General features: G+C 60.1%; 1 protein-coding gene across 1 annotated transcript; it reads left to right on the top strand.

The window, feature by feature from the left end:
* Positions 1-67,382: 67,382 nt before the first annotated feature.
* On the top strand, positions 67,383-133,441 carry CDH22 (cadherin 22). Its single transcript, XM_062202385.1, has 11 exons — positions 67,383-67,640; positions 76,966-77,260; positions 89,697-89,816; positions 97,307-97,474; positions 100,717-100,910; positions 103,319-103,572; positions 110,735-110,871; positions 122,784-122,905; positions 122,994-123,111; positions 129,041-129,292; positions 132,891-133,441. Exons 1-11 carry the CDS (start codon positions 67,383-67,385, stop codon positions 133,439-133,441), a joined length of 2,469 nt encoding a protein of 822 aa, XP_062058369.1.
* Positions 133,442-139,803: the final 6,362 nt, after the last annotated feature.

Genomic DNA, 139,803 nt, shown 5'->3' with positions numbered 1-139,803 from the left:
GCAGGGCTGGGAGGAGACTTGGCAACCTGCCGTCTCCCCTCCTCCCAGTGAAGGGTGGCGCTGACCTCACCAACAGAACCCAAAGACAGAATTTTAAGGAACCCAGGGCAATAATCGCACTTTACAGGTGGAAAAGTCGCAAGCCCAGAGCCCAGCACTCAGCGTCTTCTCTGCCTATCAGAGGCCAGAGCACAACCCAGAGCCCACATTGTATTCCTGCGCCTGGAAGCTCTCTCGGTCCTCTCTCTGGGCATCCGTCTCCCTCCGCCCATATTCCAAGGAGACGCCTCTGCTGCGGCCAGAGTGGCGGGCAGCGGCCGAAGCATCTTGTCCCCCAGCAAGGTCCTTGGTCAGCCTGAGCCTCGGAGAGCACCGGTGGCTGCGTAGCGCCCAACACTCGCCATGCCTGACACCTCAGCTGACGTCTGGCCCTCCGCACGAGCCCCTAGGAGGGACCCCATAGCCCATCGCGCCGGCCGCCTGGGCCCTCAGCTCATGCCTCCGGGCCTTGATCTTTCCTTTGCTTGGCCATCACTCCTGGCAGGGCACAGTCTGCGTCCAAGGCGGGGTCGGGAGCCAATGCTGTGAACTCCTGGGTGACTCCGGGCTGGCCAGGTGCCTCTCTGTCTCTTAGTAGCCGGGCTGTTGGGAGCGAACAATTGGACCATAAATGAAAGGTCTGAGTACAGGGTCTGGAACCTCGGAAGCAGTCAATAAAGAGTAGCTCCTGTTGTGATCTGAAAAATGGGATTAATAACGTCTACCTCGGGCTCCTTGGAAGAGATCACAGCTTACAGGCAAACGGCGGGGCCCAGAGCCACCGCCCTGGGTGAGGCCAGCAACAGCAGTGGTGACTCCAGGGCAGGGGCCTCGTGCTCAATCGTGGGTCAGGAGCCCATCCTGAGACTCCAGAGGCCCACCAGGGTCATGGCCCCGCCCCGCGTCAGCTCTCACCCGGGGCCGATCCCAGCCCGCACCAGCCTTGGGGACGCCCACCAGGAAGGCGCACGTGATCAATACTAAGCCAGTCCCCTACAAGATTGCCCCAGCTCTGCTATCCAGTTGTAAGGAAAATCACTCAGCACGCTGGGGAGATGTGGAAAATGCCACAGAGTACAGCTTGGGACGCTCCGTGTGAGAGGGAGTGAGTCCCGGACTGCTTGGTGCAGTAAATAATTCATCAACTCCCTCCCTCCCTCCCTCTCTCCCTCCCTCCCTCCCTCCCTCCCTCCCCTAGAGCTCGCTGCCTCTCCCAACAGCTTTCTCTCAACTGCTCTCCCCAGGACACCCACCCCCCTCACCTCTGTCCAAGGCACCCCCAAAGACAGCAGAGTTCATCACACACATGTTTTGAGCCTGCTAATGACACTAATTGTCTTTCACTGTTAATTAGCAAAACTGCCAAGGCAAACTTCTTTGTCAATGAAGCCAAGGACCACCCAGGCTGCAGAGGCAAGTTGGGGCAGCAACGGGAAAGGCTGTGGCGATGCCAGGAGCCAGGTGGGCCCACCTGCTGGAAGACTCTGTCCTCTGCCCTGACATTCAAGAGACAGGGGCTTGAGTGAGCGCTGGGCCCCGGCCAGGGGCTGGTGAGCAGAGGCCAGGGACAGAGATCTGGCCACAGCCACTTCCAGGCCTCTGGCCAAAGGCCTGGATCTGACCCAAGGCTCAGGTCTGAGACCCAGGCTCACAAATGGATGATGATGGGTGCCTCTGTGGCAACTCAGGGCACCAACATCTGGATGTCAGACAGGTGACCAGACAGGTGACCATGTGCCATCACCTGGGGAGGTGCTGGACACCCAAAGGTAGACCAGACTCTTCCCTGATGTCCAGGAATTCCCAGGAGAGAGAGGAGTAAGAGGAGCCAACACTCTCTACGCACTCCCCTGGTGTCAGGCCCTTAAGCACTGATTCTTCCCACAATCCCCTGGGGCACCTTCCTGGTTTGGGTTACTTTTGTTACTTTTTTGATTGTTTTAAACTTTTTTGGTAGGTATTCTTTTTATTCCCCTTTTATGGATGAGTGTCTCGCGGCATGGAGAGATCAACGAACGAGCTCGTCTGTGATCACAGAAAGGCGGAACCAGGACGTGACCTTGAGTAGCCTGAACGTAAAGTCCACCTGTTCTAAGCGCAGTCCCCCGGCAGAGAAGTAAAGAGACGGCTTCCACTCAGCACGAGCTGTGCCAGAGGAGGGGACGACTGGGGGCTCTGGGAGCCCCGGGGAAGCACACCGTGCAGCCCTGGGGGACCAGGAGGCTTCCAGCAGGAGGCGAGGGCTGCGAGAGCCTTGAGGGCCTCATGGGAGTTAACTAGGGAAGTGTAGGGAGGGGGCATGGTGGCAAACAAGGCACAGAGGTGAGACGGGCAGAGCTTTTGAAATGTGGCAATGCTTGGGGGTGCGCACCGTGATGGACGCAGCTGGGGAGCCCAAGCAGGAGTGGATGGGACACAAAGGCCAAGAGGAACAGTGTAAGGAGAGGAGTGGAGAAGGGGCTGGCGCTGTGGCACAGTGGACTAAGCCTCTGCCTGGGGCACCAGCATCCCATATGGGCGCCAGTTGGAGTCCCAGCTGCTCCTCTTCCGATGCAGCTCTCCACTATGGACTGGGAAAGTAGTGGAAGGTGGACTAAGTGCTTGGGCCTCTGCATCCATGTGGGAGACCCAGAAGAAGTCCCTGGCTCCTGACTTTGAATTGGCGCAGCTCCAGCCATTGCAGCCATTTGGGGGAGTGAACCAGCAGATGGAAGACTCTCTCTCTCTCTCTCTCTCTCTCTCTCTCTCTCTCTCTTTCTCTCTGCCTTTGCCTTCTGTAACTCTTTCAAACAAATAAATAAAAAAATAAAAAGAAGAGTGGGGGGAGCTGACTTGGGGACGCCCTCTGGCTACGGGTGATGGCGGGCGGGGCTCTGACTGGCCTGGGGCTGTCCTGCTGGGCTAGGGCAGGAGCAAGCAGCCCCGTGAAGGACCCTGGAGGTAAAGTAGACAGGACAGGTGACCGGGCGGGAGTGGAGGTGCAGGAGGGAAGGGGAGGAGCCCCAGCAGGCTCCCAGACAGACAGAGTAGGCTGCCTTTCTCCTCCTGACTGGGGAGAGTCAGGACCCAGCCTGCCCATTCAATCCGGGCTCGGGCTGCAGGGGGCCCAGCTGCCAGCTGCTGATAAGGGGAGAAGTGCCCCAGTCCACAAGGGCCGGCCAGCTCCTCCCCCGCACCCCAGCCTCCATCCCAGCTTCGTTTCTGCTCCTGCTGTGAAGACGGAGCCGTGAACTCTTTGTAAGCAGCCTTGATTCAAATTACACAGCATCTTTGTTCAGGGGCGTGTTCCGGGGTTCCCCTGGGTTCCCCCAGGCACATGAACTGCTTTCTCCCCTGTGGCCCAGAGCGCCCGCATGAGCGTGTGGCCGTGGTGAAGATGAAGAGAGGTTTTCTTCATTCTCTCTCCTGCACGAGCCTAGGAGCTCTCAGAGGGCCAAGGTCACGAGGGACCTTTGGGTTTGACGATGATTTGTGGGGATGCGCATTTGTGTGTGTGTGTGTTTAAAGATTTATTTATGTATTTGAAAGTCAGAGTTACACAGAGAGAAGGAGAGGCAGAGAGAGAGAGAGAGAGAGAGTCTTCCATCCGCTGGTTCACTCCCTAATTGGCCACAATGGCTGGAGCTGGGCTGATCTGAAGGCAGGAGCCAGGAGCTTCTTCTGTTGGGAGCCAGGGCCCAAGGACTTGGGCCATCTTCCACTGCTTTCCCAGGCCATAGCAGAGAGCTGGATTGGAAGTGGCGCAGCCGGGACTTGAACTGGAGCCCATATGGGATGCCAGCACCACAGGCAGCTGCATGACCCGTTACACTGCAGCGCCGGCCCTCTGGTCTTCTTTCTTTCAAGTTATCAGAGAGCAACACTGATCCTTTGTTTGGTGTCCGGCTCTGTGCACTCCCACACACGCAGAGGTTCATGTGCCCGGCACCTGCGTGCACTTTGTTCACATCAATGCTCTTACACTGTAGGTCCGCACAGGCTTCCGGCTCCTCCCTCTGCACCTGTCTGCGGCTCTAACAGCTGCCAGGACAGTGCGCGTCCCCAGCCTCGTCCATGGCCACCCTCCCAGGGGGGTCACCTCCAACCGCGACATTGGGATGAGCATCCGTGAGCAGACTGAGAACTTCACTGAGGTTTATACCCAGCGGAGAATCTCTGGGCCCCAGGGTCAGTGTATACATCACAGGCTCTAGATCCCGTGTCACTGACAAGGCGTCCCAACACCAGGGGAGATGACCCACGGCGGACTAGAGAGCCAGCGCGCCGGCAGGGCTGTGCCAGGCATTCCCACGTGGACACTGTTCCATCCGGGTGGAGGAGGAGTGATTTCTCATTGTCTGAGTCTCCTGCGGGCTCAGCCCAGCTCCCCGACACCCAGCTCCGCCCCCTCAAATCCCTGGGCCTTGCAGGAACCAGCAACTAAAGAGTTACACATGGCCCAGCGGGGCCTCCAGGGTCCTGCTCCAGCTTCTTCTCCCATACTCTGTGGGTCATCCTCTTGCACAACCCTGTGCGAGGGCAGGAGCCAGAGAGCCACTCAGCCACTGGCAAGGTGGCGCTCCTCCTCCCCTCTGCCAGGCGGGGCTCCCCACCCCTTCCTGCCACAGAGGGAGAAACAGGGAGGATAGAAAGTGGGAGGGACTTGCCCTAGGTCATGCTGTGAGTGACAGGCAGAGCAGGACCACGCATTGCACCCTTGCTGCAAGGGTCTCCACTCCACCCCGCCCCATCCTGCGGGAAGCTAAATGCACCGGCCCCACCTCTGGCATCTTTTATGCATGCGTTTGGAAGTGAGCTGAGTGGTTGACTAGTTGGCACAATGCTAGGTTTTGTAGACACTTAATTAAACACTCATTAATTTCGATTTTGCAGTTTTCATTTTGTATTTTGGAGCTATCTCTTTTTTTTTTTTTCCCCTCCTTTTCACATCTTGGATTTTTCTGTAGGTCCTTGACAACTGTCTACACAACACGTGTGGTTCTGGGCCCTGCCGGGGAGGCCTGGGCCCCAGCCTCTCAGATGGGCTCTGTGGCGACTTCCAGGCCGTGGTGTCTGGGGAGAGGTGGGGCGGAGTCAGTGGGTTGAGGTCCTGCTCCCAAGGGTTCCAGGGCTGCCTCCTAGACATCGAACGTCTCAAAGGCAAAGGCTTTCTCCAGCAGGCCACAGGGCCTTAGCACAGACAGCACTGGGACCGACAGTTGGGGTAGGGCGGGGCTTTCTGGGGGAGGCTGGTAGTTACTGGGAATTTTCAATAAAAGTTTATTTTTTTTATTTGGGGGGGGATTACTAGTTTACTCCCCAAACGCCCACAACAGCCAAGGCTGGGCCAGGCTGATGCGTCCAGGACCTTCTGCATGGGCGGCAGGGACCCAAGTCCTTGAGCCATCGCCTGCTGCCTCCCAGGGTGCGCACTAGGAGGAAGCTGGGGTCAGAAGCAGAGCCGGGACTGGAATCCAGGCACCCCAGTACGGATGCAGCACCAAATGCCTGCCCCGGGGGGCTTTGTTTCGGGGTGTGGAACGCCAGGCTTGGAGCTCTGGTCCGTATTAATAACAGCATGGGCTGGCAGCTTCCTCCCGGGCCCTGCTGGGTACAGGCACCTACTGCTCTCAGCCTCCACTCTCCTGTAGCATCGAAGCTTTCCGGAATATTTAACACTCAGGCCGGCATGCGCGGATCAATCAGAACGTCCGCTGTGGACGCGAGAGCGGGCCCCCCAGGCCCCCCTTGGCAGTGACCTTTAGTTTTTGGATCATGGGGAGGGGAGGAGCCCCTGGACGGGCAGAGCGCTGGCTCCTCGCTGACCAGGGTGGGACTATTGCACTATTCAGACAAACCCAGCCTCAGGCCAGTCCATCTTTGGGGCACTGTTACTGTCACAGAGGTGCCCCCTCCCACCGGGAGGTGCTGCCCGAATTCGGACGCGGCAGGGGTCACTCCAGGCCCTAACCTGTGTCTTCTGGCTCTGAGGGTTTGGGTCCCTTGTGCCCCGCCCCAGGGACGCCCATTCTGGCTGCGTTGTCTTCCCGGGCTGCAGTTTCTAGAGCTGGTGGCAGCTCAGGCAAGGGGGAAGGGAGGGGTTAGCTGGGCCCCAGCCCAGGGCGGGCTCGGCACCAGTCTCAGGACTGGCAGCAGCTGGCACCTGCCCTCGCCTTTGATCTCCACAGGCAGCAGGGGAGAGGAGCCAGAGCCAGGCCCGCCAGGGACCCAGCCGCGTGGCTTCCCTTTGATTCCCGTGGAGGCTGCCTGCTCTGAGCCCAGAATCAAAAGCAGACAGCCGCGGCCGGTGCCCCGGGGCCCCCCAAGATGGCAGCCTCGTGCTGTACCTCTGCACCTGCCAGGCCTAAGCCTCTGCCGGGGGCCCTTCTCCTGCCAGCTTGGTAGGGACAGGCCAGAGCCAGGGAGGGGCTGAGGGAGGTCCTCGGCCTTAGGAGGCGAAGGGACAGCAATGGAAGGCAGTGGCTGGGAGCCAGGACAAGGCAGCCATTGGAGCTCTGGGAGGTGGGGTCCTGGGACAGCACAGAGCTTGAATGTGGCGTTTCCCCCAGGCCTGGCAACCCTGTGGGGCCTCAAGGTGAGAGCCACAAGGGACCGGTGAGGAGAAAGCACCGAATTTCAAAGGAATTAGTCGCAAGGAGGTGACAGGCCCGTTCTGAAGCAAGATGAATGGGCTTCGGTTGGCGAAAATGATTCTAATTTATAATCTGCTTCTTGCTGCCGCTCGCCAATTAATTCTCTATAGATACATAAATAGGCCGCGTGTTTGCTTTGCTTCAAACGTAATAAACATTACACTCTGTCCCCTTCTTTTGTGCCGGTTCCTGTCACGGCAGTAGTCCCCCGCAGCTAATCCCTCACACCTGTCTTCGCCGCTCAGGGGAGCGGGGCTGAGTGGGGAGGAAGTGCCCAGCTCCAGGAAACCCGTGGCACCGGGAGATAAATTACCGATCCAAAAGCCGCCGGTGCCTGCAGCGAGAGGCCAGGCAGGGAGGAAGGGAGGCAGGCACAGGGGAGTCCCCCCACCCTCCTTCTGAGCCTCCAATGTCAGCTGCTTGGGGACCAGCTTCCTAACGAGGGAGGGGAGGAGGCAGGAAATCCGTCATGGTTCCTCGAGGATCCTTCCACCCTCATCTGTCCCCAGCTCACTGGGCTCCAGACACCCTGGCGCACCCCTGCTTCTGGTTTTTGCACCTGCTGCTCCCTGTGCCTGAAGGCTCTTTTCCTGGAGAGCCAGGTCCACTGTGGGTCCTTTGTGTCTTTCCTCCCACATCACCTGCGCTGTGAGATTTTTGTTCCTGACCTCTCTTCCTAAAACCGACACCCCCTCTTCAACTCTCCCCATGACTTTTCGTGCTTCAAATGTCTCCTCCACTCACACACCCCCGGACAGGCAGGTACTTGGCTAACGGTCGTGTTCGCTGTCTTCCCAGCTGGAGTGCGGGCCCGCGAGGGCAGCTCCCTGTCTGTGGCCTGGCACACAGACGCTCAGTAAACATTTGCTGGAGGAATGCGTGAGGCGGGGGCGGACTGGGAGGGAGCACAGGAGGGGGCCCAAAGATTGAAATGACCTCGCGCTCCAGCCCATCACCCGACCTGAGTCCCGAGAGGGAGGCAGAACGGAGCGCGAGGCGAGGTGACACGCGAGTGAGCGGCAGGGCTGAGACCAGTCCTGGCTCTTCTCCCAGGCAGCTACAGCTGACAGTACGCTCACCCTGATCCTTCCAGGTGGGGTGTTCAGGAAACGGAAGCTCGGGGAGGCGCCATGGCTTGCTCGCTTACCCCATGGGAGGCCTGAGGCCCTTCTACATGCCATGCGGTGTCCCAGAAGCAAAGCAGGCCGAAAGATCCCTGCCCCTGGGCATCGGACAAATGAACAGAAGCCCGCATCAGGAGGTGATACGCGCTTGCAGGTGGGTGAGCAGACAGTGAGGAGGGCGGCCAGCGGGAAGGGGTGGGGGTGGTTTTCCTGGGGGTGGTCAGCCACGTCCTTCTGTAAGGAGGTGGCAGCTCAGTGACCTTCCAGATGCGGACAGACTCTGTGAGCACAGAGCCATGGCTCTCCCTGCAGGTGGACCCACTCGAAAGCCTGGATTCTGTCCCAGTTCAACTGTGCTGCGCTACAGGGACACTCGGGACAGGCAGGACCACCATGTGGTGAAGCATCTGAGCGGGTGGCGTTGTGGCTGAGGCCCGAACCCTGGCTGAGCAGCCCAAGGAGCAGAGACCGCACAGGAAGGTAAGGGAGGCGGGAGTGGAATATTCCAGCAGAGGGAAGCTGGCTCTGGGGGAAGATGGGGGTGAGCCAGGATTCCTATTGTGTGTCAATTTCCATGGTGCAAATACGCCCAAGGTGGTCAATTTCAAGGGCTTGCAAAACTGACTGCAAAATTCCTGAGAAAATCTAACAATTGACTGTGATAAGCCAGTACAAACCAGCTCCCGTCCAGGTATCAATAACGTATCAATAAGCGAAGCAGCATTCGTTTCCGGAAAGTGCAAGAACAGCTTAACAAGGTGTGAGCGGGGCAGGGGGGTGACAGCAAAGGCCCTTGGTCCCCCTGGCCTCACCTCGCTGTTTCACACAATAGAAAGCCAGGATCGTGACAGAGACAAACCTGTCCCCAGAGACACAGAGGGAATTGGGGCCACGGCCAAGGCTGGGAGAACTCGGACTTCTTGGGCTAACCTGGGCTCTGCTGCTTGCCACTGCCTACTAGAAGGGGTCAAGCTCTGTGATAGCCCCCTCAGGCCTGCCCATCAGGGACCTCACTACACAGGAAGAGGGAAGCACCCAGCGCCACGTGCTCCAGGTCCAGCGGCAAGCCGAGGCGGCAGAGCTCCGTGCTTGGCTGGAGTGACACTCGTGACACTCGGCACTGGCTTTTTGGAAGACAAACAGGAATTTGCAGCAAGACAAAGGAAGAAAGGGAACTCAAGCGGCAAGATCAACATTGCAGAAGCTCAGGACGTGCTTTTTAAAAAGCCGCACGGAAAGTTTGGCATTGGCAGGGCACAAGGTGCGAGGAGGAAGCCGCGAGAGACGGAGCCAGAAGGCGGTGCCCTCTGCCTCACGCCGAAGCCATAATGGTGGGCTTTCAGGTTGCTGTAGAAAAGCTATTTTTAGATGGGTCCTCCCGTCTTTCCGGAACCAGGTGAAGGAGGCGGTGCCATGAAGTCTGCTTTCTCCTGCTCGAGGCCCACAGGTGAGGGAAGCCCGGGTTCTCAGCTCCTGGTTGGCAGGCCCCACGCCCCGTGGTGGGTCTCTCCCCCACCTCTCACCGGCTCCCTTTCCCCTCCTGCTGGCTGCTCCTCTCCAGGCCAGGAATAGAACCTCACATCTGACAACCCTCAGCGGTGTTTAAATTTAATGGGCCTGCCTGCTTTTTCCTCCTCAGCACCTGGGCTGGGCGCACAGAAGCAGCCCTGGGGAGAGGCAGGTGAATAATTCAGGGTGAGCCTGGCGTTTGAAGTGTGCGCCGTGGGGGGTGGCGGGGCCGGCTGCCCCTGCCACCTCAGGGAAGGGGGTTCCGGGAGGGTGGGCCAGGTGCTCCGGCCCTGTTCTACTCTGCTGTGCCTTGAGGAATGGACGTTTCCATCTCCACGGAGCCACCTGCAGTGTCAGGCCTCAGGGCTGCGGAAGCTGTTGGGGCTGAAGGGAACGGAGAGTCAAAGCCCAGAGCCTGCCTTCCCGGGGTGCTGCCCGGGCTTTGGAGATGGGGCCAGTGAGAGAGGAGGGGCAGCGGGTGTGGTGAGAGAGCTTAGGAGCGGGATGAAGGAGCTGGAATGCCGAACAGTGGAGGGGCTGGGCAGGACCCGGAGGCCCTAGGCTCCGGTCTGCTGTCCATGGTGCTGCCGCCACGTACGTCCTCCACGGGAGTCCTGGGTTTGGACAAAGTTCTCTCAGCACGAACTTCCTTAGGGGCTGGACTCTCCCTTTTCCCACCTCATCAGACCTCACCCCGCAAACAGAGTGGACTCTACTCTCCTACCTTGCCGGCACTTTCACTGATTCAGTCAACAAATAGGTACTGAGTATCTACCACCATTCCCTGCCCACACAGACTGCAGCCATGCTGCGGGAGCTGCGGCCCTCCCTGGGTCCAAGCCGCAGGACTAAGGGGGTCGGGGAGGGGGAGAACAGGGCCTTCACCCCCCCCATCTTCCCTGGACTCATCACTGCCCCCTCCCCGGCCCCCGCGAACCTCGGTTTCCTGGCCTGCGTGGCGCTGGTCCTTGCACCCGGCCGCCCGCCGTTGCTATTATTAGAGACGGCACGCGCTCAGAGGGTCTTGGCGCGGACTCACTCTTTGACGTAGGCACCCGCACTCATCCCTGAGAGTAGAGGGGATGGGGTTGGAACCCAGACAGGCTGGTTCCCCGGGTCGGTGAGGATGAACGTGGTGCTGTGTGTAAGCGCGCAGCGGGCGCTCCGCAGGCGCGGCTCCTGCAGACTCCGCCTCGCCCGCCTCGGCCCCCCGCGCCCAGGCCCGCAGGTGCCCGGCTCCCGCGGCCGCCGATCGCTCCGCGGGGAGTCGCCGCCCGCGCTGCTGGCGGGCCTCACTCCGATCCGCAGAGGCGCAGAGCGCGCGGCGCCCCTCCCGGAGGCCTGGATCTCGACCGGACGCCGGCCCCCTCCTGGGAGGGGCCGGGGTGCGCCCCGACTGCCCCTCATCGCCCCCCGGCGGGCTGGCGGCCCAGTCCCCGCGCTGACATTTCTTTGGTTGTTCATGTCACGGCCCTTCAGCCTGCGCAGTTTTACAAATGTGCTGGCGAGATGAAAGGCACCGAGAACAGCGACTGGAGAGCAAGTTCGGAAAAGCTTTTAACTTCCAGCTCCGACAGACAAAGCCAGAGGAGGGGGAGGCAGGCGGGAGGAGGAGGAGAGGGGAGGAGGAGGGGGAGATGGGAGGGGGAGGAAAGGGAGGGGAGGGGGAAAGAGAGAGAGAGAAGTAGGGAAGGAAGAGGGGATGGAGGAGGGAGAGAGGTAGGGCAGGAAAGAGGGAGGGGAGGGAGGAGGAAGAGAAGGAGGGGCAAGGGGTAGGAGATGGGGGGAAATGAAGGTGAAAAGGGAGGGGAGAGACAAGGAGGGGGGTGGGCAGAGAAACAGAGACCGGAAGGGACAGAGAGCCACAGCCAGGGAGCTAGGCAGAGACCGAGGAAGGGAGAAAGAGAGAATACAGACATAGGCAGGAAGAGACAATCAGCGAGACGGGGACCAGCGACAGCTGGGCCGCGTGTGAGGCAGCCAGGAGACAGGGAGACAGTGCTGGGGCTACAGGAAGGGAGGAGACCTGTGGGGCCCTGCTGAGTGGGGAAGAGGAGTGGGGGAGAGTCCCAGAGGCTAAGGCCCCCTCCCATAAACCAACGCACGCCTCACTGACACCTGTTCAGACTCAGGCACCGGGGGAGGCCCTGCTGTGCAGACACCCGGACCAGAGCAGTGGCTCTCAAGCGGGGCTGATTTTGCCCCGCAGGGGACATCTGGCAATGTCGGATGCATTCTCAGCTGTCACAAGTGGTGGGGACCGGGGTGCTCCTGGCGTCCAGTGGGGAGAGGCTAAGGATGCTGAATGCCCTGCATCGCACAGGACAGAGTGTTCTGCTCCAAAGGTCAGCCAGGCTGAGGTGGGATCGCCCTGGGCTGGCGGGAGAGAAGCCCCACCGCCCTGATGAGTGTGTAAGGGGAGGACGCATGCAGGGGTCCTGACACGGTTGAAGCCTCTGCCCCCTGCCTCACTGGCTCCTCTTCCAGACCCCTCCCGGCCCATGTCCCTCTCTGCTCCTCCCTCAACGCATCAGATATAGGGGCATTCCACTACAGAATCAGCCCACACAGGGGCTGGCGCTGGGGCACAGCAGGTTAAAGCCCTGGCCTGCAGTGTGGACATCCCATATGGGTGCTGGTTCAAGTCTTGACTGCTCCACTTCTCCTTCTTCTTCTTCTTTTTTTTTTTTTTTAAGATTTATTTATTTACTTGAAAGTCAGAGTTACACACAGAGAGAAGGAGAGGCAGAGAGAGAGAGAGAGAGAGAGAGAGAGAGAGAGAGAGATAGTGAGAGAGATAGCAAGAGAGAGAGAGAAGTCTTCCATCCACTGGTTCACTCCCCAGATGGTCGCAATGGCCAGAGCTGCGCCGATCTGAAGCCAGGAGCCAGGAGCCTCTTCTGCACCTGGGAAAGCAGTAGAAGATGGCCCAAGCGCTTGAGCCCTTGCATCCACGTGGGAGACCTGGAAGAAGCTCCTGGCTCCTGGCTTCAGATCAACTCGGCTCCAGCCATTGTGGCCATTTGGGGAGTGAACCAGCAGATGGAAGACCTCCCCCCCCCCAACCTCTATCTGTAACTCTTTCAAAATAAACAAAAATACATCCTTTAAAAAAAAGCTAACTGCTAGGCCGGCTCTGCAGTCCACCTCCACTGCACGCTATTCAGAATTCGCTCACTGCCCGGTTTCCCCATCCCTACCATGAGAATCAATTAAAATGTACTTAAAACGTGGAGCACAGGGCTTGACACACAGCACAGGCTCACTAAAGGCTAACCGCTGGCATCGTCATCCCATTTGACCTGTGCATCAACACTGGGATGAGTGCTTTGGCCCACACAGCTGCTCTCAGAGCCCAGGTCTACCCAGGTCTTCCTCTTAGCACACTTTAGTACCTCCCGCTGCACCTGCCACACCGTGGCATCCGTCCTAGCTCCCCTTCTCTTGCCCAGAGTGCAAGGTCAGAGCCAGGTCTGACGGACAACCTGGGCCTCCACCTGCCACCTGTGTGATGCTCACCTGTGGGTTCTCGGGGCCCAGCAGAGCCTGACGGAGTGGCCCTTCAGGGGTTTGTTGTGGGTAATGGTGCAAGGGAGCCTGGAAAGAGGAGATGTTGGGAGAGGAAAACTAGGAGTTCTAATAAGGAGTCCTGGGCAGAAGGGAGAGGGGGCAGACCAAGTGGGGACCATACATTCACCAGCATTTATCCAGTACCAACTGTATGCTTGCTACGCATGATGAGGTGGAAGCAACAGAGGCCCCGGCCCAGATGACCAAGGAGGCTGGGTCCTGAGATGAACAGCACACCCCAGGCCTGGGGGGAGGGGGAAGAGGGGAGGGGAGCTGGGGACAGGTGAGTGGCAGGAGAGGGAGAGAACAGAGCCCCAGCTGGAAAGAGAAGCTGAGACCGGAGAGGAAAGGGGTGGATAGGCCTGGGGAGATGAGGCAGGGAGGGGTCAGCGAGGGGAGTGAGCCAAGAGAAGGACTTGGAGGAGGGAACAGGCTGTCGATGGAGAAGGTAACTCTCAAAGTAAATACAGGAGCGCCGGAGTAGAGCGGGAGGGGCTGAAGAGGTGATGCCATCTCCAGGGAGACAGAGGAGGACCAGGCCCTGGGGTGGACAGGGACGTTAGGGAAGGAGGTGCAGCGAGGAGCAGGGTGACAGCCAGGCAGTCTGGGTCCCTGGGGACACACAGGAGCGCACAGGTCCTGCAGGTGCAGGTCCCCTGTTTGCCATGGACATGGTGACCTTCAGCAGCTTTGCAGATAAGGATACACTGGCAGCGACAGGGACGGAGCTGTGCTCTCCTCTCTTGGCCTTCACCTACCCACGTGGCAGCCACTGGGGCAGTCCTAACGGGACCCTCACCCAACACAAACGGGGTGGGAGTCTTGGTGCTAGTCCACCGGCAGCAGCCTCATGTGAGATCCAGGAGGCTTGGGGGGAATTTCGTGGTTGGGCAGGGAGCGGGGACTGTAGGGAGAGCCAAGCCAGCAGGGAAGAAATTGGGCCGGGCAGAAAAGCCATGAGAGAACCAAGAGGGCCAAGCGTGGCCTGCACGGTTCTCCCGGGCGCTGGGAGGACATCACCGGGCTTCACGGCCAGGCAGCAGCCCTAAGTTCCCGCAGGGCCACCTGACCCTGCAAAGGAGGAAAAGTACACGTGGTTCTCTCCCCGGAAACCGAACCTCCACCTGCCTGGGGACTCACGGCCTTGGCCCTGGGTTCTGTCCGACTCCCTGAGCAGCCGCAAAGGGGCCTTGCTGGGCCGTCAGCCAGAGCGGCCGCGGAAGGCGCCTGCCCCGCGCTCCTGTGCGCCCCTTCGCTCCGAAGCCGGGCTACCATAGCAGTGGGGGCACGTGGGAGACCTCAGACGCAGCCATCAGGTGGGGGAATACGGTTGGGTCTCCAGCCCGGGCCTCCCAGGGAGCTGCTGGCCGGGAGGGACGCTGTCCCCCTGCTGGGGGCGCTCCCTCCGCGCGGATCTGGGGCTGGAAGGGGGAGGGGCACTGCCCCCCGCCCCGAGGGGGGGCTTCCTGGGACCCGGCCGCCCGCGCGATGCAGAGGCCGGCCTCCCCCGGCGGCGAGGGAGGGGCGCGGTCCGGGTGTGGGGGCCCGGGCTCCCCGGCTGCGGGGTCCGGCCCCGCGGCCGCCGGCGGCTCGGCGCTGCATTCTCCGAGTCTCCACCAGAGGCTGCGGGAGGAAGGAAGGAATCCGTCCCTTGCACACTTCCCCCCTAGTCAGACACGCACACTCCCTCGCTCCCTCGCTCTCTCGCCCATACACACACGCGCGCACACGCCGCCGCGGCTCCCCCTCTCGCTCTCGCTCCCCCTCAGGCTCCTCCGGGCGGCCGCCGGGCTCCGGACTCGCGCGCCCGCGCCGGGGCTCCCGCCCCACGCAGCGTCCCGAGGCGGCAAGACTGGGGGGAGCCCCGGGCCGCTCCCCGAGGTAAGAGCGCGGGGTGCCGCGGGAGGGGCGGCCGGATCGCCGCCCAGGGGAGGCTGCCCGGCCGGGAGGGCGCCCCTTGGCCGGCGGGAGCGAGCCTCCCGCCGCAGGGGGAGCCCAGATGCCCGCGCCGGCCCCTGCGCGCCCCCTCCTCTCGGCGGGTTGGGCGGGAGGGAGTTTCCCACGTCCAAACTTTCCCCGCACGGAGCGGAGCCGGCTGTCGGCCCGCAGCCCCCCACCCCCTCCCCACCCCGTCCGCCGCCCGCCCCGCAGCCTCCGGGACCCCCGCGGGCCAGGGGTGGCGGCGCCAGAGGCCGAGACCGCGCGCCAACTGGGGCTGGGGAGGTGGCGCGCAGCCCGAACGCGGAGGCTGGGACCCAAGCGTTCGGACCCCCCCACCCCGCACCCCCCGGCGCCCGGGGCTCGGCTCCCGGGCCCCTCCCAGAGGCGGGGTCCAGGGCCGGGAAGTACCGCACGGCGGAGCGTGTGCGCGCGGGTGTGTGTGTGCGCGAGGTCCTGCGGCGTCCGGGGGCACCCAGAGGCAGACTTCAGCCGCGGCGACACGCACGGCTGCGGCCACCTCGCGGGAGGGGAGCCAGCCCACAGGGACCCTACCCGCGCGACCCCGCAGCCCTCCAGCCGTCGGACGGGCCAGAGGCAAGCGAGGGGCAGCGCTGCCCTCTTCCGTAGGACCCGACTTCGGGGACATTGGCCCCGCCACGCGAGAAGGACGGGGCCCCGACAGCCTCACGTCGAGAGGGAGCGCGACTTGGGCCTGATCCCCGGGGGAGGCGCGGGCTGGGTGGGCGTGCGGGGCGCCGTCTCGCCGGCCTCGAGACCTGAGCGCCCGCTCCGACGTCCCGGGCACTGCCTACCCACTGCCCCGCCAGGCGGGGATGCCGCGCGAGGAGCTCACCCGGAGTCCCTCGGGGTCTCCCCGAGCTGCAGGGGCACCCCCTGGTGGCGGGCAGAGGAGCCGCCGCCGAAGCCGGCCGAGGGCTTCCAGCGCTTAGGCTTGGGGAACCCTCTCGCGGCGGCGTCAGGGGCTGCCCCCGGCTCTGTTTCCTCGTGGGTCTGATCGGAGTCGCTGGGCTTGGCCGAGGCGCTCCCAGCAGGGGCAGCAGCTCCTCTGCGGACGTTGGCTGCGGCCAGCCCCCTGTGCGTCCCTCCAGCCCCTGGGGGTTCTAGATTCCAACCTTTTTTCCACTGCCTCTATCAGCATCCCGAGGCCGGTGCGCCGAAGGCTCCTTCCTCACCCTCGTGCTGTGTCCCTCATTTGTGCCCCCATGCCTGTCCACCGGCGCCCACACTGGCCCCGCAGTTCCCCTGTTCTGCAGTCCTCTTTAGAGTTTGGCCTCTATGCTGTAATGACATCCTTGGGCCTTCGCCATGGCCGTGTGCTCCCCTCCCGTCTTCCGACTGCTTGCCTCAGTTTCTCTTGGCCATGGACACTTGTCCCCTCTCCCCCCAGCCCACCTCCTTCTCCATCCCTAGTCCTCTCCTTTCCCCGTGGTCTGGAATGTTCCTCTCCCACTCTTAGAAGGGAAGACCTCTGTTGACATTTCAACACTGCTTCCTGGGGTGCAGGCCCCTGGGGACCCCGGCTGTGGGTGCCTCCGGAGCAGGTGCACTGAAAAGCCAGCGAGGTCCCTCTTGGCCAAGGAGCACCTGCCCTCCCCGAGTGGCCATCACTGGCTCCTGGAGACAAGGACCCCTCCCCTGTTCCTGGCCGTGAGCACCTTGGAGACCAGCTGGGCTATCCTTCCCGGGTTCAAGTGTGGCACTCAGAGGTCCGGTGGCAAATGCTGTCTGGGCCAGGCTGGGACCCCAGCTGTGCGGACTTCCAGGCCTCAGCAACTCCTCTTAGGCGCTGTGCACTTCTTAGGAGAATGTAGACCCTCCCTGTCTTCACACTGCGGGCAGAGGGAGGGAGATGTTAGACCCCCAGTGCCCCCAGGCCAGTTCCACCAGGGGTCTTTGGAAGAAGCCGTGACAGCCACCAAAGCTCAGTGGAAGCTAAAGATGAGCTGTGTCCTGGACAAGTCACAGGCGCTCTGTGAAGTGTGTGCACCAGGCTGGCCGTGGGGTCAGGGTGTCGCTGCTGGTGTTTGGCATCGCTGTGCCTGGAGGCTGGACTTCCACTCCCCGGGCACTGTGCTGGGTTCTGGTTTCGGCCAAGGCTTTTTCGGGATCAGAGCCTTTGGTGCCAGAGTGGGCTGGGCCGAAGCCAGGGGCAGGACCACGGGAGGGCCTGTCTGTTCCCCAGTTAGCAAAGTTTGGAGTGGCCAGGTTTATTTACCACATGGGTGATAAGAGAGAGCCAATTCAATGTCTTCTCTTTCTCTCTCTGCTCCCCCCGCTCCCCATCAGGGAGCTCCATTCGGAAATGCAGCCTCAGGTATTCTGAGGGAGAGAGAGAGAGAGACAGATTCCTGTTTATATAACTCGGCAGCCGCTGTGTGGCCTGTTGCAGGGGGGGAGGGGAGCCAAGGATGGAGTCAGGTGCTTCTGGGTGGTGGGGGAGACCCTAAGGGCTGAGGCTTCAGAGCCCAGCTGGGGGATGGGGACACGTGTGGAACCCCCACCCCAGGCCTCAGGCTAGGCTCAGGGAGAGGAAGCCACGAGGCCTACAGGGCTGGGCACACCCCCGTCCCCCAGGCTCCTCTGGGCACCTTGGGAAGAGCTCTGGACTGCAGGGCCTCTGCTCCCGGAACCTTGTTCTGAGTCTCGATTCTGACCTCTGGAGAGCCTGTATTTTTTTTTTTTTTTTTGCTTGTTTTTTTGACATCAGGACAGGTTCTGACCTCAACTTTTCCATCAGGGCAATGGGCAGAATCAGACTTTGTCTTTTCTCTCCCGTAGGAGGCAAGGACTTACCAAGCAAGTTAAGGCTGCGGGATGTTTTGTTCCTAGCAGGGTGGGGGGCGTTCCTCCCTTTGGAGATGATGCTGTGGCTGCCGAGAAACAGGAATGCAGGAAGAGAGGCTGAAGGCACGGCTGTCACGTACAGTTGGGTAGATTGTTGACTGTTCAAGAACACTCGATGCTTGAGGGAAGTAAGGGCTGAAATCCGTTTTAAGCGTCACTCAAAGCATCTGTCCCTGGACGGGGCACCTTCTTCAGTTTGCACAAAGCCTTCGTACGTGGACCCACGGTGGGGTTGCTTGTTCCCAGGGGAGGACGATTTCTTTAATCGCCACTAGGGTGGCCCAGCCCCTGGGCCCGGTTCTCTAAGGGAGGACGTACCTTTCCGGATATGTGGATCTGCGTTGGAACACATGGGGCTCCTGCACCCCCTGGATTACCCTCGGGCCCATCAGCGGGGTCTTCCTGCTGTCGTGTTGGGATCGGGCTGGGGACCCGTGAGCTCCAGCCGTGCACCTGCTCCCAGCTCCTCCCTCTGCGCTGAGAGCCATTGTAGTGGGGCCTGCCTGGGCCTGGCCTGGGCCTTGCCTGCTGTGTGACTTGGGGAAAGTTTTTGCACCCCTCTGAGCCTCAGTTTACGCATCTCTGAAATGGAGAAGAAGGTCGTGACTACCAGATCCAATTTTGGACATGAAATTCACACGCGTGTGCGTGGTGCTTCGTGCAGCACCTGGCACACGCTCTACAAAGGAAGCAGCGTCCGTGTGGTCAGTCCCCCTGATTCCATTCCTTGCTTCCCACAAGCCAGCAGCCTCTCCCTCCCTCTCTCTCTCTCTTTCTCTTTAGTTTTGCACTTGACCTTGGCTGCCTGGGGAACTGAGCCAGGACCACCAGGATCTGTCTCTGGCCTCGGTTCGCCTTATGGGATTGCCTTTGCCTTGAAAGATGTAGAACGTCCCAGCCCCTGCACGCAGCGGGGGCCTAGGTCCATTTCCTCCTGGTCCCTTGCTTTTGTCCCCTCACACCTATCCCGGGATCCCGACTTTGGCTCAGCCCTAGCTGGCTGTGCCTGAGCTGTTAGGACAGACTCCTCCCCGACCTCCCAGCCTGTGACCCCGCCCTCCGCACTTCCTGCTGCAGCTGGAGTGATCTTCCTATAACGCAGGTGGGATCATGTCACTTGCTTGATTAAAACCCTTCCAAGGCTCCCCATCGCCCACTGAATTAAGTCCAGACTCCGTACCATGACATTCAAGGTCCTTGTAATCCGTCTGCATCGTGTATCTCCCGCTGTGTCTCCGGTCCGAACCTCAGGCATGCAGCCGCACCTGCCCTTCCACCCGAATGTCCTTCCCCAAAGACCTCCAAAGTATTCAAGAGTCAGCCCAAACAGTGCCTGTTCCTGGCACCCACCCGCCTGCCTCCCTGTGTGTCTGGGGCTGGCCTTTCGTTGTGCAACGGCAAACGTATTTACATATATATATATAGCATCCACAGTGTACTGAGCCTTGCGCTACGTGATGGACATGCAACAGGGAGCAAGCGGACCAAAGCCCAGCCAACAGGAGCCTGGCAGTCCGGGGAAAGAGACAGACAGAGCAATTCTTGGGGCCATGAGCAGAGCCAGCGGGAGGGTGCGGCAGAGGCGTGCAGGTGCAGGTGTAAGTGCCGTTGAAGCCGAGATCTGTGAGTTGAGTAGCAGTGTTTGAGGGCTGAAGCGGGAGGGGGCAGTGGGAGCCGGCTGCAGGCCCCGGGGAGGCGAGGAATGCCAAGTTCAGCTGGCTGGAGTGCCGAGTGTGCAGGTGGGGTTCCGGAGTGGGAATCACGGGCATCCAGGCCTGCAGAATGTAGTCCGGTGGGTCTTGAGAGCCACAGGAATGAACTTGGACTTCATCCTCAGAGCAGTGGGAAGCCGCTGAAGGCCTTTCACTGGAATGGAGTGCGAGGGAAGACCAGGCCAAAGCAGAAATGGCGGCCGGGCCTGGCCAGTGTGGGAGGATGTGTGGGGCTGTAGGAGTGCAGCACACAGGGCTGGGTAACTGTGTGCATGTCGGGGACGGAAGGAGTCCCCATTTCTACCTCAGGAGGTTGGGTGGGCTCAGGTCGCTGGGACGAGGTGAAGGGCAATAGCGCCGTGTTGGTTGTGTCCTGCTGCTCGGCTTCCGATCTGGCTCCCTGCTGATGCGCCTGCGAGAGAGCGGGTGGTGGCTCAGCGCTTGAGTCTTTCATCCATGTGGGAGACCTGGGTGAAGTTCCTGGTGCCTGGCTCAGCCCCGGCTCTTGTAGCCATTGAGGGAGTGAACCAGCGAATGGAAGACCTCTCCTCTCTGTCTCTGTCTGTCTCTCCCTCTCTCCCTCTCTCTCCCTCTCTCTCTCTCTCTGTGTGTGTGTGTGTGTGACACTGTTTTTCAAATTTCAGATAAGCAAAAATAAACTTTTAAAAAGAGGAGTGCAAGGGGGCCTGCACATGGAGATTCCTGATGGTCATTTGTGCAGAAGTCTGGGCCCACCCTGAGAGGTAGGGGTGAGGCATCAGGCGGAGGCCATCCAGGACAAGACGGGAGAATGAGCACTTTGAGAGGCCCTCAAGTCCAGGGACAGGTGCATCCTGGGAAGCTTCCTCTGGCCCACCCAGGCACCTGTGACCCCATCCGAGTTGAACCTCATGGCCATTCCTGCCTCGTGTCAGCCACAGCACGTTAGCTCAGCGTTGTCCCAGGGGACATCTGGCAGTGTCTAGAGACACTTGTGACTATCACAGCTGGGGAGGTGACAGAGGCCAGGGATGCCACTAAACACCGTACAGTGCACAGGACGCCCCGCCCCCAGCAAGCCCCACCTTCCAGCAGGTTGAGAGCAGGTGGGTAGAGAAACCCCACCTGGCACAAGAAAGCCTTGAAAGCAGGCAAAGGCCCAGCCCCAGGCAGCCTAACACCTGGGTGCTCGTGGAGGAAGGCAGGACAGGGGCCCAGAGGCAGCGGGCTCGAAGCTCTTTGTGGTTCGGGAGCCCCATGGTTTGCTGTGTGGTTACCGCGCATCGTTCCTGATCACCCACGTAAATATGTGGCATGTTTTTAAATAGGCGAGTTACAGATAAATAAGGAACATGACAAGCTACCAAATGAGCTGGTTCTGCCACTTACAAGCTGAGCGAGCCTCTGTCTGCTCATCTACAAAGTGGGTCTCAGAGAGCCTCCCTCGTAGAGCTGGAGACGGGGAAGCGAGGTAGAGCCCAGCACCCCGCTCGTGGGAGGCACCCGTGCAGTGTCTGTGTGTAAACCTCAATATGCGTGTATATATATATTGGTATGCATATCTTTTTATATACCAAAGTCTTTTTAATTAGCCATAATCCCTCCACCACGTGGCTACCATTTCAGTGCATATCCTTCTTGACATATATAGATTTTTAAGAAATAAAAATGGCATCTTGCTTTAAACGTATGCCTCTGTAACCTGCTTTTTTTTTACTCTATAATATATTGTGAATGTCTTGCCATTTCGATAAATATACATCCACATCATCATTTTTTAAGAGCTGCATGATCCTCCATTGTGTGGCTGGTCTATAATTCACTTAGGCTGCCCCCACGGTAGGACATTTGGGCCGCTTCCAATCCTTTGCTACTACAAACAATTCCGCGATGGACATCCTTGTACGCACGTCGCCACGCACTTGTCCACTGATTTCCTCGGGGACCACTTGGACGCTTTTGGCAGAGGCCCGGGGACCTGAGCAGATTGCTCAAGTAGGAGCCCTTGGGTCTGGTGAGGAGGGGGCTGGGGGTCTCTGAGGAAGGCGGAGGCAGTGGATGGCAGGGAACGGCGAAGACAGAGGCCGACTCATCTTCTTTGTTGTCACCGTGGCGCTTGTGGAGTAGGGGCCCAGGGGCAGGGAGGTGGACTCTGCGTGTGCCTGATGGACAGAGTGACAGACAGCAGGCAGACGGGGACATGAGGTGGAGGGGCCCAGGCAGGCTGACGGACGGGTGGCAGAAGCAGGTGGATCCAGGTCAGTGGGCAGACAGGATGATAGGCGGGTGACAAGCTGGACAGATTCAGGCGACCACACATAGGACTGTGGCTTCACCATGGGGCCCACAGGGAGCAGGTGCTGGAATTGTATATTCAGGGACAGTGCGGAGTTCCTGAGAGGGGCAGCCAGGCCCCAGGGGAGGCCCCAAAGCTCGGCTCCCCCACAAGGGCCTACAGGTGCAGAGAAGTTCTGGTGGTCGCTGCCACCCCACCCCCACCCCCACCCCGCCACCATTGAGTCTGTTTTCATTTCCATTTATTCAAATGAGCCTCTGCCTTGGGCTTGAAGGGAAGGGAACAGGTGGCCCCAGAGGGAGACCCCAGTGCAGCAGAGGAGGGGGCTTCCCCTCTGCACGCCCCGCCCGTGGCGCCGTTCCTGCCGCACCACTGGGTGCTGTTGAGAGCACAGGCCTGGCAGCGGCACCGCTGGGGTCCTCATCCCAGCCCCACCACTCAGGAGCTGGGTGACCTTGGCTCAGTCACCCAACCTCCTGCCTCAGCTCCCTGGACCTGCCTCACAGGACTGGGGGGGAGTTGAATGAGCCGGTAGCGGGAAGCGCTCGAGACAGTGCGAGGCCCTTAGCAGGTGCTCTGGAGGTGGGACCTGCTAACGCTGCTAACACTGCACTTCCTGCCCTGCTCGTCTCCCTCAGTTCTGCACAAGCAGCTACATCCCCGCGAACCTTGCAGACTGTGTCTCTCATCTACTCCTCCCACCTGCTGGGCCCTATTGGACCGGAGGGCACATAGTAGGTGCTTGCTGAGGCGACCCATTCCTCTGTATCTAGTTGGGATGATGGGGAAGGCTTCAGGGGTGCAGCTGCGTGTTTTTGCTGCGAGCCGAAGCTGGGGAGATCCAGGGGGCTCTCTGGTTGTGAAGAGCATGAGCAAAGGGGAGGGGCTTGGTGAATGGGGACCAGAGCACGGAGGGCTTGCAGGGTTGGCCGGGGCACGGGAGAGGAGCAGAAAAGGAGGGCCCAGCCAGACTGAGAGGCTGGAACTCCAGGCTGAGGCGTGCAGGCCACCGGGAGCTCTCGAAGGCCGTGGCTGTGACGGGACCGTGCGTGGGCCGTGCTTTGGGATGGAAGGCAGGAGGGGATGGGGCCGCGGAGATCTTCCAAGTCCCTGGTGGCGTGGGGGACATTGAAAGAGGGAAAAGGCGCCAAGAAGATAGCACCAGCAGGGCTTGGAGCTGCTTGGGTGTGGGAGATCTGAGAACAGAGAAACAATTGAGCGTCACAAGGTCTCAGGCCTGGTTGTCTGGGAGAATGGGGACCCATTAACCAAATTGGGGGACACCATGCCTGGGAGATGGGGGGTGTATTTGAGATTTTGGCTGGAATGATTCATCCCATGCACCACTCCATCTAAGCCACCCATCCGTCCGTCCATCTGTCCGTCCGTCTGTCTACCCATCCACCCATCCACCCACCCATCCGTCCGTCCGTCTACCCATCCACCCACCCATCCGTCTGTCTGTCTGTCCATCCACCCACCCACCCATCCATTCATTCATCTGAATATTCATTCATTCAACCGTCCAGTCACCTCCAAGTTTAACCCATCATTTTCCTGCCACACAAGCCCGCCTCCACTTGCCAGAGTCCATCTCTCCACCGTCTCCCTCCTCCACCCACACACCCACCCCGGCACCACCACCCTTCTCTTCATCCTCCTGCTACCCATCTGCCCACTGTCATTCATCCACAAATCCCCCAACTTGTCCATCCACCCCGGCGACGTTTCTCGGGGGCCCTTATGTGCGAGCTCTGGCAAAGTCTCGGCACAGCATTTGGAGCTGGCTGGTAAAGAGCGATGAGAAGGGCAGCGGGAGAGGCTTCCGAGGCCACCGTGTGTCTCCAGAGCTATGAGCAGGTGCCAGTGGGCAGGCGGCACTGTCGGGTATGATGTTCTCGGACCAGCACAGAGGAAATGGGCTGTGCCCGCCGCCGTGTGGATTGCGGTCAGCTCCGCTGGAGGATGGCGTTCCTGGCCGGCACAGCGGTCTCAAGTGTCCACCTGAGGATGTGGCTGGGCCGCAGTGGGTACCAAACCTTAGGGGCGCCTTAGAGGAAGCGGATGCAGCCTGGGATGCTCATGGAGGGGTTGCTGGAGGACTCAGGGCCCGCCTTGAAGAAAGGCACGGAGAAGGGAGAAACAGGAGACCAGGGTGAGGGGGAGCCTTCAGGTGAAGGGCCTGGGAGGGTCAAGAGACAAGCCCCGGGCAGTGGGCGCAGGGCCGGGGTGGCAGCTGCGTTGGGGCCTCAGAACAATCTTTGGAGAAAGGGCTCCTCCATGCTCCTCGCTTGGCCCCATCCCTTCACCACTGCCTCCACCAGAGCCCCCTCCCCAGGGCCTCATCCCCTTGTGCAGCTGGAATCCTCTTGGGTGCACCCCTTCTGAGCCCCTGGCCGCCCCGCCTTGCTCCCGGCTGTTGTCTGGAACGCTGGTCCCTGCCTGAGACCCTGTCTCTTGCAGTGTCTCTGTCCCCCACTGACCCCGAATGCCCCCTCTGCGCCCTGTTGTTCCCTCCCGGAGTCCTCCCCACCCCCCGTCACGGGCCTTAGGCCTCCTCATTCCCCTAACTCCTGGAGCCCTGGTGCCACCTCCGTTGCGGGGCACCAGCAGCCAGCAGGGTCACGTGTCCGCTCTGAAGCCACTCCTGGGTCTCTGCATGAGCTCAGCCAGGTCAGGTTGCAAAAGAAGCCCTTGGATTTGGAGCCATAAGGTTCCCATAGAGGGCTCTAGGGACAGAGGGACCTGCGCATCCCCCAGGTTGGTCGGCCTGGAGCTGGAAACTGGTGGCTCTGGCAGAGCAGCTCGGTTCGGCTCGTGAGCTGGGGGAAGCTGGAGATTCTTGCTGCTTCTGGGTTAGAAAAACAATCACAAATTAGAGAAAATGCTTCGGGAAATTGCTCTGCTGCGCGAGAGGAAAGCTGCCTCGGGGGAGGGAGAGAGGCTCCTATGCCAGCGATGGCTCCCCGCGGCCTCACCCATCAGCTCCAAACCACCTGCTTGGCGTTCGAGGCCCCATCTCATCCTCTGACACGGTCACCTGCTGGGCCCTGACAGGCACCTGCTCCGGCTAAGCTGCTGCTCCAAGGTCCGCCCCACCCCCCCCACCCCCCCCCCCCGCAGACCTCTGCAGCCACTCCAGCCGGGCGCCCCTCAGCCCTCCGTGAGCTGCTGCTGTCTGTCTGCCTCTTCCCTTGAGGACAGGAACCATGGCCCGGGATAAGGGTGGTCAGAGGCGGGCGCACCTGCGTACCAGTTCTCATCTGATACATGTTGGCTGGGGGGCCTTGGGCGAGTCTCTTCAGCGTCCAAAGCCTCATTCCCTCATCTGTAAAAGGGGAGAGGAAGACCTCCCCTGCTGGTTGTTATTGGGTTGAATGAGGCAGTGGGCACCCAGCACCTGCTCATGAAGACCCACCCACCCCGCCTTCCGGCTGGGTCAGAGCTTGGGCTGTGGGGCCAGCATCTGTCCATGACTGTGGCACCAAGCCTGCTGCCTGCTGAATATTTCCTGTAAGGAAAAGGGGTGCAGAACAGAGGGGAGCAGAGTACGAACTCACAGCCAGACCGAATTTATTCAGAGAAAATAAATCCACAGAGGGGTGACCAATGCCCGCACACATAGATGGTGCAGACCCCCGGAGGCTGGGCCTTTGCATATCTTAGGTGGGCTGGGGTGGGGGGCAGTAGGCAGAGCTGAGCTTCCCCATGCAGGTTCCCCAAGTTTGGCCCGTGGCTTCCAAGCCTGGGGGAGAATGCAGGGGGTGGATGAGTTGGAGACTAGGGGTGAGGCTGGGCTGGGGCAGAGTGCGGGGGCGGGGTGGAGAGTAGAGGTGAGGCTGGGCTGGGGGAGAGTGCGGGGGCGGGGTGGAGAGTAGAGGTGAGGCCTGGCTGGGGGAGAGTGCGGGGGCAGGGTGGAGACTAGGGGTGAGGCTGGGCTGGGGGAGAGTGCGGGGGCGGGGTGGAGAGTAGAGGTGAGGCTGGGCTGGGGGAGAGTACAGGGGCAGGGTGGAGACTAGGGGTGAGGCTGGGCTGGGGGAGAGTGTGGGGGTGGGGTGGAGAGTAGAGGTGAGGCTGGGCTGGGGGAGAGTACAGGGGCAGGGTGGAGACTGGGGTGAGGCTGGGCTGGGGGAGAGTGTGGGGGTGGGGTGAAGAGTAGAGGTGAGGCTGGACTGGGGGAGAGTACAGAGGCAGGGTGGAGACTAGGGGTGAGGCTGGGCTGGTCTCCTGTAGAAATGCAGGGGTGCAAGGACCTAAAGTGGCTGAGGCCTCTGCCCTCGCTCCAGCCCTCCCCCTGCTGAGAGATTACAGAGAGAGGACGCATGAGCTTCTGGGCCAGCTCTTGAGGGGCTCTTGATAGAGGAAGATGAGACAATAAACATTGAATTTTATGAGTCATTTGGCCATCAGGCAAGGCTCAAGCCAGGCCATCTTCTGCCTAGAGGAATTGGGAGAGCAGCTGAGCATTTGAATTTTGGTGCCACCGGCCTGGGTTGGCGTCCCTTTGCTGCCCCTCCCTAGCTGCCTGACCTTGCGTTACTTAACAGCCTCAGTTCTCCCATCTGTAAAATGGGGGTGGGTCATCACAGTAGCTGCCTCCCAGGGTGGTGGAACGAGCTAATATTTGTCAAGTGCTTAGAGCAGTGCCTGGCACCCATGTCTGAGTTTGTTAAATAAAATTGATGAGCGATTCAGAAACAGAGCTGTGGCCAGCGGGGGAACTCAAGCCGGAAAGGAAACGGGCGCTCAGGACTGGGTTTGAGCAGAGTCCAGCCAGCCTCTCACACGGGCCTCTTTCTGAATGAGAGGAGCTCAGCGTATCCTGGAAGGAAACGTTCCCTGGAGAACGCGGGGATGCCTGAGTTGGGGACGCTGGTGCCCAGGGAGCTGCGCACAGAGGCCGCCTCTGCAAAGCGCAGTGGACGAGACCCAGAGCCATCGCAGGTCCCACATGCTCCCTCTGGGCCCTGGGGAGCCTCCCGGTAGTGAAAGATGAGGTCCGGGCTGTGCATCCTCGGTGGGGAGGGGTCCCCAGAGAATTCCCTCCCAGCGGCTAGCGAGCCAGCACGGAGGGCGTGTCCCAGGGGCGCCTCCTCATCCACAGCCTGCCCTGGAATTGGGCCCCACCTGCTGCTGTGGGCCAGGCTTGTGCTGGGCACCAGGAGGGGACAGTGAGCCAGACGCGTCCTTGCTCTTTTGTTTTTTATTTTCAAAGATTTCTTTATTTGTTTGAAAATCAGAGTTACAGAGAGAGCGCGCGGGAGAGCGGGAGAAACACACACACACACACACATCTTCCATCTGTTGGCCACAACAGCCAGGGCTGGGCCAGGCTGAAGCTAGGAGCCCCAGGAGCTTCGTTCAGGTCTCCGACATGGGTAGCAGGGGCCCAAGCACTTGAGTCATCTTCCACTGTGTCACAGGCCATCAGCAGGGAGCTGGATTGGAAGTGGAGCAGCCAGGACTTGAACCAGAGCCCACATGGGGGGCCGGCATGGCAGGCTACAGCTTCACCCGCTACAGCACAGTGCAGGCCCCATGTGTGTCCTTACTCTTGAGTAAATGGGGATGAGCACTGGGTTCCAGGCTGGAGCTCTGATCCCCTCTTCTCTCTGAGTCTCGGTTCCCTCCTTTTGCTCTCTTCCTGTAGACAGAGTGGTCACTCGCTTATGCCGGTCTTTCCCTCTTCCTGCCAAGCCCCGCCCCCAGCAGAGGACAGGCGGTCCTCCTGGAGGAGAGAGTTTGCACAAACTGGGCCTGTGGTTGGAACTTGTGATTGGCTGATCAAGGCCGTTCTGTTCCCTGGTTGCCATAGCAGCCGTTTCCTGGGGTTGTCAGTGATGAAACTCAGAACATTGTTTTCAAATAATCCGTGTAATTGAAATAACAATTGAGCTGTTAACTCGTCTCTCACACCCTGGCTAGGGCAGATCCTCTTCCCTTCACACCCTCTACCCACCCGAGAAGCTCTGGTCCCTCCCGGTGTCTTCTCTGAGGCTCCAGCACCTTCCTTGGGGTTGGAGGAAGAAAGACGGGGGAGCCTGACCTCCCAGCATCATCGGAGAGTCTCAGAAATCCAGAAGCTCAGAGCTGAGCCAGAGCGTAGAGACCAGAATCCCCTTCTTTGGCAAGCGGAGAGCCAGGGCAGGTCAGTCACACTGGCAGGTGCAGGTGAGCTAGGACTGCTAGTCCTATTTTCTGGAGGAGTTGGAGGTGAGGTGGTGCACTGAGGGTCTACATAAAACCAGGGCCTGGCCCCTCCCGAGGACCTGGTCTGGTATGCGTCTGTACGCCCACTGTACAGGGGCATAGACTGAGGCCCAGAGGAGTTGAGCACAGTGCAAATGTTTTGATAACTTCTCAGAAAATACCTGTTGAATGGATGCATCTCCAAAAGCACAGGCTGTCTCTCCCCAGATCAGGAACTGAGCCAGAGGACTTCCCGGAAGAGGGGCTGCAGGTGATCTGGGGACATGTGGCTCAGAGGAAGAGAAGGAGGGATTCCTCCAGAGGTGTGAGAATCCCAAAGTACCCCCCCGCCTGGCCCCCAGCCCCCATGCCCGAGCTCCGATTGGAGGCTGTGTATTCATAAGGGAAACGTGACGGCCCTGAGATGGGTGCAAGTGCGGCTCAGGCATGGGAGAAGCGAGGCGTCTGCTCCAAGCCCAGGTCTCCACGCACACGCAGACACTGAGCCGCGCATACACAGCTCCCTGTAGTGGCAGCTTCACGGAGAAAAGCGTTTCTCTCAAAAAAGTGTCTGGTTGCTGTCCAAGGTACTCACCCAGGCCGCAGGCTGTGTGGGCGGCTGGGGCGGCAGACACCTGCTGGCACTGGGGGCGGGACCAGTCCTCCAAACGGAACTGGACTGACAGCAAGAGGTGGGGCCTCCTTGCCTGGATTCTAGAGGCTGTAGCCACCGAGGGCCTCAGCAGTCTTCTACTTCCCTGTTCATTTGTTTGTACTCAGCACTTATTGAGCACCCACTGTGTGCCAGCTATGTGTGGGTCATGAGGCTGTTAGGGCTGGGGAGACCTGGCTTCCGTCTCCAGAGTCTCTTTGAGTCTGTGGGGATGATACACACATAGGAACACTCACGCATGCGTGGACACACAGATACGCCTGCACGCTGACACATGCAGGCACAGGCACATACATGCACACACATGTGCGCACACGACACCCTCATACATGCATGCACACACAGGCACACACACCCCAGCAGTCAGTGCCATTCTAGCAGCTGCTGGCCACCAGGGGAGCCCAGCAGAGGAGGAAGCACTAACCCCGCCTGCAGGAATAAGGAAGACCCCACCTTGGAGCAAACGCCTTGGGCTCAGTCTTGAAGGATGAATAGGAATTCCCCAGGAGGATGCTGGGAGAAGCACATTTCACAGGGACGACACGGAGCAGGGACAGGAAGTACTGGGGTTTAGAGAACAGTGAGAAGTTCAAGCGACTGGAGGGCTGGCCGCCTGGCCGCGAATGGTACAGGTGAGCCGTAGACAAGTGGAGGAGACCGGGCTTGGGGCAGGATGCTGTCTTGAGTTGGGGGCACAGCCCCGACTGAAACACCCAATCCCTTTTTGTCAGAAAAGCCGAGCATCGGGCGTGGCTGGGTCTTTGAGGCGCTCTTGTCCACCTTGCCCATGTCTCAGATGGGGAAGCCAAGGGGAGGGTTCCTCATCGCTGTGTCTGGGGTCCCACGGTAAGGACGGGGCAGCCTGGGCTGTGGCATCTGCTCTGCCTGAATTATTTGCATGGCAGCAGGCAAATCCCAGCTCAGCTCAGCCAAAGGACGGAGAGGGCCTGGGCGAGGGCAGGCTGCCCAGTGGGACCTGTGTCTGTGCCGGGCTGGGGGGCTGGGGCCAGCTCCTGTCACATTGCTGGCACTCGGCTGTTGCCCTGGAGACCGTGGCTCCAGCAGGAAAACCTAGCTTTCCTCTTGGCTGGAGTGGACCTCAGTGCCGCCCTTGACTCTGAGTGACCTTGGGGGGGGGGTCGCCGCCCCCTTTGCGCCTTAGTTCCGAGGTCATCCACATCAGAGGAGGCCCCTCCTTGCTTACACTTGGGGGTGCTGGTGGCCCCTGGGGGACGGATGGCAAGGTCTAGACATGATTCTGGTCATCGCCTCTGGCGGTGGGGAGTGCTCCTGGGAGGAGCGGGCAGAGACCGAGAGGCCGTTCCATGTCCATGGTGCACCGGGCCGCCCCCAGCGAGGACTGAGCCAGCCTCGGGTGCCAAGGTGGAGAAACTCTCAATTCTGAGGCTGTGTGTGAGTGGGCGCCGGGTCTGTGCAGAGACGCGCCCTGAGCTGCAGGCAGAAGCACGAGTGTCCTTGATGCTGGGCAGCCCTGGCCGAGGCGAGAGGCACTTAACCCCTCTGAGCCTTCGTCAGGGGACAGTAATCGCCGCCTCTGTCTCAGGGCCTGTGGCAGGGGTGATGAGGCCGTGTATGCAGGTGGCGGAGGAAGATACACAGCACAGGAGGTCTGGAGACCCCCACGGCGAGCCCCTCTCCCTCAGTCGGAAACCTGAGTGCAGGTTCCAGGGCCGGCTCTGACACTCAGAGCTGCGGGGTCCGAGGCAACGTTCCTAACCCCTCTGCACCTCAGTTACTCATCCGTAAAATGGGCTTCACAACAGTACCCACACATGGGCTTGATCGGAAGATTCAAAAGGAGTTAACAATTCTTTTTTTTAAAGATTTATTTTATTTTACTTGAAAGTCAGAGTTACACAGAGAGAGGAGAGGCAGAGAGAGAGAGAGAGAGAGAGAGAGAGAGAGAGAGAGGTCTTCCATCCGATGGTTCACTCTGCAATTGGCCGCAACGGCCGGAGCTGCGCCGATCCGAAAACAGGAGCTTCCTCCAGGTCTCCCACATGGGTGCAGGGGCCCACGCACTTGGGCCATCCTCTACTGCTTTCCCAGGCCACAGCAGAGAGCTGGATCAGAAGTGGAGCAGCCAGGACTAGAACTGGTGCCCATATGGGATGCCGGCACTTCAAGCCAGGGTGTTAACCCACTGTGCCACAGCGCCAGCCCCTGGTTCAGCAATTCTGCAGCCCATATCAAGTGCCTGGGTCTAGGTGCTGGCCCTGCTCTCCATTTCTGCTTCCTGCTAACGCACATCCTGGGGGGCAGTAGGCGACAGGTCCCTGCCGTTCATGCGGGAGACCCGGATTGGGTTCCTGACTCTTGGCTTCCACCTGGCCCGGTGTCAGCTGTTGTGAGTATTTGGGGAGTGAACTAGCAGATGGGAGATATTTGTCTGTCTTCTCCGTCTGCCTTTCAAGTAAATAAAATAAGCCAGATTTGAAGCATGTATTTTAAGTGAGTCACCAGACGGAAGGCACTTCGAGTGGCAGAGTCAGTGCCACCTAAGTGGTCGCCACTATTGCAGCTCCGTCCTGGACAAGGGGCTCCCGCAGGTGCTCGCTCGCTCGCTCTCTCTCTCTCACTTCCTGAATCCTTGGGCACATCAGGCTGGCCCCCTGCTTCCTCCCCAGCTCCCTCTTCACCTTCACCTTCCTCTTCTCCCCTTGGGTCCACCAGAGCCCGAGACGTGAACCACACGTGAGGAGGGGGCCGTGCGGGTACCTGCCACTCTCTCTGTAACGCAGGCCCCCAGCACACCAGGCAGATCTCACATCCTGACCCCAGGCCCACTTAGATGAAGCCCTTATCTGACCTTGCAAAGAGCAGAAAAATTCTGCAGCACAAGGTTTCTCAGCCTCAACACTACTGACAGTTGGGGCCGCGTAATCCTCTGCCGTGGGGTGGTTGTGTGCGTGGCAGGCTGGACACGCAGCCGCAGCCCTGGCCTCCAAGCGCGGCTGCCAGGAGCTCCGGGCCCCGGCTTGCAGGGAGCAGAAATGCTTCCAGACGCTGCCAAGTGTCCTGGGTGGCAAAGTCACCACCACCACCACCACCACCACCCCCCCCCCCCGTTGTTCTAAAACTCTGCCCTAGAATGTATCTACCTTACAGTGTCCTGGCAGAGAAACTGCTTTTCCCTTGAGAGAGAGGGAGAGAGAGAAAAAGAGAACAAGCGAGCGCTCCCATCCGCTGGTTCACTCCCCAAACTCCATCCGGGTCTCCCACATGGGTGGCAGGGACTCAAGTAGTTAAGCTGTCACTGCCGCCTCCCAGGGTGACGCCAGCAGGAAGCCGCAGTCAGCACAGAGCCGGGGCTGGAAGCAGGCACTAGGACAGGGGATGCAGGTGTCCCGTGGGGCATCTTTAAAAAAAAAAGATTTATTTATTTATTTGAAAGGCAGAGTTACAGAGAGGCAGAGGCAGAGAGAGATAGATCTTCCACCCACTGGTTCACTCCCCAAATGGCTGTAATGACCGGAGCTGGGCCAATCCGATGCCAGGAGCCAGGAGCTTCCTCCAGGTCCCAACGTGGGTACAGGGGCCTTCAACAGAAAGGGTACAGGGGTACTTGGGACATCTACTGCTGTCCCAGGCCATAGCAGAGAGCTGGATCTGAAGTGGAGCAGCCGGGACTTGAACCAGTCCCTATATGGGATGCCGGCATGGCAGGCAGCGGCTTTACCCACTATGCCACAGTGCTGGCCCCCGTGAGGATCCTAATTGCTGAGCCAAACACCAAAGAAGCTTCTAAACCTAATGAACGTCCTCAATTGGAGTCCCTGGTGCCCCCCTCAGCTTTATTCCATTCTTTCTCATCAAAGCTGCAATCCCTTGACCCATTCTCAAAACCAGTTAACCAACTCCCAAATTCTCAACCACAACCAGAAACTCTGCATCTTAACTTTAAGCCCAGAACTTTCCCCTGAACCCTAAACCCCAAGCCTTCATTCAAATCCTAACCCTAAACCCATGACTCTCTGCTAAACTCCAAGTCCTTAGCCTCCAATGGAATTCTAACTCCAAAGGGCAACCTCACACATGGGGCCAATAAGAATTCTGCCCTTCTGGAACCTTCCAGCACCTGCTCCTAAGTGCTTTCTGATCGCCTTCCAAATAAGTAAAAATAAATCTTAAACAAGAAGAAGAAGAGCCGGGAGAGGGAGGTGGTAGACGGCCAGAGACAGGAGCAAGACGCCCGATCACGTTGCGTCTTTGGGGCCGTTTATTCCTGAGTAGGAGTAGAAGCCAAAGGACTTCCGAGGGCAGTGTTCCGGCCTGATTGACGGTCTCGCGCCGTAACCGGGAGCAGCCTGTGAGGGCAAGGGCGGAGCAGGGGGGCAGTCGGGCGGCTCTCGCAGTGTCGAGGTGAGAGAGGTGGTGGCTTGTGCCAGGCGGTTAACCGCGAGGGTGGTCGAGTGGCCGGTGCTGGTGTGGGTAAGGCAGAGCTGGCAGGATCTGAGCTGGACATGGTTTAGGGCGTGCGGTACAGCGTGAAGTCAAGAATGACCTCAGGGCTTCTGGCAGAAGCAGCAGGAATATAACGGAGCTGCCAGCTCCGAGCTGGGGAGAGCAGGAGGAGGAGCAGTTTTCAAATTTGTTCTATGTCCTCATCATCTGTGCGGGCTGTGCGGTGGGCTCAGGAGTTTGGTTTTGCACACGGCAAGTTCAGGGTGTATTTCAGGCGTCGGTGTGGACCAGGCACGTGGCTCCACGGGTTGCAAGAGATCCGAGGTGGACACGTACTTTTGGGTGTCAGCAGATCCACGGGGTCACAAGAGTCGGGGCTGCCTGTGTGCAGGCAGAAGGGAGAGCAGCCCAGGCACAAGCTCGGGGCTCCTCCGCCACTCAGAAGGCGATGCGGTGGGCGCTGGGAAGGGGGGCTCTCAGGGGCCGAGAGGCCTCTGGGGTATGAGGTGCTGGGGTGGGGGCTGTGTACAGAGAAGGGAGACACCAAATCTGGGGGAGCCGGGGGGGCGGTTCTTATATTGCAGGAGACACTGGAGCTGGCTTTGAGTGATTCATTAAAAATCTTCCGTCAGACAAAATTGGTGAAGGGCATTCTAGGAGAAGCGATAGTGGCTGCACTATGATGTGGCTATACCCATCAGGACGCGGCACGCTGAGCCCTCAATCCCTGACCCTCCTCACTTGCACTTCCTGTTCTGTTCTCCAAACTGGTGCAAGGGGCCATCTCAGAGCCCTCCCCAGCCCGGCCCCTCCCATAGCAACCCTACAGTGTCCCGAGGATTCTGCCTTCTGTGTATCTCTTGAAACAGCCCATTGGTCTCCACCACCAGTGCCTCCCCCAGCCCACGCCCCAGAATCACCCACCTGGACAGCGGCCTCCTCTCCCGTCTCCCTGTGCCCTTCTCAGCCACCCCATGGGAACCCCAGCACGTGAGGCGAGGGGTGGGAGCCCCGCCTGCTCCACTCCCAGAGGCCTGGATTAGTTTCAAAACACAGCAAGGCTCATGCCAGGCCTCCGCTCGCACAGCTCCCAGCAACTTCCTGCTGCTCCGAGGGTGGGATTTATAATTGAACAAGGCTGGCGAGACCCTGCGTGGTGCGGCCCCTGCCTGCCGCTCCTGTCTCATCTCAGCCGTCCTTCCCGAGTGGCAGCCCCGGGGGGTCTCAGCTTGACAAAACCCGGCCAGCTGCCGGGCCTTTGCCCATGCCGCTCCGCCACGTGAGGGCTCTCTCCCTCCCCAGCCCGCTCTGCAGTCTGGGGACCAGCACTTTGTCAGGGAGCCCTTGCCAGACCCGAGCTGGCCCCGTCCTGCTCTGATGCCTTCTCACGGCTGCCCTTTTTCTTTGTGGTCATGAAGCCGCGAGTTCATCGCGACAGCACTAGTCAACCGCTGTTGAGGACTTCATGCTCACTAGCAAACGATGGTACGGACAGGAGGTCTCTTACATGCACGTTCAGCCATTCAGCTCCCGACACAACCCTGGGAGCTTGCTATGGGTAGTATCCCCATTCAACAGAAAGAACACTGAGGCCGCCCAGAGGTTATCTGCAAAGTCGCACGGAGAGCACAGAGCTAAAGGGAGACACAGAGTCAGGCAGCCCAGCTCCAGAGCCAGCACACACCCCTCGTCTTTTTCTGCCTGGCATTAAACTCCAGGAGACAGGGGGCCACGTCTTGTTCATAGCCTCGTCCCCTGTATCCCTCGGCGGGCTTCGTAAATGTTTGTTGAATGAATGAATGATTGATCAAAGGATGAATAAGTGAGCAGCAGTTTGAGCCATAGAGGGCTCGTGATGTGGGAAGGCAACCTAGGAGGCTGCAGTGAGACAGGAGGCGGCTCGGAGGGCCCTGAGTGGCAGACGGATGAGTCCAGACTTGGCTCTGGGCCACAGGAGCCACTGGGCTTTCTTGAGCGGTTAAGGACTTGAGAAGGACCCCGCTGCTGGCCACTGTGCGGGAGGGACCGGAGGTGGGGTCCTCCCCTGTCCCGCCACCAGGCACGCCTGGCACCCGCCCCTCCCACTCGGCCCCATTAGCATGCTGCGTGTGGCTCGGGCTCCACAATTAACACAAAGGTACAGTCATTCATCGTGACTGGCGGGCTCGGGGGACCCGCCGATCGGGGGCTGGCTGCGCGGGGCTTCTGCTGGGAAGGCATGTCACAGCACAGCGGCTACCGAAATGAAAAGCTATTAATAATGATCCTGGAACTTCACTCCCATCAGCTGTTTGTTTAAAGGTGTTCCGTACTCGGAGCTGCCTGATTTATGTGGGCAATAACGCGCCCCGGTCGGCCCGCACTTTTTAAAGCAGCGCTAATGGGGTGAGACCGAGACCCCAGGGGATGCTGGGGAATGAGGCTTGAGGGCCAGGCCGGGTCAGGCTCAGCCTGCACCTCTGTGCCGGCGTCGTCTGAAAAGGCCCTGGATGTAGCCTCAGCCGAGAAACCGAAGGATCCAGGGGAGCTGGGTTCAAGTCCAGCCTGAACATGTGTCTTGCTGTTTTTTTCATCCGCACGCCGAGTAAGACAGCAGGGTTGACAGGAGGATCCCGCGAGAAGCCCACAGTGAGCGCTCAATAGCATCTTAGTGCCCCCCTCCCCACTTCTCTGCTCTGTCCTGGGAAAGCAGTGGAGGATGGCCCAAGTCCTTGGGCCCCCATGTGGGAGACCCGGAAGAAGCTCCTGGCTCCTGGCTTCAGATTGGGTTGTAGCCATCTGGGGAGTGAACCAGCGGATGGAAGACCTCTCTGTCTCTCTCTCTCTCTCTCTCTCTCCACCTCCCTCTGTAATTCTGTCTTTCAAATAAATAAAATAAATCTTTTTTTTTTTGACAGGCAAAGTTAGACAGTGAGAGAGAAAGAGAGAGAGACAGACAGAGAGAAAAGTCTTCCTTCTGTTGGTTCACCCCCCAAATGGCCGCCATGGACAGCACTGTGCCAATCCGAAGCCAGGAGTCAGGTGTTTCCCCCTGGTATCCCATGCGGGTGCAGGGCCCAAGCACTTGGGCCATTCTCCACTGCCCTCCCAGGCCACAGCAGAGAGCTGGACTGGAAGAGGAGCAACCGGGACAGAATCCGGCGCCCCGACCGGGACTAGAACCCGGGGTGCTGGCACCACAGGCGGAGGATTAGCCTAGTGAGCTGCGGTGCCGGCCCAATAAAATAAATCTTAAAAATAAATAAATAAATAAATAAAAAGAACCTGTCCCCACCACCTGCCCAGCCTTCACCAGGAAGGAGAAGCGTCCAACCCACCTGAGCCACTTTATCAGCATCTCCCGTTGTCTCTGCCGTCTGCATTACAAGCCTCGCACCAAGGCTGGGAGAGAGACGCTGTGGAGCCCGAGTTAGAGATGTGGGCGCTGAGGCTCGGAGGAGGAAGCAACATGCCCAGGGTCCCGCAGCTCAATGCTCTCAGCGCTGTGAGTCCCGTGGGGGCAGAGACTGCGCGTTCTGTGCCCACCTTTGAGTTTCCAGCACCCTGTAGGGAGCCTGGCACGGCAGGAGCACCATATGTGTTTGTTGAATTACAAACCAGAGGGTCAGAACCCTGAAGCCTTGGCTCAGAGGCCCAGTGCCCGTCCCATCATTTCACCCCAGTAGCAGACTCAGCCAGGAGACCTGGGCCTGTCCCCAGAGCCAGGGTCACTTACTTGGAGGGGACATTGGATCAGAGGACTCCAGGATGGGGCTTCTCAACCTTGGCCGTACGGCCATGTTTTGGGGGGGGGAATTCTTGGCAGGGACTGGGGGTGCTGTCCTGTGCACCTTGCGCCCACGAGATGCTGCCGGGAGCCACCAGTGGTGACGAGCGGAGATGAATCCAGATGTTGCAGCCCTGGCTGAGGACCAGTGCTCCAAGAGGCGCCTCTCACACACACAGCAGAGATTTCCATGCGCTCTGGGGATGCGCAGACGAGACCTGAATGGCAACCTGGCCGGCGACCAGAGGAGAAATGTCACAGTGACATCGCCACCAAAGCCTGCGAGCCCCCGCCTTGTGTCAGAGAACAGTCTCCTTGGCCAGGGCTGTTCCACTGATGACGCTGGCCTGGCCCGCAGAGGGACAGTGACGGCCATGGGACACGCTCTGCAACTGAGAATGGGGATGACTGGGTCCCTGCTGGGCTCAAGGTGATGGAGATGCAGGCCGGGAATGATCAGGGCTGGGGCACCGGTGGCCAGGTGGGGGTCCAGCCCAGCGAGGATGGAGAGCAGAGCCAGCAGCGGTGGCAAGGAGAGAGGGGAAAAGGCCCGTGCCCAGCCAGAAGAAGAGGCCCCGCCCCACCTGGCCCCCCCGCCCACTTTGCCATGGGAGGAAGCCACCCTGTCGCTGTGGGGGGACACACGGCTCCTTCTGGCCCCAAGTCATTCCCCCCAGGCCTCTTTCCCGCTGGGGCTCATTTTGCAGAGGTGGCCTGGAGGGGCAGGAGTGGGCTAAGCTTTGCTACCGGACACCAGGAGTTCCAATTCCAGACTGCAACCCACAGGCCTTGGCCTTGGCTAAGCCCCAGGACTGCATCCACACAAGCACTGATCGGTGGGAATAGATGCCGCGTTAAGACAGTGGATGGGGAGGGCTGGGCACCGGCTCCGCCTCTGACTCCTCCCTCCACCTGCTGTGCCGTGGGGGTCCGTCCGTCCACTCCACCCAGCACCTTGCACGCAGCAGGTCTCAGGGACAGTGCCGTGACCTCCCCAGAGGACCTAGAAGTGCTGAGGTCTCGCTTCCCTGCCGTGCACCCCAATCCGGCAGAGGCGTTGCTTCTGGCCGGGCTCAGGCGCAGGCAGGCGGAGAGACGGTCCGGATGCGAATTGTGTCACCTGTGGCCATTGTTCAGTGACCACAGCTGCTGCAGGGGGCCCAGCTGAGGCCGTGGGTCCTGGGCCCCTGCTTGCTGGGATCTTTGTCCTGCCCTGGGGCCCTGGAACACCCGACTGTCACCCACCCCAGGGGGACCCGGATCTGTCACTCCACGCTGGGCCAGCCACCCCCTCTCGGTGTGTTTAGGCAGCTTGTCATTACAAAATCCATTTTCTTATCTCTCCTACCATATCTATTTTTCTAATTCTTACTTAACGAGCTCCCCTGAAAATAAGAAAATCATTGGAACAATTTCCTTAAGTGTGAAAGATTAGTCTGAAATCGGCATTAAGGGGACTAATTGCCTTCATTCTCCCACCTTTCCGACAGCCGTTTGTTAGCGCCAAGGACTCGTTCATCTGCTCTCGGGGAGACAGCGCCTGACTGCGGCGGGATCTTCTGCTCCTGCCTGCGCCCCGGGGGCACGTGTGTGCGCGCGTGTGTGTGCACGTGCGCGTGTGTGTAAGAGACACACAGAGGAACTGAGAGTAGGGGCGGGGGGGGGGGGGGAGGACAGAAACAGCCCAGGGCCACAACCCGGTGTGCAGCTGCTCCCTGGCACTGCTCAGAATCAGGGCTCGAGTGAGGGTGCCCCGGGGAGCTGAGGACAGGAGCCGGCAACATGTCCTCTGACCCAGCTCTTGGTGGCCTGGATGGCCTGCTGCCGACTCCCCGCCGGACCGTGGGGAGGCACCCTGGCCCCTCTGGGCCTCAGTTTCCTTGACTGTAAAGCGAGTACATTTCTTGTTGCTACAATAACAGCAATCTCTGGAGCCCAGTGAGGGCCGGCGCCGCCCAGGGGGCTCCACCTCTTGGTCCTCACAAGAGCCCCCTGGGGCAGCTACTGTCCAGGAGCAGGGAGGTTGGGTACCAAGCCCCAGGTCGCAGCCATGGCGAGCTCAGAGCTGCAAGGAGACCCCCAGTCGGCTGATACTGGAGCTCATGCCCACCTGCCCCTGCTCCCAGAATTGCACTTCTGGTGCACTTGGCATCTAAAGACCTAGATTCCAACCGCAACTGGAGCTCTTGGCAGTGGCAGGGGCAGAGGGCCAGCCAGGCATCTCTGTGGGCCTCAGTTTGCCTCTCTGTAGAATGGAGACAGTTATGTTTCCGGCCACGGCCGGATGTGGTGAGGACCGCATGGCAGATGGTGCTCTGAGGACAGAAACGTGACTTGGGAGAATAAAAGGTGGCGTGCAGACGCTCGCTTGAGGGAGGAGGGCCGAGCAAGGGACAAACACTTGCAGACGGTCTATGCAGAGAGACCGTGGGAGCCCAGACACGAGAGCCCAGGCCTGGGGACTCCCAGCTCGGCTCCACCTGCCCACTGCCCCGGCTTCCGTCCCCAGCACTGAGGGGACCTCCTTCCTGAACAAGGCTCTGAGCCGAAGGCTTGTGAGGAGGGAACAAGCTGACAAATGGTGACACCCAGGAGTAGGCGGGGACTACGGGCTGCAGCGTCCAGCCCTGCACCTGAGGTGGAGGAGGGGCGATCACCCACTACCCCCCCCCAACCCAGAGAACTCACTGGGGAAGGCGGATAAGCTCTGAGAAGATGACGGGAACATCTTCCATTTTCCATTTAACCACCCGATATTGAATTATAAATAATTCATACACCTGCCAAACATTTGATTAAAAGAACCCGATTCGCACTGCATTTGTCAAGGGGTAAGAATTGCATTTGGTGTTTTTATTTTAATCTGTCCTTTAACTCTTTTGCGAATATTTATTTATACGTGGCTGTCAGGTTTTATTCTATTTGCCCTGATTTTATTCTGGCTGTAGCCGGCATTTTTTCCTTCCCTTTTTTATTTTGTCACATCTGCCTGGTCGTCCTGTGTTGCAGAGCCCAGAGGTAATAAACGAGGAAGCTCTTGAGGCGCTCCTGCCCCACCCCCATCTCTGCCCACTGTTTAGAGACCCCCTCTGTTCCCCTCCCACCCCCGCATGGTTCCCCAGGCACCCAGGCTCATCTACACCAGAATCCAACCTGCCCAGCCCACGTGTGATGGCCACGTCCTACCCACTTCTCGCTCCTGACCTTTGCCCGTCCCCTCTCCTCGCTGCTGGAGTAGACACCCAGCAGTTCTTTTCTGAACGAGTCAATGAAACAGCTGCATCACCACACTAGCATCCGTGTGCAAAGTATTGGTATTCATGGAGTCTCATGGGAGGAGGGCGCCGTCTCAGCGAGCCTGGGAGCCGCACAAGGTCTCAGCTCGGGGGGCCGGCGGCTTGCCAGCTGCGTGAATTTCGGGGGAGACACTTCCGCTCTTGGGCCCGCATTCCCTCATCTGTAAAAGGCACGTGCAAACAACAGCACCCTCGCCAGGGCCTGGCGCAAGAAGCCCTGGGTGCGCCCAGCACCCAAGAAGCTTTCAACAAATGGAAGTTGCTGTCTTCATAGTGAGCAGTGTCTCCCTCTCCACCCCCTCCCCCGCCAGCCCCCGCCAGCTTCTCCCTTCCGCCTGAGGTCCTGCACCTGTGACGTCCTGAGCGCCAGGTGGAGGTCCACCGATGCCTGCGACAAACAAGGCACCAGACACTGCCCGTGTCGCTTTGTTGGCGCCCCGCCTCGGCCCCAGCACGCGCTGTGTTTGTCGGAGGGCTTACACGGGGCGGTTTGCGAGTTGACATAAAAACTTGTTCTGCCAAGCGATTCCGGTGAGCTGGGAATTTGCTCGGGAGCTGCGTCAATGCTGCTTGAATACAAAGGTGGTGCAGGGATGTTGTAGGTCCGGGAAGGGCTGCGACAGTGACGAGCGTGCGCCAGGCTACGGGGACGGGATATTTTTAGTTTACAAACCACATTTTCCTACACCGCACGTGTTTTGCTGCCTCAATCAGCTGGTTTTCGAGACCCAGTCCCTCGACTTTTCCCCTGGCCTCCTCTGGTGCCCGTGGTCCCTGTCCGGGCCCCAAGTGTCGCCTGCACTGTGGGTCACAGCCTCCTGGCAGGTGCCCCTGGCCCTGGGCGTGGTCCTTCCCAAGCCACATCACTGCCCTCAGGTGGGGCTCAAGGGGGCCCCTGTGTATCTGACCCCAGCTGTCAGCAGAGTGAGCTGGATTGCGGCACAAGTCCCGGCTCCACTGGGTAGCCGAGTCACAATCTGTCCTGAGCACCGGCTTTATGTTGGTCGCTGTGGCTGGCACAGGATTCAGGAGTGAATCAGAGCCGGCCACCCAGAGCTGGCCAGGCCCTGCTTAGACTCAGGCAAGCTGTTGGAAGCAGGAAAGGGAGCAAGACCCAGGGCTCACGGGGCCACGCCACGTCCACGTCGCCCACAGGCCCCTGCACTCGCAGCTCGCTCAAGGTCATCTGCCATGGGTGACACAGCTAGAATCCAAATCCTGGTCTCTCGCAGGTGTGACCTTAGCACCACATGAACTACCAGGGAGTAGCCGGTGAGGGTCTCCAGGGAGGGCAGCTCCCCAACTCCACGGCGGAGGTCTTCGGGACAGCCCAGGTGGGGCCATGGACTTCAGCCTGGAGAGTGCAGGTCCCCCAGAGAAGGCTCTCGGAGGCCAGGGCCCCGACTGCCATTGTGCTAATGACGAGTGGCCCCCGGACACCTGCACAGGCACAGTAGAAGGGCTCACAGATGGCAGAAGCAGACATCGGCCGCGTGAACCCCCGATTCCCCTGCGTGCGACCTGGGACAAATCACATCCCTGCTCTACTCCCCGGTTTCCTCCTCCGTGGGACAGAAAGCGCCCTCTTTGTCTCATGGTCACGCTGAGTAAGGGCGCGTGGACCAAAGCTCCGTGTCGGTGAGGGGACGGCTCGCACAGCCTTCACATGCATGTCCCCTGCTCCTCCACGCCACTTCCTGCCATGAGCTGCGCAGGGACTCCTTTTAAGTTGCTCCTCTCTTGGACAAATTAATTTTAAGTTGATAAGAAAGCCATGTATCTGTTCTCTTAGACATCGGGCCTGTCCACTCCCCCCTCCCCCAGCTGGCTCCTGGGCCACCTGTGGTGTGTCTTTGTGGCACGCGGTTTGCTTATTTCAGCACACGTTACACACACCCACAGCAAATAAGGAGCATTGTTTTGGATTTTTTAATGTAAATGGATTCATACTGGGTGTATCACTCTGCAATTTGCTTTTTTCTCTCTCACAATGTTTTTGAATGCTATTGATGCTGATATATATAGCTTTGGTTCTTTCCAGCTAAATGGCTGTGGGAATATTCTCATTTTATGTGTCCACTCTCTTGCAATACACTGATAGGATGTTCCCCCTCTCCCTGACTCTCAACAACACCGTGGTTATCACTCCATCTGAGGCTCCCGTGTGGGCGCAGGAGCCCAAGCACTTGGACACCCTCCTCTGCTTTCCCAGGCGCACTAGCAGGGAGCTGGATGGGAAGCAGAGCGCTAGGACTTGAGCAGGTGCCCACAGGGGATGCTGGCATTGCAGGTGGCAGCTTCACCCACTGTGCCTCGACTGTGGACCCTACGTTTGCAGTTTTCACCGCCAGGGCAGGGCTCATTGCTGATGAGAGCAGCTATCATGCAAATCAAGCTTTCACTGTGTTCTAGTGAATGATCTTGTTTAACCCCCACATGTAAACAGGGCGGGGCGGGGCGGGATGGGGGGGCAGTGGTTTTCTCCAGGGTTCAGAGGACAACATGGAGGCCCAGAAAGACACAGGATTCATCCAAAGCTGCCCGGTCAGGACCAGGGCTTGGATTTCCTGAGCTCAGCCCATCCCCTAGCCCAGCGTGGCCTCTCGCTCCACGCTATCCTGGCCCCAGGGCCCAGAATCTCCACGCTCCCGAGTGGCAGTCCCCTCTGGCTTGCTGAAGGTGTGTGTCCAGGTCACCTCTGGGCTGGGACATTCATCCAGGCAGCTGGGGGGACTGCCTGGCCTCCCGTGAATTTTCCATAATCCAGACCCTGGGGGCCGTGGCCGCAGACGAGGGATCGCAGGGGCACCAAACCCAGCAAAGCCCCTCGTCTTCTGGAGCTGGCTGGGATTCGAGGAGAGAACTGAGCCACGGGCAGGGGTGGCAGGGGCTCGCCCAGGGCCTCTCCAGAGGATGACCAGGGCCGGAAGGTGACCCGTGTCCCCGACGTGGGTGAAGGGCTGGGAAGCCTGGGCTGGGGGCAGTGTCAGAGCTCAAGAATCAAAGCCAGGAGGCCGGCGCCATGGCTCACGAGGCTAATGCTCTGCCTGCGATGCCAGTACTCGGGTTCCAGTCCCGGTCGGGGCGCCCGTTCTGTCCCGGTTGTTCCTCTTCTAGTCCAGCTCTCTGCTGTGGCCCGGGAGGGCAGTGGAGGATGGCCCAAGTGTTTGGGCCCCTGTATCCGCATAGGAGACCAGGAGGAAGCACCTGGCTCCTGGCTTCAGATCGGCATAGGCGCCGGTCGTAGAGATCATTTGGGGGGTGAACCAACGGAAGGAAGACCTTTCTCTCTGTCTCTCTCTCTCACTGTCTAACTCTGGCTGTCAAATAAATAAATCATAATAAAAGAATCAAAGCCAGGCACTGTCCCCCCGCAGGCTGTGACCAAAGGGAAGTGTTGGAGGAGGGGCTCTGCAAGGCGCCCCCAGGAGCACGAGGAGGGAGGCCCGGCTTCCGCTCCCAGCTTGCAGACCCCCAGCCTCTGAGGTCCTGCTGGTCCCCTGCAGCCACCGAGGAGGGGGCCATGGCCTCTCAGTGCCTGACTTCCCCTCATCTTCTGCACTGGCAGCGCTGAGCACACGCGCTCGGCTCCCTCCTTCCCAGCTGCCCCTGCCCTGGAAGCCCAGCTGGCCTGGGTTTGTCTCAGCCCCGCCTGTTGGCCATCCCTGCCCTGCCTGTGACCATGGTTAACAAGGTGCCCAGGGCCTTCTGGCACTCTCCTGCGGTCGCCTCTGAACTCACCTTGGATGACTTCACCTGAGCACCCCTGGCCTTCTCCCAACACTGCCCAAGGGACCACACCCTCCTCCTCACTCCCCGCCCCACATCTGCCACCCCCTTCCCCTCTGCACCTGCTCAGCTGTCCTGGCCTTCTCCTCCTCTCCCTGCCCCTTATTACTAGTTAAGAAACTCACCAGTCAGGAGTTTCTTCTGCGTGCAGGGGCCCAAGCACTTGGGCCGTCCTCTGCTGCTTTCCCAGGCCATTAGCAGGGAACTGGATCAGAAGTGGAGCAGCTGGGACTTGAACCAACACTGGGACGCCTGTTGCAGGCAGCAGCTTTACCCCCTATGCCACAACACTGGCCCCTGGGCCTTTTCTCATTCACTGTCTTGAGTTATCTCAGCCATCGCTGGGGGTGTCTGGGGAGGGGAAGGGAGTATGGGGGGCGGGGGCTGATCCCCAGTCACTTATTGCCAGCTTTTACATCATCTCTTCCTGCCCCACTGGGTAGGAACCTGGCACTTTCTGTGGATCTCCCATCTTCCCCACAACACCAAACTCCAGCTCCCCCTCTCGCTTAGCTTCCCACTGGGTTCCCCCCAGAGCTGTACCTCTCAGCCAGGCCGGCTTCCTGAGGGTCACCCTGGAAGGCCACCGTGGCCGTCCGATGGTCTGAATCCTGGCCGCCCTAGGGTGTGGAGCCGCCCGCGTGGGCACTGCCTCGTCCGCAAGGCGAGAATGACCCCGGCTCCTCTTCCTCCTCCTCGGGCTGTTGTTGACGTGAGGAGCTCTGGGAGCCTCCCTCCCTGGCACGCGGGATCTGCTCCCTGCATCACCGCCGCCTGTGGCTGCTATTAATATCCACAGTCCCTGCCTTTCTGACCACCTACATCCAATCCATCACCCACGACTGCCAGTTCTCCCACCCTCACTGGCTTAACAGCCTCCTCCCGCTTCCCAGCTCAACGCAGGCCCCTCCCAGCTGTTCTGCTCTTGACAGCTGAGGTGAGCCCTTAAAAGGTAAATCGAATCACTTCATTCCCCCGTGTAACCCTGCAGGGGTCACTACCATGGCCAAGGTCAGGTCTCTTCTGAGCCTAGGGCACGGCGGGGGTGCAAAGGCGTGACCCAGCTGTGTGCAGCCAGGGCTTTTCCGATGGGCTGCTGCCTGCTGAGCTGACTGCTAGTCGCCCAGGGTCTTGTGCAGCCTGGCGCCAGCCACTTCTCCCACTCTCTCCCCACCCTGGTCCCCAAACATTCTCTCTCAAATCGCTGGGCCTTTGCACAGGCTGGTCCCTGGGCCTGAACCACTCTCCCCCTGCCCGCACGCTGGCCCATTCCTGCTTCTCTAGCAGGCCACTCTCCAAGGAGACCCTCCCTCATCCTGCTCTCAGAGCAGCCTGTGTAAAGATGAACCTGCTTGTGATTTCTCGGGGATGGGCCTGGGGTCTTCCCTCCATCACCAGCTTAGCATGTTTTCCTGCCCGCAGGCCACCCAGGGCTGAGAGCCTCAGCACCCAACTCCTGGCACGCGGCAGCATTCACACCACGTTTGTCGAGTCACCCACTCAGCAAACATTTGCCGCACATGTTTCGGTGCCGGTGCTGTTCTGTGCCCTAAGCGTGCATCAGTGAATCGAACCCATAGGATTTCTTGTCACCAGGGAAGCTCGCATGCTGGGGAGGAGGGAGCGAGACAGATCCTAAGCAGAGAGAGCTAGTCAAGGGCTTGGGAAGACAGAGGTGGGGAAGGGGCGTGGCCCAGCAGGGGAGGGGGCGTGGCCGGGCCTTGGAGAGGGGCTGCAATGGTAGGTGGAGTGGATGAGCTGCTTGCCACCAAAAAGACCATCTTTGGACCAAGCTATTCAAATGGTCCGGCAAGGGGGCCTGGGAAGAGCATTGAGGCAGAGGGAACAGCCAATGCAATGAGGGACAGCTGGGAGACTGGTGCGCGCGTCCCAGGAAACCCAGAAGGCTGGCGGGGCTGGGGCCGAATGAGGAAGGGGAGAGGACAAGGGGCTGGCCGGGGAGGTGGGGGGCCATCACGTGGAGCCTCAGGGAGCCTCCAGCTTTTACTCTGTGCAAAAGAGGGCAGAGAGCTGCACTGAGGTCTCGTTCCCGTGCCCGCCAACCACTGTGAGTAAAGCTCAGTTGTGCAACCCCCACACCATCTGGCTTTATTTGTGTTTAACACATTTTTATTTCTCCATTTTCATATTTTTATTTTCTTTGAAAGGCAGAGAGGCTTCGAGAGGCAGAGGGAGAGATCTTCCATCCGCTGGTTCACTTTCCAAATGCCCACGATGACGAGGGCTGGGCCAGGCTGAAGTCGGGAGCCAGGAGCTCCCTCTAGACTTGAGCCATCACCTGCTGCCTCTCAGGGGACACGTTAGGAGGAAGCTGGGCTGGGGACACGTTAGGAGGAAGCTGGACTGGGTGGGAGGAGTTGGAACCCAACTCCAGCGCCCCAACGTAGGGTGCAGGCATCCTAAGCAGTGACTTGACTATGGCACCAGACGTCCACCCCCACTGTCCACTTTTAAATGTGCCTTGGATCACAACAGGTCCTTTGTGCCCATCTGTCATCAAGGCCACTCCCATAGCCAGCCCCGGGAAGCTGCTACTCGTTTTCTGTCTTTGCAGATTGGCCTTTTCCGGACATTTCGTGCAAACACAGTTACGCCATCGGTGGGGTTTGGTCTTGTGTTGGCTCCTGGCCTCTCACACAGCCTGCTGTTTCGGAGGTACACGGATCAGCTCCTGGCTCCTTTTCCTGGCCCAGTAGTACTCCTTTGTGTGGCTGGACCACTCTGGTTTATCCAGTCACCGGCGGAGCGGTAGTTGGAAGGCTTGCGCTTCGGGGCTTTTTCGCACGATGCTGCCATGAACATTTGCCTGCACGTCTGTGTGAGGACACATGCTTTCATTTCTCTCGGGCTGTGGAGTGGTGCATTGTGTGGGAAATTTATGTTGATCTTTTTAAGAATCCACCCAACTGTTTTCCAAATGGGCTGCCGTGTGGAGCGCCGTGTGGCGGGGAGCAAGGACGGTAGCTGGGAGTCTGGTCATTTCATTAGCAGAGGTGATTAAATAAACCCACTGAGCTCAAGGAGAAAGGAGTCAGCTCCACCACTGGTCACCTGGGCATCTCGGGTTGGCACCAGAGACCAAGACCTGGCCTGTGGGATCCGCGGCTGCAGACCCAGGCTTGCCAGCCCCAGAGAGCAGCGGCGGGGAGGGGGGGTCCACCTCACCCTGCCCCTCCTTCCACGCCACCCAATCCCCAGACGGTCTCCACGCAGCCAAAGCGTGACAAGCCCCAGTCTGCAGAAGAATCAGCACCAGGCATGAGCGTTGGAAGCCGTGGAGCCCTCTCCCCCCAGGGAGAGGACAACATTTTCTTTGCAATTAAAATTCCTTTGAAACTGGGACCAAGGAAAATGCAGAGGAGAAAGCTTTTCACACGAAGGCAAATGCTCTTCTGTAGCAATTACCGTGCGTGCGTTTCAACAAAAGCTGTTTCCTCCTCCCTCGTCCCGTGGCTGCAGGGAGCTGGCCCTGCCTGGCCCCTGTGTCTGTCCTCACGCTGGGACCTGGGGCCTCCCATGGCCACTTGCGCTGGCTCTTCCCCGCGTCTCTGCCCACTCTCAGCCCTTGGATTCCTCATCCGTTCCGGCCTTCGGTGCAGATCTTTACTTACACTTTGTGTGGGTCCTGCTTTGGCAACCCAGTGCTCGGCCGCTGAGATGCAGTCCTGCCTTGGTGCTCATCCTGGTTGTGCCCCCTTCTCCCGGCCCGTGTCCCTCCCCAGCCCCCAGGGGTCTTTTCCTCCTCCTCCTCCTTGCACAGCCCACGGCAGGCTGTCAGCATCATGGCCTGTGATTGTGGTATGCAGTGCTTCAGAAAGGGCAGGGGTAGTGGAGACCTGATTTCCCTTCATCCATTCAATCAACAAATATTTATGGAGCCATTATGCTGTGCCATGCGCTGCCTGAAGTGCGAGGAATTAGCCCTTTCTGTGTTTAGGAAGAGGAGCCTAGGTCTTTCTGACCAAGCCCTTCAGCTAAAAAGAGCTAAGAATGCTAGGTAAAGTATAAAAAGCGTCTTATTAAAGCATCAAAGGACTGACAAGTAAGCTCTTTGTAAGGAATTACCAGGAATTACTGGGTCAAAACTCAAGGGAAGCAGAAACCCAGACGAGTTGGAGAGCATAGACTTTTGCTCTGAGGGCATTTGCTGACACTAGAAAATGTGAATTTGGGGTTTTTTTTTGTTTGTTTTTAATGATCTCACAGAATAGGGGGAATTGGAATCAAGGCTCATGGCCTGATTAAGGTGGGAAATCAAGTTGAAGACCTTAGCATGATCAAACGGGACTCCAGTGAGCTTTGTTCTTGGGGTAAAGATGGACCAGATGTCACCCAGCCTGGACGCACAGATGGGAAGCTGCATCCACACAACTCGGATACACTAGGGAATCTCAAGCCTTGAATTTGTTTAAAATAATCCAAGAATGGTAGCTTGCACAGCCAAATGCAAAGGCTTTTTAGAAAAGAAACTTCACTGGAGGCTTCAAATTCTTCTATAAAAAATCCGAGTACGATGGCCAACATGCAATCAAAGATAACCAGACACCGCAGAAAACAATGCATGGTGAGCCAGGTGCCAGCAGGACAGTGTGAGCAGACATGTGGAATCCCTCGCCCCAAGGGGCTGCCATCCAGCAGAGAAGACAGATGCCAGCCACTAATGCTTCGCCCAGTGGAGTGGCTTCAGGCTGTCCGTTTACTCAGTCTCTCAGCTGCTTTCCACACGCTGTCCTCCAGCTCTGCTCCTGGTCCCCGTGGTGCCACAGTCTCCTGGTATCCATGGTGCTATGGTCTCTTGGGCTCAGTGGTACCAGTCTCCTGGTTGGCCTCCGGTCTCACTGGCAGTTTCTTACAGGGCTCGCTTCTGGGCTGGCTCTGCGTCTCTTCTTAGGTGGTCTCAGCCATTTCCTCAGCATTAAGTGTCACCTGCCTGCCGATGAGTGTCTGATTTATATCCCCAGCCTGGAGCTCCAGACTGGTCCATCCAACTGCCTACTGCACATCTCAGGAACGCCTCAAACACAACATACCCCAAAGAGAACTCTTGCTTCCTCCCCAGTCTGCTCTGTCATGGTGTCCCCACTGTCCCGTGTTCAGCAGAATCCTCGAGGCCTCCTGAGTCCCTGGTCTGAGTTAGGGTGCAGTTGGAGGTGATGCAACGTGGCCAGTTTAGGGAGTTCTTTAGGAGGTAAAGCGGACCAGACGTAACAGCTTGCTCATGGAGGGTTCAGGAATGAGAACTCTCAAGCATGACTTCCGGTTTGGACCACGTGACAGGTTTGGGTACCATTCAATGAGCTGAGAAACCCTGGGCAAGAGTTAGTGTTAAGGAAGAAGAAAATATATTTGATTTTGGACACGTTGAGTCTGAGGTTTCTTAGAGCTATCTAGGTGGAGATGTTGAGAGGATAGGTTATCTATCTATCTATCTATCTATCTCTGTCTATCATCTATCTCTTCAGACTCCAGAGAACAGGTTAGGATGAGGGATACCAAGTCTGGGAGTTCCTGTAGTATTGCTGGTCACTGAAACCATTGGCATGGATGAGACTGACTTGGAAAGAGTGTGGACTTTCAAGGGGGACTGGAGGAAGAGGCGCCTGGGGAGGAGACACAGAAGGTGTCACTGGAGAGGGAGGAAGGAGCCCAGTTGTTCGGTTTTCTGTTCCAAAGGCTGCTGAGAGTCTCGCCCAATGAAGACAGGAGGCCACCTGTCGGATGTGGCAATATGGCATCATTGGTGGCTGCTGTGCGCCATCTTGGTGGGTGCTGGGGTGCAAGCCATGGCAGTGGGTTGAGTGGTATGGGAGGAGGTAAGTAGAATATGACTGACTTCCTCAGAGGTTTTGCTCCTCAGGGGAGGGGTTGGGAGGTGTGTGTGTTTGGTTTGCAAACATAGAATCCACGGCAGCATGTTTAAATGCTGATGTCCGGGTGCTTGTTGGAGACAACAAAGCAGGCGCCCGAGTCTGTTTTCTGTTGCTAGTACTAAAATGCCACAGGCTGGGTGAAGTAGAAGAAAAGAGGCTTAGCTTGGCTCACAGTTCCGGCCCAAGGTCAAGGGACCACAGCTGGGAATGGCCTTCTGGCCACCCGAGACCCAAGGCGGCACAGGGCACCACACGGTGAGAGCTGGGAAGCACACGAGAGACCCGGCCAAACTGGCTTTTATAGCAGACCCACTCTGGAGATAACCCATTAATCCATTAATCTATTAGTCGCATGAATGGATTAATCCATTCACCAGGGCAGAACCATAATCACTTCTAAAGGTCCCACCTGATCCCACCTCTTAATGTCTCATAATGGGGATTAAATTTTCGTGCAAGTTTCAGAGGGGGTGGAACCTACTCCAGCCACGACTGCCAGAGAAGGGCGAATCCATGGTGTGAGGTTTGTCGGATGCCAGAACCCAGGGTGGGGGCTGTTCTCGCACAAAGGGGGCGTGCTCCCTCTGTGATGGAGGGGAGCCGGGGCGGGCGGAGATGTGTTTCCTCCTCTGTGGAATGCAATGGGGATAATGATGGGCAGGCTGCCCGAAGGCTGCGGTGGGGTCAGGGAGTGAATGTTTCCAAGGGGCTCAGCCCAGCAGGGTGCAGAGGGCGACCGCAGCGCCACACGTGGCCGCTGCTGTCTCACGCTTGCTCTCACCACTGAGTCGCTCTAGCTTGTGGATGGCAGTGACCCAGCCTTGATGCTTAGAGCATTGCTTTCAGTCATCAACTGCGTGCGTTGCATGGCCAACCTGGGAAGACTTTCCCCATTTTACACAGAGGAGAACACGGTGGGTCAGAGAGGTTTAGTGACTTGCCCAAGGTCACACAGCCAGCGGCAGCAAAGCTGGGAGTCCAGCCCAGGTCTGACTCCCAGGCCAACTCCCCGCACCCCAGCCTCTGCCTTCTCCATAAAGAAGAACACAGATTTAGGAACTCGCCACCAACCCGCCTTTGCAGTCTCTACAGCACAGCCCTGCGCGTAAGCTGTGTGTCCCCCGGAGGAGGGGATGGAGAAATTCATGACTCGAATCGGAGCTTTAAACTCAGGAAGGAGGGGATTAAGGTTTGAACAAGGTGCCAGGCTTGGCTTGCTCTCCTGTTCCAGCCCGAGTCTGGAGATTAGGGAAGAAGACGTCTTATCTGCCAGCTCCATCGCCAGTCAGGAGAGGGCCTAAAGTACCCACCACCGCCATCCCTGGCACCGGTGCTGCCTCTGTGCCACCCCGGGCGGGGCCCTGTGCACACTGTGCAGCGAGTTGGCCCAACTGGATTGCAACCCGCAACTGCAACAGCCCGGCTTGGACATGTGGGACCCACGAGAGCCGTCCTCTCCCCGGGGTCACCCTCCAGCTGTTCTGCACAGGACCAGGTTGGAATGCCCGTGCCTCCCTCCAAGCCAGCCTTAGCCATGTGTGCCTCCCGGGTGCACCTGCCTCTCTGCCCGTGCCCCCAGCACCTCGTTGAAGACTGTGCCCCAGCTCTCCGCTCTGCCCAGAATCCTCCTCCCCTGGCCCTGTGCTGTGAGCCTGCTCTGATCCTTCAGGGTCAGGTCCAATGGCACCTGCTGCAGGAAGCCCGCTTGAGTCCCTGAGATAAAGGCCAAGCTTTGTTGAGCACCTACTATGTGCGGGTGCCTGTGTTAGGGGCTAGACCCCACCAGCCCTTGCCTCCAGAGGCCCAGCAGGAGGGAGTCTCGTGACTGGAAGACCTTGAGGTTGGGGCGGGGAGCTAGAAGTGACCATCACCGGGCAGGCTCAGGGCAGACCCAGGAGTGAACAGCTCCCCTTGGTGTGCAGAGAGACAGCCTGGGGCAGGGAGCCCCCCGACAGGTCCTGGCTCTGGTGTCAGACTGCCTGTGTGACCCTAGGCAGGTCACCCAACCTCTCTGTGCTCCGCATACATAGCAAAATGGCCGTACAAATGGGACGACCTCCCAGACTTGCGTGACAGTGACGCTGCTCCCAGGGGAGCTGCCTCGGAGGGTGGTGCCTGGCACTCAGGGGGCAGCAGTTGCCCTTATTACTACCGATTATTTTTCTGGCAGATTTGGGACCCGTTACCAACTCCTCCTGTGCACTTGGGAAATTTGTCTCCTCCGTGAGCCTGTCTCCATCAGGAAACTATCCCAGGGAAGCGACAAGGGGCAGCGTGGTCATGGGAAAGCGGTGGGGACTGGCCCGGGCCAGAGCCGGGTGCCGAGCCGGTGGCGACCCCCAGCCCACGGCAGCTGGGAGCCGTGGAGAATGAAGCTTGCAGGAGGCGGTTAGCAGCCAGATCCCCAAGGGCCTTAAACGCCAAAACAATGCTTCTTAGGGGCACCAGGGCTTCAGCAATTATTTGGCGACTGTGTCTGATCATTAGGGCAGATGGGCCCCTGGGGAGGCAGTGAGCTGCCCATCACGGGCAGGCGCTGGAATCCAAAGAGAATCCAGACATCAGAGGAGTGGGCCAAGGACTCAGACCCTCCCGAAAGCAGCACCAGGGAAGAACGCGGGGCGCCAGGGGCACAGGGCCCCCAGCCCCAGGGCCAGTGGCTTCCTTGGCCTGTGCTCCTTGGCCCCATTGTGCCTATCTGTGCAATGGGGACAGGAGATTGCCTGCGCCATGGTTATCGGCGTGATGGCATCAAGCACTTGCTGTGGCCGAGCCTACGATCGCCAGTCTGCCTTGGCCTCCGGCTGCCCGCTCGGCCGCCCCCGGCCTCTCTGCTTCCCCTTCCGGGGAGGAAGCGGCCGCGTCGGGGCTCCCTAAGGAGCTTGCCATGGTTACCAGCTGCCGGCGAGCAGAGGCCATAAATTGCAAGCCCGGGGCGGGCGGGGTGGGGGGGTGGGAGGGAGGGAACCTGTGCAGGGGTGGGCGGGGGGGCAGCTAAGTGGAATTGAATCTTGTTTAAGGAGGAGGCCCACGCCTCCCCGGGCCTGTAATTTACTGCAAGGTTGACAAGATGAAAGCGGAATTTTCAGCGGCATAATTGCTGGGACCTCAGGGAGCTGCGGGAGATGAGCCGTGAGCGGGCGGTGGCGGCCCCGGGCTCTCGGCGAGATCTGGGGCACTGATGCTGTGGCGGTCACAGCAGGAGGTGGACCCCGTGGCTCGGAGCCCTGCAGGCTGGGGCCAGGCTGGCCAAGCCTGGGCTCGGGCCCGCGTCGTGCTGCTGTCGCCTCCTGCGCCGAGGTCAGGCCCCAAGCATTGGGCAGATTTCATGTAGCGGAGCGCGCTGCCCGGGACGCTGCGGCCCCATGGCTGCCGGCAGTGGCCCCCTTTAGGATCCTCTCTACAGCCAGAGGGAGGTGTCCGTCCCAGGTCACGCCTCTGGCCTGCTGGGCAGCCTGCTTCTGACAGAAGTCTGGTAGTGGGCTAAAACCTCCACCTGCAGTGCCGGCATCCCACGTGGGTGCCGGTTCAAGTCCCAGCTGCTCCACTTCGGGTCCAGCTCTCTGCTGTGGCCTGGGAAGGCAGTGGAGGATGGCCCAAGTGCTTGGGCCCCTGCACCCAAGTGGTAGACTCGGAGGAAGCTCCTGGCTCCTGGCTTCCAATCAGCTCAGCCATGGCCGGTGTGGCCATTTGCGAAGTGAACCAGCGGATGGAAGACCTCTCTCTCTGTCTCTCCCTCTCACTGTCTGTAACTCTACCTCTCAAATAAATAAACAGATATATTTTAAAAAGAAGTCTGGTGGATGCGTGAGTGCCAACGCGTGGCCTCTGCCTGCACCCCGCCCCAGACTGCCTGATGGGACCCGCGAGGCCTCTGCTGACACAGCGGCATGGCCAGGTTCTCCCGAGCCCCACCACAGTGTTCCCCAGAGCAGTCGGCCGCAAACCTCCCGCAGGCAAAGACCCTCCTCGGAGCTGTCCGTTGCCAGGAGGCTTGTGTCAAAATGCATTGCTGGTGTGCGAGACTGGAGGGGGAGACTGAGGCCCAGACAGGGTAGATTCACCCAGGACCTCAGGAGATCAGAGGCAGAGGCTGGGATTCCAGGGCCCAACCCGCTAGCCCAATGCCCCCATTGCTCAGATGGGAAGACTGAAGTCCAGAGAGTTTGGGGATGCCACCCAGGGGCAGGGCCAGGGCAGGGAGTGGAGACCATGTGCAGGTGTGAGAGTTCGCTGCATTGAGCTGGGCTTCAGCCGCGGGGCATTGAGCGAGCTGCTGCTCTTCTTGGGGCCTCCCTGGTTCATCGGGAACCAGAGAGACCAAAGCCCATAGAACTGCCCAGCACAGCAGCGGGGGGCGGGGCTGGCACTGGCTGTGTGTGGGGTGAGCCCCTCCTTCCACACATCTTGCTCACGGTTCAGGCTCAGGCACACAGCAGGTGCACAATTTTCAACTTCAGGTGCACGGGCTTCTCCAGGGGCTCTCAGAATCTGCCAGGGAGCTCTCCCAGGACAGGCCCGGGAGCCAGACTTTGCTCGCTCCAGTCCTGGCTTCCCTACTTCCGGGTTGTCACCTTGGACAAGTGGATTCACCCCACCCCACCCCTGCCACCATGCCCCAGTTTCTTCATCCGTAACATGACAATAGTACAATAGATCGCAGCACAGACTCAACACGGTATCCCAGGCAGAGTCCTTGAAGCACCCTGGGGACCCTTTGTTACTGAATCAATACTCCAGGGCCTAGAAGTAGGCATTGTGAGCAAGACCCCGACCCCTGACCCCTGACCCCATTATGCTGCCAGCATGATCCTGGTCCCCTGCTGAGCCCTGGGCACCACCATCTGGTCCGGGAGCCTGGACGGGACAGGGACTCGCACGATGGCATCAAAGCTGAGTTCCAGCCCAGCCCACTGGCTGTCCAGCCTGGAGAGCTTTCTCCTGTGGCCAAGGGGCCACCGTCACCTGCTCGGGGCTGCAGTGAAAATGAGCTACCCCGAATCCTGCATGACCAGTACAGCTGCAAGGCAGACAGGGAACCAAGGAGACTGGAGGGCAATGCGTCACACATGCTGCCGGGCCCCAGGTGGGTTCATCGGTGGCTCCTGGGAGGGCCCCACCAAGCGGCACGTGCCCTCTGCCTTGGCAATGCACAGGATGAGGGCTCCGGGAGGCCTCGCGGGAGCAGAGCTGAGGTGGGCTGGGCCCCTGTCTGCGCCGTGTTCCGGTCCCTTCTCTGCACTCAGCAGTTTCTGACTGCCTCCCACGGTCAGCTGCAGGCCTTGGGCCGCCTCCGTTCTCACAGCAGCCCCGAGGCGGGTGCTTGGCCTCCGGCAGGAGGCGAGACCCTCCCCCGACAGACCCTACTGTGCCACACCCCAGGCTCTGCCCTGGAGCCTCAGCAACAGACGGAAGGTAATGGGCTCAGTCCGTGACTGAAGCCGTGCAGTTCAAGAGCTGGATAGGAGAGCCAGAAAGCCAGAGCGGGGGCGCCCGGGACAGAGGAGCCGGGAGCGAGTGTGTGTGGAGTTACAACTCAGCAGGTGGAACAATGGCGGACAGGCAGCCAAGGGGGTGGGGGTGGGGAGAAGGAGGAGTCAGAGGGGGAGAAGGCGAAAGAGAAAAAAGAGAGCAGGGAGAAGGAAGAGCAGGAGACCCGGGGCAGGTGGAGGCGAAAGGAACATGGCAGAGTTCTAGACTGTGCGGCATTCTGGCCCTGGAGTACTATGCTACCGGGAAAAGGAGCAGCCAAACCTCACACGCACAGCTTGGAGGAGACGAAGCAAGACGCCAAAAAGAGTGCGCCGCGTGGTTCCATTTCTGTGACGCTCAAAACCAAGCAGAACCTGGTGAAGATGTTCAGGAACGCACGGTTCGGTGCACAGAGCACAGGGACAAGTTGTCACAGCGTTGTCACAGAAGCCGGGACACTGGGAGCGGAGATCAGGGAGGAGCCACGATGGGGCTTTGGAGGAAGTGCGATTCTCAGTGTTTTGATCCCAGCGTGCATCCGTGGGTTCGTTTTATACTTATTAACCTGAGCATTTATGATTTGCAATTTCCAGCATCGGGGCTGCATTTCACAACCTTAACTGATTACGGAAAGTTGGCGGGGGTGGGGGATGGGGGATGGGGGGTGGGATGTGGACGAGGAGTTCCGGCGGCAGGAGAGGCCTGGGGCCTCCGGGGGCTCCGCTTGGCCGGCACCACACGGGGCCCTGCCCCCACCGGGCCGCGTTTGTAAAATGGAATAAATATTGACACGGCCAGGATGGTGTTCAATTTGTCCTGATCACTGGGCTGCGGTGAGTTCTGACAGGGTGCGGTGTAAAACAGCAGCTCGGGATGTAATTTCTACTGTCAACATGATGTACAGCGCGGCTCTGCCTGCCGCACCGCTGCCCGGCAGGGGGTGGGCGGCCCGGGAGCATGGGGGGCGGGGCCCCAACTGCTGCCCCTGGGCAGGTGAGCCACGCGAGCACACGTGTGTGGGTGTGGGTGTGTGTGTGTACACACGTGTGTTCGTAACTTGTGATTCGAGCTCATAACTGGGGTAAGCCACTCAAGCAGTGGGCACTGGGGGGACAGGGTTCACGCTCAGAGCCAAGGTCAGGCCTGTCCTTCCTGGTGGACTCTGAGTGCCTCCTTGTCTGTCCTCCTCCATCTCCCCAGCCACTACTGTTTGACTCCCAGGGTCGCCACTAACTAGAACTAGCTGTGTGACCTTGGGCAGGTACCTCAACCTCTCTGAGCCCCTGTTCCTGCTTTGGTAATAGAAATGTACAATCCTGGACACCAAGTGTCCCGCGTGGAGCTCCGTGTTACCTCTTGTTACTAGCTAATTGGCTGGCACCGGGCCTGGCACCTAGTCAAAGCACTGTAAACGTTTCTATTATTATCCGCCCTGACTCAGAATCGGCTCAGTATTTGCCACCCGCCTGCCTTCTTCCTCCTCTGATCTGCCAAGGCTGCTCCCCGGAGGTGCTAAGCTCGGGGCCCATCCTGCTGTGGCTGCCGCCCCAGCTTGGCCACTGCAGGGAAGCGAGACTGTGGCGGGAGTGCTGGTAGCATTCTGGATGGGGCTACAGCCAGGAATGACCGATGGGATGCACAGAAAGTGCTAGAATAGCGCCTGGCGCTCTGTAGGTGATCAGTAAGCGTCCATTGAAACAAAAATAATTCCTGATGTGTCCACTAGCCTCGGCCCTTGGCCCTCAGCCCTCGGCCCTCGCCTCTGACCCATCACCAAGTCAGGCCCATTCTGCTTCCGGAATATTCCTGATCTGTCGCTTTGTCCGCCCCATGACAGCCCCCTACACCGAGCCACCCCTGGTCTCTCTCTTCCCCAGACTCCATTAGGGTCCCCCGCCCATGCTTCTGGCCTGGTTCCTGAGGGAGAAGCGAGCGATTGCTTTCACATCACAAACTTACATCTCCTCTGCTGAGGTCTCCTCCCGCCTCCCCCTGGCCCAGAAGCCAAACTCCCACCCCTGCCTCCCCTGCAGCCCCCGCAGCCTCTCTCCTGCCCCTCAGCCTTCAGCGCCCGGAGCCGGCCTCTCACCTCGGCCTGCCTCTGCCTCAGCGTCTCAGGCATCTCCCAGATTTCAGCTCCAAACCCTCGCGGCAGGGGACTGGTCCCTGCCTGGCCCCGTCCATCCCCGGGAGGTCGTGTCCCCACAGCCAGGGCAGGCCTTGGCGCGGTGTGATTAGGCCACCACTTGGGGCCCCCACGTCTGTGGATAGGAGTGGGGTCCTGGCTCTGCCCCCCGGGCGCCCCAGCTCCTGAACATGGGCGAGCGAGCGGAGGGTGGCAGGTCTCACTCTCTTTGAAATAAAATTAAATAGAAAGAAAATCTGAAAAACAAGAGAAGCTTGCATTTCAAAGAAATGTGGGGTCCCCTGTACTTTCTCTGGGTTGAACTTGACCCAGTGGTAACTGTATATTTATTGTGAAGTGGCTGGGTTACTGAAGGCGACATGCACACACACACACGTGCACACACGGAAGGGAGGGCCATTGGGGTGCAGACTGCACCCCCAGCCTCCAGCTCACTTCCCAGCCCAGAGTAGGTGTTCAGTAAACAGTTACTAAAGCAATAACAGAGCAAGACCGCAGGGGGCAGGGGGCGTGGCAGCAGCCTGGTAGCCCCGCCCCGTCTCTGTCCGCCCACCCTCTGTCCATCCATCCGTCATCCGCTCACTCTGGCATGCGGTGGTGCCCACTCTGTGCCCAGCTCTGAGCGTAGCTGAAGGGCAGGGAGCAGTAATGGGGGCCCCTGGGCAGCAGGCAGGATGCAGAGGCCCGCAGAGGAGCTCCATGGGGGTGCAGGGGCCGAGGCCGGGGCGATGACGTAGAGGAAGCAGGTCCGGATCCCGCGGGGCCCCAAGCGGCTGAAGGTGGAGCAGGGCTGGGAGCCCAGAGGTCACGTTCAAGTCAGGGCTGCACCACACCGCGGCTGTGCCCCCCCCCCCTCCACCCAGGGAGATCACACGGCCTCTTGGTGCCTCTGTTTCCCTGTCTGAGAAAGGAGAGCGAATAACGGCGCCCACCTCCGGAGGCCGTGCGGGGGGTGTCCGAGCTGGGCGCCCGGGGTCCTCTACAAGGAAGCCTGCGCCTGGGCTGTAGTGGGGGAAGGGGGAGGAAGCCGGCGGAGGTTTGCAGCAGGAGAGCCGTCCGGGGGTGACTGCATGCGTGGGTGAGTGTGAGTGTGCGTGTGTGTGTGTGTGTGTGCAGGTGTGCGTGAGAGCCCAGCCATGGCCCTCCCTCTCGCCTGACCACCCACCTACAGAGCCCCGCAGCCCTGGCACATCTGAGCATGCGCACGAACCCGCCCAGCGCTGAGTGCTCCCTGCCGCCCCAGGCCCGGGAACAGCCCCCCAGGGGCTCAGCCCACACAGCCCAGGCCCCCCGCTGCCGTCCGCCTGGCCCACACTCGCTGAGCACCTACTATGTGCAGGGACTTGTTGTCAGCGCTGGGCCGCAGGGCATGCGCGCAGGCACCGGCCGTGCTGCCGCTGTGGGCACGTGCTGGGGTCAGTCCCAGGCCTGCGGGCCCGGTTCACGGCTGCACGTGGAAGCACTAGGAGGCGAGCGGACACGAGGTGACCTGCCCTGCGCCCGCGGCCCCTGCATCCCCCGGATCCACGACGGCCTTGGGGAGAAGGCGGCAGCCAAGCCCCGAGAGCGCTGGGCTCGGGATCCAACGGGCACGGTGCCCCTGGGACTCGGACGGGCCAGACAGCAGCCAGCCTGCCAGGCGCAGCGCCCACTGGCACGCCCGGGAGCCAGGCGGGCGCGGAGCGAGGACACGCACGAGCCGGAAGTGCCGGACTGGCTGAATGAGGGGACGAATGAATGAGCCGCCTCCGCTGGGGGAACCCTTCTGCCAGGTCCCTGCCCGCGCCGGAGCAGGAGGCGGCCGCCCTTGGCCGGCCTTGGATCAGGGCGCACTGCCGTTCTGTCTGACATCGTGAAATAAACGCAAGTGACCGAGGGGACGGAGTTCTGGTCCCTCCCGGCCCTGGACGAGCGATCAGAAACAGCAAGAGCAGTGTGCGTGATCGTCACAGCCACCAAGACGCGTCGCGAAGGCTGCGGCTCCTCCACGCGTGTCATCTCGCTTCCCCTTACGTCCCGCAGAGGAGACAAGTGGGATTTGCCCCATTTTTCAGAGGAGAAAACTGAGCCTCAGAGAAAGGGAACCAACCACCAAGGTCATGGCACAGAGGATGAAGTATCGGCGCTGGAACTCAAATCCTGGTCTGACTTTGGGTCCGGAGCTCTTAGGTCCCCAGACTGCTAACAGGGGCTGCGAGGGGTAGGAGGGGATAGGGGAGGCGTTGGGGGAGGGGCCCCAGGCTGCACCAGGCTGTGCCCAGCCGCACTTCCTGGCCTTGGAGGAGAGAGAGGCCCGGAAACAAATGTGGGGTGGGTGGGCTCCGGAGCTCTCCCTGTCCCCGGGGAGACAGCCAGACGACAAAAGAGTCTGGAGCGGCGCAGCTGGCACTCAGGCGGCCCCGGCCGTGGTGCCAGGACACTGAGGACTAGCTGCCACCCAGCCCAGACGCCGAGTGACACAGCGTGGGCAGCAGCGGTGGGGCCCAGGGCACGGGAGGAGCTGCAGCCAATCAGCAAGGCTGGCAGCCCCAGCCGCCCAGGGCGTCTGAGTACAGCCAGCCTCCCCGAGCACCCCGCCCCCCAGCCGCAGCTCTGCGCTTGGCTCTGGAAGGAGGAGGAGACCTTCGTCCTCCAAATCTTGCCGTCACAGCCAGGCATGTCTGAGTGAGCTCAGAGGAGAGGCTGTGGGGGTGGAACTGTTCCAGACACAAAGTGGATTAATTCGGTGGTTTGATAACATCAGCAAGGACACAGTGTGTTCCATCTTTCCCTAGAAGGTCTTGTCAGTCTCTTGGGATGGCCGCCCTTCATCATCCCAGAAGGGCTGCTACTGCTCCAGCCATCACCTACGCACACGTGCAGAAAGCAGAAAGGTTTCCCTTAAGACACTTCTTTTTAAGAGTCAAAAATGTTCCCAGGAGATTCCCGGTAGACACCCCCTGCTCTGTCATTGGCCAAGGTCGTGTGACGTGATAGCATCCTACACCAGTTACCTGTGCGGAGAGGGGAGGGCTGTTGCTGGCTTAGACTCCTCAGGGTTCACAGAGGAGGGACTGAACCCATGGCCACATGAGGGCGAGCCGTGCAGTGCAAGGGGAACGAGAGAGAGGCGTGGAGGGAGAGCTGGCTGCTCGCAGGCCATACCGTTTGCAATTCTCATCACTCTTTGGACCCAGACCACGCTAATCACTGTTCCCAGGCTGCGCTGAGGGGTCCTCCGCTCAGGCTCTTTCGTCCTGTAGTCTCCTACCTCAACTCCCCATGACCACATCCTCCTCACATCTCAAGGGTCAGCGCCGCTGCCCCCTCTTCCAGGCAGCCCTCCAGGGGACTCAGCGCATGGGAGCCCCTTCTCAGCGTGCGTGTTTGCGTGTCGATTCCCGGTGCTATTATCCGTGCTTTACCGTGGTTGCTGTTGCTTGTTTTAAATGCTGATCCACTCATTGTGATCACGTGGGTGTGATTCACAGGGCTGGGTGTGCCCCAGGAGTTCACGAGTGCTCACGGGGTCGGTGCACAGGAGTGGCCGTGTCCTTGCTGAACGAAGGGGAGGGCTCTATCATCCCCGGGTCCCTAACGCTCCGTCTGCCTGTTAGGGAACATTCTGTAAGGGCTTGCGGAAGAATGAATGAATGAATGAATGAGTGAAGTCTCTGCCTGGTCATCAGCCGTCCCCGTCGGCAGGGAAACGCTTCAGCACTGCCGGGACCGGCCCTTCCCCCACTGCCCCTGCTGCTCTGTGCCCCCAGGGTGGCAGGGACTGGGTGCTGCCACAGACGGGCGCTGCCCGCGGCCTCCCCGTGGGGCTATGGGGGCACTGCCCCAGGGGCTGCTCTCCTCTTCCCACGCCCACCGGCGACAGGCGGGGGCAGGGCGGCTGGGCCGGGGTGGAGCCGCACCTGGCAGGCTTGGGGGCCCGGGTTACAGCCGTCCTGGGTGAGCGATGGGGGCTCTGGGCCCCAGGGCGGGAGAGCTGGAGGCAGAGGAAGGGGTGCAGGGTGGCGCCGTGCTGGCCCCTCCAGTGCAGCTATAATCCGGAAGCCGCCCTGGCGCCGTTTCTTGGACACAGATTCGTGTCCTGAGCCGCGTACACTGGGGTGGGGAGCCCGGGGTAAATGAAGCTTCCCAAGTCCCGGGGTCCCTTTGTGTCACCTTGTGTCACCCTTTCACGCACCCACCACCCACCTTCTCTCCTCCTAGTCTCTCTCTCCCTTTTTTAAACATTTGTTTTAAGACTTGCAAGTCAGAGTCACAGAGACAGAGGGAGAGGGGATATTTTCCATCCATGGTTCACTCCCCAGATGGCCACAACAACAAAGCCTGCGCCAGGCCGGGGCCAGGAGCCTGGAGCTCCATCCGGGTCTCCCGTGTGGGTGCAGGGACCCAGGCACTTGGACCACCTGCTGCTGCTTTTTCGTCAGAGCTTAACCTGCTGCACTGCAGCGCTGGCCCCTCCCAGTCTCTTGCCCAACCCCCAATCCACGGAACAGCTTCGGTCAAGGTCAGGAGCGACCTCCAGGTTGCCAGCTCCAATGATCTGTTCCAAGTGCGCACTTGCTGACCTGTCAGTAGGATGACCGAGCCATTTATCACCCGAACTGGGGGTGAAAGGGAAGGAGGCTGCCAGTGACCGCTGCGGAGCAGGCTGGGCCCATGGAGCTGGACACACGGTCACTCACCTCACACCCGACACTGCCCGTCACTCCCTCCTTCCCACCACATGGTCTTCCACTGGCTTCCAGAACTCCCCGCCCCACGCCCGCCCCATCTATCTCCCTCGCCCTCTGTAGGTGGCGGCGCCTGCAGGCCGGTCCCTAACCCCTCCTCCACCTGCGCGCCCTCCTTGGGGATCCCATGCAGCCTTAACTTGGCAACCATTCAGATTCCCGCAGCTGTGGCCACAGCTGGGCCTCACCCCTGAGCCCCTGGGCCTGCTCAGTCTCCACCTGGTGCCCGACGGGCGTGCCAAGTGACCGCGGCACATCACAGGGGACCCTGATCTCCCCACATGTGCCCTGCTCACCACAGTCCTTGGCCGCCCGGCTCCCGCCGCGGAGGCTGAACCCCGCTCTCCTGCACCCTGGGTCTGATCCAACAACATGTCCTGTGACTCAGCCTCACTTCTCAGCACCTGCGCTGCTCCCCTCTCGGCCTGCGCCACCGCTTGTGACTGGATTATTGAGCCGACCCCTCCCAGCCCAGCTTCCAGCCAGTTTAACACCAGAGCCAGCCAGAGTGGACTTTTGAACATACATTGTGTCATGCCGCTCTGCTTAGCTCCTCCTAGGGCCTCCTCTCATGCCCAGTAAAAACCCCAAAGAGACACTGCCGGCTCGCAGTGCTGCCGCCGTGCCACTCGGACCTCACCTCCTGCTTTGCTGGCTCTCGCTCCACTCCAGCAAAACTGGGATCCTTGATGTTCCTGCTGCAGAACAAATGAATGTGCACTGGCCTCAGGGCCTTTGCACCTGCTGTCCCTTCAGCCTGGTACACTCCTCCCCCAGCGTCGTGTGCAGCTCCCTCCTCCCCTCTCCCACTGCAGATCTCTGTGCTAGTGTGCCCTTAATGGCAAGGTCTTCCCTGACCACCCTGTACAAAGTGTTATTTATAATGATGACGATAGATGGATAGATACATAGAGAGCAAATCCCCCCACCCAGAGTCTCCCGGGCCCCTTGCTTCTCTGTGTCTCTGAATAGCACCCACCATGCTCTGACCCCGCCTCCATCCGTTTTTGCTACACCAGAAACAGCTGAGACTGGAAGCTGTCCAAAGGAAAGAATCTGTGTGGGCTCAGGGTTCCAGAGGCTGGAAGTTCAAGGGCATGGCGGCGGCATCTGGTGAGGGCGTCATAGAATGGCAGCAGGTGCAAGGACCAGTGGGTGCCCCAGAGGTGCTGGCTGTAACAGCCCGCTCCCCAGCGGCAGGTCCAGTCCTGGAGAACCACACTGGCACCCGATCCCCACATAAAGCCCTCCGCTTCGCCACATTGGCAATCAGAGTTGAGTGCAGAGGGCCCGGCCCAAGGCGCCTCACTGCAGCCATGGTGTTCGTTCACTGAGCCACCGCCCTGGAAGCGACAAGACTCCGCCTCTTTGTGCTCTGCCTTGAACCCACCTGTGTGTGCACCGTTCATGAGTGTGCACCGGATACCCACTCCCCACTGACACATGTGACCGCACACACACACGAACCACACGCATGAACGCAGGCCCCGGGGGACAGCAGACGGCTTCCTGGAGGTAGGGCTGGGGAGCAGGCAGGAGAGGCCAGCACAAACTGAACCAGGCCAGGGCTCAGTTCTTAATCTCATTTGGGATTAAGCAGCTCTGTGCACTAGGCTGAGACCAGCAGCCCGCGGAAGGCCGCCACCATGGCCTGTGTGTCCCAGGAGTCCTAGGAGGGTGCGACACAGCGCGGGGGCTGCATAGCCACTTCCCCAGACAGATGCTCGATGCCAGCAACTGGGGCCCGAGGCTGACCTCCCCCCAGGCAAAGCAGCTGGAACAAGACAAAGCAGGCCACGGGAGAGGAGGCCGAGCGTCCGTGGCAGCCCTGGCGGGGCTGTGCGGAGCGGTGAGCAGCTGGCAGGCAGCCAGGGCGGCTGGCCAATGCGCCCGAGGGAGGGCCAGGCCGCTGGGATAGGAAGCCTTGTGCTGGGGGTGGGGGAGGGAGCTGCCCTTGCACAGGTGCCCCCCAAACCGAGCCATGTCCACTCGCAGGGGCCCCTTTTCCCACTCCGCAGAGGTGCCTACGCCTTGCCACGCGGCTCTGGGCGACATCCTTGAGCTTTACTCCCCTCTGTAAAGTGGGGCTATGATGCCAGCCCTTCGTCCTGGGCAGCCCTTCCACCAAGGGGGCTTCTCCCCTCAGCACCCCAAAATCCACACCTCCCAACCCCTCCTCCTGTACTTCAGCTCTGAGGGTCCCCGCAGCCTGTCCCAGCCTCTGGGCCTTTGCACGTGCTGTATTTGATACCTGCTCCTCATCCCTCCAGCCTAGCCACACGTCACCTCCCCTGAGAGGTCCGCCCGGATATCCTGTCCATAATAAGACTCCATCGCTTCTGTCACCCCCTCCCACACTCTGTCCGGCTTCAGTTTCCTGAACACGTGACTTGTGGGTTCATTCCTTCATTTCCAGTCTCTTAACCACAAAGTGGGATCCTTGGGGACCAGGGTTCGATTCTGCTGATGGCTGTGTCCACACAGGAGCTGGCGTCTGGGGAGGGGCTGGGAAGTCGCGTAGATGACGAATCAGCAGAGATGTGCCTCCGCCTGATGTGTAGTATCTGACGGCATTCTGCAGGCTCACACGGAGAAGTGATTTTCCAAGTGTGTCGAAGGAATGAATGAAATGCATTTCCTTCCTGCTTGTAGTAGGCACAAGCAGTGTTTGATGAATGAATGAATGACTGAATTGCGGTTAGTCCCCTCCTCTCGTAAAAGGTGCTATCAACAAAGAACTAAAGGAAAGGGAGGCCAGAGGGGAGGAGGCAGAACAAAACGGAGTGCCACAAACCTTGGGGGCTCTCCCGGCGCCCCCCTGCAGAGCCGGAGCCTCCTCTGATGCGCCCCTCCCCCGGCCTCCCTGCAGGGCTGGGACGCGCCCTGGCGCTGCCTGGCGGAGCCGGGGGAGCCGTTCCCACGGCCGTGTGCACAGGGAAGTCATAAGCTCCAGGAAATGAAGGCTGCGGCGCGGCGCCTCCCCCTCGCCCATAACTCCAGCCTCATTACGACCAGCCAGGCCATAATGGGAGCCATCAAAGCTGGGTCCCCAGGGGCACGGGCGCAGCTCAGGGAGAGCCGTGCGTGGCTGACCGGGCGGGGCCCACCCGAGTGACCAGGCTCAGCCACAGGGCCGGGGCGCGAGGGCAGGGCCACAGGTCCCTGGACCCGGCTGAGCTCAGGTTCCCGAGGACTCTTTGCCTCCACTCTTCCCTCCATATGGCTGGCGTCTCCCATTCCTGCACCCCAGAAATGCAGCCCGCCCCTCATGACCACCCCATTCTTCAGCCAGGATTCCTCACCCTGAAACCCCTCCCATAAAGAATTCCTGGGGCGGCTGTTGGTGCGGTGGTTTAGGCGTGGCTTGGGGCAAGCATCTCACACGGGTGCCTTGGGTTCCAGTCCCAGCTTCACTCCTATCCCAGCTCCCTGCTACCCCGCACCCTGGCGGACAGCACGTGATGCTCAAGGACGTGGGTCCCTGCCACCCCCAAGGGAGACCTGGATTCAGTTCCAGGCTCCTGGCTTCAGCCAGGCTCAGCCCTGGTTCTTGTGAGCATTTAGGAAGTGAAACAGAGGACTGATTCTTCTCTCTCTCTTCCTCTCTCTCTCTCTCTCTCTCTCTCTCTCTCTCTCCCTTTCAAGTAAAATGAAAATAAATACATCTTTTAAAAATGTAAAAGACTTTCTGGAGCCAATACTGGGGAGAAGTCCTGGGCTGCTAGGCATTTGCGAAATGGGCATAAAACACCACCCCTCAGCCTGTCACGTCTCTAACAGCATGAGAAGTGCCCATGGAGTGCCAGATTGAAGGGGTGGCCTTCTTCCCCAGAGACCCGGCTACTCCCTTTGTCCCCAGGAAGACCCAGCTAGGACCAGGCCAGTGTCCCTCACACCTCTGCCCAGTCACACACTTCCAGCTTCCCCCCAACTCCCCAAACCAGCCAGACCACCCGCAGCCCACATGCACCTGCCCCTGGCCGGGAGCGCTCATCCCCCTCCCCCAGGGGGGCTCTGATGCTCCTCCTCCCCGAAGCAGCCCCGATTCTCTCCCCCATCTCCCCCTCCCAAACACCTGCGCCCACTCCCTTTCCTGAGTCCCGCAGGTCCCCAGTGTCCACACACATTCATGGCCCCACAGGGGTTTCGGTTGTTCCTGGGGGCTGGCTCGTCTCCCTCTCCGCTGAACTGTGAACTTATCCACCCTCGTGCCTGGCATCCAGGCCAAGCCTGGCACGGAGCTGAAGCTGGGTGGAGCTGAGTTTTAGGACGGGGCTGAGTTGAGCGTGGCAGGGGGTGGGGGAGGCTCCTCACCTGCACTCACTCCGCCCGTGCCCGAAGTTCCTCCATTACAGCCGCGGGCCTGTCCCCTGTAAACACCCACATTAAGCCATTAGTCATCATCACGGCTTGAGTAGGCGTTAGTCCCTCAGATCCCTTTTGGCTGAAAGCAGGATCTGATGCGGGAGGGAGAGATGGATTGACCTGCAGCGCTGTGCTGGCCCGGAGGGAGGAGAGGGTCTCCGGACTCGGGGAAGCCGCAAGCTCAGAGGGGCCATACCCCTGCCCAGCGCCACAGGGCACTCGGGTGCTCCCTGTGCTGCCAGGGCAGAGCAGGAGTGGCCGCGGGCTCCGGGAGGCCCTGTCTGGAAGCATGAGGGGAGGGTGGTCCTGGGAGCTGAGGCAACTGTGCCCGCCCCTGCCCGTGTGCCTGGGGTTCGGGGTTGGACCCCTGGGGAGGGAGGGGCCCGTGAGAGGGGCAGGAAGGGTGGAGGAGGGTGGGAGTCGAGGGTGGGGGGTAGGGGGCAACCTGCCAGACCATGGGCTCCAAGAAGCCCCGGCACACCGTGGTCACGCACAGGGCGGCGCACGACGCCAGGCCCACAGGACGCGTCTGAGAGGTACCCACAGGGTGAAACGCGGGCCCTTCTTGCCCTCCCTCGACAGAGCGCCCCCTCCATGGTTTCTTGGTTCTCTTGCAGGCCCCAGATGGATCAGCACGGGCCCTAGTTCTGCAAGCAGGCGCGCACGACCCGCCGGCCCGCACCCGCTCTGCGCAGGGACCATGGCGCACCGGAACCGTCCGAGCCGCCGAGGGGCCGCCTGGTGATCCGGCCGCGGCACGGCGAGGGGGGCGCGGGCGAGGACCCCCGAGGTCGTCCATGCCCCGGGCGTGGCCGCGCCCCCGCCCCCTCCAGCCGGGCGCCCCCGCCCTGGGACGGTGTGCAAGGCTGCAGACTTGGCCACCATGTGACGCGGCGCCGCTCTGCCGTGCGACCGAGCGGCGGCGCCCTGGTGCCTCCCGTCCAAGCTCCTGGGCCCGGGCCCGCGCAGGGCAAGCATGAGGCCGCGGCCCGACGGCAGGAGAGTCCTGGCGGGAGCCGCTCTGTCGCCCGCGCTGCTGCTGCTGCTACTGCTGCTGCCACCGCCGCCGCCCCTGCTGGGACGCCCGTGGGCGGCGGGCACGCCCGCGCCGTCGGCGCCCGGGGCTCGGCAGGACGGCGCGCTGGGCGCCGGCCGCGTGAAGCGCGGCTGGGTGTGGAACCAGTTCTTCGTGGTGGAGGAGTACACGGGCACGGAGCCCCTGTACGTGGGCAAGGTAAAGTAGGGCTCCGGGGACACGCACGGGCGGCTGCAGCGGAAGCCCCCACCCCCACGCCCCTGCCGTCTAAATCACGGGTCCTGGGCGCCTCCTGCCTGCTGCTCCCTGGCTGGTCGGGAACCCCGACCCCACGCCCCCACGCCCCCCACGCCTGTCTCTCATCCGCTCCCCTTGGCAGCTCAGAGAGGCTGGTGAGTAAACCCAGCACATCGCATGGGGAGATGCCCACGGGATTCAGACACAAGCTCACGGGTCTGGTCGATTCTGCACACATTTCGCGGTCAACGCCTTCCCTGCCGCCTGGGCTCAGGCCCACGGCCCATCCCATGGCCCGCGGAGGTGCGGAGATCGCCTCCCCCTCCAGACTCATCGGCCGCAGCCCACTGGGAGTTTGGTGCCCTAAGAAGTCCTGCTGAAGTCGTTCCAGGGGCCCGCAGCCTACCGGCCACGCCGCGCTGGCCAGATGCCCTGGCTGGGTGCCTGCAGAGGCCCCTGTGCCTTTCCTTCATAGCACTTTATTTTATAAAAAGATTTATTTATTCATTTATTTGAAGGTCAGAGTTACACAGCGGAGAGGCAAGAGAGAGCAAGAGAGAGAGAGAGAGGTCTTACATCCGCTGGTTCACTCTCCAATTGGCCAATCCAAAGCCAGGAGCCAGGAGCTTCTTCCAGGTCTCCCACACAGGTGCAGGGACCCAAGGACTTGGGCCATCTTCCACTGCTTTCCCAGGCCACAGCAGAGACCTGGATCGGAAGTGGAGCAGCCAGGACTTGAACCGGCTTTACCTGCTACACCACAGCGCCGGCCCCCTTCGTAGCACCTTAACCATGTATGTGTATGATTGTGCCGTCAGTGTGCGTCTTCCCCATCTGCCCAGGCCTGTGCACACCGGTAACTGCTCAGTGCTTCAGGCAGAACGGATGAGAGCTGCCCACTCAATCCCTCTGAGCAAACGCCAGCCAGCCTGGCTGGAGAGGGCTGCCTGGGAGTGGACGGAGCTGAGATGGACTTCTGCACTCTGCCCCGTCCCTGGGCCGCTCGTGTGATTTCGGAGAGGCAAGACCCGGCTTCTGCTGTTCGGGGCTTCCCCAGGGTTGGTGGAGACTCACGAGAGCATCAGAAGCCCAAGTGGTGCCGAGTAGGTGTTCATTCAGTGGTGTCTCTTGGCTGGCTTCATGGAGGAGGAGACACCTGAACTGGGCTTTGACATACGAGTAGGAGTTCGTCAGGCTGCTGGGGACGTGGAAGCCTGAAGGGGGCTGGTTACTGGGAGATGTGTCAGCCGTTGAGGTGTAGGAGTGGAGGGTACTGTAGGGCATGGCAGTGGGGTTGTCCCCAGAATCAGTTCTCTGACTGTTGCTGAGATGTGTGGATGGGAGACCAGCTCCGGGGCTTCCCTTGTGCTTAAATGAGTCTACGAATTGAAGACAGCGCGGTTTTGAGTCTCAGGGATCAGGATCCTGGACGGAGAGAGAAGTCTAGATATCCGCCTTTGGGCCTGCCTTGCAGGAAACCTGGATTTTCTCTGGTCTGGAGACAGTGGGCCCCCGTCCTCAGCAGTGCTCCCCCCATGCTGGTGGCTGGAGCTGGCAGCCACCGCTGAGCACAGCGAGGACTTGGCTGGCGGAGCTCAGACAGGTTCAAGGTCTTGGTCAGAGTAGCCAGCACCCACGCGGCAGAGCCAGGGACCACTGACTCACGGCAGGGCTGTGTGGTGGCAGGGCTGGTGGCATGGGGCAGGGGGCTACGCACGGCCCGGCAGTGGCTAACAGTGAAGCAGGTAGGACCCGGGCCTTGGAGACAGGCACACCTGAGGGTGAGGCCCGCCCGGTTCTGCAACCCATTCACCATGGGCCCCGGGACCAGTCATGCTGCCCGCTTCCTCAGGCTGTCCAGGACCAAAGAAGAAAACAGTAACAGCGTGGGAAGTGTCGGCCCCCCGCTGGTTTGTTCTCTGATGTTTTTGTTATTCCTGCGTCCAGTGCTTAACTCTTACCTGGCGAGGTAGACATCATCGCTGCCTTTGTAAGTGAGGAAGCCAAGGTCAGAAGGGGCAAAGTCACAGAATGGGTGGGGCAGTGGCTCCGACAATGGGAGCCTGTGCAAGTTGGTCGGCTATTTTGTTTTTTGTTGTTGTTTTTTTTTTAAAGATTTATATGTTTATCTGAAAGGCAGAGTTACAGAAAGAGAAAGAGAGAGAGGGAGAATGAGATCTTCCATCCGCTGGTTCACTCCCCAAATGAACCCAATGGCCAGAGCTGTACCAGGTTAAAGCCAGGAGCCAGGAGCTTCTTCTAGGTCTCCCACGTGGGTGCAGGGGCCCAAGGACTTGGGCCATCTTCTACTGCTTTCCCAAGCACCATAAACAGGGAGCTGGATCAGAAGTTGAGCAGCTGGGACTCGAACCATTGCCATTATGGGATGCCGGCACTACAGGCAGCGGCTTTACCTGCTGCACCACAATGCCAGCTCCACCGAGTTGCCATTTTTAAGCCTGAAGGAAGAATTTAGCCTGATTCTTCAGACCTCTCCAAGGACTCCAGGCTGGGAAAGGCTTTGATCCAGGAAGACCCAGAGAGACAGGAAGGGCTCCGACCCGTGGGCTCTGATCAATGTCGGAGTGGGAGGCTCCCCCAGGCCCCTCAGCCCCGTTGTCTGCCCAGCAGCGGGGGCTCTGGAGAAGGCCCCCCAGCCACCCACATCCTGAAAAGATGAAAAAAAACCAGGTTGTTGACTCACTGCTTTCCCCAGTGCCCATCTTGGCCTGAGTCATCTCTGTGGCCTGAGCCCAACCCGCACCCATCTCCCTGAAGCATCGGCTGTCGGTGATTGGATGGCCCTGCTAAGTCCGTTCATTGCAAGAAGGGCCCGAGGCCCAGAGGCAAAGATCACGCCGTGCCGCACAAAACCAACCCAGGAAGCCCGGTCTCCCGGCACGGGCTCTGTGGCTCTGTGCCCGCTGCCACAGTCCGACATTCAGCGTCTGCTGGGAGCCCAGCATCATGCTGGCTCGGGGAGGAGGGTCTTTCTCGCCCCGCTGCAACCCCTCAGCATTGCCCCCACTGTCCTGGGGCCTCCACTGCCGCCTGCTCCTCGCCTGCTCCCTGAGCCCCTGCTGTCTGCCTCCCCAGGCCGCCTCTGCACAAGCCCCCTGCAGGGAGGAAGCCATTCCCACCTCTGCAAACATTTGCCAGACGCACACATTCATACAGAGGTGCTGTGCGCACTCCGGGGCTGCCTGGGCTCCAACCCCGGCCCTGCTGCTCGTGGTCATCTTCGTCTCCGTGCCTCAATTTCCCCATTTGCAAGGCTCCTGCTGGGACCCACCCTGAAGGGCTGCGGTGAGCGAGTGAGTCTGTCAGCGCAGGGTGAGAACCCAGTGCAGTGGCCGGCTCCCGGCCCCTGTGGGGCAGGTAGTGGCTTTGATGGTTTTAAATCTGGCCTGATATGGCCGTCACTTTGAGCGTACCCTCTCCAGGGGGTGGGGAGCATCCGCCTGCGGGCTGTATGAGGCCCACAAAACCCTTTGGTCTGGCCCCACCAAGACAACCTTGGAACTCAATAAACCCATAGCAGGCTAATTTTTAAGTTGACCATTTTGTATGGCCCAGGAATGATGTTATAAATATCCCAATGGCTGCCGCAGAAGCAAGCCCCAAACCAGGATACCGCAACCCCCTGCCTCAAAACCCAAAGGCCTTCAACCTGCTCTCCGGGTTCCTCACCACCCCAGGAAGAGGAGCATGGGCTCCCAGGAGCCACCGGTGCTCTCTCCAGCTGAGCCCCGCATGTGCACAAGGGCTGTGCATACACGCGCATTCCTACCACGCTCTCTCTTGCTCTTCGGGGAGAAAGGACTTCTCCACGGTTCCAGTTAATTCACTGCTTCCTGGCTCCCCCCCCCCCCACCCGCCGCCTCCCCCACTCCAGGGAGCTGCTCAGAGCATCGGTCCTTGTCGGATTCCAAAGGTAGCTTAGCAACAGCACCATCACCAGTGAACCCCGGGCGCCCAACGGTAACCTATTTTACAACCGCCTCCTCCATCACTCACCGCCAGGCTCCTGTCCACACCCACAGGAACCGCTGGGCCGCGAGGTTGTCGCTGTCGCCGAGTCACCACCCTCCCCCCAGCTCCCTCCACGGCCTTGCCCCGCTGGCATCCCCTGGCCCACCCTCTCCCCTCCCCTTCGCACAACACCCACCCTCGAAGCACCCTCCCAGCATCTCCAGAAGATCTGGGTACTTTGACTAATCCCTTTTCCGAACTGTAATTTCCCCCGAGGCTTCTGTCAGTTGGATGTGGATTTTGTAGGATTTTTAATTTTTTTTTAAAGATAGAATTATGGGGTCAGCACTTAGGACCGACTCCTGTGGGCGGTGAGATCTATTTTAGATATACGGCAGGATTAAAGTGGGGAGGAGAGCAGATTTAATTAAGTTGCTAATATTTAAAGAAAATTGATGAACTCCTGGTTTACGAGTAGCACAGGCGTGAACAGACCCCTCACGCTCTGGGAGAGGTTTTTTTATTTGATTTGCTTTCCGTTTAAATCTCGGACTCATTTTATTTGCGTAGCTGCGCTGTCCGTTTAATTGTCTTTAATAAGGAAAACGTACCTCTGCTCGCATTTGATTTTGATTTAATTAGGAGGAAGTAATTAATGGCCTCGTAAATCCCGTTTTTTAGCCCCCTGGGATGAGAAGCCGTCACTCCCGTGTTTTTCTCCTTGTTTATGATCAAGGGCTGGGGTGTGGCGGCGGCGGGGGCAGGGGGGGCAGGAAGGGGTGGAGGGGGTTGCCTCTCCTGAGTTGGCCTCACTTGATGTAGGAAAGAGCCCCAGCTGTGGTGTCAGACAGACTTAGGGACTGTCTCATGTTAGCTGTGGACCCTCTCTGGACCTCAGTTTGCCAATCTATACAATGGGGAGAAAATGACCTTGATTCACAAGGTCATGGTGAGGTATCGGTGAGGTGATGGTCCCCGTACCTGCAGCACACGAGCCCCTGTGTGCCTGGATCGGTCACAGTGACTGGGGCCTCCAGAAATCCCAGGAGACAGTTGGGGAGTTCCAAAGACGGTCATGTGTTTCATTATTAACTCAGTAGGCGCCAGGGAAAGGGAGATGAGCGGCTGTGTGTTCACCGTGTAACCTCGCACTCACGTGCCTGCAGACACACACACACACACGCACACATCCGACTCTCCCGCTCCCCCGTGTCAGGCACCCGCACGTGCAGGGGGTCCATGCCCTGGGGACTCGGGGGAGTGTGGAACACAGGGCCTGTGTGTGGGGCATAGGGACAGAGTGGGGTGACAGCTCTGCAGCCCAATGGGAGGGCATCTGAGAGGGCTGCCTGGAGGAGGAAATGAGCTGGGTCTGAAAGACAAGAGGGAATTGCGTGATGGCCCCAGGAGCTCCAGCGTACCAGGATTTGAGTCTGGGGTTCTCAGGTCAGGAGATGAGGGGACTGTGACCCCACAACCCCTCCCAGGATCAGGACAGGAAAAGGGGAGGGAACCCAGCTACACTGAGCACCTACTACGTGCCAGGAGCTCCCGTATGTTACCTTGTGAGTCTTCAGGATCGGTGAGGCAGCAAATCAACCCCACACGGAGGCCACGCAAGCACAGGGCAGCGGCAGAGCTGACGCCGACCCCGGCTCCTCCCAGCAACAAAGCTCCCACACTCTTTTCCAGATGATGCAATGGAAGCTCAGAGAGAAGAAGCCACGGAGCCCGCAACCGGGCGAAAGACTGGGGCTGAGGCCCCTGCCCCCCAAGCAAGCCGAGAGGCTGCAGAGGCACCACCCGCCCTCTGCAGCCACGCTGACCTGGGCCACACTCAGTGGCCTGCCCTGGAAAGTGGGGATACGTTCACATCCTCCCCAAGGTCAAGGTGACTTCCGCAGACAGCCTGCAAAGCTCGTCCGCTGGGGTAGGTGCTCAGTGAAGGAGCGCACCGTCCTCCACCTCCACCCACAGCTGAGACTCTGAGAGCCAGAGGCCCCCTCTCCATGCCTGCCGGAGCCAGGGCCCAGGCTGGCCGGGCAGGCAGCCCACACCCGCGGCTCCAAGCTCTTTGCTCTCTCCCAGGCCGACCAGCCCTGTGCGACTCTGCAGTCCTGGGAGAGCAGCCGCCGGGCCCAGTGTGAGCTCCGTGTCAGACTTCACAGAAGAACACGGATGACATCACCGCTGGTTCCACTCCCGCCTCCCCGCGCCTCACCCTCGCTGATAAGTGAGCCCTGGCCGAGGCCTGACTTAGAAATGTCAGGGAGACCTGATGCCAGCCCAGGAGACAGAGAGGGAAAGAAGCAGCCAGGGCACGGTGCTTGGGTCCTGCTCTCACTTAATCCTCACCACACCAGCCCCAGGGCGGGCTTGCTCTGGTTGCTGGTGTGTGTGTGTGTGTGTTGTGTGTGTGTGTAGAGTGACCAACACTGGTGAGCGGTGGAGTCAGAAGCGTGGCTTCCAACACTTCGCTGTGGGACGGAGCACATGCCTTCTTCCCTCCGTGCCTCGGCTCTCTCATCTGAGAAATGGGAATGGTGATGTTTCCTAGGGCAATGACAAAGGCTGCGACAACTGTAGCGTTGCAGCAAGCCCTCCAGGCGGCGTCTGCTCCTCCATGCTGCTCAGAAATGTTCGCCGATGTCACAAGCGCACAGCGGCTCTGCCTGGGAGGGGGTGCAGCCCCCACCCCCATGGGGAGACAGATCCACCTTGTCCCAGCTCACCTTCCCCGGGCCAAGCGTTAACAGCAAACAGGAGAGACAGGCGGGTCTCCCCATCCCCGGCGCGGCCAGTGATTCAGGGCCGACATCCTGAGATAATTTTATTGGGGGCATTAAACTGAGTTATGAGGTTTTTACAATGCAGCCACTTATGAGAAATCTATTAACAGTAACTGGACAGGAAGGAGGCTTCTCGGTGGAGCCCAGGACGGGCATTAATTGGGGCAATCTATAACAGGACGGGGACCCGGGAAGGTTCCACCAGACGCCTCCCTTCACTCCCTGCAATTTCTGCTGAGAATCAGCAGAGTCGCCAAAAAGAGAGAGATGCCCATTAATCGGCTAATGAAATATGAAAATGTTTATGGGCCATTCAATCTTCCAAATGGCACTTCTATAATCCACCTTTCAGACACAAAGTTCCCCCAGCAGAATTTACACCCCGGCTCCTCCTACGTGGCAGGGGTGAGCGTCCATCCCTTCCTGACCACAGCGTCCACACCTGCTCTCTCTCCGGCTCGGGAGTCTGGGGTCCACACAGCACCCTGGCCCCGAAGGGGCTTTAGAGACTCTCTCATTTGCTCCCCGTGGCCACAGAGGCAGGGAGCAGGGACCCACCCAAGGCCCCCGGCTTCCTGGGGGTCCACTTCCCTCTGCTCATGGCTGCTTCGGAGATGTGGGCGTCGGCAGCTATGGTCTCAGGTGTCTGTGTTTGCCAGAGCTGGTTCCTCCACCCAGAGAGCCCAGTGCAGTGAAAGCAGCCTGCTGGTGGTGCCTGGATTAAATGCCGGTTCTATACAGTTAACGCCTCTGATAATACGATATAACAACACGCTGGCCACGGCTGCCACGCATTGGGCTCTTACTGTGTCCCAGGCAGGGCTGATCCCAGCTGATGGAGCCGGGCGGGCTGTGAAGTGGTGAGAAACCTTCACACCTGCAGGGGACAGTCTGTCCTCTCCCGCACCCCACCTCGGGGCCCCTCGGAGTCAGCAGCCGGAGGGTCCATGCCTGGCCCAGCAGGGCCTCCGCTGCAAAATCGCTCTGGGCAGGGCCCCGCCGGGCTGCCTGTTAAATGTTGGGGATGTTGCTGGTACCAGGCGGCCTCCAGGGCTCTCAGCTCCGTGAGTCCCTCAGCGCCTCCTGGAGGGAGCTGCCGTCCTGACTGCCGTGAGCCAGCAGAAGCTCCTGGAGCCCCCAGAGGATGGCAGCCCCGCTCCAGCGCCGCAGCCCAGGCTGCTCAGGCAGCTCCCGCATCGCTGTGACCCTGAGAAATTGTCCCACACCTCCGATCCCAGTACAAAGGGGGGGATGGGTAAAATCAGAACAGCGAAGTCTGCTGTAATAGGGTGTTTAAAAAGAGTCCTGGGGCCGGTGCTGCGGAGAGCAGGTAAAGCTGCCACCTGCGACACCAGCCTCCCATATGGGCGCTGGTTCGAGTCCCAGCTGCTCCACTTCCGATCCAGCTCCCTGCTATGGCCTGGGAAAGCAGCTGAAGATGGCCCAAGTGCTTGGGCCCCTGCCCATGTGGGAGACCCAGAGGAAGCCCCTTGCTCCTGCTTTTGGTCTGGCCCAGCCCTAGCTATTGCATTCATTTAGGGAGTGAACCAGCAGATGGAAAGTCTCTCTGTGTCCCCCTCTCTCTGTAACTCTGCCTTTCAAATAAATAAATAAATCTTTTAAAATAGGTCAATAAATAGTCTGAACTAGACCAGTGTGCCTGGCACCCAGTAGGTGCTTAGCCTGGCACCCAGTAGGTGCTCCTGTAATCTGCCTCTCCGCCCCTGCCCCCTCCGTATGCCAAGTCCATCTTCCAAGGTGGGGCAGGTGCCCCCATGAGCCTTTGAGGGTTGGAGCCAAGGGAGAGGTGGACCTGGACCTCACAGTGAGGTCCTGCGCGAGCACCCTGGGATCTCGTTACCTGCGCGAGCTCAGAGCTCCCCCTCGCCCCGCGCCTGCTGAGGCAGAAGCTGCGCTTTAACAAGCCCCCAGGTGATTTGCATGCATGGTCAGGTTTCAGAAGCACCGGCTACAGCGATCCTACAAGGCCGAACATGATAAGGAGGATGCTTGATGTACTGAGAGATCTTGGGGGACACTGGGAGATGGGGGATGTTGAAAGGCTTTCTGAGCAGGTGGCATTTGGCCACGCCTTGCAGGGGGCGTGGACCCTCGGGGCTGAGAAATAAGGACAGGAGCCTGTGAGCAGGAGCCTGGGGGCTCTGGGTGGCCAAAGGCAGAGATGAAGCGATGGCTCTGGACTCCTTTGCAGCGGCAATAGGGAGCCACGGAAGGGTTGCAAGCAGGGGAGAGCATGCCCGGGGCTGGCTCTGAGGCTGGTAGCCTGGCACAGAGTGGAAGGCACATTACAGGGGTGGGGCTGGAACAGGGAGAGCAGCAGAGGGCTGGGGAGATGGCCCAGGCCAGAGTGAGGCGAGTGTGGCTTCCGGGCCTCAGTGCCCCCTCGCATACCTGGGGCTGTTGCCGGAGGGCTGGCTGTGGAGCGGGTCCTGGTGGGACTGCAGGCAGGAGGCCGAGAGAGCCGCCTTCGCAGCCGGCAGCCACCCTCCTCTCTGCCTCCGCAGATCCACTCGGACTCGGATGAGGGGGACGGAGCCATCAAGTACACCATCTCGGGTGAGGGTGCCGGGACCATCTTCCTGATCGACGAGCTGACGGGCGACATCCACGCCATGGAGCGGCTGGACCGTGAGCAGAAGACCTTCTACACGCTTCGCGCCCAGGCCCGGGATCGCGCCACCAACCGGCTGCTGGAGCCCGAGTCAGAGTTCATTATCAAGGTGCAGGACATCAACGACAGCGAGCCCCGTTTCCTGCACGGCCCCTACATTGGCAGCGTGGCTGAGCTCTCTCCCACAGGTGGGCCGCGGGCCTGGGGGGGTGTGCCTCTGGGGGGTGCGCGCTGGCTCCTGAGTGCCACTGCCGGGAGGGGCAGAGCCGAGCCTCGGGGGAGGGGCAGGGTCGCCCACAGGGTCTCCATGTGAGCTCAGGTGTCCACTAGGGTCAGGCATGGCCAGGTACGGGCAACAGCTGCACCCCTGGACAAAGCCGGAGCCGGGCCCCAGTCACAGCCGTGGACACGGCCCCCACCGGATATGAACCTGCACGTGGACTCACTGGGACACGGTCACACACAGCCCAGCTCAGGGACATGGCCCCTCCACAGGCCACATCCAGATGTGTCTCACAGCCAGGCACAGCCCTTCATGGAAACAGCTACACACAGACCCAAGGTGGTCCTTGGCCACAACCCCCATAGAGAAGCAGTCCCTTCTGCATGCCCAGCTACACACAGGCTCGCCCCGCACCCAGGAGCGGCCGCAGGGGACGGGCGCAGCCTCGCGGCCAGACACAGCCACATGAACCCTGCACAGGCACAGACAGGCCAAAGCCTTGACCGGGCCTTACTGCCTGGGGCCCGGCCGCGGGGTGCAGCTGCGGGCTTGCCCGCCCACTCACCTGAGCAATATCCACACAGCTTCGCTTCACGGCCCACGAGGGAGCCACAGTTCACCAGGACCCAGGCGCCTGGGGCCATGGGCTCGCGTGGAGCTGGCTGAGCCCCAGGTGCAGGGTCAGGTGCACCTGCCCAGGTGTGGCCATGCGCTCACACGCTGCTGTGCACATAAAAAAGAAAGCACAAAGACTTCAGACACAGCCACACTTGGAACCTGCTGTCCACACAGCAATCAGACCCAGGGACTGGAGGCTGGATGACTCCACCTCTCCTCCCCGCGTGGGCCCCCAGGTCTCAGCCCGTGCTGTGTCACTGACTCCCTGTGGCCACAGGCTTGGCTCTGCCTCTCTCCGGCCCTCCCTCTGGCCTCACCCGTGTCAGACGCCGAGGGTTCTTGGGTTCTTGGGGCAGGGTGCAGTGAGCCCCGGCGTCACCAGGTTGAGCCAAACCTGGCAGGTGGATATATACAAGGGTAGGCAGCCAGGAAGAGGAAGATGCAGGCTGAAGAGAATGGGGGACGCGAGGGGTGGCGGGAGAACAGGGAACAGCAAGGGCGGGAACGTGGGTGTTGGCCGGTGCACGTGTGTGCCTGAGGAACACACGCGTTCCACATGTGTGCACAGCTGTGCACGTGTGTGGCAGCCCAGGGCACTTCAAGGCCTGTGCACGCGAGGGATGTGCTGTGTGCCTGTCTGAGCGCATGCATTCATGCATTTAACAGCTATGTTTGAACACCTACTGTGTGCTGGACATTGGGGTCCCAGTGGTGAAAAGGCAAGACTCCCTACACTCCCGCAGGGCCCATTCTGGCTGAGGAAGGCAGACGGTGAGCAAGTGATCAAGTAGAATATTAGTTCTCACAGGCCCCTCTGCAGAGGAGACACTGAAGCAAAGACCTGAAGAAAGTGAGGGTGTGGGCCCCGGGAGAAGAGCATTCCAGGCAGAGGGAACCATACATGCAAAGGCCCTGGGGTTGAACTCCCCCAAAGGTAGCAAGGCGGCCAGATCATCAGCCCTGTAGACCATAACCAGGGCGTTCTTTGCCTGTGAGATGGAGTGGCTGGGAAGTGAGCCGAGGGCCTTGTTGAGAAGAATGACATGGTCTGACTTGGTTGCCACGGGGTCTCGTGCCCCCTGAAGCACAGACGGTGGGCTGGAACCAGAGGGCACCAGGGGCGGTGTTGAAACGTAGGCTTCGGGGCATTTGTGGAAAGTAGAGCCGAAAGCCCTTGCTCACCGGTCGGCTGTGTAGAAAGAAAATTCAAGGATGGCTGCTGGAATGTTAACTGAGCAGTGAAATGGGTGGGACTTCCATTTCTGAGGTCGAAGGAGTTCCTCTGGGGGAACTCGCTGGGTGGCTGAGCGGAGACCCTGAACACCCGGCCGGCGTGCAGGTCCAGCGGAGGTGGGGGCAACAGAGATACATCTGAGACAAATTTCAGAGCCGGGCAGGAACTTAGACATGAGCTGTGCAGGTGGGGGCCTTGGGGCTCTGGCAAGGTCACACTGCGGGCCCTGCCCCCGCCTGGAACTCTGTCCTAAGGGAATGTGGCCCTGAAGGACTCCAGGGGAGCTGTGGCCTGGCCGAGGCAAAGTGAGGAGGTGGCCCGGGGAAGTTGTGAACTCTTCCTCTGTGGCACAGAGGAGAGTGGCTGGGGCCGGGGACTCCTGGGGGAGGGGGCGCAGAGGGGGGAGCATCCCACTGAACGATGGGAGCGCTGAGGCTGGGGGCACCCAGAATCCCGTAGCATGTCAGGGATGGAGCCGGGCGCTGAGCACAGCTCCCAGGCTTCACAGAAGAGAAACTGAGGCCAGGGCAGGGGCTCTCCCCAGGCAGGAGGCAGAGCCAGACCCCAGCGGGAGTCCCAGCTCAGCAACTCTCAAATTCCACTCCGGAGACAGACGCCAGGGAAACCCAGGATGGGAGGGGGGAGGCAGGAATTAAATTAATGCATTTCATTTGAACAACTTTTTGAAGGGGCAGCGGCTGCGACGCTGGGTGCTGGCAGAGACTCTGGGCGGCTTTGAAAATCAGTCACAATTACTGAGCCTCCTGATCTGGCTGGGGAGGCGGGGCCGACAAGCGGCTCGGGTCCGGGCAGCTCCGAGATCAGAGGGAGCAGGGACGCAGCCCGCAACATGAAAGGCGGCAACGCTCGCAAATTAAAGCCCTCCCAGCATAAAAGAGGAGGAAGTGAGCCGGGAGCCGAGGGCGGCCGCGTGGAGCAGGCACTGGAGGAGGGGGGCTCGGCTGCCACGCTGGGCCTATCGCTGCCAAGCAAATCCCGGGATGGTTGGGAGGCCCCACCCCACCACGTGGCCTTGGGCAAGCCCCTGCCCCTGTCTGGGCCCCAAGTTCCCTTGTGAGCCTGGAGGGGGCGCGCTCTGGCTGCAGGTGCTCACTCTGTGCCCACTACCTGCTAGGTGTGGTTCCGGCCTTGGCGAATCCTAGAACAGAGAGAGACCGGGAAGAAACCATGTGTGATGAGCCTAGCTGTGGGATTGCCACTGGGGCTGCCTGGGGGGAGGTGCCCTGTTCCATACAGGGCCAGAGAAGGCCTCTCTTTTTATTTATTTATTTTAAAAAGATCTATTTATCTACCAAAAGGCAGAGTTATAGAGATGGAGATGCGGGGCGTGGGGAGGGGGGCACTTCCATCTGCTGGTTCATCCCACAAATGGCCACAATGGCTGGGGCTGGGCCAGGCTGAAACCAGGATCCCAGAACTCCATCCAGGCCTCCCGGACAGGTGGCAGACGCCAAGCACTCGGGCCGTCCTCTGCCGCCCTCCCAGGCACAGGAGCAGGGAGCTGGGTTGGAAGTGGGGCGGTGTGTACAGGGCATGCCAGCGTCACAGGTGGCGGCCTAACCCGCTGGGCCACAGCGCTGGCCTCGGGCCTCTCTGTATAAGAGGATGGACAAAGACCCGAAGGGCAGAAACCAGCGAGCTATGCCAAGCAGTGGTTCTCAAGTGGGAGGACTTGTTAAAACACAGACTGCTGCTTCTCTCCCCCCTCAACTTCTGACCCAGTAAATCTGGGCTGTTAGGATTGTTTGCGTTTCTAGCAAATTCCCAGGTGAAGCTGGTGCTGCTGGTTGGGGGACCACACGTGTGGCAAGAGGGCTGTTCCAGCCAGAGGGGACGGCAGGTGCAAAGGTCCTGAGGCATAGCGTGCTTGTCATGTTTGAGGGAGAACAGGGAGGGCCATGAGGCTGAAGACGAGTCAGTGAGGGGACAGAGGAGGTGCCAGAAGCCGGCCCTCAGAGGACTTGGTGGCCATGCAAAGGTTCGCAGTTGTACTCTGAGAGGGGGAGCAGAGGATGGATGTGAACCAACTGGTATTTTTGAAAAATGACTTGTTGGCTGTCATGTTGAAAACGGACTCTAGGAGACGAGGGTGGGAGCAGGGAGGCGAGGGTGGATGGTGGCAGGTGCCGAGGAGAGGTGGCATCTGGGTGCCCGTTGATGGTGGAGCCAGCAGGGCTGGTGAGGGCTTGCACACCGGGAGTGAGAGCCAGAGGAGACGCGGGCGATCTGAAGTCAGGGCCTGAGCAACTGCACACAGAAGGAGACTGTTCGAGCGAGTTTGCAGAGCTTGTTCCTGGCACGTTACGATCAAGATGTCTCCTGGAAACCCAAGTGGAGATGTCAAGGGGACAGATGGACTTACAAGGCCGGACCTGAGAGAGCCGGGCCTTAGAGACAGGGCATTGGAAGCCAGCAGCAGAGAGGGGCGATTTACCGCTTGGGGCTGGATGACGTCAACAGGGGACGGAGTTTTGGTGGAGAAGAGCTGACCTGGATGATCCCTGAGGCGTCACCACCTGACTGGGGGACAGCGAGGGGGCTCTCAGAGGGCCCCTGATAGAACCTCACCCGGCTCGACTCCACCTGCTTAGTGAACCAACTGCGTACGAGACTCTGTTCTCGGCACAGAGGGCACAGAGATGAGACATTGAACTCGGCGTGCACTCACTGCTTTCTTCTGGGCACGACAGGGGCCGTAAGCAGCAGGAACTGAATTAAACCCGCAGATGTTTATGAGCGCCCGTTATAAGCAGGTCCTCCAGTGCGCTTGGCTCCGAAGGGCCAAGATGAGGCCCTTCCAACTCAGCAAACGTTAGCACCTACTTTATAGATGGCCCTGCAGGACACGGGAAATAAGCAGCTACTTCTCATTCAGTGAACAAGTATTGAGCTTCCCATGTACGTGGCGCTTTGCCAGGCGTGTGGTGTTGCACGGGTGAGCAGGACGCTGGGCCTGGCCTCAAAGGGCTGCCGGGTCACTCTCCTCACTTGTGCCAGATCTGAACTATTGGTAGCGGCTGGAGGGGAGTGTCGGGGTGTCTAAGATCTCGCTGCAGCGCAGCAGAAAAAAAATGCTGCAATGGATTAGTGATGTCTGCCGCAAGCCGAGGAGGGGGAACGTGGTGGCCAAGACACCATAGAGTGGGCCTTGCCGGGCCAGGGAGGGCTGCGGCTCAACCGACCATGGAAATGGTTGGGGCGGGGCTGCAGCCACTTCCGCTGTGTTCTGTTCCTCTGTGCACAGCATCTGTGGCGAACAGGAGACGCCTGCTTGGTAGTACACCCGCGCTTCCTGGGACAGTCGCTAAATAACAGCTATCAGCCAACACTGCCTTCACAGAGCTATTTCCCTTTATCCTCACAATCCCGAGAAATAAGCAGGGCAGGTTTTACTGTCCTCATTTTGCCGATGTGGAAATAAACGCAATGAGAGAACGGTGGCTTGACCGAGCTGCCACGGGAAGCAGACCCAGAGCCTGCAACCTGAGCACGCGTTCCCAGCCATGGCCCCCTGGGCTTTCTCGGGGCGCGGGGGGGATATTCACGAGCGTTTCGTGCACAGGACCCCACAGCTGGAAAATCATGTTCCCATCCCTCATCCCAATTCTTCCTCCCAGAGACTCTCTTGAGTGCTGACACCCCCATTTTACAGCTAAAGAGACTGAGGCTCGGGAGGGGCAGGGAAATAGAATTGGGAGAGCAGAGCACGCCGTCTGACGCCAGAATCCAGTGCTTGGGAGGATGGGGGCAGAGAGGAGGCAGCGGGCTGCCCGAGGGGCTCATTTGGACAGGGCGGTGGCAGGCTGGGAACTTACCATCGTCCCGTCTGCAGCTGGAGAGCGTGTGGCTCAGCAGCCCCCAGGCCCAAGCCAGGAATCAATCGCTGGCCTCTGCAGAGACAACTTCTAAAGATGTTTTTAATTAAAGTCCGGGAAGATCTATATGTGCAATATCTCCTTGCCTAGCAACGGCACTGGCTCTCACCACCCAGGTTGGGGAGAACAGGACAGGAGCTTTCACTGGGGGGGAGAGGTGGCGGAGATGAGCAGAGGCTCCAGCCCTTGGAACCGGTCCCTTGGCCCAGGAAATCTGGGTGAGGAGGGGCACATCCACATCTTGTTGTCTTTTCTTGAACAGGAAGAACCCTGTCCAGGCCGGGCCCAGTACCCACACTGCCACTGTGTCCCCAAGGGTCTAACCAGAGTAGGAACTCTATAGATGTAGAGTGAGTGAGCAGGACTGAGTTATAAGCACACGAATGCCTACTTTCTGTAATGGGCCGAAAGATGTTGTATGGATACTTGAAATATTGCCGACCCAAATGGACGAGGTCACCAGTCAGTGGGGCAGGGCCTCTTGTTAGTGTTGAAGTAGCAGAAGAGCTTGCGGGTCCCAGTCTGGGATAGTAGGGAAGCCCTCTCCCCCAAAGGACATAGTAGGCGCACACCCAAACACTCATAGGGGGGCCGCCTGGCCTGGCAGGTGCAAGGCCCGGGTCCATGAAGAAAGAAAGTGGCAGGGGAGCATGTCCAGGCGTTCCCTGGAGCCTCTGGAGAAGTGTGTCTCCAACACCAGGGTCCCTCACCTCATCTCACTGGGCCTTTTTGCTCCTCGCCCCTCCCGTGCCCCACCCACCCCCGCTGCTTCATTTGAGTCTCTGTGTTCTGGCCCCGCCTGTCTGTGCCACCTTCTCTTCGTCACTTGTATCTGGACCTGCACCTCCCCTCTAGCCTGCGACCCCCACCCCCAGCCCCGCAGCCACTTTCTTGCGTCTCCTGTGTGTCATTCATCTACATTAGGCTGCCCCGGCTGGGCGGCCGGAAGCAAGGTCAAGGCCAGCCCAGCCAGCAAGCATTATAAGTGATGATCTAAGAGGGAGTTGGGAGGGGCGTGGGGGACAGTTTGTTTCCTGTGTAATCTGAACGTTCTCAGGGACTCGACAAGTGGTTTTTAATTTTTAATACAAAGCATTCCACACAGTGCTGGCAGCAGCAGGGGGTGGGACTCATTTTTTATAAATGTTTGAGAAGCTAAATGTGAGCGTAGGGTTTCCCCAGGCCCAGCAGGGCAGCAAAGGGAGGTAGGCGAGAAGCAGGATGATAATTGCTAGCATCTTCATCACAGCGATGCCTGGTCACCTCGGCGGAGGACTGTTCTCTTCCAGAGTGCTCCGTCTCTTTCATCTCTTCCCGGGGGACAGGAAGAGGAAAGTACTCTCTCCATTTTGCAGGAAGGGAACTGAGGCCTGAAGAGGTCGGGTGGTTCTCCTGCAGGCAGCCGAGGACGGGTCTAGAACGGGAATTTGTGTCCACTGCACTCCTTGCAGCAGCACCTGCTCCTGGACTCAGGTGGGGGCTCCTTCTGGGGACTCTGGAGCCCAAGTTTGGGGCTGCAATTGCACCTCACAGATAACAGAGTTAAAGGACAAAAAAGGAAGGGATTTTGGCCTGGGAGCCAGGGCCTACCTAGGTCCTGCTTCTGCTCCGTGGTGTCAGAGCCACTAGGTAAGCAGAGATGCAGGGGAGGCCAATGCCCTCCATCCCGACGCTCAGCACCCAGGGGTCTCCTACTCAGGGCCAGGGGTGCAGCCCCAGCTGCCTCCTGACTGCTCAAAGAAAGGAGAAAGGAAGGAGCTTGTCTCGAGCATCCATGTCCAGCCACTTAAACCATCATCTCTGATCCTCCAAGCGTCCCAGAGAGGCTGAATGAGCCCTTGTAATGCTCAAGAGAGGAAAGAGACCAGACAGGCAGAGACCTGACTGGAGCACAGGGTGAGGAAGTGGTGGGATTTGATTCCAAAGCCTACCCAGTCTCCTTGGAGGAGTGTCTCCCCTGAGGGGTGTCCAGCATCTCACACTGACTCCAGCCAGCAGGGGCTCCAATGCCTCTTCCTGGCTTCCATCCCCTGGGCATCAATCTCAGAACAGGCTTGGTGGGCCTGGGAGGGAACCCTTCTGTCCAGGCAGACCTGGGTTGGGATCTCTCCCTACGGCTGACTAATGATGTGACCTTGGAAAAGTAACCAAGCCTCTCCGTGACTTAGTTTCCTTATCAGACCATCAGGAGTTGGGCTGAGAGCATCAGTTCTTAGCCCAGGAGGCACTTTAGAATCACTCTGCAGCCTGTAAAAATAACCTTGCCTGGGCTCCACCCCAAGAGTCCTATTTAATTGGTCTCTGCATCAGTTTTATTTTAAAGCTCCCAGGAGATTCTAATGTGCAGCCAGGTTGGGAACCACTGATTTCTGCACTCTCCAAGGACTAGCCTTTCCAAATCTAACATTCCAAATGGATCCCTGGGCCCTAAGATCCTGTTTGCCAAGAACCAGACAGGCAACCCTTGTTCCCGCCTGCATTGAGACTCTTGGCAGCTTAATAGGACTGGACATCAACACCATGGACAGCATCCCTTGTCCCCACCCATCCCAGCCCTTCTTCTGGACGTCTGACCTTGAACCGGCTGCCACCTACTCATTTCTCTTCTCCTTTCTTGCAATGTCCCCTCTCTCACTCACCTACTTCTGTTCCAATCGACCCCTCCTCTTATCTGTAAGTCAGGATACATCACACTCACCTAGGTTAGAATTCTGCCTCTCCACTTCCTTCCCAAAAGAAGCTGGCCATGTACTGTCCTCGGTGCTGAACATGGAAACCTATTTGAGTTCTCACAATGATCCCGAGAGTTTAGTAGCACATTACCTCATTTCATAAGTGAGGCCATTCAGCCGGTACTTAACTTTACTCATCCATTTCTTCATCTGCAAAGTGGAAATCTTTTTAAAAAGATTTATTTATTTGAAAGGCAGAGTGACATACACACAGAGGGAGAGAGATCTTCCATCTGCTAATTCACTCCCCAAATGGCTGCAACATCCGGGTCTGGGCCAGGTTGAAGCCAGGAACCAGGTGCTCCATCCTCATTTCCCACATGGGTGGCTGGAACCCAAGCCCTTGGGCCATCTTCTGCTGCCTTCCCAGGCATTAGCAGAGAGCTGGGTCAGAAGCAGAGTAGTGAGGACTTGAACCACATTCCAATATGGGATACTGGTGTCACAAGTGGTGGAGTAACCTACTGCACCCCCATGCCAGCCCCAAAGTGGAAATCTTAGCAGTTTATTGTAAGGTTTAATGTGTAAGTTCCACAAGATAATAAAGATAAAGGGCTTATATCATAGCATCTAGCACAAAGTAGTTATTTAATAAGTGGAATTTATCATTATTATTGATGTTGAATAATTCCATAAATTAATTATGGGCTTCATCTCACAACAGTCACATATTGATTTTCAGGAGTTTTGTAAACCTGTTGATATCACATTAGTAGCCTGAAATTGGAACATAGTGGGAGCATTTGCACCTTGGGAATCAACAGACCCTACAAATCCATGCATTTCCCACGCCCACGCCAGGCCCTCCACCCCAGAGTACATGGTTGACCATTTTCTACCACCTATATCACAATGATATCTTCATCCATGTCACAGATAGTGGGATATGTGATCTGATGGAGAGACTGGAAATGTTGGTGCATTGTAAAATTAAAAAAAAAAAAAAACAACTGTTGATCTTGGGGGTATGACCACAAGGTGGTCCCACAGCAGCCACAGCCTCATCCCCTTCTATCTGCCAATGCTGGGGGCTGACTGGTAGAGGAGGTGGGAGGGGGTGTAGGGCCTGGGAGCCAGTGGTGAATCATTGACCCTCCACTGTCCCATGTCGGCATTAACTGTAATGGCCGCAATAAAGAATCCTGGATTGGGGAAATGATTCCATCATCCCCGTGGGAGTTCCTGGGATGCAGCCAGGGAGAGAGAGAGTGAGTGAGTGAGTGAGTTCAGCCATGCCCCTGGGGAGTCACTTAGCCCAGCATTGTGCTTTGCTCAAGGGGTGGGGAAACAGGAGAGGGGGAGTGACAGGGAGACCCTGTCTCCTAACAGCCACAACAGCCGCTCTTTATCCAGCATCCCCCGAGCCCAATGCTTTGTGTGTCTTCTCCCATTCCAAAACCTCTGTGAGAGAAGCAGGGCTGTGCCACTGTGCAGGCCACCATGTCTCTCAAGACTACAGCAGCAACCTGCGTTGATTGAGTTCTTAGCATGGGTTGGCGCTGTCCTCGGTGCTGAATGTGGAAATCTATTTGAATTCTCAAAATTCTCTTAGGAGACTGAAATACAAGAGTTCGTGACATGCCTAAGTTCAAAATCCTTTTGTTTAAAATACTCATCTCCTCATTTGTTTTTCCATGATCATTAAAAAAAATTGTTTGAGAAACAGAGTGAGACAGAGAGGTCTTATCTGCTGGTTCACTCCCCAGATGACCACAATGGCTCGTGGGCCAAAGATGGGAACCTGGAACTGACCCAGGTCTCCCACAGGGGTAGCAGGGGCCCAGCCATCGCAGCTGCCTACCAGAATGTGAATTAGCCGGAAGCTGGGATCAGGAATTTGAGCTGGGAGTCAAAGCCAGGCACTCCCAGCATGGAAAGTGTGTGCTCCAATCAGCATGCTAACTGCCAGAGCAAATCTACCCTAGACCAAACTTCTACGAAGTGTCAGCACCATCACTGATTGTGACAGTATGCCAGGCCACCGACCCAAGGTCACTGTGCCTTTGCTGACCCTTTGCTGTCCCCAGAAGGGCTCTGGCATCACAGAGTCCTGAATTCAAATCCTACCACTTCTTCGCTTTGTGCCTTCAGTCAAGGGTTTTCCCCTGATTGGGCTGTTTCCTCCCCTGTAATATTGGAGTGGCCCATTCTACCTCTCTGAGATTCCATGATCAGAGAGCAAGGATTGAAGAGGCCGGTGATGCTGGGTGTGCAGTCAGGAGACACCTGGGGCACCAAGCATCAGGAGGTGGCAGCTTGGCTAGCCCTCTTCTCCAGGCAACTCTGACATGGTTGACGTGCAGCTGGAGCCCCCAAAGAGAGTGGTGCATTGCAGGGCCGGTTTAGGAGGCTCCAGCTGGGGTGGGGGTGTGCGGAGAGGGAAATGAGAAATGCAAAAGAGTGAAAAATAAATGCATGTGTCTGTCTGGAATGATCGAGGGCCCCAGGCTGGAGGCGGGAAAGGCGGGCAGCAGGCTGGACTCAGCAGAACTGCTGCAGTAGCATTCCTGGCCCACTCATTAGCCAGGCAGTGAGCTGGCCTCCCCTCCAAGCATGTCCCTCTGCTGGTCCAAGGAGCCCAGCCCAGCCTCAGGGAGGTGCCCAGCCAGGCAGAGGGTGCCCAGCAGAGGGCATCTCCCTGAAACAGGGTCTCTTATGCCTCCCCTTTGGGTCATACCCTGAGCTCCCCTCCCCCAGACTCCCTCTAGTCCTTCCACCTCACTGCCTTCTCTCTGGAAAGGTGCACATGGGCCAAGTGGCTTTCCTGGCCCTTCTCTCTGACCCCTCCCGCACCCTCACGCCCACCCCCACTCGGTCTAGCTTTCGTCAAATTGAACATGATGTCAAATTAGAGCCATCTCTGGGACAGGCCGAGAGAAGCTCCCAGTTTAATGAGGCAGCGTCGAAAATCAATAACTTAATTGCCACAGTTTGATGGACTTTTATCCAATTTATACTCTCCCCAGCAGCCTGCGTGCTGAGCATGTGAAGCATGTATGTGACTGGGAGGGGCTGTCTGGGCATGGGGGAGGGGCGGGGAGGGCACCAGGGCTTGCAGCCAACTGTTTTCCAAAGGGAAAGCCCGACACTGCCTCCCTCCTGCCAGGGGCCAAGAAACACCAGCCTCAGAGCCCCACTGAGCTTGGCTGTCCCTTGTGGAGGAGAGCACTGGAGGCAGAGGTCCCTGGAGGAATCGGGAGAGGCTGGAGTGGGTAGAAAGAGGTTGGGAGGCGGGTGGCTGGTTTCCAGTCCTGGCTCTGACTCCGACTGTGATGGCCTTTACTGGTGACAGTGGGACGTTGCCACTATTGAGAGCCTACTAAGAGCCCCTTGTTATTTCTTAAATAATTTTACTTATTTATTTATATTTATTTTAAAAGCAGAGAGACAGAGATTGAGAAAGAGAGATCTCCCATCTGCTGGTTCAATCCCCCAAATGATCACAACAGCCAGGGCTAGGCTGGGCAGAAGCCAGGAGCTGGGGACTCAATCCGGATCTCCCACACAGGTGATAGGGACCCAAGTTCTTGAGCCATCACCTGCTGCCTTCCAGAGTGGGCACTAGCAGGAAGCAGAGCAAGAACTTGAACCCAGGAATACAGATACGAGATGTGCATGTCCTAGCTCTGCACCGCACCCCCGCCCCAGGGCTGGGAGTTCAAACTTCAGCCCCTCAACCTGGCTAAGCACAGGCCGGGGATTTTGCTGACGATGAAGTGGAGAGCAAAAGAGGCTGCCTTCCCTTGCGGGAGTCCTGCAGCCAGGAGCCACCCAAGGGAGATTTGAGTCCCGACCCCACCCCATGGTCACACTGTGCCCTGGTCAGGAAGTGGGTTGGCACTCAGAGGCCCTCCAGAGGGGTTGGGGAACAAGCACAGCAGCCAGGAATGACCTTTGTCCTGCTTGGTCCCCCGGGCCCAGGCACGTCGGTGATGCAGGTGATGGCTTCAGACGCGGATGACCCCACGTATGGCAGCAGTGCCCGACTGGTGTACAGCGTGCTGGACGGCGAGCACCACTTCACTGTGGACCCCAAGACCGGTGAGGACTGTGGCGTGGCTTGGGGGCAGGGCCAGGACCCGACAGCTCTAAGGACTACACAGAGGCATCCTGTGGGGAAGAAGGAGGGGGAAGAGGGAGGGGAGAGAGGGAGGGAGAAGGAGGGGAAGAGGGACAGGAAAAGAATGGAGTGGGAGGACCCTGAAAGACTGGCAGAGAAGCAAAAAGGCAGGATGTGGCCCCTGCAGGTGCGCTGGAAGGACCTCGGAGGTCTGAACCGAGGATCCCCACTGGATCCCCGCTGGTCCTGGGAGCCAAGCTGGGCAGACCCTTGTGCAGCCCTAGGGGGTTGTGGTGCAGGTTGGGGGAGGGGCGCGTTATCAGCAGTTTGGAAAGCTCAGATTACGTGTGGTTGTTCAGGGTCTGCTGGAAAGAGCCTTAGGGAAGGAAGGCTGGCTGCTTTTTGCTTATTCACTCCGGCCCGGGCAGCACCAGCCCCTGCCACCGTCTTCATCCCACGCCCCTTGAGGTTAGGACCTGACTAGTCTCTGGGGAGCCTGGGAAAATGCCCAGGAGGACAGAATGAGAGCACTGAGGCTCAGAGAGGTGCAGTGACTCATTGAAGGTCACACAGCTGGGAGCACTGTGGGTGCCAAGGTTCCAAAAGGTGCTTTCACTGCCCTGGGATAGAAGGGGGTGGCAGCCACAGGCGGTTCAAATACTCTTTGTCCTGTGGGGCAGCCAGGCAGCACGTGCTGGCTGGGTGGGACCACAGGATTCTTGGAGGCAGTGGCAGCCATCTGCAAAGGATGGAGATTGCAGAGAAAGACATTCCAGGCAGAGGGCGTGGTGCAGGCAAATACTGGAGGAGAAAACAGCCCGAGGCTTGGGGGGGGGGGGGGGGCAGGCCAGTGAGGACCGGGCCTGTGGGGAGGTGGTGTGGGGAGGCTGGCGAGCCCGGGCCCAGTGCACCTGCTGGGAGCCAGGCAGAGCAGCTTAGGAGGTGGGAACTGATGGATTGGGTAGGGGGTTTTGTTTGTGTGTTTGACTTGTCTGGGGAGGGGAGCATTCCAGTCTATGAACACAGTTACACTCTCTTCCACATAATATCTTCACGATTTTTTTTCTCCTTGTAAAATGCATTTTAGAAAAACATTAAAGAAATGTTTAAAAGGAAAGAAAAAGCAAAGCTCTCGCACTCCCAGTCTTGGGTACTTGCCGATGCTAAGGTAGCCACCCAGCATGTACCTCCTCCAAGACCTTGGACTCATCCACTTGGAAAATATTAAGTCATTTTTTAATATATAATACATTTCAAGGTTCAAGATTCAAAAGGTCCAAATGGGTACTTAGTGGCAATTCTTCACCCCATCCAGGCTCCAGCCACTCAGTCTAAGTCCCCAAGGCAACCAGGGTAATTTTCCTGTGTATCTCTCAGAGCGATTGTATGCATGTACAAGAGAATAAGGTGCGTGTATTTGGGCTTTTTTTTTTTTACATAAATGGTGACTGTAAACACACACAATATACATTGCTTGCCTTTTTCACTTAACAATACATCTTGAAGATTATTCCGTATCAATCTGCAAAGAGCTTGCTCATTCTTTTATTTAATGCCTGTTATGGATACACTAAAATTTATTTCACTAGTCCCCCACTGATGGACAGTTACGCTCTTTCCAATCTTTTGCTACGACGAATAACGCTACAGTGAATAACCTCATACATACATCATTTTGTGCTTGTGTGAGTCCATCTGCAAGATAATTTTCGGGAAGAGGAAAAGCTGGGTCAGAGAGCACATGCGCTTGGAATCTCGATAGATAATGCCGGAATGCACCGGGTGACGCGCCCGCCCGCCAGCCACGTACGACAGTGCCTGTTTCCCTCCTCCCCGCTTCCACTACCAGTTCATTGATGACTTCTAAGCAGGAAAGTGACATGCTCAGGTTTTCATTTTAACAAGATCCCTCGGGCTGCTGCTGTGCAGCTTGGCTCGAGGCAGGGAGGTCCCAGAGCCTGGGATGCCTGGCAGAGGGCCCCAGAGGACAAACACGGAAACCTACACCTGTTCTCCACACCTGCTCGGACTCCCTGGCCTGCCCGAACAGTGAGGAGGCCAGAGGTGACGGAGGAGTGTGGGTGGGTTCTCAGAGAGCTCCTGAGGAGTGAGATGTTGCATAGGGCAAGCCTGGGGGTAGGGGTCTGGATGATTATACGGGACCGGATGTTGGAGGAGTAGGGGGCTCCTGAATGCTCCCTCAACCCAGCTCCCTGTGGTCGCCTGGCAAGGGGCTCCACCTACAGAAACAGAAGGAGGACTGTGGATGAGGGAAGCCACCTGAGAGCAGAGGAGCGCATGACTGTGCCTCGGTCCGGTCAGACTAAGTAGCCCAGCTTTAACCATTGGCTTACGATGAGACAAGAGGAGGAAGAAGCATCTAGAACTTCTTGCAGCCACTTGAAATATGGGTCTGGGCTCCAAGAGTGGTTGGGGCTCTTTAGGCTTTGTGACCCCAGGTGCACATGGGGGCCATCCAGACTCACCTCGTACGATCAGGGTGAGGATTCAGTGGGAGGGCTGGCTCATTCATCCATTCAGCCACTAATAGCCGAGTGCCTGTTATGAGCCTGGCTCTGTTCTCAGCACCAGGAAGGCGGCAGTGGAAAATTCCAAGACTCGGCTCTCATGGAGCGTGTGTTGGAGTAGCAAACGCAGGAAATAAACAGACATGTGGGGCATGATGTTGGGTAGCAGTGAGTGCTAGGGAACGCACGAAGCCGGTGAGGGTGTAGACTAAGGTTAAGAACTCCAGGTGATCCTGGGTGGAGACCGGATGGTGGGAGGTGGTCAGCCATGTGGGTCCTGGGCACGGGCACTGCAGGCTGGGGTGGGAGGTGCTGACCCCCGCATTGTCCCGCGGGGTGATGAAGGTGAGGACGAACTCATCCTCTCAGCCCTGGGGTGGGGGCGCATCTTAGGGTGGAAGAGCCCCCCTGGAGGTGGGGAGAAGACGGAGTGTGGATGCACAGGAAGGGCCAGGCCCGAGGCTTGCAAGGCAGCAGGGGTGGGCAGAGGGAGGCTCGGACTCCCGGGGAGGCAGGAGGGGCCTCTGCCGCAGGTGGGGGGAGGGGGTGGCAGAGCCCTAGGCCAGCAGCCAAGGAAGGGGAGCACCGGGCGAGGCAGGTGAAGGTGCTCAGTGGGTGCCCTGTTCTTGGGACCCCCACTTCCCGAGTCTGGAAGGGTCTTTTCTGCCGTGCCCCGTGCAGAACCAGCCCTGACTTCCCCACCACTGGAGCTGCCGGGTGCAGTTTCCCCAGCCAGGACTGTGCCGGCTGCGGGGCTATATTTAGCAGTCACTGCGAGGTACAGTGTGTTCTCGCTGTGCGGGTGGCAGGGAGCGGAGCCGGAGCGGCCCAGAGGAAGGTGTGAAGGGAGGGGGCAGGCGGGACACCTCCGGGCCCAGGGAGGAATTAACTTGTGTGTTTTAAAGGCCAGGCTGCCAGCAAGCCCCCGACTGGGGCAGCGGGGGTGGCATTTGCAGGCTAATGAGGTGGTGCCTGGGCTCCAGGGTCCCCCTGCAGCACGTGGAGGGGACGGTGGGGGCGGCGAGGACAACAGCTGGACGCGGGGGCGATGCGGGTGGACAGGGCTGCAGGGAGCCAGGACGAGGTTATAATTACCAGTCCCCGCCCACCTGCGCCCTGGCAGGCACAGACAGATTGTCTGAGACTTCAGGATCTCCGCTGAAAACTCCCAACTGGGCCACCCCTGACCGTTTTCCCCGGGGAGGGAATGAAGGGAGCTCACTTTGGTTGAGCCAGACCCTGGGATCGGGGTGATGAACTGGACCTGGCTTCTGCCCTCATGGAACTTTGTTTTGCTCGGGAGGCTGGAAACAGACACACAGCTTTCCTACAGTCTGTGGGGGCAGCCGAGGGGCAGAGGGACTCTGTCAGCCACTTGAAACGCCGTTTGGGCATTTTCTGCCAGGCCGGAGAGAGATGATGATGCATGAGACCCGCCTGGAACTTCCGTACGGGGTCCCCAGCCAGGACTTGAGGAAAGGGATCAGCAAGGCGTCTCCCAAGGGTGAGACCTGCTGCTGGAAGCCTCCTCCTGCATTGCCGAGTGGGTGGCCCCATCTCACAGAATGGGAAACAGAGGCTCGGACAGCCTGGAGAACCTGTGCAAGGTCAGGCAGCCGTCAGTGTGGGAGAAGACGTGAACCCACATCTGAGGTCGCCTCCTTCCCTCTCGCCCTGCCTCCTCGCTGACCGGGCAGCCCCGGCACTTCGTGTGGCCTTTCATCCTGAGCCTCACAGCATGGGGATCTCAGGGTTTGCCAGGCCCCAGCACACGAGGGCTCACCAAGCCTCTGCTTTTCACAGACTTGCTGGTGTCCCATTGTCCAAAACAAGTTGCGTGGCCAAAGCCAGAGTCAGTCGGGGAGGGGACGGCCTAAGGGGTCAAATACTGGAGATGTGGGTCATTAGGAGCTATCACCATAGCAACCCATTGCAGAGCCTGTGTGTGTGTGCACATGTGTGCACGTGTGTGTGCGTGACCCTAGGAACAGCCTCCAGGGCAGCTTGGGCCTCTGGGCACACATCCGAAGACGGCACCTGAATCACACATGGCCAGTTCCCAACTTGGAAGAGTTTGGTGGCAGGGGCAGCAGGAAAGCCACACCACTCTCCTTATCCCCGGGGCAGAGGCAGACCCTTGCTCCAAGCCCCACTCAGAGCCGGGGACCTGGAGGTGCATAGTGCACAGTGGTCCCGGTGCTCCCACCAAACCTCTATGTCCGGTGAGATCCCAGACGTGGAGTGGCCTGCGCAGAGCTCAGCACGTGGTCAGTGTCCGGTGAAAGCCAGCCCTGCTTCCGGCTTGGTGGCCGCAGCACTGCATTCTGTCTGCCCGTCCTCTCCCTCCCACCTTCCCGCCGTCTCTCACCCCCCCTTCCCGTCTCTCACCCCCCCTTCCCGTCTCTCACCCTCTCTCGTCTGTGTGTCTGCTGCTGTCTTACGCTCTGTCTTCTCTGTTGGCTTTCTTCCTCTGTCTCTAGCGATCTCTCCCTCTCCCCTCCCTCTCCCTCTCCCTCTCCCTCTCCCTCTCCCCTCCCCCTCCCCCTCCCCCTCCCCCTCCCCCTCCCCCTCCCTCTCCCTCTCACTGATTTATCCTTTTTCGTTCCTTCTTTCTCTCTCTGCCCCATTAGGCCCTCCTCCCTCTGCGCCCCCTCCCTCCCCGTCCCCTCATCCCGTCTGCAGTTTCCCTCCGCTTGGCTCCCCTCCCCCGTCACTAGCTTTCTCCCTCCATCTCTCTCTCCCCAGCACTCCCTTTTCTGTCCGCCTCCACCCTGAGGTCTCCCCCGCCAGGATCTGCTGACAGAGGCAGCTGAGGCCCTTAGGGCCCCAGTTTCCAGTCCCAGCATTTTGGTGAAGCCCCCAGGGGGCAGTAGAGAGGGCTTGCTGCGGGGTTGAAAACAGCTCGCTTATTGGCACTGAGGAGAGCAAGGGCGAGACTCCAGGGGCTGGCCCAGGACCACAGAATGTCCCTGTGTCAGAGGCCTGGCCTCTCCCCCTGGTGCCTGGGATGGGCAGGGGACATGAAGGGGGGGCTGGGCAGGGACCTCCCGTCCTCACAGTGGCCTGGCAGAACAGCTCAGAACACGGACTCCAGCACTAGATGCCTGTTTGATTCCTGGTTACGCACTTTCTACATGTGTGACCTTGGGCCTCTCTCTCCTCATCTGTGCAATGGGTATAGTCACAGCCTCTGCCTCATGTGGTTGCGGAGAGGATTACATGAGGCGATTCACTTCCGCAGCTTCGAGCAGCGCCAGGCTCCGAATAAACGCACCTAAACAGTCGTGTTGCTGCTAGCGGCATCTAGCGCCTGGAGGCCCAGGGCGCTACTAAAATCTACAGTGCGCGGGGAAGCGCTCCCCGCTCACACACTCACACTGCAAAGATTATGCTGCCCGAATCAGCGGTGCCAAGTTTAAGGAAGACCTCGTGGTTGCTTCCATGTTACAGAGCAGGAAACAGCTTCACAGAGGTGAAGTGGTTTGTGCAAAATCACGTGGCCAAAAAATAGCAGATCTGGATCCCAAGGCAGTCTGCTTCCAGGAAACCCTGTTCCTAGGAAGACCAGTCTCTGCAGGGGGCGGGGGTGGCTTGGCAGGGGCCCACGGAGAGGTCACGGAGGCCGCCAGTATTCCGTGTGACATCCGATGACCCGGAATACCCATTCCCAGTCTCCGTGTGATCCCACAAAAGCAGGCGGTACTGCAGCCGTGGCCGGCACAGGCATGCACCTGTCCCCACGCACTAAGGCCTCTCCTCCCACTCCACTACCTTGACGCGGGGCTGGGGGCTGTGTGGGGACATCAGGAGTCTGGGCTTGGGTTTTATGGGGCGCATCGTGGGGCTGCTGGTGCATGACTCCACCTGGCGCTCGGGCCCTGGGCACCACCTGGCACCACCTGGCGCTCGGCAGGTTGGGATGGTTCGCAGGAGGGGCTCTGAATGCCTCATCAACTCCTCTGCCCAGCCCCGGTCTCTTCTGCTGGCAAGGCGACAAGACGCCTCCCCTCCGCTGGGCTCAGCCTGCAGCCTCCCCCGCCTGCTGCCCTCAGCGAGCAGCCGGGGCCGGACTGGGAATCCAGGGCCGGGTGGGGGAGGCCGGAGGGCAGGCCCTGGCGGGGGTGGGGATCATTTGATTGCAAAAGGTGCAGGAGAATGAGAGTGTGTGTTGGGAGCTTTGTGTGGGTTCTCAGCAATGCAGTCCGAACGTGCGTGAACTGGAGCATGCACATGTGCGGGTGAGTGTGCGTGAGTGTGGGCGTGAGTCCAGGTCGCTTTGTTAAGCCCTCACCGAGCCCCTGCTTGGTATGTGGCATTGGGCTGAGTGCTAAGGACAGAGAGGGAGCGGGCAGACAGCAGGTGGGGAGACTGAGGCCCCGAGGGGGATGGCTGCGGGGGAGGTCGCCCAGGGCGGACTGGAGTCCACAGCCCGTGTTCAGCAAGCCGCAGGGGCCCCATCTGCTGCCTTTGTGCTGTGTTGTGTGTTCTGCAGAGGCGTTGGCCGGTATTGTGTAAGCGTGCATGTGTGTGCAGGTTTGTGGGAGGATGTGCATTTGAGAGAGCACGTGTGTGTGTGTGTGTATGACAGGTGTGTATGTGGGTATGCACGTGTGAGAGAATATGGTGTGTGCAAGTGTGTGAGCATATCTACATGTGTACGCACGTGTGAATGTATCTATGATCATACCTGAGTATGTGAGCATGTGTGTGAACCTGTGAGGTACCTGAGTGTGAGTGTGTGTGAGTATGCAGTGGCTGGTGAGCTCACCCCGCCTTGTGGCCTCATTGATGTCGTCAGCATCACACACTCTCCTCCTGAACTTGAACTCATGCAGAGCTCAGTAGGCCTGGTCCTGTCCCAGTCTGGTGGGGGGGGGGGGTGTCTCCAAATCAGCAGGTGGGGGGTGGGAGGCATGCCTGGCCTCACCTTCACTCACCCGCAGGTGTGATCCGGACAGCGGTGCCTGACCTGGACCGGGAGAGCCAGGAGCGCTACGAAGTGGTGATCCAGGCCACAGACATGGCCGGGCAGCTAGGCGGCCTCTCGGGCTCCACGACTGTCACCATCGTGGTCACCGACGTCAACGACAACCCGCCCCGCTTCCCGCAGAGTGAGTGAGGCCTCCCGAAGGAAGGCCACATCTGCCCACCTGCCTGCCTGACCAGCCAAGTCCCCCCCCAGCCCCCTCCAATCACGCATCCTGCAGAGGAAGGCCCGGCCGTGTCTGACCCCAGGTCACTTCTGCACCTCCCCACCTCCTCATGTCCCCATTCTGTCCAGCACCCAGGCCTGAGCGTTGTCCAGCTGTGTGCTGCCGGCCCAAGCTTGCAAAGGGAAGGTGGAGGCGGGCAGTGTGGGGGATGGGGACAGGGACACAGAGGTGGCCACTGTCCCACTTAGGCAGAGAGACACCCAGAGCTGCCATGGACACGCTGAGTCTGCCCGCCCCCTCTGACTCTGTGCTTCTGAGTTAGGGGCTTTTTCCAGCCTCTGGCCCAAGCCCCCAGCGCCCTATCAGCACAGCCAGCGCCACTGTCCCCGGCTCAGGCAGAGAGCCACGCCGCCGGGAAGCCAGAGCTGGCAGAGACTAACTGCCGCGGGGAGCTGGGCTGATTCCTATCGGGCGAGTCATTACTTGAGGTCCACTGCTCTCACATTAGGCCCCGCCACAGGGGACTGACCCCCGGGAGATAAGGGAATCCAATCCGTTAGTGGAGAGCGCAGTGCCACGGGGCCTGGCGCCTCCACCCAGACACAGCGTGGGGCGGGCAGAGCCCGACACAGGAGCCAGCCCTGCACCCCACGCCATGCAGAGGGGCCTGCTGCCCAAGTGCCTCCCAGCTCTGAGCCGGAGCGGGCGTGGCGGAGCACAGAGGAGGAGGCCAGGACCCCAGGAAGCCCTCCTTGCTTGGTTATTTGGCTTTCTCGTTCTTGTGGGTTTTTTTTTTTTTTCCTGAGATATAGCACATGGTCACAAGCACACAAGCTAGAAACGACCGATTCAACAAATACCATGAAGCAAACATTCTTGCACCCACCACGCCAGACCCAGCAGCGCCCTCGTACCCACTGCCTGCCGGCACACCATCTCTCTAGACCCAGCCGGAGTCCCCACATCCGTCAGGCCACCATCACCCGCTCGCTCCTTTTTTTTTCCATCTGTTCACCTCCGTAGGCATCGCTGAACATTCCAATTCTACCCATTTTTGAACGTTATGGAAGTGGCATCATAGGATACAAATTGCATTGCGTCTTGTGTTTTCGTCTGTGAAATTCCTGTGTGTGTGAACGCCTCTTGCTACTCATTTTCATTGCTGTACAGTTTCCACCTCTCATCCGCTCCCCTTGGTGGACACCCGGGCTGTTTCCAGCTGGGGGCTATTCAAGGGGGCTCTGCTCTGATATCGGTGCACGCTTCTCCTAGGGCCTGTCTGCACTGATTGTTCCATAGTGTCTACGTATGAGGAGGGAAACTGCCTGGTCATGGGATATACTTATCTCCAACTTTAAAAGGCCAAACTGTTTTCCCCCATGAAGAAATGTGTGTGTCTGTTATACCACGTCCTCGCCAACACTTGGTATTGTCAGATTTTTAAATTTGCGTTCATCTGGCGAGTGGACACTGGTAACTCCGGCTGGATTTCATTCATAACACTTGCTCGCCCCTCACCCATCTCATTGATGCAAAGCCCGAGGTCCTGGCCAGCACTGAGAATGACTGAGGCAGAAGGAGATATGGTCCCTGTCTTCCAGGAGAGAGAGAGAGAGAGAGAGAGAGAGAGAGAGAGAGAGAGAGAATGAATCCAGAGACAGCGAGAGTAAAATGTGTTGATCCCACAGTGGGATAAGCCTGGGGCCTCGGGAGCACAGGAGCAGAGCCTGGGGCTCTGGGAGTGCTCCCTGGAGGAGGCAGCAGCGGTGAGACTTGAAGGATCTGGGGAGGCGAAGGCAGAGGAGTGGAAGCAGGGAGGCCTGGAAGTAGCCGAGAATCAATCACGTTTACAGAATCACAAGAACTCAGCCAGGCAGAAGCTGGAGTTGGACTGAAAGAAAGGAGGGGAGGCTGGAGAAGCCAGCAGGGGCCAGGAGGCAGGGGTTTTGCAGGTGAGCGAGCGGCTCCTAGGACTCCAGCCCAGGGGCAGTGGGGAGCCATGGGGGGCTAGAACAGGGGAGCCAGCCACTCCAGCCCAGGGGCAGTGGGGAGCTACGGTGCAGCTAGAACAGGGGAGCCAGCCATCTGGCTCATGTGGCAGGGGTTAGAACGAGAGAGTGGCACGTCTGCCTCGGGTTCTGGAGTCTCCCCCCCCTCCACTGTGGAAGAGGCGGCCTTTCCACACCAAGGTGACCCACACATGTGGGGGACCCAAGGGTCCTGTCCCTGTGCCCACAGCCTGTGCTGCACCAGGGCTGCCCATCACTTCACAAATCCTCCTCACCTTGGCCTTGGCTCCAGGAGACAGCAAGGTGCTGTTGGGAATGTCTGACCTCATTCCTCTCCCGTGCCCTCTGCTGCTCCCCTCCAGCCGCGATGGCCATCTTGCTGTCCTTCAAAACACGCCAAGCAGGGTACACCTCAGGGCCTTTGCACCTGCTGCCCCCTCTGTCTAGGTTGCTCTTACCCAGTGACTGCTTGGCTCCCTCCCTCACCGCCCGAGTCCTGAGCAGAAACGGCTTCTCGGCGAGGCCTTTCTTGCTCCGCCTGTTAAAAACTGCACAACGCCCTCTTCAGCAAACGCTGTCCTCCTGCTTATTAATTTTTCTCCCATGTTCCCCCCACCCATGGGCTCGCCGTGTGTTTCACTCATGTGATCGCATTAAGAGGAAAGCACCGTGAGAGCTGGGGTCTGGGTCTGGCAGCATTTGGGGCACCACGGGTGCTCAGTGCACACATTGAGAGGAGGGAATGAATGCAGGAGACGCCCATGGTTCAGTACAGCTCTTTCCATTTCATGAGACGCCATCGCGTGCTAAGCATCTTACTTGCATCATCACCAATGTCGATCGAAGGCACCAGTATTATTCCCATTCTACAGATGAGGAAACCGAGGCCCAAGGTCCCACAGCCAGGACTCACTCCAGAGCTTTGCCCGTCTCCTTCTGATCCCCTGCAGCCTTCCCTGGGTCGATGGGGAAACTGAGATCAAACCAACCAGTGAATATACCCAGAGGGCAGAATGAGGCCCCTCCTCCCGTGCAAGGGGCAGAGCCCCACCCCCATCCTGGCCAAGCTGGGAGCCCTTCGCATGCACAGCCCACCCCGGAGGCTGTCGGGGCCCCTGCGCCCCTCCCCTAGAGCCAGCAGAGGAGAAGGGAGGGGCCCCGCCTCCCCGCTCACAGCCACGTCTCCCACAGAGATGTACCAGTTCAGCATCCAGGAGTCTGCGCCCATCGGCACTGCCGTGGGCCGAGTGAAGGCTGAGGACTCGGACGTGGGCGAGAACACGGACATGACTTACCACCTCAAGGAGGAGAGCGGCGGCGGTGGCCATGCGTTCAAGGTCACCACGGACAGCGACACTCAAGAGGCCGTCATCGTTGTGCAGAAGGTACAGCTGCCCCGGGAGGAACAGGGGCGGGGAGCAGGCCCCAGGGGCACGGGGGTCAGGCAGGCCTCTGAGCAGTCACATGCCGCACCCCGCTCCACTCCAGAGAGCTGGTGTCTAGAGACCCGGGAAGCCACGGACGCAGGCGACTGAGGCAGAGGGAGGTGGAGCCACTTGTTGGAGGCTGCGCAGCCAATTGTCAGTGCTGAAATTCCATCTAGATTTTTTTTTTATTTATCATTTTACTTGGGGAGGGGAGTGCGGAGAGCGAGATCGATCTTCCGTGCACTGGTTCAATCTCAAACGACGGCCACAGCCACGGCCGGGTCAGACCGAAGCCAGGAGCCGGGAACTCAGTCTGGCAGGGACCCAAGCACTGGAACCATGACGTGCTGCCTCCCAGGGTGTGCATCAGCAGGAATGCTGGGATCCAAATCAGAGCTGGGATTCGAACCCAGGTACTCCAGTACAGGTTGCAGGCGTCTTAACCACTGTCCCAAACGCCTGGCCCTCAATGCAGACGTGAACCCGGGCTCTCAAACGCTGTGGTCCGGGCTTCCCACTCATCACTTCCTTTCAACTTTCTAAAGGTAGTGTTTCCCTCTGTTGTTTGTTTTACAGAGGCTCAGAGAGGGCGAGGGGTTGGCCCGGGGTCACAGCGGTGAGGGACAAGTGGGGTTTGAGTCGGATGTGGGGACTGAAGCGCTTTCCATCCTGAGTCTGGCAGCTCTGCCTCGCTCCCCACCGGACGGGAAGCCAAACCTGCAAACTCAGCGCTCCTCAGGGCCGAGGACAGAGGTCACATCTTCCAGACTTCAGCCAGGGCCTTGGCCGGTCAGGAACAGGTGGCCCTCCAAGCTGTGAACCCAGCCTTAGTCTCCTACACGGGGTCTAAATCTGCAGTGGCCCACAAGTGGCCATTTGTATACCTCCGGGGACAGGACCCTCCCTCCATACCAGGGTCTAGCTTGCCCTGCAACCAGACTCCATCTCAAGTCCACTCCCATCAGCCCGAGCGCAGCCTTCCATGACCCGGCATAGCCCGGCCCTCCCTTCACTCGGCAGGCGCGGGTGACTGGCCTTGCGCCTGGCAGGGAGGGTTGGGCGATCGCCAGGACTCGCAGGTCTTCTGGTACCTCCTGAGCAGCTAATAGTAAAAACAAGGGGTTACTACCACGTGCTGGGCTCCTGACTCCACCCATCCCGACACCAACCCTCCTGGTCCGCCTTATTCTCCCTTTCATAGGTGCCGAACCGAGGCCAGGAGAAGCCCCGGAACTTGCCCAAGGTCATGCCTCTAGCATGGCCCGGGGGATATAGACAACGTTGCCCATGGCCCTTACTGAGAGATAAGCCCACTTCACAGATGGAGACGTGGGGGCCCAGCGAGCGCAGCATCCATCCGGCAGCAGCAGAACCGGGGTCGCCTCGCTGCACATGCTGCCTGCCCCGGAGCTGCCCCCTCTCCCCGCCCGCCCCAGCGGCGGCGCCAGAGGTGTGTCTGTGGCGACGCTGAGGGCTCGGGGCAGAGCGCGCCTGATTGATGACCTGGCTCTGGTCTATCGCTCACTCCCGGGCCAGGCAGTGCCTGCCTCCTGCATCCTCATTTCCCAGGCAACCGGCTGCGGGAAGAGATGGCCTCTGTGCGCTGGGCTCTGGGAGGCAGGGCAGGCACCGGCCTTGGGCTCCGGGAAGGTACCTTTGCCAATGCAGTCACGCCCCACCATGCCAGCTGGGGCCCTGCAGCTCTGCCGCCGTTCTTTCTCTGGGCTTGGAAGCCCAGAGCCCACCCAGCGCCGTGCTCACTCATCAGAGGGTCACCCATGAGCACCCCGGAGGAGAAGCCCGGGCTCAGCGTGGATCCAGGCAGATCTCGGGGGAGAGCTCCGAGACAGCCTGGCTTAGCAGGCTCAGTTGGCATCAGTGGCTCCTTCCTGTGCATACGGGGACGTCTCCCCCCTTTCACCCGAGACCCAGGGAGCCTAACTGGGACAGCAGCAGCAGGGGCAGGATTTGGTTTTGAATATTTTATTTACTTGAAGGGGGAAGAGAGAGAGAAAGAGAGAGAAAGAGATCTTCCATCCGCTGATTCACTCCCCAAACGACTGTAACGGCCGCATCTGGGCCAGGCTGAAGTGACCTGGAGCCTTGCTGGCCTTGGTTTTTTCAAGTCCAAGTTGAGCTGCGGCTGCTACCATACCATAAGCCTCATGGGTTGTTGTGAAATTGATTGGCTGTCTTATCCCACTGGCATGCAGGCTGGGGGACCTCAGCTTCCCCACCTGTAGCTGCAGCCCAGGTTCCGGCAGGTGTCCCTGCAGAGGGGACACTGCCCACCCTCACCCCCACATCCACCTGACCGCCCCGCAGACCGCAGCCCCCTAACCAGCCATCTGCTCCGCCCTCCGCAGCACCTGGACTTCGAGTCTCAGCCCGTGCACACCGTGGTCCTGGAGGCCCTCAACAAGTTCGTGGACCCCCGCTTCGCCGACCTGGGCACGTTCCGCGACCAGGCGATCGTGCGCGTGGCCGTGACCGACGTGGACGAGCCCCCCGAGTTCCGGCCGCCCTCCGGCCTCCTGGAGGTGCAGGAGGACGCGCAGGTGGGCTCCCTGGTCGGCGTGGTGACGGCGCGGGACCCCGACGCCGCCAACCGGCCCGTCCGGTGAGACCCCCGCCCGGGGCCGACGCCTGCTGCCTGCTATCCCGCCACCGCCCCACCCCGCGCACCGACGAGGGAGGGGAGGGTCGGCGCACAGAGAGGGGGAGGAACTGGCTGGCGGCCGGAGAGCCAAAGAAGCAGATGTGGGGACAGCTGCAGGGGACAAGAGGCAGCCAGGAGAGGGGCGAGGGCCAGGTGCACAGACGGCAGAGGCCGCGCGGGGCGGGGTGGGGGGCTCGCGCCCGGCGCCACCATGCCCGGGTCCGTCCGCCTCGCGTATCCCGCCTCGGCTCAGCACCTCCAGCCTAACTGGCTCCCAGGTTTCTCCTCCGAGAGGGGAGCATGGTGCACGTGCACGCGCGCACACAACGCTGAGCGAAGCAGCCCACCGATGTTTCCTGCTTCTCTTGCCTCACGGGCAGCTCCGTTCTCCCAGTTGCCTGGGGCACAAGTGGCGGAGGCCTGCCCAGCCCCGCGCTCTCAGCTCTGCCCTTAGTCTGCAGCTCCCTCTCCTTGCCCACCATCCGTCCGTCCGCATCAGCAATGCCCGCTTCTCTCCACCTTGGCTGCGGCCCCCCGGGGCCATCGCCCCCTCGCTGGTCTCCCTCTTCCTGGCCACACCCCTCTCTGACCCTGCTCACAGAGAAAGCGGAGCCTGGCACCTCCCCAAAGCACCTCCTGGGCTGAGCGTGTGAGTCGGATCCTGACAATGACCTGTGACAATACGTGACCGGGCCTCCCGGCCACCTCCCGGCCGCGCCTCCTGCCACTCGCCTCCTTCCACTCGCCTCCTCCCGGTCGGCCACAGCTGCACATGCGCACAAGCGCAGTGCTGCTCCTGGTCCCCCGGCCCAGACTGTTCTAGGCCTGGTGTCTCCATCCGGGTCCCTGCACACTTTGTCCCTCCCAGCACAGGGGAGCGCCAGGCGGGGAGGGCTTCTGTCGCTTTGCTTACACGGGACACGGGCTGAATGAATGAAAGGTAAAGAGACAGACAGACAGACTCACCGAGATGTGGTGAGGCCAACAAGAGGGGAGGAGGCCAGAGCCACAAGAGCCCGTGGGAGGAGGCCGAGGGTCGCGCCTGGCGGTGGAGAGACAGAGCAGAGACTTGGAGAGAAGCCAGGCAGGGGACGAAATGACGCGGGAGAGACAGGGGCAGAGCAGGACAGGAAGGACCTGGAGTCCCTGACTGTGGCCTGGGCGGGGCGGAGGCCACATAGGAGAGAAAGGAAAGAGTTAAACAGATCCAGGGGAGGAGGCAGGGCCCTGGGGCCGGGGGGGGGGGGGGGGGGGGGGCAGGGAGGGAGGCATGGCCAGCCTCTGACGGGTGGGGCAGGGGCTCAGCAGCTCCCGCTGCCTTCCAAAGGCCTGGACATGGTCAGTGAGCAGCCCCTGAGCTGACCGTGTGCCTGCTCTGTGCTGGGCATTCAGGAGGAGGGAGGGGAGGTTCAGTTGAGGACCTCTGCATTTTGCAGTTTGCCTTATCTGAATGACTCTCGGAGTCGTAGGGTGCACACCGTGTGCAGCCTTACATGGCAGCCCTGGGTGAGGCCATCCTGCTGAACTGCCCGTGGGCTCTCAGACTGGGGGAACAGCTCTAGAGGCCTGGGAAGACTTCCTGGAGGAGGCAGGAATTGAACCGGATGTCTGGATCTGGTCAGGTGTCAATCTGAGGGGAAGGGCGTTCCAGGTGAAGACCCATCTATGCAGCTGTGTGGAAGCAGGAGAGGGAAGAGGCCCCCGGGGGCGGCTCAGCTGGCCAGGGAGGCGGGACACAGTGCATATCTGGTGCTACTTCCTCCTTCCGCTGCCTCTGAACCCCTCACCCTTCTTCCCCCCGGGCTGCAGGCACAGTGCAGCAGAGAGAGAGAGGAATATTCCATCTGCTGGTTCATCCTCCAAGTGCCCACCCCAGCCAGGGCTGGGACAGGCAGAAGCCAGGAGCCTGGCCCTTCATCAGGGTCTCCCCTGAGGGTGGCAAGGACCCACATACTTGAGCCATCACCCACAGCTTCCCAGGAAGCTGGATTAGAAGCAGAAAGGGGATTTGAACCCAGCTGCATTGATATGGGCACCAGCATTTTAACTGCTGCGCCCAGCCCCGCCCCCACCCCAGCGCAGTTGTCAAGCACCCCCTCCCCCCCCAGCCGCCTCTGACCCGGGGCCTCCCCCGGGGGGACCGTGCTAGGTCTAGTTTGTCTAGTTTGTCAGAGAACAGAGAAAGCAGCTGCTGCAGGTCTCCCGGAGAGCCAGCGCCAGGCCCAGGTCAGCGCTCCGGTCTGCAGCCGCCTCCCGCCTCGCCACTCTCTCCTCGCTCCCTCGCTCCCCCGCTCCCTCCTCCCCTGCCTGGCTTCCCGCCCCTCCTGCTTTTATCTGCGCGGAAAGGGCCAACTTTGAAACGCGCTCCTCACCTTCTTTCATCTCTCCTTGCTGCCCCCATCCCTGGGGCTCTTCAGACGTGGAGCTCGAGACAGGGCCAATTTAACACCGCAAACATTTACCTCCTCTTTGCCCGGCCCTGCGCCAGCCTGGGGATGGGGAGATGACTCAGCCAAGGGCAGGGGACAGGCGTGGAGATGGGAAACAAGGGAGCAGCTGTGTGAGACAGACAGGGACAGAAACAGGGTCCGCCCGGGGCCCCAGCTGCCACCCAGAGCCCCCTGGGTCCCGGCTCCTGGGTTCCCCCAGGGGCATTGGGTGGAGGAGGTACCTCCCAGGCAAGGGGTCACAGAGATGATCAGAGGAGACCCCTGCCCTCTGGAGAGACCATCAGCAAGTGTGAAATGCAGCTATGAGATATAAAGAAAAGAGAGCCATGTAGGAGGGACACGGCCATGGGGGTCCCCCGGGGAGATCCCCTGGGGTCCAACCTGGCAAGGATGTAGCAGATGAACATTTCTGGTAGCAGGAACAGCAAGTGCAATGGTCCTGGGGCAGGACCAAGCTTGATGTATTCCTGGAAGCGACGTGGCGTCCAGGAAGACTGCCTAGCTTCGTTCGAGGGGTGCGGTAGGCACGTGGAGAAAGCAGAAGAGCAGAGTGGACAAAGCGATTTCCTGAGTCCCTGCACTGGGTGGAATGGGAGGGGTTGGATTCCCCCCTCGGGAAGAAACTGAGGGTCAGAGGGCAGAAGGGACTTGCCCAGGGCTGCCCAGTCCAGACAGGGAAGGCAGCCTCCTGGCCCGTGCCTGCCACGTCACCCTGTTCTCACCCTGCAGTGCCGCCTCTGTCCGGCGCCCTGCCTGGCACACAGAGATGAGTCAGACATGGGGTAAGAGGATGGGACCCCTGGGACCCCATCCAGAGACAGATCCCAGCCCCAGGAGGTTTGGGGGGCGGGGTGAGCGCTGTGGGCACAGGGAGGGGTGAGGTGGCCCCTGAGGGAGGACACAGAGGAGGAGGTTTGGAGCGGAGCAGATATTCCAGGGGGAAGTGGCACGGAGGGGCCGGGGCCAGGAGGTCAAGTTCAAGAGCAGATGGGCTTGAGGAGCTCACAGCCGGGGCACCTTGGGTCGTGAATGTCAGGTGACGTGCAACTGGGTCCCACGGGCAGTGGGAAGGCTGTGGAGGGCGGGGCAGAGGGCTCAGCATGGCGGCTCTCCCTCCAGGAAGCCACTTGTCAGTCCGTGGGGCGCCCTGGGCCAGGCCAGTGACCCCTGCATCGGCACCCAGCGTGCCACAGCAGGCTACAGCAGAAAGCCCCTGGGCTTTGGGGTCAGAGGAGCCTGGCGTCCAATCCCAGCTCGGCTGGGGAATTCGAGCGAGTCACTGCACGGCTCTGAGCCTGTTGCCCGGCGTCCTGGTCCTTCCTGCCTCAGCCACACGGGTTCCGAGGTCGGTGCTCCGCGCTCCCAGCACTGTGGGGAGGGCCAAGGCCCTGGCACAGAGTAGCCGTCCGCAAGGGGACACCTGGCTGGTGTCTGGACAGCCACTGCCCCTCCACTCTGCAAGCCAGACGCGCCACGGACGTCGCCAGGCGTTGCATGAGGGCTTCTGAGTGTGCACCTCCAAGGGGTGCGGGAGCGGGCAGGAATCACGGGGAGGGGAGCGGGGAGGAAGCCCTTGGTTGGGGGTGCTTTGTATCTGGAGACCACCACCCTGCCCCCCCCTCCCCGCCACGAGTGGCTGGAGCCAAGGCTGCCTGCTGAGCCCGCCCCCAGGCACGCAGGGCCCTGGCTGGAACAGCCTCCACTTTATTAAGCCTGTGTGCGTTATCTATGCACATATTCATGTGGAGAAAACCCACGGGTGCTGCGGCGGGAAGCAGCACCCGCCCCTTCCCCCACACTAACCTGTCCCTAGCTGGTGCAACCACCAGCAGGGGTACCTGGCTGGCTCTGCACGGGGGCGCCCCCAGACCTGGGCCTCTGGGGAGGCCGGGAGGTTTCCAACTGCCATTCCCTGCCTCCCTTGCAGCCGCACCTGCGCCCCCACCGTCGGGTCCTGGCAGGACTCCAAAACTGATGCAGAACCTTCTAGACCACAGCTGCCTCCTGCCCTTCTCAGGCCACTGGCCACGCTCCCGCGTCCATGCCCAGCGCTGCCCACGCCCAGGCCCGCAGGGCGCCCGCTGGGCTGGGGGCCTCCAGCGCAGCTCCCGGCCAGACGCCTCGGAGCGATGATTAGAATAACAATAGTTCCCATTTGTAGAGTAATTTTCCTGGAACTCTGCGAGGCACCTTACAGGCACTTGATCCTCCCTGTAACTTGCGAGGTAGGATTAGCGGCTCCGCTCCCGCTGAAAATTAAGCCTCAAACACGCGAAGTGACTGGTGAGGGGTGGGGGCAACAAGAGCCGGCATCCAGACTCGGGGGGAGCGGCTCTCCCCGCGCCTCCGCTGCTGTGAACACTGCACACGCTCCCGCACACGCTCACCACGCACACAGACCAGACCTGCTCGGGAGGTGTCCCAGCCCCCCCCCACCCCCGCCCTCACAGTTGCCAGGCCACGGCCCTTGCCACGTGCACGGAGCCCCTCTCTCCTCTCCCTCCCACTCATTCGCTGGCTCCCAGCACGGGAACAAAACCACCTGGGTTCAGCCAGTGTCAGCCCAAGTGTTTAGCTGGTTAATGGCGAGTCCCCGCGGCCCCCGCCCAAGGCCTTGGGAACAGCTGCCTCCACTTAGATGCCAGCCCTTCCCTCCCCCGGCTTCTAGAGACAGAAGAGAAGAAGGGGTGGGGGGAGAGGTCTGAGAGAGGGGAGAAGCAGCAGGGAGGCAGCGGGCGCCGTCCCCCCCACCCCCCAGTCCTGCCCGTGCCCAGTGCCCAGTGCCCAGTGCTGAGCCGCCCGGGGGCTCTGTCCTCGCCTGCAGAATCCAGGAGCCCTCCCGCTTCCTTCCAGCCAAGCCCACGCTAGGGGTCTCTACCTCCTTAGGGCCCAGGCGTGTGATGGGGTGGGGCCTGAGGCTCCACACACTGTGGCCACGAGCTAGAAAGAACTCTGGGTGCGGAGTCCCCAGCATGGGTGCAAAGTGCAAAGCTCTGGGCAGCCGCCGTGCGGCCTTGGGCAAGGTCATGGCTGCGTGGCTGGGCAAGCAGAATGCTGGCTGGAATTCACCCCCTCCCCTGCTTCCCCTCCTCAGCCTGGTGCCTTTGCGCATGACACAACCTGCACAACCATACATGGCAGTCCTAAGCATGCACGTTTCCTCTTTGAGCCTCAGTGCCTTCATCTGCAAAATGGGTAGCATCTCATCAGCCTCACAGGATGCCTGGCAGGGACCTTGGCTGTCTCCTTGGCACTTGCTGCCCAGTGCCCGGCTCAGTGAGTGTGTAGGACATAGAGGGAAGAATGGAGGGCAGGCTGGGGGGCAAGCCCCCTACCAACCCTGCGGTACCCATTGCGGAGCGATAACCACTGTAGGTCTGCAACTTCCCAGCCGCTTTCCCCCTGGCCACTGGGACCCAGCTGGTCGCGGGGAGGGAGGGATGCAAGCTCGGCATCTCAGGGGTGGCAAGGAGCGAGAAACCGGGGTTCAGGAACCTGCCCGCGGGCCTTCACCTCCACCCCAGCAGTCTTCAGAAAGATCACAAGGACCGCCGCCCCCACCCAGCTCCTCCTAACCCCCAGCACCGTGTAGTAGGCACCCCATTTTCCAGATGAACAAGTGGAGGCCAAGGAGCAGAGTGTCTTGTCCAGGGTCACACAGACTAAGGGGCAACGGCTTCCTTCAGGCCCAGGTGGGACAGCTGTCAGACCTGTCTCTGCAGATGGCACCATCTCCATTCAACAGATGGGGAAACTGAGCCCCTGAGAGGCGCTGCCAGGCAGCCAGACCCCACCCTGAGCCTCAATTTCCCTCCCGCAGGTGGGAGGGGAGGGCAGCTCCGGCTGGGCTCCTCCCTGCTGGTGCTTTGTCCTCCCGGCACAATGAGCCTTTGCTTGGCTTTCGAGGGCCTTTGTGGGCGCGCAGCCTGGCCGTGCCCCCGCCCGTCTTATCAGCGCCAGGAAGCGGGGCCGGCGCTGGCGGGGCCTCTCTGGGCCGCCGCTGCCCGAGACAAGTGTTGGACACGGGCCTTTCAGGCCAGGAGCCGTCGCACAAAGGCCCTGGAAGAAGGTGGAACAAAGGGCTTTTTCACGCGGCAAACTGAAAGCGGCAGATTAGCTCACGCGGGCTGTGCAGACAGGAGGAGTGGCGGCCAGACCCCCGGACCCGCAGGCCCGGCCCTGGCTCAGCGCGGGCACCCTGTCCCGGGCCTCCACGCCGAGCAACGGAGAAGCCTCCTAATGCCACAAGTGGCCCCTGTCCCCTGCTCCGCACACCCCATCGGCTCTGGGTGCTGCGCTCTGCCTGCCCTCCAGCTGGGGCCACTCCGCCAGTTGGCCTCGTGCTTCTGTTCCCTGCCAGGAATGCCGGCCCCGGGCCCTTCCCTGCCTTCAGGCCCGAACCCAGGGTGGGCTCCCCCGGAAAGTTCAGAACACACGGGTGCCGCTGCGTGTGCCAGGCGCCTTGCCCACGCCAGTCAGTCCCACGGCCCAGCAAGGTCGAGGCCCACCCGTGGCCACTCAGCAGGTGTGACCGGTGCAGGCGGCCCCCACCCTAGCCCCTGTGTGTCCACCCGCCTCGGAAGCTCCCTGTCTTGGGGTGGCATGGGGGGGGGGCCTGGGCTCGGGCTGCAGCCGGTGCTGGGCACCTTCAATCAGCCCGCTGTGCCCCTCAGGTACGCCATCGACCGCGAGTCGGACTTGGACCAGATCTTCAACATCGATGCAGACACAGGGGCCATTGTGACCGGCAAGGGGCTGGACCGGGAGACCGCCGGCTGGCACAACATCACGGTGCTGGCCATGGAGGCAGGTGAGCTCGGTGGCCTCCAGGGACAAATACGGGGAGGCGGGCTGAAGGGTGGCTGTCAATCACAGGCCATAGGGAGGCGCCAAGGGTGGGGTTGGGGCAGAGTAAGAAACGTTGATGAGAAGGAACCAAGACGTGGGGGCTGGGGAGGGGTCTCACCTGGGGGCAGGGCTGGTTGTGAGGCTGGCTCTCTGGGTGCTGAGCACCTACTCTGTGCCAAGCCCCGTGCTAGGGGCCAGGGATACAGCCTTGCACAAGGGGAGAGCTAAACCATCGCCAGCCCATCCTACACCAGGTGATGCTAAGTGCCAAGAAGAAAGGGAGAGAAGCAGGCATGGAGCGAGCGCTGTGGGGGAGGGAGGCTTCTCTCAGGGAAGGCTGCTCTGGGGGGAGACTACCAGTAAGGTGAGAGGGGGAAGCACTGCAGGCTGCTGGGACAGCCCGTGCAAAGGCCCTGGGGTGGTAGTTTGCCTAGCAAGTGGGAGGAACAGCAAGGAGGCGAGGGTGGCTGGGGAGGCATGGTGAGGTCTGTGGGCTTCGCTCTGAGTGCAATGGGGGTCCTGGGGGGGTTGTGTGTGACGGTGCCTCTGGCTGCCACACAGAGAGCAGACTAGGAGCTGAGAGGACGCCAGGGAAGCCCTGGGGAGCTGGGGCGGGCGCAATGGGAGAGGTGAGAAGCAGCATGCTTTGGGGTGCAAACTGAGCTTGGTGGCAGAGCCAGCGGGACCTGCCGATGGGCCAGCACGGAGGGGGAGGACAATGTGGGCTGCTTGGCTTGGCCTGAGGTTCTGGAAGAGTGTGAGTGTGAGTGTGTGTGTGTGTGTGGCACAGGCGGGTCGCTGAACTGGCAGATGAAGGGCGTCCCTGAGACGGGTTCAGATCTGGGAGGCCAGGAGGTGAGAAGCTGGGAGTGGGAGGGAGGGGGAGGGAGGGGGAAGGGGTGAGCTCGGGAGCAGGAGCGGGCAGGGGATGGGGGGGGGCGGGCGGGAGCTTTCCAGATGCCCCGCAACCCCCCTGTCAGCCTGCCCTCCCCCCACCCGGCTAGTGTCCCCCCCGCTCCCCGGCCCCACTGGCCCATTCGGGGCCGAGGAAGTCCCTAGGCTGAAGTTCCCTCATCTCTTTCAACTGCAGTTTAAAAGAAAACACAAAGCTGGCTCAGCCCTCAGTGCCTGCTGCTCCCAAGCCTTTGAATCCACTCCGCTGCCGCTTGAAAGGGAGATGACAAAGGTGGCTGGAGAGGAAGTGGCGGCCGGAGTGTGTGTGTGGGGGGAGACAGCATACCTCCCGGCCTCCATGAGCCCGCTCTCAGGGCAGACCCCAGCCTCCAGGCTGCAGGTGCACATGCAGCCGGGAAGGCAGGTGCACACGGAGCCAAGGAGGGCCTGCCTGGATGCGGGCATGGCCACTTCCTCTCCCCACCCCCACACAGCCCCACCTGCTCACCCCCTGCCCAACCTGCCCCACTGGCAAGTCCCCTGCTGAGGCAGGCGTTGTGCTTCTGCCCAGGCCGGCTCCTTAGGAAAGCAGCGGGGACAGCTCAGGCCACAGAGAGGAGGGTCACTCCTTCACCAGGACAGCACAGGTCACAGGCAGCAGGCTCCTTCCTTCATGGGGACAGCACAGGCCACAGCAGCAGGGTCATTCCTTCACCGGCGTCTTACAGTTCTTACTTCAGATCTGTCCCGGGGACGGCACCCGGCAGAGCAGTTGAAGTGTCTCTTGGGACTCCCGCATCCCCGATTGGCAGGGTTCCTGGATTTGGGTCCAGCTTCCTGCTCATGTGCACCTGGAAGGCAACAGGCGATGGCTCAGGTACTTGGGTCCCTACCACTCCGTGGGGGATCTGATTCCCAGCTTTTCACTTTAGCCTTCTCTCTCTCTCTCTCTTTCACACACACTTTATCTCTCTGCCTTTTATATATATATATTCTAGAATAGGTGCTTTCTAGTACATACTTTTATTGAGTGAGTCATGATCAACACCCATTTTACTGATGGGCAGACTGAGGCTCGAGGCGTTCGGAGAGCAAGGATGTACAATGATGCAGCCAGGATTTGCTGCTCGGTCCCCTCCCTGGCATCTGTGGGTGGCCTTCCTCCCCCCAGCACTCTCTGCTCACTGAGTCCTGCCCAAGCACATGGCCGCTGTCGGTGACAGCAGGCCATGGGGAGGGAGATGACTCTGACAGAGGAAGACTGGCCGCTGGGCTCCGAAGCCCTCTCTGAGCCTCACCTGCCCGGTGTGGTACTCAGGGGCCGTGGCTGGCCCCACCCCTCAGTGCTGTGGGCGGGCTCCACAGGACCTGGTGGCGCTCAGCCTGGTACTTGAAGCTGTGTGCAACCTGACCTGAGCAGACTGTGCACCTGCCTTTCCCGTGAGGCCCGGGGAGTCTTCACACTTTGGGGTGTCCATTCCGTGACCCCCCCAGTATGCGGGACTCAGAGGGATGAAGTCCTTTGTTCAAACTCCCCCGCCGCAGCCTGACCCAGAGCCCAGCTCTCCCGCCGCTGCCCCCCCGCGTCCGGGTCCCTTGGTGCTGGCGCCAAGAGAGTGTCGCAAGTAGCCCTCCTGCTGTCTCCGTGAGACAAGGACAGCATTTTAAGCCCCATTTTACAGATGGGAAGGAACAGCCATGGCCCAGGAGACCGTGGAAGAAACCAGCGCAGGGCCAGGGCTCAGACCTCCCACCCGGCGGGCGCCTGCGTGCCCTCCCGGGCGACGCCAGCAGGTCCCCACCTGGCCCGGAGCCATCCTTGTGGAAGCCTCCTTCGGTTTCCTCGGAAACAGTACACTCAAGGGGTCAGGCGGCCCCGCCTGCTCCCGGCGAAACAAACAGGAGGTGACAAGAATCAGAGGGGAAATATTTATACACCGCTGCGGGCTCGGGAGCGCCTGGGAGGACGCTCCCTCGGCTGGGAGCTGCCGCCTGTCACGGCGGATTGCCCCCGAGCCTGGCGAAGCACTTAGTATGCGGGGGCCCCTCTCCCGCACTTCTGAGTCATCCATTCTGCCTGTGCAGACGCTCCTTCCACTGACATTATCTTTAACGTTTTGTAATCATGAAATATTAATGACCAATATTGAATTTAAAGTACAATTTGTGTCTGAATCCTTCGATGGAAAGGGCAGTTGTAAGGGGACAATCTTCAAAGAGATTGGGGTGGGGCGGGGGGGCTGGGGGGAGCGGGGTGCCAGGACGCCGCTTGTTCCCTCCCCAGGGTTGTCAGTACCCTGCCCCCACCCCCGCTGCTCTGCAGGGCTCACAGCCAGCTGTCCAGGACAGCAGGGGGCTCATGGGACAGGCCGGAAGCTTCCCCAGCTGGGTCACCCCAGGCCAAGTCCCCGCCTCCCCTTGCGCGCTTGCTTGCGTCATGATTTATGGATGTGTTTGCATGGGTGTGCAGTAGCACGCCCCCTCCCCGGAGACGGTCCGGTCCACGAGACAGCCACACGCGGGGGCGTGTGTGTGGGGATTGACTGTGGGCTTGCACACCCAGGCAGGAAAGCTGGCCCGGGGATGGGGCGCCGGTTCTGGGGGCGCGGTGCCCAGCTCGCTCGCGCATGCGTTGCTTTGGTTTTCTCATGGATGAAATGAGGCAACGAGGCCTGCCTTACGGTGGTAGGAGAGGAACTGTTGGCCAACAGCAGCCGCTGTCGGTTCCGAACTCTCGTAGGCCGGGCATCGCGCTGGGTGCTTTGCATGAAACATCCCTCATCCCCGGGATTCGGACTCACAGGGACTCCGAGCGCCTATCCCAGTGCCCGACACGCAGTGGGCGCTGTTACTAGCCTGGGAAGGAATCTGAGCCCAAGAGGGGCTGCGAGAAGCGATGGACCCCAGCCCCACCTGCCCTACTGCACAGAGAGGCCGAGGAAGGGAGCCAGGTGCCCACGCCGTCCGACACCAGGGCTGACTCCCAGCCCAGTGCTCCTGAGCAGGCTCGGAGGGCCTGGAGGAAGGAGCAGGCAGGCAAAGTGAAGAGTGGGGGCAGTTGGGCTTGAGCAGCAGGCGGCACTGTTTCCCCCAGGGACGCTCCCGTGGCCGCCCTCAGCCAGGGCTCTGGGGAGCACACACGTGGGCGGGGAGAGGCCCATCCTCAGGTGGTAACAGCATGGACTGCAGGAGGGGGTCCATGGGGGCTCCGGGGCAGCAGGCGAGGGGACGCAGTTCAGGCAGAAAAGACCCCTGGGGGCGTGGTGGCCCGCTGCCCGTCCTGAGAAGGGAAGGGTATTCGAGGCTGGGGCTGGGGCTGGGGGCAGCGACCTGCGCAGGTGAGGCGAGGTGAGGGTGAGGTCACTGCCTGTATGGGGAGGGCCCTGGGTGGCCCGTGAGCAGCCAGTTCAGGTCTTGGAGCAGAACGCCAAGATCAGATGTGGGGTCCCCCGTGCTCCCTGGGGTTCTGAGGCAGGAGCAGGCCTGGAGCCCAGCTGGGAGGCCAGGAGGAAGCCTCGGGCCCAGCCATGTGCAGAGGGGGAGGTTTGAGGGGGGGCAGGGCAGGGCCGAGCTGGGTAGTGGGGTGCTCCGGGGAGGCTGAGACAGGGCCTCTGGGCAAGAGACGAGTCACAGCTGTGCCCCGCAGGAGCTCCCCACCACCCGAGGTGTGTGGATCAGGCCTGGGCTCACACTGGATGGCTCCTGGGATGCTGTGCCCCCCTAAGTGCCTACAGGTGCCCACAGGAATGAAGCTCTTGTGAGGGCCTGGGAACTCCGTGGGCCAGCCCTGAAGTTCAGCCACCCACTCCGCCTAGGAAGGAAACCTCTCCCCACCCCCAGCCCCAGCCCCAGGGCTACTCCCCCCTCCCCAGAAGTCCTCCCCTGCCCCTCGGAAGTGACCTTTGACCCCACAAGGTCAAAAGCTCCAATGTCTACAGGGAAACCAAACAGGCGAGAAGAGGCCCCGGGAGAGGCAGAGGAGAGCTGGAACCTGGAGGGGCCCAGGGACCCAGTAGAGAGGGCCAGGAGGCCTGACCCGCAGCCCCCAGCCCCGCGGCCCCCAGCCCTGCACCTGCTCACCAGCCCTCCTCGCCTCCTGGGGCTTGTCTTGGCTGCTGATAATTGGGATGATAAATCTTGCTGCCCAGCTGGCCAGCTCTAATCAGAGCCTTGCGTTTGGATGCAATTTAATTCCCTGGGGAGGAGGTGGGGGCTGGGGCTGGTGGAGCAGAGGGTCCCCGCTCTGCCTCTCTCCCTGCGGCTGCCAGGGAGTGGGAAGGAGGCGCATTTGAGACTCCCTCCCCTTTCCTCTCCCTCCCCCCTCCCCTCCCACCCAGCCTCACCTCTCTCTCTCTCTCTCTCTCTCTCTCTCTGTCTCTCGGCTCCTCTTTCTGTGACAGCCAAGGAGAACCACAACACCCAACTTCGCTTACTTTACTGATGCGATACCCTGGCCCCAGGAGAGGGGCGAGAAGGGGGTCGCAGCTCTAGTCTGCGCCCCAGGGCTGGCTCCTGGAGGGGTGCAGCCCCCTGGAAGGCCCCATCTTCCCAGCATCCCTCTTGGAGCACGCGGCATAGTCAAGGATGCCACAGACAACGCAATCCATGCATTGTGCAAATCTGTTTTAAGCACCTACTATGTGCTGTGCACCTACCACGCGCCAGGCACCCAGGTGCTGGGAATACCGCCATCGACAAAATAGACAGAAATTCTGTTTCCGTGGGCAGGGAGGAGAGATGATGAGCACGTCTGGTGGAGTCTGGAGAGAAGGGGAAGAGGGGGAGAGCCGTGGGCAGACTGGGGTGTCTGGGCAGACTGGGGTGTCTGGGCAGAGACCCAAAGGAGCTCAGTTGAGGAGCAGGGCTGAAGACGGAGGGGTGGGCGGGAGTGTGGCACTGCCATGAAGACCCATGTTCCGTATCCGAGTGCCTGATCCAAGTCTCAGCTCCACTTCCAATCCAGCTTCCTGCTGTTGCACGCGCTGGGAGATGGCAGATGATGGCTCTGCCACCGGCGTGGGAGCCCTCGATGGAATTCTTCGGCCTGGCCCAGCCCTGACCCTTGCAGCCATGCGGGTAACGAACCAGCAGGTGGACGATTCTCTCTCTCTCTCTCTCTCTCTCTCTCTCTCTCTCCCCTGCCCCCCCCCCTTGCATCTCAAATAAACAAATACATAAAAAGAGAGAGGGATGATGGGTGAGGACAAGGCCAGGAGGTAATAGCAGGGTGATCACTTTTTTTTCTATTGGTGTAGCGGTTCCCTTGGTTGTCAACGTGACTAGTTTCAGGGACACTCAGGTATCTGTAAAGTATGGTTTCTGGGCGTGTCTAGGAGGATGTTTCTGGATAAGCCTAATATTCAAATAAGTGGATTCAGGAGGCAGATCCACCCCCACCCAATGTGGGCGGGCATCATCTGATCAGTTGAGGGGGCCAGATGGAATAAAAGGGCAGAGGAAAGGCAAGTCCTCCCCGGCTGTGGGAGCTCAGACACCAGACCTTCAAGTTCTCCAGCCTTCGGACTCTGGGCTTCGAGTAGCAGGTGCCTGGGCCCAGAGCTTCAGCCTTGGGCTGAGAATTTCATCACGGGCTTCTCTGGTTCTCAGGTCTCCAGACCCTGACTTTCCTGTCCATTGTGCAGGCAGCACACCATGGGACTTCTTGGCCTCCAAAGGCCCCCCTTATTCTAAACCAACCCGTAAGGCCGTGTGTGTTTTTGCCTAAGAGGAACTGTTTAGTCTTCAAAAGAAAACTAACTTAAGTACAAGTATAGGCTAAGAGAGAACACAGAATGTTAAAGACAGAGTGAACCCAGGGGAGGACTGATTCCTGGTCAAGACTTCTGATCAGATCTTCCGCATCTTGGAGATGAAGTCATCACAGACGTCAATCAGTTTGTTGTTTGCTTAATTCTGTAGGACTTGGGCTTATCCACCAATTGTCATAACTTTGGGCAATCAAGGAAAACTTCCTGGAGGAGGTAGGGCCATGTTTGGGGCTTGGAAAAGTAGGAATCTGACAGCTAAAGATGCTAAGGAAGACAGTACCCGCTGCTGGTTAAAACTTCTTCCACGGAGCTTCCAGTACCGGCTCTGCAGATCGCCAGCTGCGAGACTGTGGGCAAGCTGCCTCACCTCTCTGAGCCCATTTCCTCGTTAGCCACATGGCAGTCCCACTGGAGCCGTCCTCCCTTGGTGACAGGGTGACCGGGTGAAAGAGGGCGGCACGGACCCTGGGCAGGGCAGGTGCTCAGGACTTGCCCCCTGCCATCCTCCTGGGAGCAGGCACATTCCTAACTGGGTCACCAGGCCAGATCTTGTCTCCTCTTCCCTTCACCCTGGCTCCAGCCTCCCCACCCAGCTCAGCTCGGTCCAGGTGCCCAGTGAGCAACTCTGCCAGAGGCTGAGATCTTCCTTGGAAGAGATCCAGACTCCGATTAGCTGCAGCCTCCTGCCCCCATGCACACCCCAGGGCCTTGGCACATGCTGGTCCTGCTCCCCAGGACCATCTTTCCCTCCCTTCCTCCTCGGGTCTCAGCAGATGCAGAACAGCACCCCTGCACCCCACCAAGGTGCAACTTCCTGCTCCATAGTCTCCTGGCTCCTGTCCACTCTCGTCCCAGTCTAGAGTAACGTTTGTCCCTGCCCCCAGACCTCAAGACCCTGTTGGTCTTGTTCACTGCTGTGTCCTTGGTCCACAGTAGATTCTCAATCCTTCATTGTCAGCAAAAAAAGCCCTCAACTCTCAGTTGCAGATCGCCCAGCCCAACCCCTGCCACAAGGAACTCAGGCCCAGAGAAGGCCGAGAGCTGCCTCCCTGCCCGACATTTCTCCTGCCCCCTCGTCGGTCTCCTCCCGAGGCCCTTGCGGGGCTGCCCTGCTCCTCGGCCCGCCCGCCGACCCCCAGGGCTTCTCCCGCCACCTGCCTGGATTAATGGCGCACCAGCCCGGGAGGAAGCACCGGGCCGGAGCATGCTGAATTTTCATTTAGAATCCGTTAAGGCTGCAGGCCTGCTCAGCTCCGGGCTGTCAATCAGCCTTCCTCAAGGCTGCATCAATTAGTTTAAAAATATTGAATGTAATTTTGCCTGACACAACATATTGCAGCTACTGCAAAATATAATTTATTTTAGAAGAAGAAATAATTAAACTAATTTGCATGTCAGTCAGCTGAACTGAGATGCCAAAGGGGGTGGGCCATGGGGGACCCAGCCCCCAGAGGGGCACCTGCCGCCGGGCAGCGGGAGAGGTCAGCTTGCGCCTGGCCCGAGCAGCAGCCACCACCCAACAGACAAATCCCCAGGCAGCGGGAGGGCCCTCTGATGGCAGAGCCGGACTGCACGCTGGGCTTAGGGTCTGCAGCGCTGCCACAGACTCACCTGCGGCTGTGGGGCAAATCCTACCCTGCTCTGGGCCTCAGTTTCTGCATCCACAAAATGGGTTTAACAACACCTCCTGCATTTTTTAAACATTTTGACTTTTTATTTATTTTCATTTTATTTGAAAGGTAGAGAGAGAGACAAACAGAGACCTTCCACCCACTGGTGCATTCCCTAAAGGCTGGCAATGCCAGGACTGGGTCAGGCCAAAGCCAGCAGCCTGGAACTCCACCTGGGCCTCCCACGTGAGTGGCACTTGAGCCGTCCCACAGCCTCCAGCGTGTGCATTAGTTGGAAGCTGGATCAGAAGCAGGGCCAGGACTCCACCCCGGCTCCCTGAAGGGGGGTGTAGGCGTCTCGACGTAACCGCTGCTCCAAACGCTCATCGCCCCCCAGGTTATGGATGGACCCAGTGAGGCCATAGATAAGACAGGGGGTGATAAATGGAAAAATCCTACTCAGAGCGTGAGATGGATCAGCTGATGGAGTCTCTGTCTTATACCGGAGACATCTCAGGTGGTCAGAAAGGGATTGAAGGAGGCGAGTCAGAGGTGGGACATCTGGTTGGACCCCTGACCCCACGCCAGTCCCCAGGGCGCTGGTCTGCAAACTTGACACCCAACAGATTCCCCTGGGGGGCTTTGGGAGGTTTTTTGTTTGTTTGTTTTGGACAGGCAGAGTGGACAGTGAGAGAGAGGGACAGAAAGGTCTTCCTTTTTTCTGTTGGTTCACCCTCCAATGGCCGCTGCGGCCGGCACACCATGCTGATCTGAAGCCAGGAGCCAGGTGCTTCTCCTGGTCTCCCATGCGGATGCTTGGGCCATCCTGCACTGCCTTCCCGGGCCATAGCAGAGAGCTGGCCTGGAAGAGGGGCAACTGGGACAGAATCCGGCACTCTGACCGGGACTAGAACCCGGTGTGCCAGCGCCGCAGGCGGAGGACTAGCCTATTGAGCCAAGGCGCCGGCCAGGGGCATTGGGAGTTTTAAAGGCTTCCTGGGTGACTGACCACAGCCAGGCCAGAGAACCGCGGCCGCAGAGTCAAGGGCACTGGATGCTGACCTTGGAGGTGGAGTCTGGGGGAGTAAGTGCCAAGGATTCCGGCCCCACCCCAGAGGGCCCTAGGATAAGCTCTGCAGGTGGCCACCTGCGATCACCCTGAGGTCTGAGGCCCTCACCTGGGCCAGGGGGCCGCAGCTTCCCAGAGAGGAGACGTCCTTTCAAAGAGGAGAGGCCAGGCAGTGGTGGGGTCCTGGGCTCTCACGGGCAGTGGGACCGGTGGTCCAGCATCACGGCTGCCCGACGAGCAGTCTGGCCTGCTCTATCTCCCTTCTCTCAGATCTCGTCTCCCCCCCCCCCCCCCCCGCCCCCTGACCCAGCCACCGCAGGGAAAGGGCCCTCGGCCCCGGCTGCCCGCCCCCACCCGACTGGGCACCGGGATCCTAGCTGCGAGCCTCCTCCACCCCCACCCTGCAGAACCCGCCGCCGTCTGTGTGTTGAAGTTCTCCGGCAGCGCGCTCTTAAAAATAACGGTTCGCCCGGCATTCCCAGTCACGACTCCCGTCTCTCGCCCCCGGAGAAGCCCCTCTAATCACTGAGACGGCAGATCTGGGTGAGCTGAAAAGATAAGGTGCCCTTGGCTAAGGGGAACTCCGGAGAGGGGTCAGGTCTGAGTTAATTAGGGACCCCCCCACTCCTTCCCCGGCCCACCGGGAGGTGGCCGCACCTGCCTTGCCGTCTCCACGGCGCTCGTTATCAACACACGAGCAGCTGCAGGCAGCATCCAGCGAGCCCCAGAGTTCAGAGACAGAAGCCGACGGTTCCATCCCGGTCCCGCTTTCCCCAGAACTCAGTTTCCAGGCTGCCCCCGGATCAGCTCCGTGCCAGCCCAGCCGGAGACCCCCATCATCCACGTGGCTGTTGGAAGCGGGGAGGAGTTTGTCCCCCAGGGGCCATCCCTGAGGTCACTGGCAGGTGGAGGATGGTGGGGCGGGTACCAAAGAGCCCCTCCCTCTAAGGGCAGAGGGGGCGCCTGGCAGAGAGGATGGCCGGCGAGCTGTGGCCCACCCTGGAGTCGCATTGTGTCATCGCCGGAAGGACCCTCGGGGACGTCTCTATTGAACTAATCCCAGCACTTGCCCTGTGTGTGTTGTACACAGTTGTTAGTGCTCTGCCTACGTTAATCCAATCTGCTGCCCAACCACCCTGCTACTCTCAGACCCGTGAAAACGGACGCACAGAGAGGCCGAGTGGCCGGACTTGGATCCCACGGCTCCCAGGTGCCGGAGGTGGACTTGGAAGCCCTGTGTACAGCTCTGTTTATTTTCCAGGTGTGGAAAGGGCAGGATGTCAGGAGCTCACACACTGGGGGACACAGCCACCCCCAGGATTCAAGCATCCTTCAGGCCCAGTCCCCCAGCTTCATTCATTCATTCATTCATTCATTCAATAAATGTATTAGAGCCTTCTCTGCCACACCCCCAGAGACGCCCCAGTGGAGTGATGGAGACATCATGGTTTTGCCGACCAAAGTGCATGTCCCAGACTTGTCTGGCTCATTCAGGATCTGGTCTTGAGAGAGCTCGTTTGCCAACTGACCAATTTTTTTTAAGATGTATTTATTTATTTAAAAGGCTGAGTTACAGAGAGAGAGAAGAGAGACAGAGACAGAGGGAGAGGTCTTCCATCTGCTGGTTTACTCCCCAAATGGCTGCAATGGTCAGGGATGGTCAGGGTTGAGTAAGACCGAAGCCAGGAGCCAGGAACTCCATCCGGGTCTCCCAACTGGGTGACAGGAGCCCAAGCGCTCGGGTCACCTACTGCTGCTTTCCCAGGCATGTCAGCAGGAACTGGATCGGAAGTGGAACAGCCAGGACTTGAACCAGCATTCCGATACGGGGTGCTGGTGTCGCAGGCAGCAACTTAACTTCCTGTGCCACGGCGCCGACCACAGCTGAGCAAGTCCACAAGCTCGCCCGTGTCTTAGTTTCCCCTCTGCCATACGGGGCTATAAACGGGGCCTACCCACAGGGTTTCTGATAATGAGCATGGAAGTTCCAGCTGTGTCAGTGGACGTGGGGTGACGCCGGCCGTGGTGGTGCCAGTCTGGGGGTGGGGCTGATGAGACGGGGCACTGGTGGCCCTGGAGAGGTCACGGTGGCCACAGCGGGGCTGGTAGTGGAGGCTGGAGTGGCTATGGGGGAAGTGGTGGTGCTGCTGCTGCCACCGAGGGGCCACTGCCAGCGGTGCTGATGGTGGCAGTGGCGACGGTGACAGGGTGGTGCGGCAGGCAGGGGCAGTGCTGGAGTTACATTGGCAGAGGCAGTGATGATCAAGCTAACGGTGGTGAAGGTGAAGGTGGGACCGGTAGTGACGACACTGATCATGGTGCTGGCGGTCACCGTGGAGCCGTGGTGGTGCCGGTGCCCATAGGCTCCATGGTCATGGTCACGGCCGGGTGATGGTTACAGTGACGACTCCCAGTCACGGTCCTCGTCCCACAGGTCCCTCAGTGGGACCCCCCTGGGAATCCCGTCCTGGGAGGGACAGGGAGCTGCCTGGGGCCCACACACCCACACCAGGCTGTTGTGCTCTGCCTGCAGACAACCACGCCCAGCTGTCCCGGGCTTCCCTGAGGATCCGCATCCTGGACGTGAACGACAACCCCCCTGAGCTGGCCACGCCCTACGAGGCCGCTGTGTGTGAGGATGCCAAGCCCGGCCAGGTACCGCGAGAGGCTGGGGCGGGGAGGGGAGGGGACGCACCCTCTCCTGGGACCCAGAGTCCCCAGCAGCTCTCTCCTCGGCCTGCAGCTCATCCAGACCATCAGCGTGGTGGACAGGGACGAGCCCCAAGGCGGGCACCGCTTCTACTTCCGCCTGGTGCCTGAGGCTCCCAGCAACCCTCACTTCTCTCTGCTCGACATCCAAGGTGAGTTGTCCGTGAGTCACAGAGCCTGGCCTCCCTCTCCCCGGGTGAGGGGTGGAGGGCGGGAGTTGGATCTAAGGCCGTTTGCCAGCCCCTGGCCAAGCCCCCAAGGACAGCGCGGTGTGGGCTTCCCAGGGAAAGCGCTGGCAGATCCAGAGAGGGCGCCAATGAGGAGCAGGTGGGCCAGAGTCCAAGGCGGAAGGAGCCCCGTTCTCAGGCTGCCACGAGCCACATGCACACACTCTGCCCCTCGTGGTTTAAGAAGGCGCCTGCCACTCACGTCTCTTGGCAGCCTCTGGGCCACCTGGAAGGTGGCCATCTCACCCCGCCCTGTGCTGTGGGTGATGACACTGGGACAGGGGTAAACGGAGCCAGCCCGGGGCCCTGCAGGGGGCTGGTGGGGGCTGAGAGTCAAAGCCACACCGGTCCCACATGTGGTATGCTTCCACCTTAGCTCACCTGGCAAGCAAACGGAGAGGAGACCCCCGCCCCGAGTTCCTCATGAAACCTGAACCCTTAAGAGATGAACTGAGGGGGAGGCAGGTGTCAGTGGAGCAGGACTGAGGGACCCATGTCCGGCCCTGGCTCAGCCAATGGCAAGTGGGACCAGTAATGCCCCCACCCCTGGTGGTTCAGCGGCCTGGTGAGATGAGGGCTACCCAGGTACACTGTTAGTATCACAATGTGTCGACTTGTACATTGAGCAATACGTTATTAAGCACGTTCTTGGGCATTTATAAAGACACAATACCTGTGTACTGGACTGTGCTCTGAGGCCCGGAAAGGCGATGGCAAACAAAATCCCCACCTATTCTGTATTCTACAAGACAGAAATTGACAGGATCAGATGTGGATAATGCAATCTCCACAGAGTGTGGACTTTACTTTGTTCAGTGCTGGACCCTGGGTGCCTAGAGCAGTGCCTGCCACGTAGTAGGTGTGCAATAAAATGAGATCACAGAGATAAAGCAAGGGCTTTAGAGGGGAAGCTGTTTTAAGCAGGGTGATCTGGGAAGGCCCGGGGAACCCACAGCGAGTAGCGACCATAACAAAATGAGGAAATGAGCCATGCAGATATTGGGAGAAAGAACCAGAACCATTGGGGTGGAGGAGACAGCAGGTGCAAAGGCCCCGCGGTGGGAAAGAGACTGAGATGTGCGGGGAACAGATGGAGACCTGCCTGGCTGGAGCGTGGGGGAGACGCAGTCACAGAGGCACTGGGGGCCTGGTCTGTTGGTTCCTTCTGGCCCTAGGACAGGTCTGGTATCCCCCTCGAGACTCTGGTCCATCCCTTGCTCCCCAAAGAGATAGGCATGGTGGCCTCTGAAGCCAGACCCATCTGTTTCCCAGATTCCTGTTCAAAATACATAACAACCAGTGCAGCTCAGATCACCAATTAGAAAGGCTGCAGTCTATGACCTGGGGCAGGACCCGATCAACGCCCTCCCCACCTGCCACTGTGGCCAGCAGGGACCCCGATTGCCTCGGGGGTGTTGAAGTTGGGGTTCTGTTTGCAGGAAAGGCTTAGGCGGCCAGGAGGCCTGGGGTGGGGCTCAGTCCCAGCCCGAGCAGTGGCTGTTTAAACCACTTTGGAAGCAGTCCAGCACGTTAACAACCAGTACAGCAACAGCTACTCATTATTCCGGTGGAGTCCTGAGCCGGCCTCGGCAGACGCAGATAACCCTGGCTCAGCCTCGCCAGGTTCACCAGCCCTGGGGGCCTGAGGCTCTGCCCGCAGCTGCTCTCCTGTGGCTGGGGGCCGCCAAGCTCCCTTCCGGTGTGATCAGCCTATGTGAGCTCTGGCAACAGGGGTGTGCTGAGGTCAGAGCACGGCAGAGGGACTCCCCCGCCTGCCCCTCGGTCCCTCCCCGCGGCACGCCAAGCCCCCTCCCTCTCGCCATATAAATATCCTAGGTGACAAACGGCTACCCCACCCCATCTGTTTCTTTGTACAAATTTGTAGCCAGTTTGGAAACGTGATTTATAAATATTGCTTTCGCAGCCAGGAATTGACACTGATGTATGTCAGGCCAGATGGATGGATGCAGGGCTGGGCGCGGGTCCCACCTAGAAGGTTGGGGTAGGGGTCTGGGATGGCCGCGGCCTCCCCAGCAGAACCCAGGAGGGCACCTGCTGGTCAGGGATGAGGCCAGGGATTCCCTGTCCTGGGCAGGAGGGGTGGCGGGCAGAGCTCGCAGAACGTACGGTCCATGGCCCGAGACAGCAACCCTGAGCGCTGCTGTCTGCTCTGGCTTGGCAATCAGAGGTCGAGCCAGTCGGTCAGTGCTCAGATCTGCCTTCTTTGGCTCCACTACCACTGTGAGCTTGCACCCCAAACGCATACTGGCTTCCTGTCCTGTCTTGCTACCCATGCTTGATCTTAACATTACAAACCCCCTGGGCTAGCACGGGGGCTTGGCATGGCCAGGGACCGCGTCTGCCTTGTCCCTTGCTGTACCCCAGGGTCCAGGGCAGTCCTGATGCGGAGCGTGCACGCCATGTGTAGTTCCCGTGGCATGAAGGATAAGTCACTAGGCTGCTTCTTTGCTCCAAGCCCACTGATCAACGGCCTCCCAATGCTTTTTTTTTTTTTTTTTTTAAAGATTTGATTTATCTATTTGAAAGCAAAGAGGGAGACAGATCTTCTGTCTGCTGGTTCACTCCCCAATGGCTGCAATGGCTGGGACTAGGCCAGGCCAAAGCCAGGAGCCTGGAACTCCATCCGGGTCTTGCACATGGGTGGCAGGGGCCCAGGCACTTGGGCCACCTCCCACCACTTTTTTAGGCACATTAGCAGAGGTTATATGGACCGCTTGTATCACAGGCGGCAGCTTAGCCCACTGTGCCACAATGCCGGTCCCCTTCCATTGCTTTTAAGAAAATATCCCACTCTCTGCTATGGCCTGGGAAAGCAGTGGAAGATGGTCCAAGTCCTTGGGCCCCTGCATCTGCATGGGAAACCCAGAAGAAGCTCCTGGCTCCTGGCTTGGGATCAGCGCAGCTCCAGCCATTGCAGCCATCTAGGGAGTGAACCAGCTGATGGAAGACCTCTCTCTCTCTCTCTCTCTCTGCCTCTGCCTCTCCCTCTCTGTAACTCTGCCTTTCAAATAAATAAATAAATCTTTAAAAAAGAAAGGAATCCAGGGGCCGGCACTGTGGTTTAGTGGGTAAAGCTGCCACTTTCGGGCACCATTTTGATTCCCGGCTGCTCCACTTCCAATCCAGCTCCCTGCTAATGCACCCAGGAAAGCAGTAGAAGATGGCTCAAGTGCTTGGGCCCCTGCACCCGTGTGGGAGACCTGGAGAAAGCTCCTGGCTCCTGGCTTCAGACCTGCCCAGTTCTGGCCATTGAGGCCATTTGGGAAGTGAACCAGCAGATGGAAGATCTCTCTCTCTCTCTCTCTCTCACTCACTCTCTCTGTAAACTCAGAATGATTGCCTTGGCCTCTAAGGAGCTCCATGATGAGCCCCAGTCTCCCCATCCAACCTCAGCTTGACTTACCCATACCATCACTTCATTCCTGCAGCCACCAAGGGCTGCTTGCAGTTCCTGGAGTGCATTGTACTTCTTCCAACCTCAGGACGTTTGCACGAACTGTCCCCTCTCCCAGAACTCACTGCTCAGAGCTTAGGGATAATACACTGCTTCCAAGAAGGTCTCCCTGGGCTCCCAGGCTGGGTCATGTCCTCTGTCCTGTGCCCTTCCTGTATTTCCTGAACGGCACTCCATGGATTGTAACTATCCACTGAGCTACAGGCTTACTTGATGCACGTTTGTCCCTCACGTGAGAATGTGCGTTCGATCCAGCGCTGTGGCCGGCTTAGCTCTCAGCGGCCCCCGTGGCTAGCGTGGTCCCCGGCACATGGTAGCCTGTGAGGATTTGCTGGAAAGAAGGAGAGGGAGGGAGGGTGGATGGAGAATGGACAGATGAAGCCACTGGATGAACTCGGACCAGACACTTCCCAGGGTCCACCTGCGTGAAATCAGGCTGACGCCACACTCTCGGTGGCCGTGAGGTGTGGGCCTGACTTTGCGTTTCAAGTGGCTGCAGACTCCATGGTGCACAAAGACATCAGTTGCCAATCAGTGCACAGGAGTCCCGCCCCATCCCCTCTCTCCTCCCTCTTGCCCTGGAACCTCCCTGCCCCACCAGCGGAAGGCAGATATGTTCACAGCCCGGGCTGCCCCACCCTCTGACAGCAGGCCGGAGCTCCAGGAGCCCACCTGGAACCACCAGGCGGCCCCAAAGTTGCGGCTTCTTCAAGCATCGTTCTTGAAGATCAGCTCCGTGCCAGGCCTGGCTCCCGGGGCGCGGAGACACCGGCACACGGGAACGTAACACAACGTGACAAGGGCTGTGACAGCACTGTGCAATGCACCTGCAGAGTGCGGGGGGTGGGGGGGGCTGTAAATCCTCTGTTCCCGGGGAGGCGGAGGACGGAGGCCACAGGAAAGAAGGTGACATTTAGCTGCAGCGTGACGGATGAGGCGTTTGCCCGGGCAAGGAGGAGGAGAGGGCGCTCCAGGCAGCGGGGACTTGAGGGTAAAGGCAGGGCGGCCGAGCCTGGGAGCAGGTGCAAGGGCAGCAGAGGGACGTGGGCGCAGCCGGAGACAATGGCAAGCGGCGTTGGCACAGACAAACGCTAATCAGGGTTTTGAGCCAATGACACATTTAATCCTTACACCTATGGGGCCCCCTCTTTCCCAGTTTACAGATGAGAAAAAAGCGATCCAAAGAAGCCGAGTGAGATGCCCAACACAGTAAACGATAGGCTTGGACTCCATGGTTTTTTTTTTTTTTAACATTTGAGTGGGAATTTTCAAAGGTGTATCAATGTAGAATAATCGCGTGGACCCCCCACGTGCCTGCCACCCTGCAAGCAGCCTTCAGCTCAGGGCCAGTCTTGTCCCATCTGGACCTCCGGGCCCAAGGTCACAATCAGCCTTCCCCGGGGGCTTTTTCCCCCTGCATTGTGTCCGTGATGAGGAAGTGCAGTCCCCGGGGGCTGCCGGGCAGGGGCTGGGCTGGGGACGGGACCTAAGGCCGCGCAGGCTCAGGCCAGAGAGAGCAGCCTGAGGACGGAGGCAGGGAGCAGGACCCCCTGTGCTGAGTCGGCTGTGAGGGGTGGAGCAGCCTGGGTCAGCGCTGGGTGCGCTCTAGGACCACACTGCACGGAACCGAGAAGGGCCACTAAAATCATCGAGGTCATGGGAGACCTGCGTCTAACAGGACAGGTGTGGGGGACACAGGAGGGGCAGGGAATGGCGCCACATGTCCTCGAAGCCCCCCACAATGCCCGAGTCCCACCTGGCGTTCCCAGCCGCAGGCTGCAGCAGTCCCCTAAGTATCGCGTGTGTCGCTTCACCGCCCTCTCTGGCCACCTCTGGAAAAGGAAAGATGCAGGGGAGCAGCCCAGGGCCCCCAGAGGCCGCGCCCCGGCCCTTACCAAGCCTGACCTTGACCTTGAAGGACAGAAAGATGTCCCAGCCGAGGCCGCTGCCAAGCAGCGCTCCCCATCCTTCTCCGTGACCTGGGACTTGTCAGGGCCCCGCAAACCCAGGCTCTGACCAAGGGTCAGAGTCCAGCGGGGTGGCGTCGAGGCTGCTGAGACGAACGTTGAGAAAAGAAATTGACACAGCTGGGGACAGGACCTTGGCGCAGCTGGAGACAAAATCGCAGACAAGCTGAACACAGAATCCCAGACAGCTGGGACCAGAACCTGGCACAGCTGAGAACAGCATTGTGGGCGGCGTGGCTGCTGGGGGCAGAGTTGGGGGACAGCTGGGAGCAGAACATGGGGAGATCAGGGACTGTTGTCATGAGTAGAGGGGGAGGCAGCAGTGTGGGGACCAGGGAGACTGGGACAGGACGTGGGGCTGATCCTGGGCGGGCCCAAGTCACACGCTACCGCCCACCCCTTTTCCGGACAGACAACACGGCCGCGGTGCACACGCAGCACGTGGGCTTCAACCGGCAGGAGCAGGACGTGTTCTTCCTGCCCATCCTGGTGGTGGACAACGGGCCGCCCACCCTGAGCAGCACGGGCACCCTCACCATCCGCGTCTGCGGCTGCGACAGCTCGGGCGCCATCCAGTCCTGCAACACCACGGCCTTCGTCATGGCGGCCTCCCTCAGCCCCGGCGCCCTCATCGCACTCCTGGTCTGTGTGCTCATCCTGGTCGGTGAGTCCATCGCGAGCCGCCCACCCCACCCCCACCCCAGCCCCAGGCCGGCGCCCTGGGTGGGTGTGGGGGAGCCAGTTTCCCGCTCCAGACATCGGGGCCTCCTGCCTGGGTGCAGGGGCTCAAGTATTTGAGCAGTCAGCTGCTGCCTCCCAGGGCACGCATTAGCGGGAACCTGGATTGGAAGCAGAGCTGGGGCTCAGAGCCAGCACTCGAATATGGATGCAGGCATTGTGAGAGGCACCTCGGCCAGCGTCCAAACGCCCACCCCAGAGGGTGTTCTCCGTCCTTTCGCGTCTGTAGTCCTTTTTGATTCCCTGGGTACCACTGCTGGTGAAGAGAGCTCTTGCAGGCCCCACGACCACACGGCTGCTTTTCAAATGAGGAAAGCGTGGCTCGCAGAGGTCCAGTGGCTTGAGTAACAGAGCACCGTGCATCTTCTGACTCGGAATCGGGACTGCTCGGGCTGTCCCCTGCCTCTCTGACTATACCACCTGCCGTGACTCTAAGCTGAGGGCCAAACGTCGGGGCCCCTCGGGCAAAATCTTAAGACACTGGGGAGTGGGGGAAGGTGCACGTCCAGCCTCATCACTAGCCCTCTGGACACCAAAGTGTCCCCATCCCCATTCCCAAATTAGATTCCCGTGGCCATATGCCACTGCCACAGCTGTGGCCACACGGGCACAGCACGGCCTCGGCTCTGCCTCCGGGGACTCACGTCCTCACACAAGCCCAGAGTGTGAATTGCAGCTTTGCTCAGCTGCCCCCCAGCCCTCGCTGCCCACAGGTGAGGCCGCTGGCCCCCCCAAGGGCCTGCCATGGCCAGGTTGCATGTCCCTAGGTCCCTGCAGAGGCCCGGGCCCCCCCGGCTCCTCGCCCCAGCCCAGGGCTCGGAGCCCTTTTTTCCAGAGGGTGCACTTTACAGCGGTCTCATTTTCCGAGGCAGTGCAAACAAATTTCTGCCTAATTGCCCACAAACGGAGAAAGTGCACATCGGTGCTGTAAAGGTGACGGGCGGAATCGCTGATCAGGCCTGGCACATCTGTCGCCCGCCGCCCACGAGCCCTGCCATCTGCTCTCGCGGGCGCCCTCCTCGGCAGCCCAGCCCCCCGCTCCCCAGGCTGTCCATCCATCTTCCCCACTTCGCTCCTGACACCTGCCTTCGCGGGCGGCCTCCCTGGGGATCCGTCCCTGGCCCTGTCATAAGACACCTTGTTAGGAGCTGAGTTGGGATGCTGCCCCATGGCCCTCACAGCTGGCTCTGGCCACTGGGCCAGCCGGGGCAGCAGGAAGAGTCCCGTGCCTGGCGCACTCACCAGCACGTGTCCATCCGTCCTCCTCCAGCCCCCAGAATGCACTGCTATATGCACCTGCGTGGCCCTCCCATGGCACAGACTCAGTGAAAGAGAGACTGAAAAACCCCGAGTCATTGCAAAGCTGGAGCTGACCTGGGGGCGCCTGAGGACTGGGGAGACCGACCCGTTCCTCTTTCACCCTCGGCAGCTCGCGGTTAAGATCCTCCTTGTCAACCAGGACAACACTGTGTTGAGCAGGAAATTGGGCGGATGGCGTAGACTTCAAGGAGGGGGCCAGGCCATGGGTCGAGAGCCGTGAGCCTCTGACAGGGGCGTAGGCAGGAGCACAGCAAGAGAGGCCAGGGTCTGCACCCTGGGACACCCGCGGCCCCGGTCTGCACCCTGGGACACCCGCGGCCCCGGTCTGTACCCTGGGACACCCACGGCCCCGGTCTGTACCCTGGGACACCCGCGGCCCCGGTCTGTACCCTGGGACACCCACAGCCCCGGTCTGTACCCTGGGACACTGGGACACCCGCGGTCCCGGTCTGTACCCTGGGACACCCACGGCCCCGGTCTGCACCCTGGGACACCCGCGGCCCCGGTCTGTACCCTGGGACACCCGCGGCCCCGGTCTGTACCCTGGGACACCCGCGGTCCCGGTCTGTACCCTGGGACACCCGAGGCCCCGGTCTGTACCCTGGGACACCCACGGCCCCGGTCTGCACCCTGGGACACCCGAGGCCCCGGTCTGCACCCTGGGACACCCGAGGCCCCGGTCTGCACCCTGGGACACCCGAGGCCCCGGTCTGTACCCTGGGACACCCGAGGCCCCGGTCTGTACCCTGCGTACACCCGAGGCCCCGGTCTGCACCCTGGGACACCCGAGGCCATGGTCTGTACCCTGGGACACCCGAGGCCCCGGTCTGCACCCTGGGACACCCGAGGCCCCGGTCTGTACCCTGCGTACACCCGCGGCCCCGGTCTGCACCCTGGGACACCCAAGGCCCTGGTCTGCACCCTGGGACACCCGAGGCCCCGGTCTGCACCCTGGGACACTGGGACACCCGCGGCCCCGGTCTGTACCCTGGGACACTGGGACACCCGCGGCCCCGGTCTGTACCCTGGGACACCTGCGGCCCCGGTCTGCACCCTGGGACACCCGCGGCCCCGGTCTGCACCCTGGGACACCCGCGGCCCCGGTCTGTACCCTGGGACACCCGCGGCCCCGGTCTGCACCCTGGGACACCCGCGGCCCCGGTCTGTACCCTGGGACACCCGAGGCCCCGGTCTGCACCCTGGGACACCCGAGGCCATGGTCTGTACACTGGGACACCCGAGGCCCCGGTCTGTACCCTGGGACACCCGCGGCCCCGGTCAGCACCCTGGGACACCCGCGGCCCCGGTCTGTACCCTGGGACACTGGGACACCCGCGGCCCCGGTCTGTACCCTGGGACACCTGCGGCCCCGGTCTGCACCCTGGGACACCCGCGGCCCCGGTCTGCACCCTGGGACACCCGCGGCCCCGGTCTGTACCCTGGGACACCCGCGGCCCCGGTCTGTACCCTGGGACACCTGCGGCCCCGGTCTGCACCCTGGGACACCCGCGGCCCCGGTCTGCACCCTGGGACACCCGCGGCCCCGGTCTGTACACTGGGACACCCATCGTGGAGACAAGCCCGGCTGCAAGAGGGAGGAAGGGGTGGGGATTGGGGGGAGGGGAGGGGAACACGGAGTCCTGGCCTTAACTGAAGAGGCCAGGGGCGGGCGCCCACTCCTGCCTTCCATCGGCCCAGGTCCATTCAGTCCTTCCCGGGCAGGCTTTAGTGCCCACTGCAGTGCAGGCAGGAAGTGCAGGTGTGTGTCTGGTGGGGTGGGGTGGACAGGCTGGCAGACACGCTGACACAGCAGGGAGGGCACAGGTGCGGCTGTCCCATGTGGGCGGCCCCTGCAGGCCTGGCAGGACCTGAGGGTTTGCGTTCCCAGGGGCACACTCGGAACAGGTGTGTGGAGAGAGGAACCCTCGAGATGAAGGCCTTGAACCTGTCCTGCAGCTCTCAGGGGACAGAGGCAGCTGAGGGTCAAAGGTCACGGTCAAGGACAGCTTTCGGCCCTGCTCCCGGGAGTCCCCCAGCGCCCAGAGTCCTCCCCAGGGTATCTTTTCCTGGCTTGGGGATGGAGACAGCAGGGCATTTAGCATCCCTGCGACCCCTGAAAAGGCTAACGTCGCTCGCGGTGGGGAGGGGTGAGGGGGGCCCTGGGCGGGGCCAGGCCCTCACGGCGCCCCCTCTCTCCTGCCCAGTGCTGGTGCTGCTGATCCTCACGCTCCGGCGCCACCACAAGAGCCACCTGAGCTCGGACGAGGACGAGGACATGCGGGACAACGTCATCAAATACAACGACGAGGGCGGCGGCGAGCAGGACACGGAGGCCTACGACATGTCGGCGCTGCGCAGCCTCTACGACTTCGGCGAGCTCAAGGGCGGCGACGGCGGCGGGGCGGGCGCGGGCGGCGGGGCGGGCAGCCCCGCGCAGGCCCGGCTGCCCTCCGAGCGCCTCCCGCTGCCGCAGGAGCCGCCGAGCCCCGAGCCGGACTTCTCGGTGTTCAGGGACTTCATCAGCCGCAAGGTGGCGCTGGCGGACGGGGACCTGTCGGTGCCGCCCTACGACGCCTTCCAGACCTACGCCTTCGAGGGCGCGGACTCGCCGGCCGCCTCGCTCAGCTCGCTGCACAGCGGCTCGTCCGCCTCGGAGCAGGACTTCGCCTATCTCGACAGCTGGGGCCCTCGCTTCCGGCCCCTGGCCGCGCTCTACGCTGGCCAGCGCGTGGACGACGAGGCCCCGGCCTCCTAGCCCCGCACCCCCCGGGGCCGGCCTTGGCCCGGGGACACCGCATCCCCCCTCCCCCACTCCTCATCCCTACTCCCACCCAGGGCAGCCGGGCGGGGGGGGGGGCACTGGCCAGGGGCAGACCCCCAGACCCGCCCGCCTCCTCCGGGGGGTGCAGCTCTGGGGACCCGAGGTGCGGAACTGTGACCAACGTCATTAAAGCTGAGACGACACCCGGCACCGCGTGGCTCTGGGGTCTGCAGGGGGGGGGGGGGCGTAGTAGCATTGGAAGGGGGCAGGTTGCTGCAGCCAGAACGCCCCCAGCCCCATCAGAGCTAAGAGAAAAAAAGGCTGTGCATTTACTAAGCGCCTACTGTGTGCTGGAACCATCTCGTCGTCATGGAAACCATGAGGTGGGGTTCTGCAGGTGGCAGGTGAGGAACCTCCCCCAGAGAAGTGGCTGTGGCCAGGAAGTGGGCAGCCCCTGCCTGGCCCGGGGCCTCTGTGGAGTGAGGTTAACAATAGAACCTACCCCAGAGGGTTGGGAGAGTGATGGAGCTGATACCCATCCAGTGGTTAGGACAGCGCCTAGCACACAGTAGGTGCTCAATAAGTGTTTGCCTCCGTCACCGCCCCAGCCTGGGCGTTACTGGAAGCACCGTGAGTCCCCGGGTGCCCTCCCCACCTTCCCAGCATCCCCAGGGTGCCGGCTCCGGAACCTGCCCTGACTGGCGCGGGCTGGAGATGGCTTCCGTGAGCCAGGAGGCTTGGGCACCCCGGACCACACTTAGGGGGCCAGCGAGGTCCAAGCCTCACTGCTCTGGGAGGCAGAGGGGCCAGAAGCTGCTGGCTTCCGGGGGGACCCTGTCTGTCTGGGCTGGGACCCCGGCCGTCTCCCGGGCTGTGGGAATGGAGACCCCTGAGCTAAGTCGTCTCTGGGAACTTCTGACTCTAAAGCCCCCCACCCACCCACACACACGTGACTCGTTTACCCCCTGTTGGTCTGATGGGGATCCCAGCTCCTGCTGCTCACGCATCCTCGGCTGCCGAAACCTCAGTTTTCTCATCTGGGAAATGGGGCTGATGAGAGCCTGCGCCTGAAGGTGTGTCACGGGGCCGCAAGGAGGCGCTGGTGTGAAGCGCCCACCTCGGTGCCCTCCTGACACGGGAAGTGCTCAGCAGGTGCCGTTGGCCTTGTATTTCTTCACCCTCCCTGGGAGCTCTCGTTCATGGTCTCATCTGCCAAGGTGCACTGTGATAGATTGAGGCGGCCAGTACAGCCCGAGTGCCTTACCTGTCGGCCCAAGGTCACCAGATGACAAACAGCTCAAAACCTAGAGGCTGGGGGAGAGGGGGAGAGGGGAGCCGGGGGAGGAGGGTCGGGGAGCAGAAACAGCCAGTGATGGTGCGTTTGGTAAGCGCCATCGCGGAGTTAATAGAACAAGGTTCTGGGAACCCTGAAGAAAGCTTGAATCATTCCTAGAGGGCTTCCCAGAGGAGGCGACTTCAACTGAGTCTTGAAGAATGAGTATGAGATGGGCACACAAGAGCGTGGGAGGCCGACGGATGATCAGGTGCAAAGGGCGGGGGAAAGGCAGACGGCACGGGTCAGCTTCAGGGAGGCCATGCGGTCCCAGGAGTTGGCTCTCTGGGTGGAGGCTCGCAGAGGGGTGAGCAGGGAAGTCGAGGTGGGGTGTGGCGAGAACTTGGAGGCCAGGGGAAGGGACCGTGATGCCCGGCTCGGCTTGAGCGTCTTCTGAAGCCCTCCGAGGTGGCTGATGGTGGGGTTCGGAAATAGGCCTGGGGGGGAGGTGTTGGGGACCCCTAAGCCACAGTTCCTTAGGTAGCACTTGCTGTGTGCCAGGCGCTCCAGCCCGCACTGCACACGGCCCACACTCACGCGGGCCCTGCTCCCCACGGAGGCACTGGGCGTTCACTGCCCTCGGCACTTTGCACGAGTGGTTGCGTTTCAGCAGGTGCTTTTATCAGCTCTTTTTCTGAGCGTGAGCTGAGGGGCCCAGGGCTCCCGGTGGACTCGGGACGCCAGGGGTCGGGACCAGGCCACGTGCACCCCTGCCACGGCTCCGCTCAGGTCCTGCGTGACTCAGACTCTGAGTAGAGGTTCTGGGAGGGGGGTGGGCTCTGGAGAGGAGAGAGGCAGAGGGAGAGGGGGAGCTGTCTGGGCTGGGTGGCAGGGCTGGGAAGCAAGAGGGGAGGGCCCAAGGAGGCTGGTCACAGCCCACGCCTGGGCTGCGGACATGCGCCGGGGCGGTGGGAGGCCAGGACTGAGCACAAGAGGTCAAGGGCTAACCTCCCGCCTCCGGAGGGAGGCCGACAGCTCTGAGAGCCGCCTGCTGTCACGGGGTGGCTGAGCGCCCGCACCCGTCAGCCAAGCCGGCCGTCATCACGGCCCACCGCCGGGTCACGAGTCAGCAGCCCCGCTTACCTCCTGCCAGCGAGCGCTCGCAGGCCAGCTCTGTCACTGGCCGCTGAGCCTCCGGAAAACGCAACTGTCAGCCCTCACTGTGAAGGGGGAGGGCTCACGGTCCACTGCCCGCACGCTGGTGTGCACCGTGCACACGGGTGCATGCTCACAGCCACGCACACAGAGCACACGGGTGTGCAAATGTGGCTGCGCGCCGGCACGCTGCGCAGGTACCATAGGCAAGCTCTCGGTGTGCACGCATGTGCTCTCCAGCTTTCCATGGCCGGGGTCTCTTGCACGCGTGTCCATGCGTGTCCAGCGGTACTTCTCGATGAATGAGCGTAGCTCCCCGTCCGGGGATGCACTCAGACGCCTTCACGTGGCCCCAGAGACTCCCATTTAAATGCACAAGACACGTGCTCCTCGCAGCGTGCTTGTGCGCTGTGCATTTCTGCTTCCTGCAGGCTTGCACGCGGCCTCGGCAGCGGTCGTTCCACGCTCACTTCGCGGGTCCGACGCCCACGGATGTGCTTGCACATGGGAGCACGCAGGTCTGTGTGTGTGGATGTCATCTGCGTGAAGCCCTGCAGACATCAAACGCACCCTCCAGTGAGCACTCGGCTATGCCCCAAGTGCGCACGCGCGCAGTGCCAAACATCCTGGTGCATCTGTTGGCCTCCGCCCACGGCTCGCGGCTTCCCAGACACCATCCCCCAGGCCCACTGGGGTTCACTACAGGCATGCCCGCGTGCCTAACTCCAGCGACAAACACGCACGCGCACAGCCACGTGCCTCCAAAGCCCGCCTCCCACACGTGTAGGGAGTCAGGTCCCCGGCACGTGGAGGCACACACGCCGCCCCCCGGGTGGAGGGGGGAGCGTGCCCGAGCCCCAGATTGTCAGGTGTGCTGGGGACAGCAAGAATGGTGCCCACGTGGAGAAATCGCTGCTCGGGCAGAATCGCATCTGCCGCAAACTTCTCATCAGCTGTGCAAATGATGATTAAATGTTATTGTGCCGAGAAAACGGCAAGGAGGGAGTGATTAGCTTTATTGTCAGGAAGGACTCCGCGGGCTCCGGCTCCCAACGCCAAGGCTGACTTAACCCTCTGTGTGCTGGGGGGCACCACGCTCAGACAGGGCTTGCACAGGACGAAGGCGAGAGAGAGAGAGAGAGAGAGAGAGAGAGAGAGAGAGAGAGAGAGCCAGCGAGCAGCCCTAGATGCAGCTGGACCACCCAAGGTGCAGAGAGCGGGGTGGAGGGGGTCCCGAGACCCATCTGGCTCCTGTGGCCCCACCCATCCTGTGCAAGGTGGCCTGGAACTCCCTATTCCTTGCATCAGACAATGTGTCATCCCTCCCACGTCCCCAGGAGGAGAGAGAAACAGGCAGGCGGCCCCTCGGCACCCGTGGGGCTTCTTGGGTGGAGAAGGGCGTTCCAGGCCTGGGAGGCGGCCTCCCACAGAGGCCGGGGCAGGCAGAGCTCGAAGGGGGCAGGGCCCTGCCTGGGTCGGTCGGGGGCCAGATCGCAAAGGGCCCGCCCGGCAAACCCCTTCAAAGAACTGGACCTTTTCCCGCCAGCCAGGGGGAGCCCTGAGAGGTGTGTGGACAGCTTGGCAGAGAAAACAGGGCAGTGGGTTAGACGTGAATTTCAGCTGGACAACAAACAATGCTTCTCCCTCAGTATCCTAAGCATCCTGCAAGACACACTCCTGCTAAAAACGCCGAGGCCTTGTTTATCTGGAATTCACGTTTTACCGGGAGCTCTGCAGTTTTATTTGCTCAATCTCACAGCGCCGTGCATAGAATCGCATCTTAGAAGGATCACCTTGGCCACTGCACCCAGGGTGGATTGGAAGATCAAAGAGAAGAGGAGAGCAGTGCAGGTGGGGGAGGAGTCACAGTCTTGCCTTCTTCCCCAGTAGAAGTGCCCCCAGTTCCTATCCGGGCTCCTGGCTGTCTTTCACAAGGGCCACATGCCCTGGCTTCCGTCACAGCCAGGCAGTGCGTGGCCTGGGTCCCAGTCAATATGATCAAAGCAGAGTATCATGTGACAGATTGTGGGTTACCTCCATGGAAGACTACTGACCAATGCCTTTCTGCTGGCTGAACATAGCTGAGATGGCTGGAGTGCAAGCAGCCACCTTGGACCATGAGGGCGAGGGTCATGCCCCATGAATGTCCAGACAGTAACCTAGAAGGCGGTGTATTTCATTTCTCCTCTCCAGTACCGGCTCCATACCAGCTCTGAAGTCCTGGCTCTGATTTGGTTTCTAGGAGAGACATAGACTTCCAAAGCGTGGAAGGCACAGTTACTTTGGTTCTCCGTCCCAAGCACTGAGCTGAACTCTACCCGCTACAGGAGGCTGACACCGGAACCTCGGAGGCTTACACAGGGTCAGACGGCGGAAGTTGGCGGTTGACTGACGTGGGGATGGCGGGCGGGGGAGGTCGCAGGCTTCAGGATGGAGTGACAAGGGCAGTGGCACTGGTGACCAGCAGGGAGCCCAGCAGAAGCCTCGGCTCTCGGCTCAGTGGAATCACTTGGATTTTGGACACACTGGGTGGGAGGGGCCTGATGGCCAAGCACAAGACAGGAGATCCAGGCTGAGACACGGAGGGGGAAGGGAAGGAAAGCGAGGATGCTGGTGCCGTGTCTCGGGCGGCTCCGGGAGACAGGAGAGGGCCGGGGTGAGCTCCGAGGAGCACCAGGGTCGGGCAGAGGACCTCAGTTTCTCCAGCCGTAAAATGGGAGCAGCCAAGGGGCTGCTCCACCTGATCCCTGACCCCTGACCCCTGACCCCTGACAGACGCCGAAGAAGTTTGAGAGCGGTCTCAGGACGAGAATTGCTCCTGTGTGGGATTCTGCTGCTTCTTAGGAAAATGGGGCTGAAACCAGCATCAACCACACACAGCCACATGCACAGCCACAGCCACACACACAGCCACACACAGCCACACACACAGCCACACACACAGCCACACACAGCCACACATACAACCACACACAGCCACACACAGCCACACACAGCCACAGCCACACACACAGCCACACACAGCCACACACAGCCACACACACAGCCACACACAGCCACACACACAGCCACACACACAGCCATACGCACAGCCACACACACAGCCACACACAACCACACACACAGCCACATACAACCACATACAGCCACATGCACAGCCACAGCCACACACACAACCACACACACAGCCACACATACAACCACACACAGCCACACACACAACCACACACACAGCCACACACACAGCCATATGCACAGCCACACACACAGCCACACACAACCACACACACAGCCACATACAACCACACACAGCCACATGCACAGCCACAGCCACACATACAACCACACACACAGCCACACATACAACCACACACAGCCACACACACAACCACACACACAGCCACACACACAGCCATACGCACAGCCACACACAGCCACACACACAGCCACATACAACCACACACAGCCACATGCACAGCCACAGCCACACACACAACCACACACACAGCCACACATACAACCACACACAGCCACACATACAGCCACATACAATCACACACAGCCACACACACAACCACACACAGCCACATACAACCACACACAGCCACATATAATCACACACAGCCACACACACAACTATACGCACAGCCATACACACAGCCACACACACAACTACACACAGCCACACACAACCACACATAACCACACACACAACCATACACACAGCCACACACACACAACCACACACAGCCACATACAACCACACACACAACACACAGCCACACACAATCACACACACAACTATACACACAACCATACACACAGCCATACACACACAACCACACACAGCCACATACAACCACACACACAACACACAGCCACACACAATCACACACACAACTATACACACAACCATACACACAGCCAC

This window comes from Lepus europaeus, chromosome 10, assembly GCF_033115175.1.
Source record: "Lepus europaeus isolate LE1 chromosome 10, mLepTim1.pri, whole genome shotgun sequence".
Taxonomy (NCBI): Eukaryota; Metazoa; Chordata; class Mammalia; order Lagomorpha; family Leporidae; genus Lepus; species Lepus europaeus.
Note: the sequence above shows the minus strand (reverse complement) of the source record. Positions and strands in the feature narration are given on the sequence as shown.

What these genes read in the sequence shown, in the direction of transcription:
- CDH22 (XM_062202385.1), top strand. Translation starts at nt 67,383, where the DNA reads ATGAGGCCGCGGCCCGACGGCAGGAGAGTCCTGGCGGGAGCCGCTCTG. An exon ending in CCCGCCCCGCTTCCCGCAGA is followed by an intron (nt 97,475 to 100,716) that starts GTGAGTGAGGCC and finishes CGTCTCCCACAG; the next exon opens with AGATGTACCAGTTCAGCATC. An exon ending in AGGATGCCAAGCCCGGCCAG is followed by an intron (nt 122,906 to 122,993) that starts GTACCGCGAGAG and finishes CTCGGCCTGCAG; the next exon opens with CTCATCCAGACCATCAGCGT.